At 52.0% G+C, this 137,884-nt stretch overlaps 8 protein-coding genes and 1 pseudogene across 16 annotated transcripts in view; 7 read left to right on the forward strand and 2 right to left on the reverse strand.

The window, feature by feature from the left end:
* UNC93B1 (unc-93 homolog B1, TLR signaling regulator) overlaps positions 1-12,136 on the forward strand; it is a 13,397-nt gene extending 1,261 nt beyond the window's left edge. Inside the window, exons 4-11 of the mRNA XM_032282609.1 lie at positions 3,349-3,510; positions 3,734-3,866; positions 4,851-4,944; positions 5,474-5,598; positions 6,538-6,720; positions 7,116-7,389; positions 9,522-9,640; positions 11,393-12,136. Of these exons, the coding sequence (XP_032138500.1) occupies positions 3,349-3,510; positions 3,734-3,866; positions 4,851-4,944; positions 5,474-5,598; positions 6,538-6,720; positions 7,116-7,389; positions 9,522-9,640; positions 11,393-11,704 (1,402 nt within the window). The 3' untranslated portion in view covers positions 11,705-12,136. The remainder of the gene's footprint in view (positions 1-3,348; positions 3,511-3,733; positions 3,867-4,850; positions 4,945-5,473; positions 5,599-6,537; positions 6,721-7,115; positions 7,390-9,521; positions 9,641-11,392) is intronic.
* A 24,677-nt stretch (positions 12,137-36,813) lies between these two features.
* Positions 36,814-44,687, forward strand: ALDH3B2 (aldehyde dehydrogenase 3 family member B2). Of its 2 annotated transcripts, none has more exons than XM_032282625.1 (10): positions 36,814-36,994; positions 39,003-39,165; positions 39,603-39,713; positions 39,921-40,041; positions 40,208-40,293; positions 40,408-40,489; positions 40,868-41,254; positions 41,980-42,146; positions 42,804-42,903; positions 43,165-44,687. In XM_032282625.1, exons 1-10 carry the CDS (start codon positions 36,936-36,938, stop codon positions 43,347-43,349), a joined length of 1,461 nt encoding a protein of 486 aa, XP_032138516.1. In that variant the 5' UTR covers positions 36,814-36,935; the 3' UTR covers positions 43,350-44,687. The 2 variants fall into 2 exon arrangements, with proteins under 2 accessions (XP_032138516.1, XP_032138517.1); XM_032282626.1 differs by lacking the exon at positions 36,814-36,994 and adding an exon at positions 38,311-38,447.
* Positions 44,688-52,941: 8,254 nt separating this feature from the next.
* On the forward strand, positions 52,942-60,865 carry ACY3 (aminoacylase 3). 6 transcript variants are annotated; one of them, XM_032282628.1, is made up of 9 exons: positions 52,942-53,216; positions 56,153-56,226; positions 56,492-56,579; positions 56,692-56,945; positions 57,861-58,056; positions 58,358-58,451; positions 58,584-58,691; positions 58,866-58,975; positions 60,480-60,861. In XM_032282628.1, the coding sequence occupies exons 4-9, from the start codon at positions 56,710-56,712 to the stop codon at positions 60,693-60,695; spliced, it is 960 nt and encodes a 319-aa protein (XP_032138519.1). In that variant the 5' UTR covers positions 52,942-53,216; positions 56,153-56,226; positions 56,492-56,579; positions 56,692-56,709; the 3' UTR covers positions 60,696-60,861. The 6 variants fall into 6 exon arrangements, with proteins under 6 accessions (XP_032138519.1, XP_032138521.1, XP_032138524.1 ...); XM_032282630.1 differs by lacking the exon at positions 56,492-56,579 and having other exon boundaries at positions 52,943-53,216; XM_032282633.1 differs by lacking the exons at positions 52,942-53,216; positions 60,480-60,861 and adding an exon at positions 59,368-59,779 and having other exon boundaries at positions 55,392-56,226.
* Positions 60,866-63,365: 2,500 nt separating this feature from the next.
* Positions 63,366-72,925, forward strand: TBX10 (T-box transcription factor 10). The gene is made up of 8 exons (XM_032282634.1): positions 63,366-63,990; positions 66,051-66,318; positions 66,397-66,498; positions 67,516-67,687; positions 71,116-71,271; positions 71,555-71,622; positions 71,815-71,909; positions 72,356-72,925. The coding sequence occupies exons 1-8, from the start codon at positions 63,564-63,566 to the stop codon at positions 72,643-72,645; spliced, it is 1,578 nt and encodes a 525-aa protein (XP_032138525.1). The 5' UTR covers positions 63,366-63,563; the 3' UTR covers positions 72,646-72,925.
* Positions 72,926-73,891: 966 nt separating this feature from the next.
* NUDT8 (nudix hydrolase 8) lies at positions 73,892-76,119 on the forward strand. Of its 3 annotated transcripts, XM_032282638.1 has the most exons (4): positions 73,897-74,436; positions 75,040-75,172; positions 75,680-75,757; positions 75,824-76,119. In XM_032282638.1, exons 1-4 carry the CDS (start codon positions 74,243-74,245, stop codon positions 76,109-76,111), a joined length of 693 nt encoding a protein of 230 aa, XP_032138529.1. In that variant the 5' UTR covers positions 73,897-74,242; the 3' UTR covers positions 76,112-76,119. The 3 variants fall into 3 exon arrangements, with proteins under 3 accessions (XP_032138528.1, XP_032138529.1, XP_032138530.1); XM_032282637.1 differs by having other exon boundaries at positions 73,892-74,436; positions 75,680-76,119; XM_032282639.1 differs by lacking the exon at positions 75,680-75,757 and having other exon boundaries at positions 73,901-74,436.
* A 20-nt stretch (positions 76,120-76,139) lies between these two features.
* On the forward strand, positions 76,140-83,762 carry LOC116554627 (double C2-like domain-containing protein gamma). The gene is made up of 11 exons (XM_032282636.1): positions 76,140-76,625; positions 80,164-80,416; positions 80,585-80,664; positions 80,741-80,812; positions 81,020-81,129; positions 81,211-81,346; positions 81,479-81,529; positions 82,805-82,962; positions 83,060-83,141; positions 83,277-83,373; positions 83,449-83,762. Exons 1-11 carry the CDS (start codon positions 76,515-76,517, stop codon positions 83,577-83,579), a joined length of 1,281 nt encoding a protein of 426 aa, XP_032138527.1. The 5' UTR covers positions 76,140-76,514; the 3' UTR covers positions 83,580-83,762.
* A 116-nt stretch (positions 83,763-83,878) lies between these two features.
* Positions 83,879-89,751, reverse strand: NDUFV1 (NADH:ubiquinone oxidoreductase core subunit V1). Its single transcript, XM_032282635.1, has 10 exons — positions 89,532-89,751; positions 88,147-88,229; positions 87,903-88,073; positions 86,989-87,172; positions 85,821-86,010; positions 85,191-85,403; positions 84,833-84,999; positions 84,437-84,518; positions 84,148-84,293; positions 83,879-84,040 (listed from the first exon to the last, which is right to left on the reverse strand). The coding sequence occupies exons 1-10, from the start codon at positions 89,601-89,603 to the stop codon at positions 83,954-83,956; spliced, it is 1,395 nt and encodes a 464-aa protein (XP_032138526.1). The 5' UTR covers positions 89,604-89,751; the 3' UTR covers positions 83,879-83,953.
* An 8-nt stretch (positions 89,752-89,759) lies between these two features.
* On the forward strand, positions 89,760-92,678 carry LOC116554628 (annotated as a pseudogene).
* A 25,457-nt stretch (positions 92,679-118,135) lies between these two features.
* Positions 118,136-121,182, reverse strand: GSTP1 (glutathione S-transferase pi 1). The gene is made up of 7 exons (XM_032282640.1): positions 120,945-121,182; positions 120,635-120,670; positions 120,234-120,340; positions 120,035-120,122; positions 119,678-119,781; positions 118,570-118,677; positions 118,136-118,399 (listed from the first exon to the last, which is right to left on the reverse strand). Coding segments are annotated over exons 1-7 (633 nt in total). The 5' UTR covers positions 120,946-121,182; the 3' UTR covers positions 118,136-118,210.
* Between the last annotated feature and the right edge of the window lie 16,702 nt (positions 121,183-137,884).

Consider the following 137,884-nt stretch of genomic DNA (forward strand, 5'->3'; position numbering starts at 1 on the left):
CTGGGCACATTTGGTTTCCAGCCACAGATTTTCATGGACTGAGCTCCCTCCCAGCTTGCCTGGGCCCCACGTGGCCAACCTCCCCGTGGTCCTCGGAAGCCTCTCAGAGCTACTGTGGCCCTCTGGGTTTTGGGGCTGTGGAGTTAGTGGTTTCTGATGGGTCAGCAAAGTCCAGGCACCCATGCCTGGCCCAGTGACTGTGACTGGTGCTGAGCGGGTGTTTCTCAGGGACAGAAGCCTGGCTGGAGCCCTGGAGGTATGTGGTCCAGCCTCCTGTCACCCGTCCACAGCGCCCTCCCTGATGGGACCTGAGGACCAGTGGACAAATGGTCTCAAAGGGCGAATTTGAGTTCCCTCATCTTAAAAAAACCCAAAAACTCCATTTTTAATAAATTTGAAGATTTAAAAAATCTCCAGTTGCACAAGCAGGATTAAAGTATAGCTGGGCTGGCCGAGGTGGCTCATGCCTGTAATCCTAGCACTTTGGGGGGCCGAGGAGAGCAGATCATGAGGTCAGGAGTTCGAGACCAGCCTGACCAACATGGTGAAACCCCGTCTCTACTAAAAATTCAAAAAACTTAGCCAGGCGTGATTGCAGGTGCCTGTAATCCCAGCTACTCAGGGGGCTGAGTCAGGAGAATTGCTTGAACCCAGGAGGCAGAGATTACAGTGAGCTGCGATCATGCCACAGCCTGGGCAATAGAACTAGACTTGGTCTCAAAAAAAAAGAAAAAAAGGATAACAATAACTGAAATCACACAAAAGAAACCCTGCCTAAGCCTCCAGGGAACCGGCGGCTCGTGCTGTCCCACCAGCATGCGTGGGCTACATTCACACACTTGTCCCCAGAGCACATGTGTGTGCACGGACACGCCTGTGTGTGTGCATATATAAACAGGCAAGGTTCACTTTTGCTTACTTACTTTTTTTTTGAGGCAGTCTTGCTCTGTCACCCAGGCTACAGTGCAGTGGCTCGATCTTGGCTCACTGCAGGCTCTGCCTCCCAGCCTCAAGCGATTCTCCTGCCGAAGTCCCACGAGTAGCTGGGATTACAGGCGCCCACCCTGACACCTAGCTAATTTTTATACTTTTAGTAGAGATGGGGTTTCACCTTGTTGGCCAGGCTGGTCTTGAACTCTTGGCCTCAAGTGATCCCCTGCCTCGGCCTCCCAAAGTGCTGGGATTACAGGTGTGAGCCGCCGTGCCCAGTGCTTGCTACCTTCTTTCCACTGACCATGTCTTAGCCTCCTCTACAGCCTTCACAGTTAGGACTTTGCAATGGTAGCATCTTCTGCAGATGAGGAACCATGTGGCTCAGAACTGGACATTGCAACACCTTCTGTGCTTGCAGCTGTTTCCTTCTTTTTAAATTATGTGTTTATTTTATTATTATTTTTTTGAGACAGGGTCTCACTACGTCAGCCAGGTTAGAGTGCAGTGGCACGAACACAGCTCACTGGATCCTCAACCCTCACACACGTCAGGCTCAAGCAATCCTCCCACCTCAGCCTCCGAAGTAACTGTGCCTACAGGCACATGCCATCACACCTGGCTAATTTTTAAATGATTTGTAGCAATGGGGTGTTGCCGTATTGCTCAGGCTGGTCTCTAATTCACCCACCTCAGTGCCCCAAAGTGTTGAGATTACAGGTGTGAGCCACTGCGCCCAGCACTTCCCTCATTTTTTAAAGTTATTTTTCCTAGGATAATTTTTCAACAATGTCTTTACTAGGTCAAAGCCATACGAAAGCGTTTATGGCTTTTGAAACCTATCACTTTTACTAATAGCAGTGAACTCTTGTCTCCTGTGTGCTGGGCACTTCATAAGTGCAATTTCATTCTCAAGAATTTGAAGACGCTGCCCTTATCTTAGACATGAAGAAACCATGATGTTAAGCAACTCGCCTAGGTCCCACAGGCAGTAACTGGCAGGCTGGAGGTCTGAACCTGGCAGAGGGACTTAAGTCCACATGTTCACCCCATGTCAGTGTGCGTGACCGCTAACTATATGCCAGTCATGCACACTGACCGTTATGCCAGTGTGCATGACTGCTGACTATATATGCCACTTTTTTTTTTGAGATGCAGTCTCTGTCGCCCAGGCTGGAGTGCAGTGGTGTGATCTCGGCTCAGTGTGACCTCTTACAACCTCTGTCTCCTCGGTTCGAGTGATTCTCCTGCCTCAGCCTCTTAAGTAGCTGGGCTTACAGGTGCGCACCACCACACCTGGCTAATTTGTGTATTTTTTTTTTTTGAGATGGAGTCTCGCTCTGTTGCCCAGGCTGGAGTGCAGTGGCTTGATCTCAGCTCACTGCAGTGGGTTCAAACAATTCTCCTGCCTCAGCCTCTGGAGTACCTGGGACTACAGGCGTGCGCCACCAGGCCCAGCTAATTTTTTGTATGTTTAGTAAAGATGGGGTATCATCATGCTGGCCAGGCTGGTCTCGATCTCCTGACCTCTTGATCCGCCTACCTCGGCCTCCCCAAGTGCTGGGATTACACGTGTGCGTTACCGTGCCTGGCCCTGTATTTTTAATAGACAGGGTTTCATCATGTTGGTCACGCTGGTCTCAAACTTCTGACCTCAGGTGATCCACCCACTCCACCTCCCAAAGTGCTGGGATTGCAGGCATGAGCCGCTGTGCCCAGCCTCTTATGTGCCACTTTTAAATCACATCCTCACCAGTGGTGAATGCACAGTTTTACTTAAGGAGCACAAATACAGAAAACCCGAAGATACCAGGAGCGGTGTGTGGCCTGATCAGCCTCCATGGCCCGATTGGGCCCTCAGCCTGTCACTCACCAAGACCCTTCTGTTGTCACTGTGTGACCCTTTCCCAGACCCAGAGAAGAGGAAACTTCCCGACTGACCTCTGTGGACCATAAGAGCGATGGTCTGGAGGCCAGGACGCCAGGACTGGGCTCTGCAGCTCCAGCAGTGGGGCCTCTTCCTCCCTCTTCTCCCTGCCTGAGTCAAGCCCCTGGGAGGTGTCCCTGGGCCCTGCAGCCACAGTACACAAGCTTGGGAGGAGAAGGGGGAATGGGAGAGTCAGAGATCCTAGAACACGAATGAGGGCTGGTTATTCCAATGGGCCGCTCTCCATCCTCACAGCGGTGATGAGAGGCCTGTGGTTTGGGGTCTGGGCCCATATCACAGCTGGGAAAACTGAGTACAGTAGCTTGCCCGCGGCCACTCAGCAAGTCTGTATCTGAGATTCCATCTCAGGGCCCTCTACTCCCTCTACCTCACGTAGCCCTGTGAGCTGGGACCTGCAGTGGTGGCTGTGTTTGGCTTCAGGCCACACGTCTGGCAGGCCGTGGTGCTAGCATCTCTCCCACTGTCTGCAGGTTTTTCGGAACCAAGTGGATGATGTTCCTGGCTGTGGGCATCTACGCCCTCTTTGTCTCCACCAACTACTGGGAGCGCTACTACACGCTTGTGCCCTCGGCTGTGGCCCTGGGCATGGCCATCGTGCCTCTTTGGGCTTCCATGGGCAACTACATCACCAGGTGAGCCTTGTGGGCAGTGGAGCAGGAGGCTGAAGACCTGGCCAAACCTCCACTTTATTGCCGACTTTGGCTGGGGGACCACGGGCAAGTCCCTTCTGCCCTCTGGGCCTCAGTTTCCCTGTCTGTGAGACACTGGGGCTGGTCTGACCCTAGCTCTGGGTGCAGGACACTCAGGAATGGCACAGGTTGGGCTAGGGAGAGCCTTCTCTCCTTTGTGGTCCAGGATGGCGCAGAAGTACCACGAGTACTCCCACTACAAGGAGCAGGATGGGCAGGAGCCGAGGCAGCGCCCTCCACGGGGCTCCCACGCGCCCTATCTCCTGGTCTTCCAAGCCATCTTCTACAGCTTCTTCCACGTGAGTGCCACGTGGGCATTGCCGGGTGGCAGGGGCAGGCCCACACAGTGGAGCCCACCCCACACTCTCAACCCTCTAGTCCCACTTTCCTCTCTTTTATTGTTGTTATTATTTTGAGATAGAGTTAAGCACTGGAGTGCAATGGCATGATCTCAGCTCACTGCAACCTCTCCTTCTCGGGTTCAAGCGATTCTCCTGCCTCAGCCTCCCGAATAGCTGGGGTAACAGGCATGAACCACCACGCCCAGCTAATTTTGTACTTTTAGTAGAGAGGGGGCTTCTCCATGTTGGTCAGGCTGTTCTCAAACTCCCGACCTCAGGTGATCCTCCTGCCTCGGCCTCCCACAGTGCTGGGATTACAGGCGTGAGCCACCGCGCTGGGCTATTATTATTTTTAAGAGACTTGTTCTCACCAAGTTGCCCAGCTGGCTTTGAACTCCTGGGCTCCAGTGATCCTCCCACCTTGGCCTCCTAAGTAGCTGAGACTACATGTGCGCAACCCTGTATCTGCCCTTCATTTCTTTTTCTTTCTTTTTTTGTACGGAGGAGCGGACAGGGTCTTGCTCTGTTGCCCAGGCTGGAGTGCAGTCATGGCTCACTGCAACCTTGAACTCCTTGGTTCAAGTGATCCTCCTACCTCGGCCTTCTCAGTAGCTGGCATCACATGCGTATGCTACCACACCTGGCTAATTTTTTATTTTTTGTAGAGATGGGGTCTTGCTATGCTTCCCAGGCTGCCCATCTTCCTTTCCTGAGCCCACTCCAGCTTGCTCGTCCATGGAGACGAGACTTCATCCGTCCCTGTCCACATTGCTGGCCAGGAGGAGATCTTCCTCACTGGGCAGCCTCGTAACCAGGCTATTCCTGGAACTGGGAAGGCCCCTGTTCCCCAAAGTCTGCCCCTAGACCCCTCCCCAGACCATGCCTGTGTCCCCTGCCTGGCTGTGTGCCTGAGTCTGGTCCCAACTGCCCTTGTGTCCACAGCTGAGCTTCGCCTGCGCCCAGCTGCCCATGATTTATTTCCTGAACCACTACCTGTATGACCTGAACCACACGCTGTACAACGTGCAGAGCTGCGGTTAGTGCTTATGGGGGTGGGGGAGGAGTCCTCAAAGCCTGCTTACTTCCCCAGCAGACACTGGGCCCTCACTCACAGTATTCGGGGCTAGCCCAGCGCCCCATGGCTCTGGTGGGCAAGGTACAGGGCCCTGTAGGAGTCTGTAGTTAGGACATCTGACCCAGCCAGGATAGTGGATGGGCAGGGAAGACTGCCTGGAGGAGGCGTCATCTGGGTTGAGGCTACCAGTAAGATATCTCTTGGGGCCAAGCTAACAGTCACAGCTCAGTCAGTGAAGGGGGTGTGTATGGAAATGTGAGGTCAACTGAGCCTCGTGGCAATAGAGTGGGAAGGAGGGGAAAGATGCCCCTCTCCCGTGGCACACCTAGCCCCAGTGGCCCTAACCTCCAAACTGCCCTGGAAGGAGCCCTGCCCTTTCCCGCACTCTCCTGCCCCTCCGCTGCGCCCCGCTGGGCTGCATTTTCTGGTGGCTGGATTGACGGTGTGCCCTACTCCCTCCTCACAGTGCCCCCACCTCCACCCTTCCCAGGCACCAACAGCCAGGGCATCCTCAGCGGCTTCAACAAGACGGTTCTGCGGACTCTCCCGCGGAGTGGAAACCTCATTGTGGTGGAGAGCGTGCTCATGGCGGTGGCCTTCCTGGCCATGCTGCTGGTGCGGCCCGGGATGGGGGCAGGAGAGAGTCATTGAACTAGAACTCGGGGGTCTGGGGACCGAGTCCGAGAGAAAGCGTCTGGACCGGTTGGCGTGGCCAGGTTGGGTTGTGACCTCGGGGCGGGCGGTAGGCCTGGGGGCGCGATCTGAGTTGGGGAGCTAGGGCTGAGTCCTGCGGAGGGCCATGAGGCTCGGAGGTGGGGCTGAGGCCTGTGGTCCGAGGCAGGGGTGGGAATCCAGAGGCCAGCGGGAGGTGGGAACAGGATTGGTCACAGTTTCGAGCTGGAGACAAGATCTTAGAGGACTGACTGAGACCTGTGAGGGGGTTGGCGGTGGGACCCAGGGTCCAGGGCTGGAAGGTGTGGCTCAAACCCGGGCACGGCTGCAGCCTGGCGATGGAGCTGGGAGACGAGGCCAAATCTGTGGCTGTGTCAGGGCGGGGCCTAGCGCTGGGAGGCGGGGCCGAAGTCTGTGGGTGTGTCCGAGGGGGCGGGGGCTAGCCTGGAAGGCGGGGCTGAGAAACGACTGAAGTCTATGGGTTTGTCTGATTGTGAGTTGTGAAGTGTGTGTATGTGAGGGAGAGGCGATGGGACCTTGGGCTGGGAGGCAAGACCACAGTCTTTGGGAATGCAGAGGCGTGGCTTTGTGGTGAGAGGCGGGACCTTGAGCTGGGCTGAGGCCAGGCCAGGGCCTATGGGTGCGTCTGGGGGGCGGGGCCCTGGGCTGGGAGGCGGGGCCTTGGGCTGGACCGAGGCAAATCCAAGGGCTGTGGGTGTGTCTGAGGGGCGGGGCCGAGGGCTAGAAGACGGGGCCGCGCGCTGGGGCAAGGCCCAGGTTTGTGGTGCATCTGAAGGGCGGGACTGAAGCCTGGAGGCCAGGCCTGGGTCTGGGCCTGGCTCTCGGCCTGGCTGGCCGCCCCTTCAAGTCAAGGATTCGCAGGTGCTGGGTTTGTGCGGCGCCGCTTACCGGCCCACGGAGGAGATCGATTTGCGCAGCGTGGGCTGGGGCAACATCTTCCAGCTGCCCTTCAAGCACGTGCGTGACTACCGCCTGCGCCACCTCGTGCCTTTCTTTATCTACAGCGGCTTCGAGGTGCTCTTTGCCTGCACTGGTATCGCCTTGGTAAGTACTGCAAGGATTGCCCAATAAAAGACAAGATAGCCAGGTAAATTTGAATTAAACAAGGAATAATTTTTAATTATGTGTCTAAGTGTGTATACATATGTCCCAAATATTCCCCTCCTGCTTTCTCTTCTCTCTGTTGCCCCCATCCCCCCTTTACCTTGGGTAAGTTTTTTATTTTCTCTGAATTGAAATGGGAGAGCAAACACAAAGTCAGCTCATGGTGACACCCCAAGCATTTTCTCACCGTGACCTCAGCACCTTACCCTGAGCCTTGGAGGGAGGTCAGGCAGTTGAGGGAGGGCAGGGCGTGGCCTAAGGAGCATCTCTTGTCGGGAGGCTGAGGCTGGGGCCTGGGCTGTCTGGCCTCCAACACTCACCCCCTGTCCCCCCAGGGCTATGGAGTGTGCTCCGTGGGGCTGGAGCGGCTGGCTTACCTCCTCGTGGCTTACGGCTTGGGTGCCTCGGCGGCCTCCTTCCTGGGCCTGCTGGGGCTGTGGCTGCCACGCCCGGTGCCCCTGGTGGCTGGGGCAGGAGTGCACCTGCTGCTCACCTTCGTCCTCTTTTTCTGGGCCCCCATGCCTCGGGTCCTGCAACACAGCTGGATACTCTATGTGGCAGCTGCCCTTTGGGGTGTGGGCAGTGCCCTGAACAAGACTGGACTTAGCAGTGAGTATACCTTTGGGCACTGGGGAGGCGGGCAGGGGGTTTTATGTCTATCTCTCGGTGGTTGGCTGGACATAGACATCTCAGGGACAGATATGGGGTCCTGTGGTCACATAGCGTCCTGTGGGCATGGCAGAGGTAGTTGGGGCTTCCTGTGTTCACTCCGGGGGTGGAAGAGAAATCTCATGGACACAGTGGGGACAGATGGGTAGCTCTTTGGGCACCCTGGAGACAGGCATGGGAGTTCCACACCACGGGCATTTTGTTAGTACCCCAGGGTGGGCACAAGGCCCCATCAACACTGGAAGGTCAGTGTGGAATCTTGTGTCTGCACAAGATAGGTGTGAGGCTCTGTGGACACCCCTTAGGGACAGCGTGAAAACATATCAGGATTCTTCTTTTTCACACAACGGGACAGGCTTACCTTGGCATAGTTTTCATGACACTGGGAGCATGGGCAGGAGCAAGTGGCCTTGTGTACACCCAGGGCATAGATACAGACATGGCCTTTGTAAAGAGAGGAGCCGGCATGCAGCCCCAACCCATCTGCTCAGTACCAGAGTCCAGGCCCCAGGTCTGGGCTGCTGCAGAACAGGGCCTTGTTTGCAGAAGGCAGTGAGTGGGCCCAAGTTCAGTTCCAGGTTGCTCCCTGCCCACAAGTGAGCACACACAGTGATACACGGCTAGAACACACAGGCACAGCCCTGCCAAGCATCCATGTCAGCATCTGTTCTGATGGGCTGAAGCTGTGAACATTTTTTTCTTTTTGAGATGGAGTCTCACTCTGTTGCCCAGGCTGGAGTGCAGTGGTACAATCTTGGCTCACCGTGACCTCTGCCTCTGGGGTTCAAGCGATTCTCCTGGCTCACACTCCTGAGTAGCTGGGACTACAGGCACACACCACCATGCTCAGCTAATTTTTATATTTTCTAGTAGCAACGGGGTTTCACTATATTGGCCAGACTGGTCTCGAACTCCTGACCTCATGATCCGCCCGCCTTGGCCTCCCAAAGTGCTGGGAGTACAGGTATGAGCCATCATGCCCAGCCTGTAAACAGTTTTGAACGTCATCCTTGGGGGCGTGGAATGGCAGAGGTCATGCTGTTGGCAAGGCAGGGGCTGGCTTGGCCTCTCTGTTTGTAGTAGGGACTGGAGTCCCACACTGTGCCACAGTCTCTTGGCCATTTTGCTCAAGGATAGGCAGCTCTGGGCAGAGTCCAGCCTGGGTAGCTTGGACCCATGTTGTACCGTCTAGGGTCTGGTCCTGGCATCCCCTCTGCCCAGCTCCACGTCTCATCTCTTCCTTGTGAACCCCAGGGGCTCCTTGTCCCTTCACAGCAGCCTTGTGGGATGAAATCACCCTGCAAGGCTCCAAGACAGGAGTGTGGATGTCCGGGGTGCCTGGTGATGTGTTAATAGTGGCTCCTGTGATTTGGCAGGTGCCGTGCAGACTTTCTCACTTTAGAATTCATAACACAGCGTACAATAGGCACAAGCTCATCACACCATTGGGAAAAGTGACTCTGGGGAGTTAAGTACCCAAATCACCCGCAGAGCCGACATCTGTGTCCATCTCTCTGTACCTCTTAACCTGCAACTCACTCCACCTTACAGTTCTGAGAACGAGTGTGCATCTCCTGACTCCCAATCCAGTGCTCTTTTTGCCCACCCTTGGGAGGACTCGTTGGGAAGGAAGCCCCCCTCCCCATGCTTAGCTTCCTTCAGGTTTGATTTGCAGAGTTTGGCAGCAGCAAACAGTTTGATCTCTTTAGCCCCGGCTGAGGAGGAGACACAGCGCCTGCACGCTTGGGACTGCACACCTGGGGTTGGGGACAGGACATGACCGAGCACAGAGCTTTCTTCTTTTGAGGCCACACATGGGTCGCAGAATGGGACCCCCTGCATCCACACAGCCTGGCGCAACTGCTCTTACTTCTGCTTAGCGTCTGAGCGGTGTGGAGACCAGGGCCTCCACCAGGGGGCAGGCCAGGACAGACTCACAGCGCTTTCTAGGCGCTATCCAGTCCTGAGCTGGGACCCACACAGGGCTTAGTCAAGTTCACAGGTGGGAGCACTGCAGCCCCAGGCCCCAGGTGACACCTCTCCCCTGCCTGCCCTGTACTGCCTGCCTGCAGCACTCCTGGGAATCCTGTACGAAGACAAGGAGAGACAGGACTTCATCTTCACCATCTATCACTGGTGGCAGGCTGTGGCCATCTTCACCGTGTACCTGGGCTCCAGCCTGCCAATGAAGGTGAGGCTGGGCAGGGTTGGAGTCCCCATGCCCAGTGACAGGTACTTCCTTAGTCCCTGTCCTGGCTTCACAGCTTCCTAAAGGCCACAACTTCCTAAGACAGTCTCTGAGCCAAGGCCCCATTCCTGCAGCCCACTGGGTGGCCCTCGACTCAGCACAGCCTGTTTGCCCATCTCTGAGGGGTTTCTGTGGGGGGCATCACAGCCATTCTGTGGGCCGATTCGTACCCTGTTCCCCAGATGTTGGGTCTGTCTCCCTTCATGGCCTGAAGCGGAGCAGGCCCCTCATACTCTGCGTCTGAAAGATGGTGGCGCAGTCTAGCAAGTCCCAGTTGCTAAACATTTTTTTAAAAATCGAATTAAAAATAGCAGGGAGTAGGCTGAGCGCAGTGGCTCACGCCTATAATCACAGCACTTTGGGAAGCCCAGACGGGAGGATCACTTCAGGTCCAGAGTTCGAGACCATCGTGGGTAACATGGTGAAACCCTGTGCCTACTGAAAACACAAAAATTAGCTGGGCATGGTGGTGCGTGCCTGTAATCCCAGCTACTCCGGAGGCTGAGGCACGAGAATCGCTTGAACTTGGGAGATGGAGGTTGCAGTGAGCCAAGATTGCACCACTGCACTTCAGCCTGAAGGACAGAGTGAGACTGTCTCAACAAAACAAAACAACAAAACAAAAAGCAGTAAGTAGGCTGGGCATGGTGGCTCATGCCTGTAATCCCAGCACTTTGGGAGGCTGAGGCAGGAGGATTGCTTGAGGCCAGGAGTTCAAGAGTTCAAGACCAGCCTGGGCAACACAGGAGACCCTGTCTCTACAAAAACATTAAAAATTAGCTGGGTGTGGCACATGCCTGTAGTTCCAGCTACTTGGGAATATGAGGTGAGAAGATGGCTTGAGCCTGGAAGGTTGAGGCTGCAGTGAGCCGTGATCATGCCACTGCACAACAGCTGAGGGAAACGGAGTGATCCTGACTTAAAAAAAGAAAATAGCAGGAAGCATGCATACAAATTTGTGTGTATGGGCCAGGAGTGATGGCTCAGGCTTGTAATCCCAGCACTTTGGGAGGCTGAGGCAGGCGGATCACGAGGTCAGGAGATTGAGACCATCCTGGCCAACATGAGGAAACCCTGTCTCTACTAAAAATACAAAAATTAGCCAGGCATGGTGGCACGTGCCTGTAGTCCCAGCTACTTGGTAGGCTGAGGCAGGAAAATCGCTTGAACCCGGGAGGCGGAGGTTGCGGTGAGCTGAGATTGTGCCATTGCACCCCAGCCTGGGTGAAAGAGAGAGACTCCGTCTCAAACACAACAAAAAACCCCCACAGATTTGTGTGCATGTACTGAGCTATTATGTAAATCATTTCTGACTGGGTTATAGTCAAGACCCCATGAAAAGCATCACTACAGCCCATGGGTGTGTCAGGGACACAGAGTGTTCTGAGCCCTGGGAAGGCAGGGCCTGTAGCCAGCACCTTATCCACACCAGCACATCCACCCTATGAGGCAAAGGGATTGGCATTCTCCCCTTACTGCGTGGGACACTCAGGTCCCCAGGGCCATGGCGACTGTAATGGACAGTGCTGGGATGTAAGCCTCCGCTGCAGGAGGCAGCCCTGGAAGCGTGGGTGGAGGGAATGGAGAAGTTGAGGCTCCCGGAGGAGGGAGGGGCCTAGCTTAGCGAGGGGCCTAGGTGGGAAAGGCGTGGCGCAGGCGGCCGCGGGTCCCTGACATCCTTCTCCCTGCGCCCAGGCTAAGCTGGCAGTGCTGCTGGTGACGCTGGTGGCGTCGGCGGTCTCCTACCTGCGGATGGAGCAGAAGCTGCGGCGGGGCGTGGCCCCTCGCCAGCCCCGCATCCCGCGGCCCCAGCACAAGGTGCGCGGTTACCGCTACCTAGAAGAGGACAACTCGGATGAGAGCGACGCGGAGGGCGAGCATGGGGACGGCGCGGAGGAGGAGGCACTGCCCGCGGGGCCTCGGCCTGGCGCGGAGCCTGCAGGACTCGGCCGCCGGCCCTGCCCCTACGAACAGGCGCTGGGGGGCGACGGGCCCGAGGAGCAGTGAGGGGCGGCCTGGTCCCCGGACTCAGCCTCCCTGCTCGCCAGTGTGTTTACCACGTCTCAGGTCGGGGGTACCCCCTCCCAGTCCTTCGTTGTCTTCAGAGGCCCCTCTGTCCCCTCTCACACGTTGGACACGCCCCTCCCAGAGCCCGGGGACACCTTCGGGCTTCCGCAGCCCCCTCCAAGGCGGGGTGGATCCTTGGGACCCTTCGGCCAAGCACAGAGGTTCGAAAGCACAGCTGAAATCCCGCGGGCCCCAGCACGCGTCCCAGACCTGGAGCAGGGCCGGGGTCTTCTTGCACCCCGGCCCCGTTCCAGATCCCCCCAGCTCTCTGCGGCAGCCGCGGGCCGCATGTGGGGGCGCTTTGCATCCCCTATCCCCAGGGTCCGCCGAGAGCCACGACTTTTTATAGAAAATGAGCTATAAAGACATTTATTTATTTTTGCTGTCCTGATTGGGAAATCCCAGGCCGCGGGGGACGGAGCGCCCCTGGGGTGCAAGCCCCGCTAGGCAGGCAGCTGGCTGCGGTGGGGGGAGGCCCTGACCCGGGGGAACCGCGGGGCGTGCGGGGGGCGGTGCCAGGTGCCCGCAGGCCCCGCCCACCAGGCGTCCTCCCTCCTCAGGCCCCGCCCCTCCCCACACCTGCCTGCCTCCAGCCCCAGCCAGGAGAAAGGAGCGGCGGAGCGGCAGGGACCTTGACAGAAGAGGGTGTGACGGCGTTGCTGGGTCCTCGTGGGTCCAAAGGGCGGGGCAGACTCTGGAGGCGCACCCTCCAGGGGCCTGTGTAGCCATCCTCCGCCCTCCAGCGACCACCCGCACACCCACACCTTCTTGTTATTCGGACAGGGTCCACTTCTGAGCCATGGTGGGGTCACCCCGTGCCCAGCAGGGCCTTGGAAGTGGTGGTTGGAGGTCAGCTACTCTCGGTTACTACCCTTTCCCGGCTACAGTCTCAGCTGCGATGCCCACGAGGAACAGGCTGGCGGAGGTGCAGAACCCCTATAAGGCCTGAGCGGCCGTTCCTCCACGCCTCCTCTTGTGGCCCGAGGAGACAGACACGCCCCGTGAAGAGCTCTGAACGGTTGGGTGAGGACAGGCTGTGGGAGGGCCATGGAGCCCCCTGCTGCACTCCAGCGGGCCCCGGGGCTGGCCCCCAGCATTCCTCACTTCCCACAGCCCCTCCACCCTGCCTGGGGCCAGACCTTCATCCCCACCTCCAGGCTCCACGCCTGCCTCAGCATCGCTCTACGAATTCTCCCAGCCCTAAACTGTGGCCCCATCTCTCCTCTTGTCCTCTCGTCAGTTTGGTTCTTGAAGCCTCTAGTGGGCTCTGAGGCCAGGCTCTGTGGCCTTGGACAGGGAGTCTCCCGTCAGAGCCACAGGTTCCTTCTCTGTGACTGTGTTTTTGTAAACGAGGGGGCATGTTGGAGCCCTTAGCGTAGCGGCTGCAGGCGCCCCTGACCCTGTAAAAAACACAAAGTGTGCAGCGGAAAACTTGGCGCCGCCTTCAATGACAAGCAGACTCAGAAGTGGTCCTGAGTTGCTACCCATAGGCTGGCTGAGGGCCAGCGCTGTGTGCTTCTTGTTTCCCTTGGCATCTCTGGACCGAGCTTTCTCTGGAGGTGGCTGGCAACACCCTCCCCGCAGGCTCCGGTGAAACCAGTTGGAGTTGGGCAACCTGATGCTCAGATGACTCACCTCTGAGTGTAGGACAAGGTGATGTTTGGAAGGGTGTGGGCCCCTGGGGATGTTGGGCAAATGGGGAGCAGTTGCTTGGATAGTGGGCCTACAGGTCTTCCCAGTTCAAAGTCATTTCTAATGTCCATGGTGTCAAGGAACAGAGGCTGTGGTGTTGAGCAGACCTGAAGGTGACCCAGGTGCACGGAATGGCCACTAAGGGGCTTGGCTGCTGCCTGCGCTCTTCCTGTCTGGACATCTCCCAAGAGAAGACTTCACAGGCCACCTGGCTGCTTCTGGCACACAGAGGATGCCCAGATGCTGACATGTGCCAGGCAACACGTAGGCACACCTGGTAGGCCACACTCGTGCAACATGCAAACACACGTGATGAGTAACCCCCGTGACAGGCACGACAACACACGTGCACACATGATGGGAAACACACAGAGAAGGCCATTTGACGGGCCTCGGCAGCAAGCCCAGCAGGCTGGCCCTTTGTGAGGGGTAACTCATTGTAAGAGATGACACTGGCGTAGGTGTCTTCCCTGTCTCCATCACCCCCGGGTAAGGTTACTGGGTGGAGGTTCTGGATCCCTGAGTGGACAAGCAGATTGTGTCACAGCCTCCATGTCTGATTGCTGCTCTTGCTCCCAAAGCAGCTCTGTGATTTTGCTGATTTGCACTGTGAGGACTTTTCTTTCTATTTTTCTTAAGATGGAGTTTCACTCTTGTTGCCCAGGCTGGAGTGCAGTGGCGTGATCTCGGCTCACTGCAACCTCCGCCTCCTGGGTTCAAGGGATTCTCCTGCCCCAGTCTCCCAAGTAGCTGAGATTACAGGCACCCACCACCACACCTGGCTAATTTTTGTATTTTTAGTAGAGATGGGATTTCACCACGTTGGCCAGGCTGGCCTTGAACTCCTGACCTTAGGTGATCCGCCTGCTTCGGCCTGGGATTACAGGTGTGAGCCACCACACCCAGCTAACCAACTGAATTCTAGGCTGGCCTGGGAGATTCTGGCTCCCTGGTGTTCACACCCGCTAATGCCCCGCCGTGAGTGAATGTGATCGGGTACAGTACCTTTGAAGCTAATCAAACGGGATGTCACCTGAGTGGACCTGAACCATCAGGCTTTAAAAGAAAGGGACATGGCGGAGAGGCCCTCTCCTGCAGGCTTGGAGCAGGCAAGCGGCCATGGTGTGACTTGCAAGGGGACCTCCAGAAGCCGAGAGTGGTCCCCGATGGCAGCTTGAAAGAAAACAGGGACCTCAGTGCCCCAATGTAGGGACCTGAATTCTGGCAACAGCCAGAAGGGGCATGAAGAGGACACCAGACCCCAGCTGAGAACATGGCTGGCCCACGCCGTGACTGCAGTCTTGTGAGGCCCTAAGGCAGAGGCCCCGGCACACCATGCTGGAGTCTTCACCAACATCAACAGTGTGGCAATGCATAGGTGCTGCTTCAGGCTTTGAAATTTATGGTAATCTGTCACACAGCAGTAGAGAGCTGATACAAGGCCGGGCTTGGTGGCTCACGCCTGTAATCCCAGAACTTTTGGAGGCCAAGGAGGGAGGATTGCTGGAGCCCAGGAATTTGAGACCAGCATGGGCAACTTATGGAGACGCATCTCTACAAAAATAAAAATTAGTTGGGTGTGGTGGTGCATGTCTGTAGTCCCAGTTCTGGGGGAGGCTGAGGTGGGACCACTTGAGCCAGGGAAGTTGACGCTGCAGTGAGCTGTGACTGTACCACTGCACTCCAGCCTGGGCGATGGGGCGAGACCCTGTCTCAATTTAAAAAGAAAAAGAAGCTGGGCACGGTGGCTCACGCCTGTGATCCCAGCACTTTGGGAGGCCGAGGTAGGCAGATCACCTGAGGTCAGGAGTTCGAGACCAGACTGGCCAACATAGTGAAACCCCATTTGTACTAAAAATACAAAAATTAGCCAGGTGTGGTTGTGTGTGCCTATAATCCCAGCTACTCGGGAGGCCGATGCATGAGAATTGCTTGAACCTGGGAGACAGAGTTTACAGTGAGCCGAGATCATGCCTTTGCACTCCAGCCTGGGCAACAAGAGCAAAACTCCGTCTCAAAAAAAAAATAAATAAAAGGGAAAATAAAAAAAAAACCCCGCATACGATGGCAAAAGTAACAGGTTGTCATTTCCGAAGGCAGCTTGTGAAGACTGATGCTGTCTTGGTCACACTTTCTGGTGTGCTTTTTTGTTCTGATGAAGACGGTTGCCACATTATGAGCTGCCCTGCCAAGAGGCCTACCTTGAAAGGAACTGAAAGCAGCCTCTGCGCAATAGCCAGGTGTTGTATTTGACCGAGTGTAGAAATTATCACAAGACAAAAGTATGCCAGATTGCAGGGTCATTTTATTATGCCGGCGACCACAGAGGACTCACGTCTCTCCAACCTGTGGTGGCAACAGGAGGGTGCCACGATTTTTTATACCCGAAAAACCACCTTGGGAGTGGGGGTGAGGGGCGGGGATGGGGATGAAAAGGCTTCAGACATTCCGAGGGCTAGTGGATTCTGTAAATTACCTCCTGGGCAGAGATGAGGGTGGGGGTCCCCAGACATTCCAAGGGCTAGGGGACTTTTGTCATTCCGTTTGTTACTTAAGTGGTTTACAGAAGTCAAGATAAACATTTGTTTACACATTATCTGGTTAAGGTGGAAATCACAGACCTTAGTTACTTATTACAAGCCACAGGAGCCAAGATGGCATGGGTTAGGACTGCTTGCCTGTCACATTAGGGCCACAGAGAGCAGTTACTGATAAGAAAAGGTAAGCAGCTTTACATAGTTTTGAAGAACAAACTGGCAGTTCTATTTACAGAGGCCAAGGACAGTAGTTATTGTGAGGAGAATGGGGCAGCCATTTCAACTTATCTAAAAACAGTTTTGCATTTTATAAAATAGTTTTGCTCTGGTTCTGGCTCTAGGCCAGTACAATATCACACAGGGAAGAACTGAGGTCCTTATTCCAACAAGCCAGGAGAAACTGAATCTTGTCAACGACCAGGGCGTGGGACTTGGAAGCAGACAGCGTCCGGGCCAGCCTTAAGGTGACTGCAGAACAGCCAGAGCTTGACTGCAGTGTTAACTGAATCCTGGCCTCCCTGCTAGACGCTGGGGACTCTTGCCCCTAGGGATTTAAGAACGTTGGGATGAACGACACCTAGGTTTCAATGGCAATGTGACAAAATTTGTTAACCCTATGATAAATGGCAAGAGGAATCCCCTGGGAGAAGGGCCCAGGTTGGGTCTGGAATAAAACGAGCATCAGCAGAGAGGGTGGTTTTGGGTTTTCGTTTGGCCGGGGCTGGGGTTGAGGCGAGGGTGCCATGGGCAGCCTGGGGCTTACGGGATTCAAAATTTCTGCTGGCTCCAAAGTACTGACAGTGTGGATGAGCCTTGAAAACAGGCAGAGGGAGAGAGCCAGGCACACTGGCCGCAGGTTGCATGTTTCCATTTCTATGAAGTGTCCAGAACAGGTAATCCCTAGAGACAGGAAGCTGACTGGGACGGGCAGGGGTTGGGGCAGTAGGAATGGGGAGCAGCTGCCAAAATGGACGGCATTCTTTCTGGAGCATGAAAATGTTCTTTTTTTTTTTTTTAGACAGAGTCTGGCTCTGCTGCCCAGGCTGGAGTGCAGTGGCACCATCTAAGCTCACTGTTACAACCTCTGCCTCCTGGGTTCCAGCAATTCTCCTGCCTCGGCCTCCCAAATAGTTGAGATTACAGGCACCTGCCACCTCACCTGGCTAATTTTTTTTTTTTTTTTTGAGACAGAGTCTTGCTGTCACCCAGGCTGGAGTGCACTGGCAGGGACTCAGCTCACTGTGACCTCTGCCTCCCAGGTTCAAGTGATTCTCCTGCCTCAGCCTCCAGAGTTGCTGGGATTACAGGCACCCGCCACCACACCCAGCTTATTTTTTTTGTATTTTTAGTAGAAACAGGGTTTCACCATGTTGGCCAGGCTGCTCTGAAACTCCTGACCTCCGGTGATCCACTTGCCTTAGCCTCCCGAAGTGCTGGGATTACAGGCGTGAGTCACCATGCCTGGCCCGGAGTGTGCAAATGCTCTAAGATTAGGCCGTGGTGATGGCTGCACCATTCTATGAATGACTAGAACCAGGGAATTCTACATATCACGATGTGAATTTTAGGGTATGTGAATTATATCTCAGTATGCTTGGCTAGGAAAAACAGATTTGCCCCCAGTGGGGTCCCTCAGTAATGGCACACATTGGACCAAGGTGCCAGGTGATACTACATATCACTCCACTGTCCTCCCACTGTGTGTAAGTTATGAAGGTTCTGACCCTCACTGGGTACCTGCCCCAAAACAAGCATGGCTCCATCATGGCAAATAAAATGCTGTCACCTTTTTCGCTGCAGGCAGCCTCAAACTGGGCAATGTAACCAGTGCTGCTTTCCCAAACATTCCTTCCTGTGCTAAGGAACAAAGCCAGAAAAGTAATGGATTTCACCTTAGCTGGGAGATCTGTCGCGGGAAACAAGCCCGCAGCCTCCAGTTAGGCAATTGTAACATCTTAGACTGGAGCCCCCACGGCCGATCGCAGGGCGGCCTTACTAACATTTTCATCCATCATTGCGTCCATCACAGTTTCATAGCCACATCTCATTTCCCTATAATTTGGGCCAATGGGGGGGATGGGATATCCCAAGCCCTGGGGTAAAATCCATGCCACCCAAGGCACCTTATAGCGCCTGGGACATCTTAGCACCTCCCTTAACACCTGGCAGGGGACATATCGTAATTCCAGTCACAACTACACTATAGCCTTTATTCATCACACTGGTCAGTGCCTGATTTGCACCACCCATCCATACGTTTTCCTTATGGGAGCTCACATTTCCATTATACCCCAAAACTCCACGTTTGTGACCCAGGTGCAAGGACTGGCTAGGTTGCCTCATGCATCACTAATCACAATATATCTAATTTAAAAATTACTAATGTGGCTGGGCATGGTGGTGCATACCTGTAATCCCAGCACTTTGGAAGGCCGAAGCTGGTGGATCACCTGAGGTCAGGAGTTTGAGACCAGCCTGACCAACATGGAGAAACTCTGTCCCTACTAAAAATGCAAAATTAGCTGGGCATGGTGGTGCATGCCTGTAATCCCAGCTACTCAGGAGGCTGAGGCAGGAGAATCACTTGAACACTGGAGACAGAGGTTGTGGTGAGCCGAAATCACACCATTGCACTCCGGCCTGGGCGACAGAGCTAGATTCCATCTCAAAAAAAAAAAAAAAATTACTAATGTCAAGGTATTAAGGAGACTGTCTGAGGCATTGCTACCAGTCAATTTGGCACATGATTGGCAAGGTTACTCTGCCCTTGTCACCTTAGAACGTGCCCTGCCCCAGGTCAGACACAAAAGATGAGTAGTTACGCTCATGGCCTTTGTAGTCTCCTAGTCTCCATAGTCATCCTGGCAACTGCCAGCGTTGTGGTGGCATCTATTACCGAGTCAGCACAAACAGCTGCTTTTGTAGAAAATCTGGCCAAAAACGTTTCTAATGAATTCGTCTTACAGCAAGGTGTAGATTTAAAAATTATTGCACATCTGCAAGCCCTCAAGGGGTGCTGTGGAATATGTAGGGGAGTGTCAGGATGCCCTGGCATCACCACAGCAATGAAGCTGCAACTGGGAACATAAACATATCTGTGTCACTTCTCTACCATGGCATGAATCAATACACAGTTGGGACGAGGTGAAACACCACCTCTGGGGAACCTTTCATGACAGTTTAACAGCAGATGTAAAGCAACTTAAAACTCAAATTTCAGAATCCCTTCACACTACAGATCTACACATCCAACAAACAGCCATATGGAAGGGTTGCAAGATCCTCTCTCCTGGGTGGGCCCCTGCTCTTGGAGGGCACTCTTTGACTGGAAAAGAGTGTTGCTAATCGTACTCATAGTGTTCTGTGTTATTTATTCTAGGATGCAAAGCTGGGATGGAAGCAGCCACTGCCTCGCCTGGCAGGCCGGCTGCTGCTGCACCGCTTTGGTCAACAGGACCCAACGTTCAAAACAAAAAAGGGGGCGATGTAAGGATTCACTCTGGGTGGTGGCAAAAATATGAAAGGAAAAATGTTAGAGAAAGTTATAGAATGTAGTCCCAAACTGTTTTGGAAGGACTAAGGGTTTTTTCTCTAATTCTTGGCTGAAGGCAGCCAGAGTCTCTTTGCAGGAGCCAGAGAGGTTAGGGCACAAGTACAAAGGAATGAGAGTAGTTTACCTGGCTAACTTGTTTACTCATGTGATTTTAAATGTAATCTTTGAGCCAGATGGTCCTCTGGGGGGCGCTCACCCAGGGAGGTTACCTTCCAATGGTGTTTGCTGTAGGGCTTGGAACCTGTCCTTCAATCTTCTCACTCTAGTGAGGTTGACTCAAGCCTTCATCAATTAAACTTTACTAAATAAATGCGAGGCTCACTGGCTGGTGAAGGCCGGTGGTTGCAACTGTTTATAGGTACTCTCGTCAGGTACCTGTAAGTGGCCATGGACACCCAGCCTGCTCATTCACTGTATTCTGTATGTGAGTGTATACTTTATTCATTCGTCACTAAGTCAGGGTCTGCAGGACAGACCCCCATAGGTGGTGACCCAGACAGTGGCACCCAATGTGGGGTGACCCCAACACGGACATGGCGCACACCTATAATCCCAGCTACTCAGGAGGCTGAGGCAGGAGAATCACTTGAACCTGGGTGGAGGTTGCAATGAGCCGAGCTCACACCACTGCACTCCAGCCTGGGTGGCAGAGCAAGATTCTGTCTCAAAAATTAAAAAAAAAAGGCCGGGCGCGGTGGCTCAAGCCTGTAATCCCAGCACTTTGGGAGGCCGAGGCGGGTGGATCACGAGGTCAAGAGATCGAGACCATCCTGGTCAACACGGTGAAACCCCGTCTCTACTAAAAATACAAAAAATTAGCTGGGAATGGTGGTGCGTGCCTGTAATCCCAGCTACTCAGGAGGCTGAGGCAGGAGAATTGCCTGAACCCAGGAGACGGAGGTTGCGGTGAGCTGAGATCGCGCCATTGCACTCCATTAGGGCAGCTTGCACTGCAGCTGCTGGCTTCATCACAGCAAACAAGCAAGAACCAGGGAGAGTGTGGGAGCAGGCTGAAATGATGGCTTTTTCTTTTTTTCTTCTTGAGATGAAGTCTTGCTCTGTTGCCCAGGCTGGAGTGCAGTGGCACAATTCTGCTCAAAATAAATAAATGAAAAAAGGAAATTTTGAGAATCTGGCTCTACAGATAACATTCTTTGACTATAAGGTAATCAAGTTAAAATGGATAATAAAACAATATCAACAACCATACATTTGAAAGGTAAAAAATATACTCCTACATAATGTATATGTTAACTAAGAAATTGTAACGAAAATTAGCAAATGTTAATACTAAACAATAATGAAAATATAAAAACCTTGTGGAGTGGAGTGATGTGATGCCTAGAGCAAAATATACTTCTCTAAATATTTATAAAGATAACGGTTCGAGATCAGCCTGGCCGGCATTGTGAAACCACAACTCTATGAAAAATACAAAAATTAGCTGAACACGGCGCATGCCTGTAATCCCAACTATTTTGAAGGCTGAGACAGGCAATTCTAGCCTGAACCTGGGAGGTGGAGGTTGCAGTGAGCTTAGATGGTGCCACTGCACTTTTGCTTGGGTGATAAAGCAAGACTCCATCTCAAAAAAAAAAAGTAAAGAAAAGGGAAAATCAGGCCAGACATGGTGGCTCATGCCTGTAATTCCAGCACTTCCCAAGGCAGGCAGATCACTTGAAGTCAGCCGTTGGAGACCAGCCTGGCCAACATGGTGAAACCCTGCCTGTACTAAAAACACAAAAATTACCTGGGCGTGGTGGCAGGCACCTGTAATCTGAGCTACTCCAGAGGCTGAGGCATGAGACTTGATTGGTTCTGGGAGGCGGAGGTTGCAGTGAGCTGAGATTGCGCCACTGCACTCCAGCCTGGGTGACGAGAATGAGACTCTGTCTCAAAAAAAAAAAAAAAAAAAGAGAGAAAAAAGAGAAAACATCAAAAAAGTACAATTTATTGTAAACAATGAGACGCTTTAAAAAAGCTACAGAATAAATCTAAGAAAATAAAGGAATAATGGGGTCAAAAAGATATGAAATAGAAAACAAACATAGGAATAGGATCAGCCGAATGGACGGCTCTTTTTTTTTTTGAGATGGAGTCTTGCTCTGTGACCAGGCTGGAGTGCAGTGGCACAATCTCGGCTCACTACAACCTCCACCTCCTGGGTTCAAGCAATTCTCCTGCCTCAGCCTCCTGAGTAGCTGGGATTACAGGCACTCACCACCATGCCCAGCTAATTGTTGTAATTTTAGTAGAGATGGAATTTCACAATGTTTGCCAGGCTGGTGTAGAGCTCCTGACCTCAAGCGATCTTCCTGCCTCGGCCTCCCAAAGTGCTGGGATTTCAGATGTGAGCCACCGTGCCTGGCCTGGTTCTTTGAAGAGACCAGTATTGGCCAACATCTGGCAAGGCTGATTAGGAAAAAAAATGACTATACACAATGTATTGTACATCAAATCATCACAGGCACACCTTGAATATATTCAATCTTTATTTGTAAAACCAGTTTTTAAAAATAAAAATAGTGAAAAACCACAAAACCAAAACCAAAATAACTAAATGATAATAGGGCATAATAATAGCTACAGTCAAAATGTTTAAAGGGAAAGAGAATTCTGTAAGTAACTATGAATACATTTGAAAACTTAATTTCCCAGGGAAGTGTGTATCTTACAAAATTTGACCAAGGAAGAAATAGAGAGCCTGAATTCACATTTGACCATTTAAAAAATTGCATCAAGGCTGGGCGCAGAGGCTCATGCCTGTAATCACAGTATTTGCGGAGGCCGAGGTGGCGGATCACCTGAGTTCAGGAGTTGGAGACTAGCCTGGCCAACATGGTGAAACCCTGTCTCTAAAAATACAGAAATTAGCTGGGCATGGTGGCATGTGCCTGTAATCCTAGCTACTCAGGAGTCTGAGGCAAGAGGAATCCTTGAACCTGGGAGGTGGAGACTGCAGTGAGCTGAGGTCATGCCACTGCACTCCAGCCTGGGCAACAGAGCAAGACCTCATCTCAAAAAACAAAATAAAAATTAAAAAAAATATTGCTTCAGTAGTGATTTCCCTACACACATAAACACATACACACAAGAGTGACTGTAATAACAAAAACCACCTTTAGGCCAGATGCATTTATAAGTGGAGTTTTACCAAATATTAAAGGAACAGGTAGCCCCAAGCTCACATGGATCTTCCAGAGAGCAGAAGGGATACTCTTCAGTTCACTCCATGAGGCCAGTTTGTTTTTGATACCAAGAACAGAAAAAGCAAGAGGGAGGAAAATGATAGGTCAATTTCATGCACAGAGATATAAAAGCACGTAATATTTTACAAGCAAAATGAGTCATGCAATATATAGATATATATTCTTTTCTAATATAAGTCATCACCTGAACAGATTAAAGGAGAAAAGGCATATGACTGTTTCGACAGATAAAGAAAAAACGGTTGATGAAATTCAACATCCATTCATGATTTAAAACAAAAGCAAATTTCTCATCAAGGCAGATGTAGAAGGGAATTTTCTTTACCTGGTAAAGGAATCTTCCAAGAACCTACAGCGAACACCACACTTAAGGGTGAACTGTTAAAAACCATCCCATGAAGAGGAAGAGCTAGAGCAGAATGCCCACTGTCATCTGCTTCTATTCAACACTGTCCTGGAGGTCCCAGTCAACACAATAAAACAAGAAAGACTAATAAATTATAAAATTGGAAAGGAAAAGGCTGGGCACAGTGGCTCACACCTGTAATCCCAACACTACGGGAGGCTGAAGCAGGAGAATTGCTTGAGCTCAGGAGTTTGGAACCAGCCTGGGTAACATAGTGAGACCTTGTCTCTACAGAAAACCAAATGAGCTGAATGTGGTGATGTGTGCCTGTAGTCCTAGATATTTGGGAGGCTGAGGTGGGAGGATCACTTGAGCCGGGGAGGTTGAGGCTGCAGTGAACCATGATTGAGTTACTGCACTCCAACCTGGGTGATAGAATGAGACCCTGTCTCCAGAAACAAACAATAAACTTTTAGAAGAAAAAAATTATGACCTTAGGATAGAAAAAGATTTCTCAAGCAAGGTAGAAAAAGCACAAATACCAAAGAAAAAAATAAATTTGACTACATCATTGTGAATGCCTTCCAGCCAAAGGCCAATGGAAACAATTATTTTGGAACAAGTTGGCTTTGTGCTCACCATAACACAGGAAAATGAAGGCAGTAGGGAACTGGGGGGTGTCTAGGTAAAAGGGTGTTAGAGAGGCTTATAGAATTGGTGTTTGTGTTTGGGGTGTCACCCCACATTTGGGCACCACTCTTGGGGTCACGACCTGTGGGGGTCTGTCTTGCGGACCCTGACTCAATGATGGATGAATGAAGTACACTGACACACAGATGCTATGCTTTGAACTTCAACTGAGGGTCCGTGGCTGCTTACAGGCACCCCGGAGAGTGCTGTACAGAGTGACAGCACTGTACAGTGACAACCACTGGCCCCCACCAGCCAGAGAGACTTGCATTTATTTAGTAAAGTTTAATTGACAAAGGCTTGAGTCAACGCCACTAGAGTGAAGAGATTAAAGGACAGTTTCTGATGCCCAAAGCAAACACCTTTAGTGGGTAACGCTGGTTAACCTTTCCCTGAGAGGGCCGTCTGGCTCAAAGAGCACCTTAAAGACCACATAAGTAAACAAGCTAGCTAGGTAGACCCTCCACGTTCCTTTGTCTTTGCACCCTAATCTCTGGCTCCTGCAAAGAGACTGACTGCCTTCAGCCAAGAACTATAGAAAAAACCCTTAGGCCTTCCAAAAGGGATCGAGATTATATTCTGTAACTTTCTCTAATATTTTTGCCACCACTCGGAGTGAGTTCCCACATTTTCCCCTTTTCTGTTTTTAACATCAGGTTCTGTTGACTTAAGAGATGTCGCAGAAACCGGTCTGTTAGGTGAGGCAGTCATTGCTTTTATTTTGGCTTTGCATCCTGAAATTAGCAAATAACGTAGACCATTAGGAGTATGATTAGCAACAGTCAAAGAGTGCCCTCCAGGAGTGGGGGTTTAACCCGGAGAGAGGATCTTGCAACTCTTTCGCATGGCTGTTTGTTGGGTGTGTAGATCTATAGTGCGAAGGGATTCTGAAATTTGAGTTTTAAGTTGCCTCACATCTGCTATTAAATTATGATGAAAGTTTCCCAGAGGTGCTGTTTCACCTCGTCCCAACTGCGTATTGATTCATGCCATGGTAGAGAAGCGACACAGATATGTCATAGTAAATGAGGCTTTTGCCAGGAGTGTTGTCTTTTAAGAAAGAAAACAGGTTTTGCAACTTCTCAGTCAATAGGAAATTCTTTTCTACTGAGGAGCAAAGCTATATGGCTGACTTTTAATTGCTCCTTAACTAATTCAAGGGCCAGCTATACTTTCTCTCCTTTCGGAGGTCATTGTTCTACCTAGAGAGGATCAGGATAGCTACATCAAGGGCAGGGTTGGAATAACCACAGTGGGCATGATCAGAAAAGGGGCTTTTAAATTCTTAAATTTTACTTAAATCTTAGCAGAGCTTGTGAAGAAGAAACATAGAAATTTTGCTGTGGGCCACCCGCGGAGCTAGCCAGCAGGGCGTGGGTCCTGGGAGGAGGCTTTACGCGGTGCTTCACTTGTGCTGCTCCTTCCCTACCGCCAGACGCCTCCGAGTGGCTGGGGCCTGCTGGGTGCACTTTTCTGTGCCCACCTCCTGCCTCTCGCCAGCAGGCTAACTCCGGCGCGCTGAGCCTGGCTCTCTATTGCCGTTGGCCCTGGGCAGGCCGAGTTCCCGGGAGCATTTGCTGACTCCGGGTTTGTGTCGTTTCCCACTGCTCGCTCGGCTGCGAATGCTTTTCCTTATCTTTTTATGTACCTGATTGCCTTGTCGATCCTGTACTACTGGCAGGCTAAGGGCTCCCCTTCTACTGCTGTTGCTTATCTATTGGAGCAGGAGGCTCAGGCACAACCTCCGTTTTCTCTTTGTTATTTTGGCTCAGTGGTAACATTACTGGACCCGTTGCCCTTGTGTTTGACGCTGTTTAAGATTTCTCCCCACTTGTTCCCAGAGCTTTACCTCTAGTGTACTTTCTGCTGGAGACCACGGGCTTTGGGGAACAACAGTTTGCATTAGGTCCCTTAATTGAGCCTGTGAGACTGACGCTCCACTGGCTTTAAGCAACTGTTTCAATATTTTTATGTCTTCTTCCTGTTGAGCTGACTGTTGTCCCATGATGAAACCTCAGCCTGAACAATTCCTCCCTGAACTTGGTAATCCCCAGCGGTACCAATGACTTAGCGGCTCACTGTTATACTGACTTGACAGTGTGGTCTTCTGAACCTTTGTTTTCAGGGGGTCTGTTGCTTTCTCTTTGCAGTGATGTTCATGTCAGGGTCCTCTTCACCTGCCGATGTTCCTCACTCGGGGTACACTGGAGGGTTGCCCCACGTTTAGGCGACACTGTCAGGATTACCACCTGTGGGGGTCTGTCCTACAAACCCTGACTTAATGATGGATGAATGAAGTACACTGACAAACAGATGCTATGGTTTGCCAGTCTGGCTGAGGGTTCCTGGCTGCTTATAGCACCCTGGAGAGTGCTGTACACAGTTGCAACCACCAGCCCCCACCAGCCAGAGACTTGCATTTATTTAGTAAAGTTTAATTGACAAAGGGTTGAGTCAACACCACTAGAGTGAAGAGATTAAAGGACAGGTTCTGACACCCAAAGCAAACACCTTTAGTGGGTAATATCCCTGGTCGACCTCCCTCCAAGAGGGCCATCTGGCTCAAAGTTTAGCTTTAAGAGCATATGAGTAAACAAGCTAGCTAGGTAAATTGCTCACATTCCTTTGCATTTGTGCCCTAATCTTTCTGGCTCCTGCAAAGAGACTTTGGCTGCCTTCAGCCAGGAACTGTAGAAAAAACCCTTAGTCCTTCCAAAACAGATTGAGATTATATTCTATAACTTTCTCTAGAATTTTCCCCTTAATATTTTTGCCACCACCCTGCATGAATTCCCAGATGTATTAGGTGATTTGGGGCAGGCTTTAGGAGAGCGGGGAGGTGCTCTGGGTTGTGTGCTATCAGAAGTGGGGACATTTCTGTGATTGTGTATCTTAATAAACCTTACCAGAATGAGACTGAAGCTGCAATTGGTCAAGAAGCAACAGTCATCCTTAGTTGCCAGAAGAGAGGAATATCTGCTCATCCTTGGTCTGGATAATGCTTACACTTGTCTTGTCTGTGTTCCACCATATTGATGACAAGGTCTTGGTTTTGTATTCATACACCCTGGTCACAGAATGGCTTTGTCTGGTGTTAATATGCTGTGAGATTGGAGAACACCAGGTTCTAGCTGGTTGTGCCAGGCCAACTCCCAGAGGTCAGGGCCTGCTTTTCTCTAACTCAACATTACATGTTAAAGTCTAATCCACAAAGAACACCATAAACAAAGTGGGAAGATGCACTGCCAACTGAAAGAAGATATTTTCAGGAAATATACTTGGTAAAGGATTATCATTGAGAATACATAATAAAGAATTATTACTAATACATAATAAAGTATAATGCTAAATGTATTATATTACATTGTATAATATAATGTATTATTTCACATTGTATTATATATTATAAAATATATAATTATGTATTATACATTTACAGTGTATTATACAATGTAATGTAATGTATAATAATACATAATAAATAATTATTGACTGGGCACAGTGGCTCATGCCTCTAATGCCAGTGTTCTGAGAGGCTAAGGCAGAAGGATCACTTGAGTCCAAGAATTCAAGACCATCCTGGACAACATAGCAAGACTATGGCTCTAAAATAAGAAAATGAACCAGGTGTGGTTATTTTTGAATAAGTGTGCGCCTGTGGTTCCCGCTACCTGAGAGGCGGAGGCAGGACGATAACTTGAGCTCAGGAGGTTGAGGCTGCAGTGAGCCGTGATTGTACCACTGCACTCCAGTCTGAGTGACAGAGACCCTGTCCCTGAAAAAAAATCTGACAATCCCAAGTGTTGGAAAAGAACTTCCATCTAAGGTTAGGAGTTTTAATCAGTCAGTCTGTTTGGAGGCAATTCCTAGGCCACATGCAACAATCCCTGAGCCAGTTGAAGAAGCACGTGCCTACCCCCTACCCGCTTCCTTCCCAGATACACTTGGGCACAGGTCAGCAGCGCATGAAGAGACATGCACACAGTGCTCTTCCCAGCATTGTTGGCAACCGCCAAAAAGAACTCCATAGATGTCCACCAGCAGCAGAGCCTGAAGGTAAGGTGTGATTATGTATGCAACATAAGTAAACATGTACTGGGGTGGGCGATTACAGAAGCATCATGTGGAGAAACCAAGCAAGTTGCAGAAAGAGAAACAGATTATGACACTAATCGTCTAAAGTTTAAAAAGAGGCAAAACAACCCTATGGAATGCTCCATGATGCTGCATACACACCATGAGGGTAAAGATGCTCATGGCTCAGTGAATGCAGGAACGAGGGCAGGGCTCACAGAGGTACTGACCATAATACATTGGTTTGTATTTTTAACAAATCAGACACAAGTAAGGTAGATGTTAAGATCTGACCAAGCTGGGTGCTATATGCATGGGTGTTGTATGTTATCCTTTGTATTTTTTCTATGTCTGAATTAGTGAATAAGGCATAAAGAAAAAAATAATGTTATGTGTGTCCCAACTCCTAGAGTTCTCCATATGCTGAAATTTAGAGTGGCTTGGATTGAATCAAGAATATATATCTCACCAGGAGTGGTGGCTCATGCCTACAATCCCAGCACTTTGGGAGGCTGAAGTGGGAGGGTTGCTTGAGCCCAGGAGTTCAAGATGGGCCTGGGCAACATGGCGAGACTCCATCTCTACTAAAAGTGAAAAATATTAGCCAGGTATGGTGGTGTGCACCTGTGGTCCCAACTACTCGGGAGGCTGAGGTTGGGGGACTGCTTGAGCCCTGGAGGTTGAGGCTGCAGTGAGCTGTGATGGCACACCTGCACTCCAGCCTGGGTGACAAAGCAAAACTCTGTCTCAAAAAAAAAAAAAAAAAGCTACATATTTCCATGCGTCCAAGGTTCTACCATGTAGTTGTTTGGGGATTTTCAGATGCTGCCATTTGAGAACCTGTCCCCAACAGCCTCAGCGGGGCTCAGATGAAGCATCCCTGGATCCCCCGACAGGATGCCTGAGGTTTGGCCTGCAGGAAGAAATGCAGCTCCAGTCGAAAGCTGCCACAGGCTACAGTCTTGAAGCTTGAGGGTCCTGGGGCTGCTGAGGGCCTCTTCTCGCTCCAGAGATCTGAGTGTCCTCCTTCCCTGGGGCGGTGGCTCCTTTGGCTGCCCTAACTGCACTGTGGTGTGAGAAACATGTCTCTTCCCCTCACCCTGATGCAGCTCCTTGCCTCACTGACACCTTGCTGGCTCCTTGGGACTGGGGATGACACACAGAACTCAGTGCCTCCACCCTCCCCCCCAGGCCTCTCACTGTCTGTGATGCTGTGAAGTTTCCAGAAAGATCCCCCCTGGTCCCCTCATGAAGTACTTTATTTCTTCTTCCCCATATTATGAATGGAGACTGTGGCTCTGGGCCTTCTGGGCAGGGCTGGTTCCCAGGGTAGGGAGGGTGCTGCCTGGGGGCCCTGATGTCTGTCCTAAACCTTATTAGATATCTTTTTGGCCAGGCAGGGTGGCTCACACCTGTAATCCCAGCACTCTGGGAGGTCGAGGTGGGGGGCGGGGATCACCTGAGGTCAGGAGTTTGAGACCAGCCTGACCAACATGGTGAAATCTTGTCTCTACTAAAAATACAAAAAGTAACCGTGTATGGTGGCATGCTCCCACTCAGGAGACCTAAGCAGGAGGATCGCTTGAACCCAGAAGGTGAAGGTTGCAGTGCTATGATTGTGCCACTGTACTCCAGCCTGCGCAACAGAGTAAGACTTCTTCTCCCCACTACCAAAAAAACCCCTCTTGCATTGAGTTACTCAATATTTTTAATAAAATCTTGTGCTAACAAATTATTTAGTTTTGTATTAGTGTATCTTTAATATCAAAGTTCAATTTCTAGAAAGACTATTATAATTTCCTTTTATTTATAGAACTTTTTGAAAATAAATTCAATAAATCATAAAACTTTTTCAAAATAAATTCAGTTTCTACTAACCCTATTATGAATTACACACACCATTCATGACATGCTTGGACTTTCTGGTTTGTCCTAAATATCCCTTTTTCTTGAACAACCAGTCATTTTATTTTAGGACAAAAATTTAGCATACAAGATTTTTTATCATATAAAATTAATTTTTTTTGAGATGGGGTCTCACTCTGTTGCCCTGGCTGGAGTGCTGTGCTACCATCACAGCTTACTGCAGCCTTGACCTCCCAGGCGCCAGTGATCCTCCTGCCTCAGCCTCCTAAGTATCTGGGACTACAGGTGCACACCACTATGCCTGGCTACTTTTTGTATTTTTTATAGAGATGGGGTTTTGCCATGTTGGCCAGGCTAGTATTGAACTCCTGGGCTCAAGCAATCAGTCTGTCTTGGCCTCCCAATGTGCTGGGAATACAGGTGTGAGCCACTGCAGCTGGTCTTCTTTTGACCTTTCTTACCAAAAATATCTCTTTATGATTTTTTTTTTTTTTTGAAACAGGGTCATGCTCTCTCACCCAGGCTGGAGTGCAGTGGCACAATCTTGGCTCACTGCAACCTCTGCCTCCTGGGTTCAGGGGATTCTCCTGCCTCAGCCTCCCAAGTAGCTGAGACTACAGGCATGCACCACCACACCCAGCAAATTTTTGTATTTTTAGTAGAGACAGGGTTTCACCATGTTAACCAGGATGGTCTCAATCTCTTGACCTTGTGACCTGCCTGCCTCAACCTCCCAAACGGCTGGGATTCAGCCACAGGCATGAGCCACTGCACCCGGCCCTTATTATGACTTACTTTGTATCTTTCTTATTTCCTGGGTTTCTTTGACCTTGTCTTATGTACAACCTTTAAATAACCTTTGAATTAGACAAAAATTATTTACCTTTTAATAAGAACACTTTCTAAAATGTTTTCCTAGTTTTTATATTGGAAATTACCCAGACATTTGATTAATATCTATTGTTTAATATAACCTTAGATTCTATATTATAATTTTTTATAAGCATTTATTCCATTACATTTACCTGATTAATTTGTTTACCTAGATTATTAATGAAAATGGTGATAGTCATCATTTATTCTCTGTTAACCATTTTTATAGCCTATGAATTTTAAGTGTTTACTTATGTAAGAAACTTAAGATGAAATATATAGGTATCTTACCAATAACTCAGGATTAAGCTTGTTTTCATTAAACCAACAATATTAAATGCCTTATTTAATGAAAATTATATGAGCAATTCTGTTTTGAGCTGGGCTTATAGTTTTATAATCCTTTTGGCAAATTTGGACACCTTGTGATATTCTGCAGGGATAAGTACAAAACCACTTGATCAATAAATGCAAACAAAAATGCTGACAAGTCTTAAGATGTTTCTAATATTGCTTTACTAATAATTTCAAAGCCAGCTTATTTATTAAAGATTCTGCTTATCCCATTTCCCATTTAGGAAAGTGCGGCTTGTTTCCAGGGCTTATTTAATTTTACGTAAACACGCTCTTTGATGCTGAAGTGAATCTGATTTTCAATATGAAAATAAAAAATAAAAGCAGTTCTTGGAGTTATTTCTAAACAGAACTTGTCTCTAATCCTACTGTAACAGAAATGTATATAATGTTTCATTAGGGTTAGGGAGGCCAGGTACCGTGGCTCATGCCTGTAATCCCAGGACTTTGGGAGGCTGAGGCGGGCAGGTCATTTGAGATCAGGAGTTTGAAGCTAGCCTGGCGAACATGGTGAAACCCCATCTCTACTAAAAATATAAGGATTAGCCAGGCATGGTGGTGGGTGCCTGCAATTTCATCTACTTGGGAGGCTGAGGCAAGAGAATCGCTTGAACCTGGGATGTGAAGGTTGCAGTGAGCAGAGATCGTGCCATTGCACTCCAGCCTGGGTGACAGAGCGAGACTCAAAAAAAAAAAAAAAAAAAGTTGTGGCAATGAGGGCAAACAGGAAATAAGTTGAAGCATTTGGAGTTATTTAATTTATAAGTACTCTTTTTTTTTGTTTTTGTTTTTGTTTTTAGAGACAGGGTCTCGCTATGTTGCCCAGGCTGGAGTGCAGTGGCTATTCACAGGCACGATCCCACTACTGATCAGCAGGGAAACCTGCTCTGTTTCCAACATGGGGCGGTTCACGCCTCCTTAGGTAACCTGGTGGTCCCCAGCTCCCGGAGGTCACCATATTGATGCCAAACTTAGTGCGGACACCCAATCAGCATAGTGCACTACAGCCCAGAACTCCTGGGCTCAAGCGATCCTCCCACCTCAGCCTCCCGAGTAGCTGGGACTACAGGCGCGTGCCACCGCACCTGGCGAGTGCTCTTTAACTTTAAGCCAATTTGGTAGCTGTGGCCAAAAACACATAACAAAATATGTGTGCATATACATAAACACACACATACATGCTCATCCAAAGATCCTATAGCTTTTACTTCAGAACGCTAGCCATGAGATATTAACACAAACTCACCGGTTTGCAAAAACAAAAACAAAACATTGGATCCAAATAGTGGTTTTAGTCTCAATAGAAAAGGAACAACCTATTTAAAGCAGGCAGAAAAGAAAGCAGAGAACTTAGGAAGCTCTAGCTGCAGTCAGCCTTTGGGATCTGTAATTTGCTCATCAGTTTTAGATGTGCACAGAAAGACCATAATATGCAAGCAGCTAGCGGCTATAAAATCCAAGATGCCCTGGAACTTTTCCATTTTACACAAACGCTTGCAAATAGAGGCACATAACACCAACGGGGTCCCCAAAAGGGGCCGTTCTCTTTGTCTTTCCTCAGTCTTAGATCGTTTCCCTGGACATCGTTTTTTGTTTTTTTTTTTTTGAGACAGAGTCTCGCGCGGTTGCCCAGGCTGTAGGGCAGTGGCGCGATCTCGGCTTACTGCAATCTGTGCCTCCTGGGTTCAAGCATTGCTCCTGCCTCAGCCTCCCTAGTAGCTGGGACTATAGGTGTACACCACCACGCCTAGATGATTTTTTTGGTATTTTTAGTAGAGACGGGGTTTCACCATGTTGGCCAGGATGTTCTCCATCCCCTGACCTTGTGATCCACCTGCCTCGGCCTCCCAAAATGCTGGGATTACAGGCGTGGGCCACCGCACCTGGCCGCCCTCCCTTTTTATTTATTTATTTTTTTAACTTAAAAGGTGGAGCTGAGCTGTGGCCTAGGGTTTAGTGCGGTGGATTGCTGCGTGCTGGTTGTGGGTGGGACTCCACAGTTTAGTGCTGAGCTGTCTCGGTTCCTCTGATTAACCCTGCAAGGCACCCCCACTTGGCTCCCGGTCACTCAGGAGCACCTTTTGGCTAGAAGGGGCAAAACGCCTTCTCTTCAGAGCTGTAGAAGTTCAGTGTCTCATTCATCTACAAAACGACAGCTCAGTTCCTCATGGAAACACAGACAAGCCAATTAAGCTTAATTTTGGAAGCAAACAGACGACCTTCAGAATGAACTTTCAAACTAGAATTAGGATTGTAAACAACCATTTCTTAGCAGAAAAAAAAAACCTCAGAAGAAACCAAGGAACATCAACTAACGGGACGTCCGAGCTCGGGAGGACTCACTGGTTCCACCGGAGAAGCTCAAGGTCAGGGATGCTGTCCATGAGCCCCTGCTGGTGCCTTAGCTCCGAGTCTGGGCAACTCCTTTGGGGTCCCAAGTGTCCTCTGAGGCCCCAGGTTAGGTGCCAAATTACTGTCTACCAAGAGTCAAACTCTGTAAAATATTTCAAGAGATTTACTCTGAGCTAAATGAGCTACCCATGGCCCATGATGCCACCTAAGGAGATCCTGGGAACATATGTCCATGGTGCTCAGGTCACAATTTGGTTCTATACATTTTAGGGAGACATGAGGCATCGATCAATACATGTAAGATGCATGTTGGTTTGGTCCAGAAATGTGGGACCACTGGAAGTGGGGGCTTCCAGGTCACAGGCAGATTGAGGGATTTTCTGACTGGCCGTTGGTTGAGGTATCAGGAAAGTGTGGGCTAGGACAAGGGTGTGGAGGCCAAGGTTTTATTGTGCAGATGAAGCCTCCTGGTAGCAGACTTCAGCAAAAATAGCTGGGAAATGTTTCTTATGAGACTTAAGAGTCTGTTCTATCAGTAATTCCAAAACGGAGGAGGATGTAATGAGGCATGTCGAGCTCATGGCCGTGTCTTCATGGCCTGAACAACTTTTCAGCTTAACTTGGGAATGCCTTTAGCTGAGAGGAGGGGCCCATTCAGATGGTTGGGGTGTGGGGGGGCCTTAGAATTTTATTTTTGGTTTATAGGACCTGGCTTATCTTCTAGTTGAACAAGGAGGGGTTCGTGCAGTAAGAAAGCACACCTGTTGTTCTTCCATCAACAATTCAGAACTAGCGTAACTGCAAGTTCAAGATTCACCAGCAGGCCACCTGGCTACACAGTTTTAATAACCCCACTGCTCAAACCATCTGAGACTCCCTCAAAGGATACTACAAAGTGTGACATGGCTCCTATCTTTCCTGGGACCTTTAATAGCTACCGTATTACCACTAATCTTCGGTCCTTGCTTGTTTAACCTCCTTGTAAAGGTCGTGTCTTCCAAGCTGCAACAGTTGCACATCAAAACAATGGTCATGCAAGCATTTCAACCAATCTTTGTCTCAGATTCAGACTCTTCTGATGACCCACCTTGGGACCCCTTAGACCAGGCAGCCAGAGATTTCCGTGCCGTCACTGGACAGGGCCAATGCCCCCAGTCCGCAGGAAGGGGGCCTCCTCCCGCATCACCCTGAAGAATAAGGGATGGCAACGTCTGAGGAGGGGAAAAGGAGGCAGGAATAACGCAGAGTGGTTGCAGGAGAACAGAAGATTCCAGGCAGCGGTTTCACATGACTGGAGCTATGGGCTGATAAGACCCTGAGCAGCCAGGCTGTGGGCCCAGCTAAGACTGACCGAATCCAACATGGCGCTGGATGTGATCTAGTTTCACTTACGATCTCGTTACGTGCTCACTGACACCCTAAATCACACACCCACCAGCACCATGACATTTCCAGGAACACCTATATTTGGTGTAAAAGTGGGTGGCAGCACAGTTCTAAGAAATCTCCACCTTTTGCCAGGGAGCTTCATGCATATTCCATCCCTTGGTTAAAGCAACCCATGGATGTAACAGTGCCAACTCCCTTGGCATATGTGTCTGTTCCGAATTTAACCATAACCCCTTTCTTGAGTGTGGGCTTTTTGCTTTGCAATAAGCCTCTGTACTTTCAAAAAACCAAAGCCAAAACAAGCAAACTAAAACGGCTCCTCCCCGGCACTGCAGAGAGAGCCCCGCCCACGCGTGGATTTTGGACCCGTGCTTTCAGATGAGTAAATTTCTGTGTGTTTCAGCTTTATGTTGGTGACAATTTGTTGCAGCAGCCCCAGGAGGATGCTACACAGTGCATGACAAAATGTCTACAATGGTTTTATTTTACATTTTATTTATTTTTTTTTGAGAGAGAGTTTTGCTGTGTCGCCCAGGCTGGAATGCAGTGGTGTGATCTCGGCTCACTTCAACCTCTGCCTCCCAGATTCAAGGGATTCTCCTGCTTCAGCCTCCCGCGTAGCTGGGATTGCAGGCACACGCCACCATGCCTGGCTAATTTTTTGTATTTTGGGGTTTTATCATGTTGTCCAGGCTGGTCTCAAACTCCTGACCTCAAGTGATCCGCCAGCGTCGGCCTCCCAAAGTGCTGGGATTACAGCTAAAGACTCCACACCTGGCCTCCTTTACATGTTTACAATTGCCATTTAGTTGAGCATATTTTAATTTATTTATAGTCTCTGCAGGCTTCTTGCCAGCTCAGTTTAACAAAATCAAACCAAACAGCTTGTTGAGATGGAATTCATATCCTATACAACTCACCCATTTACAGCGTACAATTCAGCGGTTTGGAGGCAGTGGCCTCCCTAGTGGCCAGAACCCATCTGCTGCTCTTAGACGGGCCGTAGGACTCTGTCCTGTATCCCCTTGCCCCAGCCCCGAGGTCCCATCCTAGTGTCACGTTGGTATTCACATCTTTAGCTACCGAAGACTCCAGGGCCAGGGCTTGGTAGCAGGCGTGGCCCCTGCCCGGCTGGCTTCAGTCACAATAAAGGGTTATCTCAGATGTCCCTCCTGCCTATCAGGGCCTGCACCCTCTGCCAAGAGACTCTCTACAGACATCAGGGGGGTCTGTCCTTGGTCCCAGCTCGGGGGAAGGTGGGGTGGAGATAGGATCAGGCTATCCGTGAAGGACCATGGTGGGGCCTGAGCTCGTTCTGCTCTCTGGAACCTGGAAGGCTCTCAGCAAATACTTGTGGAAACAGTAGCAGGCAACACTCCCGATTTTGTGCCAGGAGCTGTGATCTTCCTTTTCCATTCTCACGTCTCCCACTGTGACCCTCTGAAGAACCATGACAATTAGGTGTTACTGTTACTTCTAAAAGGCTCAGAGAGGTTAAGTAACTCACCCACGGTTGCAAAGTAAATAAATAAACAAACGAATAAACAGTGCCCCTTCCTAGAGCTCCAGGTGCTGCCACCCATCGAGGGTCTCTCAGCAAAGGTCTCCGCCCCTTCCTCTGCCCTGAGTATGCCAGCTGGGCACATTGAGTGTGGAAATAGAACCACAGTTGCTCATCTTGACCTGCGCACCCTGAAGAGTGTGGAAGAGGAGAGGAGGGAGATGAAGATTTCGCATAGAGACCCTTGGTGGGGCCATGGAGGGCATGGGACCACTGTTGCTGGGGGCTCTGAGGGCTTCCTGGAGGAGGCAGCATTTGCTACCCGGGTCCTGCTGATATTTTCATCCTGTGACCTTCCCCTGGGGGACGTTTTTTTCTGATGAGGTAACTCCCTGCTAGCCCATTCCAGTAAAAACGCAGCAAAGTTTCAGACAACCTGGAGTTGACCAACCTGTCCCTAAGCCGGCTGTGCAGTGTGGCTCCCGGGGGCAGGGTCCTGGATGAGCAGGGCAGATACAGAGCAGTTGTAGGTCCTGGCAGTGAGAACAGGGTAGGTGTGGGAATTAGGAGGTGCAGCCCTGCCCTGCAGCTGTTGGGTAATCCTGAGTATCAGCCCATTGCCAGGCGTGGGCACCGGAGGTGGGTTGGAGCTGCCAGGCTCCCGGGAGGATTGCAGTCAGCAGAGGAGGGCTGAGGACTGGGGGTGGGAGCGGAGCCGGAACATCAGGAGGCAGCATGTCCAAGAAAGGGGATGGAAGTGCGGTGAAGGACCCAGGAGCAGAGCCCACGCTGGGGTACGTGGGACCACGGGGGCGAGGGCCGGCTAGGGGGGCTCCAGGTACAGTGCAGGTTTTACCTGGCAGGGTACATTGGTGGAGACCAGGGGCATGGAGGGAAAGGGAGGTTTGGCCATGGCATGTGGGTCGGGGGTGAGCCCACTAAGGGGCTAGCGCTGCAGGGTGACGGGGCCATGAGCATAGGGCTTGCTCGGGAGAGGGAGGTAGGCACTGGTGTCTTCTGAGCCTCACTTTCCCCTGTGGCAGGCTCCTGGGAAGCACTCAGGAGTGCTGAAGAAGCCTATTCCCCAGAAGCCCCAGGGATGGGGACAGACCCCGTCCTTCCTTTGAGGGGCTCCCAGGCTAAGGGAGAAGGCAGATTTATGGACAGACGACCAGGGGCACCAGGGCTGGGATCCGGATGTGAATCGGGGATTGGAAGCAGTGCAAGTGCAGATGAGGCCACCGGCCTCCAGGGCACCCACCGCGGATGCTAAGGCCCTGCTTGCCACTCACCCCCCCGCCTCACCAATGCGGGTCTGAGGCAGCAGCCCCGGGCATAGCCCTGTGACCTGCTGCCGAGGCTGAGGTAGCGCAGATCCACACCCAGATGCACATATGACACACATAGACACAGACACCCACACACACACAAACACACAGACACTCCCCCACACACAGACACACAGACATCCACAGACACACAGACACCCACAGATAAACATACAGACACGCAGACACCCAAACACACAGACACAGACACCCATACACACAGATATACACTCAGACACTTATACACACAAAGACACACACAGACACACATACACACAAAGATACACAAAGACACAGACACACAGACACCCATATACATGAAGACATAGACACCCATACACACAAAGACACACAGACACACAAAGACACACAGACACCCAAAGACACACAGATAGCCATATACACAGACACACAAACACCGTGACACCCATGCACACAAAGACACACAGCACCCATACATACAGACACACAGAGACACACAGACACCCATACATGCAAACACACCCAAAGACAGACACCCATACGCACAGAGACACACACATAGACACACGAAGATATACAAAGACACAAAGACACGCAGACACATGGATACACAAAGACACAGGATTTGCAAGCCATTCTTCAGTCCCTGGGTTGGGGTGCTCAGACCCCCCTTGCTGGGGCCTGGCAATCCTCCTAAGTGGCCCCCTGGGCCCTTCCCCTACCCCATGGTCCTGATCTCTCCTCCTCTCCAGATCCCACTGGGGTTCCCTTGGGCCTCAGGCTAAAGCCCAGAGAGGTTCACGCCCTGGGGCAGTCTCCTCTCTGCCATCCTACCCCAACCTGCCACTTTTGCCCATGGATGCCAGCCCCGGAGCTTTCTCCTCCGCTTCCGTTTCCTTCCAGGACCAGCTGAGTGCCACCCCCCTCCCCAGAGCAGGTGCCAAACCCTCCTCAGCGCTAGGGCACGCCTATGGCTTCAGTTTCCCCATCTGCGACCTCAAAGCTCTGTGATTTCTGACGCAAAGACCCCTCCGAGTTCCTCATTTAGTTCCAGAAGGGAGGAAGACCTAGGGGAGACCCTGTTCCTTCTGGGTGGTCTGGGTGAAGGGGTGGCCAGTGCCAGTGTGGGTGGGTATGTGTCTGTGCAAGGAGGGGAAGAGCAGGGAAGAGCTGGGATGGCGGGCAAAGGGGTCACCCGAGGTGTGGGGTGTGCTGGACTTCCAGGGTGCCAAGACGGGAAACCCCTCCTTGGAGTGGGGGAGGTCAAGCCCAGGGCCCTCCCTCATGGGTGCGCCTGGGAGGCAGGTGAGCGGAGGGGGTGCAGGCAGCCCCAGCCCCCGTGGGGTCATTCTGTGTGTGTATGAGGTGGGGGTGCCTGTGAGCTCCCATGGGTGCAGCTGGGGCAACGGTGTGCAGACCCTGGTGTGGCTGGAGGGTGCCCATGAAGGAGGGACAGCCCTGGCCACGCAGTTCATGCTGCACCGTCTGGCAGGACGAACCCCTTTGAGGGCACACTTCGGCGACTGCGGGAGGCCTTCCACTCAGGGTGCACTCGGCCGGCCGAGTTCCGGGCTGAGCAGCTCCGGGCTCTCGGCCGCTTCCTTCAAGAAAACAAGCAGCTTCTGCACGACGCGCTGGTCCAGGACCTGCACAAGGTGGGCTGTGGAGGGTGGGCGCAGGCAGGGGCTGGAACATCATCCCTGTCCTTCGGGAGCGTCCATGCCCCCAGTGACTGGCTGTGTCCCTAGTTTTATTCCTGTTCAACAGACCCCTCCCTGTGACAGGCACCCGACCTTCACTCATAACACTCACGGCCACCCTGTGATGCAGGCTTGATGACTGGCCCCATGTCGCAAATGGGGAAACTGAGGCACTCAGGGGTTAAAGTCACTTGCTTGCCAAGGCCACACAGCCAGGAAGTTGCAGATCAGAATTGCAGCCTTGTGCAGTTCCCAGGGGACCGCAGCGCCTCCCATAGGAGCTGTCTTTATGTATCTGGTGGGGGTGGTGCGTGCGTGTGCCCTCCTCAAATCCTAGACCCCTCCTGGGCCAGCTCTGGGCCTGACCACTCAGCATTCCACCTCCACCACAGTCAGCCTTCGATTCAGACATATCTGAGCTCATCATTTGCCAGAATGAGATCAACCTCGCTCTCAAGAACCTGCAGGCCTGGATGAAGGACGAGCCAGGGTCCACAAACTTGGTGAGCCATGCTGGCAATGGCAGGAGGGCAGCGCAGAGCACTGGGAAGCTCTGCCCCAGGCCGCTTCCTGCCCCCGAGCCTGGGCAAGTCACTGACTTTCTCATTTCTCCTGGGACTCCATTGCACAGGGAGCTGAGGCCACAAGTGTGCAGTGGGTAGGTTTGGGTGTGGCCCTTGGCAGGGTCTCACGTCTGCCCTGTGCCCCAGTTCACAAAGCTGGATTCAGCCTTCGTCCGGAAGGAACCCTTTGGCCTGGTCCTCATCATTGCACCCTGGAACTACCCCGTGAACCTGAACCTGGTGCCCCTGGTGGGCGCCCTCGCCGCAGGTGAGGAGGGGGTTCTGAATTCCTCCCTGCCCAGCAGCCCTTCCCAAAGAGGCCCCCAGAATCCTGCCTATGCAACACCCTCGGCCTCATGTGCCCTCCCAGCCCAGACCCTGGGTGGGTGTGGGGACTCTGGCTCCCCCAGTGATGGCCACATCTGCCCCTGCAGGAAACTGCGTGGTGCTGAAACCATCAGAAATCAGCCGGGGCACAGAGAAGGTCTTGGCTGAGGTGCTGCCGCAGTACCTGGACCAGGTGAGGGCGGCCCTGCCCTGGCAGCTCCCGGCGCCCCCACGCCTTACCCCTGCGGGCTGAGGATGCCCTGCTGGCCCTGGAGCCTGCCCCTGAGCCGCCCGTCCTGCTTTGCAGAGATGCTTTGCTGTGGTGCTGGGCGGGCCTGAGGAGATGGGGCAGCTGCTGGAGCACAAGTTTGACTATATCTTCTTCACGGGTGAGGGGGCCAGGCCAGGGTCCCAGAGCAGGCGGAGGGAATAGCAGGGGAGAGGGCCGGAGGGCTGTGGAGGGAGGGGGCTGGGGCCAGCAGTGGGGGCGCATGGGAAGCTGGAGCTAGCAGAGGCCAGGCCCTGGTCACATTGGAGGAACTGGACCCTGGGATGGCTGGGCTGGAGGCAGGTCCCAGTGGGTGAGGCAGAACCAGCCAAGAGAGGTGGGAGGCAGGCCAGGACTTGGGCCGTGAAGGGTTTCTATGAAGACAGTGGGCAAGCCCGCCGACTCCACCACCTCTCCAGGGAGGAGCGGGGCCCTGAGCTGGGCCGTCTCACCTGGTCCAGGTCACTGAACGGCCACTCTGGTTCCCTTCCATGCCCAGGGAGCCCTCGTGTGGGCAAGATCGTCATGACCGCCGCCGCCAAGCACCTGACACCAGTCACCCTGGAGCTGGGGGGCAAGAACCCCTGCTATGTGGATGACGACTGCGACCCCCAGATCGTGGCCAACCGTGTGGCGTGGTTCCGCTACTTCAACGCCGGCCAGACCTGCGTGGCCCCTGACTACCTCCTGTGCAGCCCTGAGATGCAGGAGAGGCTGCTGCCCGCCCTGCAGAGCACCATCACCCGTTTCTATGGCGATGACCCCCAGAGCTCCCCAAACCTGGGCCGCATCATCAACCAGAAACACTTCCAGCGGCTGCGGGCACTGCTGGGCTGCGGCCGCGTGGCCATCGGGGGCCAGAGCGACGAGCACGATCGCTACATCGGTGAGTCCCGCTGCCTCCACCACAGCCCACGTGGGCAGAGACCCCTCCTCACTGGAGGGCCCACAGCTGGGCCATGAATCTGGGCCCGCACCTGAAACCTGGCCCCACTGCCAGAGCCCAGCCTTGAGCCACAGCTCCGGTGCCACTAATCTGTCTCTGTGCTTCTGAGCCTGTGGCCCCATGAGGCCAAACTCTGGTCCCTCAGCTCTGGATTCACTGAGCTCGGACCCTGGGCTCCAGGGCCCACCGTGCTAAGATGAACTCCCGTCCCACCACCCGCTGTCCTGAAAGGCCATGACCTCAGATTCTCTGAGCCCACGATCCCCAGGTTCCAAACTCCGATGGCCCCATCCTGAGCCCCCCCGGTCTCCTGGGCCGTATAGCTCAGCAGCTCACGGGACACTGTGGCTCCAACATTCTTGGACGCTGTCACCTCATGAACTCCAAGGTTCTGAGATCCCATCACTCCTGACTGTGGGACCAAGGTCGGGGGATTCTCTGGGTCCCACAGGCCCTGGGCAGGCTGGGGAAGCCCTAGGGTCTCTTCTGGGGGCTTTGGGGAGACTTTCTTCCTTAGACACTCCAAATCCTGGAGCCCTGGGAAGTCAGACCCCGGGATCCTGGCCTGGCGCCCTGGCCGTTGGTCCTGTCCCCACTGCTACCCCCACCCCTGGGGGCTGTCCTGACTGTGGCCCCCGGGCTGAGCCATCTCTGGTGCCCGGCAGCCCCCACAGTGCTGGTGGACGTGCAGGAGGCGGAGCCGGTGATGCAGGAGGAGATCTTCGGGCCCATCCTGCCCATCATGAACGTGCGGGGCATGGACGAGGCCATCGAGTTCATCAACCGGCGGGAGAAGCCCTTGGCCCTGTACGCCTTCTCCAACAGCAGCCAGGTGGGGGCGCGGCCGGGCTGGGGGCAATGGAGGGGCTGAAAGGGGCACAGATGGCCCCTATCCTTTCACAGTCCTTCTCAGGAAGGCTTTGGGGCAGCAGATGCCTCAAGGGTAACTATATCTAGGCCACCTGGTAACACTGCATCCGGCGAGGATGCCTGGCAGAGGGGGTATGGTCCAAACCCACCAGGCACATGGTGGGCCCGCCCTCTGTCCAGGCTGGAGCAGCCTGCACCCGGACTGTGCCAAGGTTCTGCACGGGCAGTAAAAGCCCTGAGTGGAGATCAGGGACAGGGCAGAGCCGGGGCCTGATAGCCAGAGCCCAGCAGGTAGTGGCGGGGCCTGCACCCTACCGCAGCATCCTAACCTCACGACACAACTCAAGGCCACTGGCTCCCTGCGGTCCTGCAGGGTTTCCTGGTCTTTGCACCATGGTGGTAATCACCCCCACAGCACCCCGACCCTCACAGCACCCCGACCCTCACTGAGAGGGTGCTGTCCCCACAAGCTGGGTAGAGCAGAGATGATTGCCTATTAGAGGGTGGAGGGACAGGTGAGGATGAGGTGGGCCTCCTCCGCCTCCGCTGTGGAATGGGCGGGGCTCAAGCCCTCTTCCCATGACTGGAGCCCACTGCCCCCCTTCCCACTCCGCGGCAGGTTGTGAACCAGATGTTGGAGCGGACCAGCAGCGGCAGCTTTGGAGGCAATGACGGCTTCATGTACATGACTCTGCTGTCCCTGCCCTTCGGGGGCGTTGGTGAGACCCTGCCCATTTCCACCCCCAGCAAAGCTTGGGTTTGGTACCCCAGACCCAGGAAGTCCCTTCACTCACTGTTCAACCTTGATCCGGGCCCTGGGCCTCTCAAGGCCTCAGTTTCCCTCTCTGTAAAATGGCTCAGTGAATGGCCTGGCTCTCTCTGAGCTCCCTGCCAGCTGTGGGCCCCTGGCTAGGCAGTGGGCTGCTGCTGAGGCTGTGTGGGTGGCCTGGCTCAGGCCCTTGCTCTCTGCGCCCACACAGGCCACAGCGGGATGGGCCGGTACCGTGGCAAGTTCACCTTCGACACCTTCTCCCACCACCGCGCCTGCCTGCTCTGCCCCGCTGGCCTAGAGAACTTGAACGACATCCGCTACCCGCCCTATTCTGACAGGGTGCAGCAGCTGACGCGCTGGGCCCTGGGCTCCCAGAGCTGCACCCTCCTGTGAGCGCCCCGCTCACCTCCAACGGGTTGCACAGAGAAACCTGAGGCTAGTCCTGAGGGGCTCTGTGCCCCGCAACTCACATTGTTCCTGCAGACCGCGGGTGTCCCCAGCCTGAGGTTGGTGGAGCTGTCACATGACTGCGTCCTGGCTGCCAGAGTTGAAAGCAAGGTCTTGCTTCTATCTGGGGGATGCCGTTCGTTCGAGACAGGCCAAGAGGCCGAAAAACATGCCAAGTGTCCCCACTCACCCCACCCTCCCCAATTCCAGCCCTTTGCTCTCTCAGTCACGGTTGGCCAGGCCCAGTCCTGGGACAGCATTACCCTGGGAAAGACAGTGCCCTGCCTTCTTAGGGGCAGCAGCACTGAAGGGTTCAGAGCGTGGAGCGCTCTCCTCTAGGCATGCACAGGTCCACCTCTGCCCCTTCCCAGCGGCACCGGCGCCGCCTCCCCCAGGGACCCTCTCACATCTCCACTGGTCTCTGCACCACCCATCTGGCTCACACCACACCCTGCACTCACCCGCAGCAGCTGCGTCCACTGGGAAAGCTGGGTTCTGCTTCACTCCACTACGCAGCGTTGCTGGGGCCTGTGGCAAGTCCCTTGACTTCTCTGAGCCTCCATTTCCTTATGTGAAAGTTGCTGGAACCAAAATGGAGTCACTTATGTCAAATGCTAACAAAATGGAGTCAGGGAGGTCACAAAGAAGCCCTCACACACACATGCCCATAACAGGATTTGTCACAAGACACTCCTGCACTTAGACAAGACACAGGGCATACCGAGAGCATGTTCCCAAGCCTATAGCATTCCCGGTGAGCTGCAGACGCTTGCCTAGCACGGCTGTCTCCACTGCCAACACCTGCAATCAGCTTGTGACCTATGAACCTTGTTTCAAAGCCACTTACATGGACTTCTGTCTTTAAAAGCTTCCCCGTGGCTGTGGCCCCCAGTATATGGCTGGGATCTGTCCTCACACTCCTAGCCCAGTTGCAATCCTCTGGTCTTCCCAAATAAACTCATCTGTTCTGGAGAGCCTGTCTCTCTGAAGTTGAACTTACCTTGTAGAATGGGGTCTCCACACATCTTGATCATAAAGGAAATCTCAGATTTAGAACTATGTGTCCTAGTCTGCTGTCAAGCTCTGGGCTCAAGCAGTCTACCTCGGTCTCCCAAAATGCTGGGATCACAGGCGTGAGCCACCATGCACAGCCCACATTTCTAAAATATGGTATTTCAGTCCAAACCTTGGTAATATAATCGCTGTTTCTAATTGTATCCTGCTTACAGAGAGCAGGGATTTTTTCTTTTTTTTCGCTGATCTTATATAAATAAGAATATTCATTAATAGTTTCTGAATTTTGTAGGAATCAAATAGGAGAAAAAGTGAATCCTTCCACCTTTGTTCACAAAGGACACTTGGTCAAATTATTGCAAATGTCAACCCAAAGAGTGAGTCTGTACAATATTTGAAGAGATTTATTCTGACCATGGCCCGTGACACAGCCCTTAGGAGATCCTGAGGACATAAGCCCAAGATGGTCGGGTCACAGCTTGGATTTATACATTTTAGGGAGACATGAGGCATCAATCAATACGTGTAAGATCTATGTTGGTTTGGGCCAGAAAGATTGGACAACTCAAAGCTTGGGCCACTGTCCTCCAGCCTGGGCAACAGAGTGAGACCGTGACTCAAAAATAAAGAATAACCATGAGTGATAAAAGCCCGGAACAGCCAGGCAGAGATCTGAAGACGGTTCACAATTGACAGGAGACTTAAGCATTTCCGCAGCATACAAACACCCAACACAATGATCACAGTCAGGGTATGGATCTTGGCATATCGGAGTTTTAGGACTCTCAATTTCCCATGTTTTAGTGACACACTTACACAGACATTACTTAAAGGAAGTTAAACACCATTTCTATTTGGCAATGCTTCCTGTATTACTTACCAAATAAGCCTGATCATTTAATATCTCCACAAGATGAGATGTATAAACTTTGAGGCATTGCAGGAGGCCCTTCTGGAAGAATCTCAAAGTTGATTTTAGGCCAGATGGCTTAATTTAGGATTTGGATCCTGGGAAAACCTTCTAAAGATGTCAGAAAGTTCAAATGACTTCCTTCAACCAAATCAGAGATCACTGCTAAATAATAGCTACTCGTTTAACCACAGTGACAATCAAAAGACTTCAAAAGCAAGTCCGGGCGCGGTGGCTCACGTTGTAATCTCAGCACTTTGGGAGGCCGAGGCGGGCAGATCACGTGGTCAGCCTGAGCAGCATGGTGAAATCCCGTCTCTACCAAAAATAGAAAAATTAGCTGGGTGTGGTGGCACGCACCTGTAATCCCAGCTACTCAGAAGGCTGAGGTAGGAGAATGGCTTGAACTCTGGAGGTGGAGGTTGCAGTGAGCCAAGGTCGCACCACTGCACTCCAGCCTGGGCTACAGAGAAAGACTCCATCTCAAAAAAAAAAAAAAAGAAAAAAAAATTTATACTGGCATAAAACCACTTTTCTATACCTTCAAGATAAACCTGAAACCAGAGGAGCTACACTGATCTTAAGAAGGAATATGACAGAAACTGAAACTAATCTGTAATTCAGAGACTGGCTATTATTGAAGCAGGTTTTAGAAATAAAAAACAAAACCTCTTAGAATTGTACTAAGAATAAATTAATGTCTTAAGAAACTGCTGTTGTTTTAACAGAGGGGACCAAAATTTTAAGTTCCGTGTCATGTTTTAACATCCAAATGCATTCTTTAACAAAAACTGCTATAGACTAGGCACAGTGGCTCACGCCTGTAAATCCAGCACTGTGGGAGGCCGAGATCACCTGAGGTCAGGGGTTCAAGACCAGCCTGGCCAACATGGTGAAACCCCATCTCTACTAAAGATACAAAAATTAGCCAGGTATGGTGGCAGGCACCTGTGATCCCAGCTACTTGGGAGGCTGAGGCAGGAGAATCGCTTGAACCCAGGAGATGGAAGTTGCAGTGAGCAGAGATTGCACCACTGCACTCCAGCCTGGGCGAACCAGTGAGACTCCATCTCCAGCCACACAAGTAGCTAAGAAAAAACAACCAAAAATAAAAACAACAAAAAAAACTGTTACAAATAATTTCATTTAATTACAGCCAACTTAATCACACCCAACATTTTGTTTTTAAAAAAATATTTTTTTTAATTGTATTTTAGATTCTGGGGTACATGTGCAGATCATGCAGGATTGTTGCATAGGTACATACATGGCAATGTGGTTTGCCGCCTCCACCCCCTGTCACCTATATCTGGCATTTCTCCCCCTGTTATTCCTCCCCAACCTCTCTACCCCCCACTGTCCCTCCCCTAGTCCCCCCTCCAATAGGCCCCAGTTTGTGATGCTCCCCTCCCTGTGTCCATGTGTTCTCATTGTTCAACACCTATCTATGAGTGAGAACATGCACTGTTTGATTTTCTGTTCTTCTGTCAGTTTGCTGAGAATGATGGTTTCCAGATTCAATCATGTCCATACAAAGGACACGAACTCATCGTTTTTTATGGCTGCATAGTATTCTATGGTGTATATGTGCCACATTTTCCTTGTCCAGTCTATCATCAATGGGCATTTGGGTTGGTTCCAGGTCTTTGCTATTGCAAACAGTGCCACAATGAACATATATATGCACATGTGTCTTTATAATAGAATGATTTATAATCCTTTGGATATATACCCAGTAATGGGATTGCTGGGTCAAATGGAATTTCTATTTCTAGGCCCTTGAAGAATTGTCACACGGTCTTCCACAATGGTTAAACTAATTTACAACCTCACCAACAGTGTAAAAGCGTTCCTATTTCTCCACATCCTCTCCAGCATCTGTTGTCTCCAGATTTTTTAATGATCGCCATTCTAACTGGCATGAGATGGTATCTCAATGTGGTTTTGATTTGCATTTCTCTAATGACCAGTGATGATGAGCATTTTTTCATATGTTTGTTGGCCTCATGCATGTCTTCTTTTGAAAAGTGTCTTTTCATGTCCTTCGCCCACTTTTGAATGGGTTTGTTTTTTTCTTGTAGATCTGTTTTAGTTCTTTGTAGATTCTGGATATCAGCCCTTTGTCAGATGAGTAGATTGCAAAAATTTTTTCCCATTCTGTTGGTTGCCGGTTCACTCTAATGAGTGTTTCTTTTGCTGTACAGAAGCTCTGGAGTTTAATTAGATCCCATTTGTCTATTTTGGCTTTTGTGGCCAATGCTTTTGGCGTTTTAGTCATGAAGTCCTGCCTATGCCTATGTCCTGAATGGTTTGGCCTAGGTTTTCTTCTAAGAAAGAAAACTTTCTAAGAAGAAAGTTTTTATGGTGTTAGGTCTTATGTTTAAGTCTTTAATCCATCTGGAGTTAATTGTAGTGTAAGGTGTCAGGAAGGGGTCCAGTTTCCGTTTTTTGCACATGGCTAGCCAGTTATCCCAACACCATTTATTAAACAGGGAATACTTTCCCCACTGCCTATTTTTGTCCGGTTTGTCAAAGAGCAGATGGTTGTAGATGTGTGGTGTTGCCTCTGAGGGCTCTGTTCTGTTCCATTGGTCTATATCTCTGTTTTGGTACCAGTACCATGCTGTTTTGATTACCGTAGCCTTGTAGTATAGTTTGAAGTCAGGTAGCGTGATGCCTCCAGCTTTGTTCTTTTTGCTTAAGATTGTCTTCACTATGTGGGCTCTCTTTTGGTTTCATATGAAGTTTAAGGTGTTTTTTTTTTTCCAGCTCTGTGAAGAGGGTCATAGGTAGCTTGATGGGGATAGCATTGAATCTGTAAATTACTTTGGGCAGTATGGCCATTTTCACAATATTGATTCTTCCTAACCATGAGCATGGAATGTTTTTCCATCTGTTTGTGTCCTCTCTTATTTCCTTGAGCAGAGGTTCGTAGTTCTCCTTGAAGAGGTCCTTCACATCCTTTGTTACACCCAACTTTTTCATCATAAGTTCCCATTCCCAAGCCTTGTCATGACTTAGTCAGACACCTGTGACATGCTTGGACTTGCCTGGTATTTCCTCTTCCTTAAACGTCTAGTTGTTTTAGTCTAGGACCGACATTGACCACACAAGATTCTTTCCTATCCAAAATTATTCTCATTGCTTCACATCCTTAACTTTCTTTACATCTCTCTCTCATCTACTTACCACTTTCTTTTATCTTTTTTCTATTTCTTTCTTAAGTCCATATTTTAAAACTCCCTTTAAATAACTTCTAAATTAGACAAAATTACTTTTTTCTCAAATAAAGAACATGTTTTTTTGTTTTTTTAGAGACAGGGTTTCACCATGTTGGCCGGGATGGTCTCGATCTCTTGACCTTATGATCCACCCACCTCGGCCTCCCAAAGTGCTGGGATTACAGGCATGAGCCATTGCGCCCGGCAAGAACATGTTTTATACCTTTCTTTTTGTTTTCTTATTAAGTACACCTTACTTTTGGCATACTTCCTATATAGATTTGTCTATTAGGTTTTTAAAAATCCTTGTTACTCTTAAATCTTTGTTTTTAATTATCCTTTTCTTTTTTTGAAAAAGGGTCTGTTTCAAAATGATGAAACAGGGCCTTGCTCCATCACCAAGGCTGGAGGGCAATGGCATGATTTTGGCTTACTGCAGTCTCAACCTCTCTGGCTCAAGTGATCCTCCCACCTCAGCCTCCTAAGTAGCTGGGACTACGGTAGGTATGTGCCACCACTGCTGGTTAATATATATATTTTTTTCGTAGAGACACAATATTGCCATGTTGCCCAGGCTGCTCTGGAACTCCTGGTCTCAAACGATCCTCCTGCCTCAGCTTCTCAAAGTGCTGGGATTACATGAGCCACAGTGACCGTCCAGTACCCTTAAATTTTATTAAAAACATATGAAACACAAAATCTTGAATTGCCTATCCCATATTGGTATTTTATGGAGAAGATCGATTTTGTAATTGTTAGAAAAACATGTTTCCCTTGGCTGGGCGCAGTGGCTCACGCCTGTAATCCCAGGACTTTGGGAGGCGGAGGCAGGTGGATTACGAGGTCAGGAGTTTGAGACCAGCCTGGCCAACATAGTGAAATGCAATCTCTACTAAAAATACAAAAATTAGTTGGACATGGTGGCACGTGCCTGTAGTCCCAACTACTCAGGAGGCTGAGGCAGGAGAACAGGAGAATCACTTGAACCTGGGAGGTGGAGGTTGCAGTGAGCCGAGATTGCGCCACTGCACTCCAGCTTGGGCGACAGAGGGAGACTCTGTCTCAAACAAAAAAAAAAAAAGAAAAAGAAAAACATGTTGTCCCTACAGCATAATTTTTATACATATTTATAGGCCCAAACATATTCAGTCTTTATATTAAATTTCAGAAACCAACGGCAAACATATTTATGGTCAGCAATTTGTTCCAGTTTTTGTCTTATTTGGAAATGACTCACATAGTTAATGAGTATCCATTATTTAATTGAAGATTTCAAATTACATAAAAAGTTGACAGATACTTATCCCATTTACCTTTACAGATTTTATTTACTTTTAGCAGTTTATCAGGATTACTTATGAGAACGGATAGATTAGACGAATCTATCAGTTTCCAAATTACTTACCTGTTAATTTTCTTTGTATAGCTGCACCTCAGACAACTATCATAAAAGTAAGAACCTTTCAGTTAAATTTCGGAAGACACATCATTCCCATCAAACCAGCAATGTTAGACTAATCCCATTCACCAAAAGATTACTGTTATGTGAACTTGAAAAGCACCGGGTCTTATTTGCTGAGTTTATGAGTACTCATTTCTTTATAAGCCAATTCAGTACCATAGACAAATGCAACCAGACCTGCACATACTGCCACTTACAAATAATGATCTTGTAGCTTTAACGTTTGAAGGTTTAGCCACGGGTCAGGTAAAATTCACTACTTAAAAGACAGATTCCTACTCTGTATCTGCCCAATGAACAATTTTAGCTAAAATTTATCTGTCCCATACAGCAGGAGCCCTTTACGGAATTTCAGAAGGAACACAGTAGAAAGGAGACAGGCAAAGGTGTGGCTCTAACATCAGTTAGAAAAACAGGTCACCAGGCGAGGTGGCTCACGCCTGTAATCCCAGTACTTTGGGAGGCCAAGGTGGGCAGATCACGAGTTCAGGAGTTCAAGACCAGCTTGACCAAAATGGTGAAACCCCATCTCTACTAAAAATACAAAATTTAGCCGGGCGTGGTGGCGTGCACCTGTAGTCCCAGCTACTCAGGAGGCTGAGACAGAATAATTGCTTGAACCTGAGAGGTGGAGGCTGCAGTGAACTGAGATCACACCATTGCACTCCAGCCTAGGCAACAGAGCGAGAGTCTGTATCAGAAAAAAAAAAAAAAAAAAAAAAAAACCCAATGGGTGTCTCCCACAGCAATTGTTCCCGATCTAGGGCTTCCTAGATCATAGAGGACTCCCTGTGTCCCATCACTTCTGGTCACTATCAGCAAACTGTAGCTTCTGGTGGGCTGACTGATGGGGAAGCTTCCTCCCCTACCCGCTGAGGACAGTTAGGACACTCTGGTACCCAATGACCCTCTTGTTTACAATATGCACAGTGTTGTGGTCTCAAGGGCGAAGGGCCCTTTGGCTGGGCAGTGGGAGCCCTGGGGATCTTACTTATGCTGGTCATCTTCTCCAGAGAACTGTTTCTTTCCTTTTTTTTTTTTTTTTTCAACACCGAGTTGTTACGAAGGCTGGAGTGCAGTGGCGTGATATTGGCTCACAACCTCTGCCTCCTGGATCCCAGCGATTCTCCTGCCTCAGTCTCCCACATAGCTGGGGTTACAAGCACCTGCCGCCACACCCAGCTAATTTTTTGTATATTTTGTAGAGACGAAGTTTGGCCATGTTGGCCAGGCTGGTCTCGAACTCCTGACCTCAGGTAATCCACCTGCCTTGGCCTCCCAAAGTGCTGGGATTACAGGCGTGAGCCACCACGCCTGGCCGCAGTGAACTGTTTCTTCTATACTGGTTGGTTGTAGCCAAGAGCCATGGTAGCCTGTTGTCTGGTGTTGCCCTGTTTTTTTGTTTTTTGGGTTTTTTTTTTTTTTTTGCCCCTCCTGAACCTGGCCAGGGTTGTTCAATATGTCAAGGGCAACCTCAACCAATTGAGATATCAGCATCCCCAGTGTCGCTTCTGCTTTTCATAGTTTACCCACATGGCTTGTGCCACTGGAGTCCTGCAACAATTACTCTTCCCATATTGGCCACCCAGCAGCTTAGAGGCGGGGCTGGTGGTGACACAGATCCCACAACTCTTGGGCCACACTCAACTAGTTTAAAAAAAAATGGGGAGGGGGTGAGCGTGGTGGCTCATGCCTGTCATCAGCACGCTGGGAGGCCGAGGTGAGTGGATCACCCGCAGGAGTTTGAGACCAGCTTAGGCAAGATGGTGAAATCCTGTCTCTGTAATATTAGGTTGGTTCAAAAGTAATCACTGCTTTTGACATTGAAAGTAATGCTGAAAACTGCAATTGCTTTAGCACCAATATCATTTTTTTAAAAAATTATTAACTTTCTAAAAATTGAAAGGGGTGGATTTCACTTGGCAAAGCAGGAAATACAGCAGCTGCCCTGCACTGTGGCTCTGCTTCCCCAGCAGATTCGAACTACCTGAGATTTTGATGAATTCACGGAAAGCAATAGGGACATTGTGTTGAAAAACACAGCAGAAAGGCCAGGGGCGGTGGCTCACGCCTGTAATCCCAGCACTTTAGGAGGCTGAAGTGGGGGGATCACTTGAGTTCAGGAGTTTGAGGCCAGCCTGGACAACACAGCAAGACCCCATCTCTAAAAAACAAATACAAAAATTGGCCAGGTGCAGGCTTGTAGTTCAGCTTTGTGGGAGGCTGAGGCAGGGGGACTGCTTGATTTTGCTATGTTGGCCGGGCTGGTCTCAAACTCCTGATCTCAGGTGATCCACTGCCTCGGCCTCCCAAAGTGCTGGGATTACGGGTGTGAGCCACTGTGCCCACCCTAATTTTTGATTTTTCTGGTAGAGACAGGGTCTCCCTATGTTTCCCAGGGTGATCTTGAACTCCTAGGCTCAAGCGATCTGTCCCCCTCGGCCTCCCAAAGTGTTGGGAATACAGGTGTGAGCCACTGCACCCAGCTGACAAAGAAGCTCCTGAACAAATTCATTTTATCAGATTCTCTAGCACTAAAATAGTCCTACCTCACTGTAATGTTTTGTAGAGTATCTCACAAAATAATGAAAAAAACCCCAATATTTTAATACATATTTTTCTGTATATTTCCTTCTAGCCGTTGAACATATGATAACATATTTGTAAATAGTTGCATGTGTATATACACAGCCTTGCCCGCTATGTGTGATAATATAATAAAAACATTTATCTGAAAAAAATACTTTTTGCATCAAGTGGCAGAGCTCCTGCTTCTGGTGACCTGGGGTATGGCAAGGGGGCTCTGGGAGACGCAGCTCAGCCTGCTATGAAAAAATCTGTCTCTCTAAAAAAGAACGAATTCCCCAAACCAGTCCCGCTGTCGTCTACCCAGATGCGGCTGCCCTTGGCCTGGCGGGAGGTGTGTCTCAATCCCCTCGGAGCACAAAGAGCCAGGAACAGAAACTGAAACCGAGCTGCACCAAGCCGAAGTCTAGAGATCCCACTGCTAGATCCAGAGAATTTACCCGTCTCGTCAACCCGCGGGCAAAGTCCGCTTTCTTCCCTGAGGGAGCAGCACCCAACAACCCAGCAAAAGGTCCAGGCTGCTGCTTCTGTGCTTTTGGGGTAGTGCCGAGTGACAGCCCCGCGGACCACGTGCCAAGGAGATCCCAGGGAGTCACCCTCGACCCTCTGGGGCCACGTGGGTGAGTTCCCCCTGGGGGAGGTGCCACTGCCCACTGCTTCGCCCTAGTGAGCCTCAGGGAGTTAGGACCAGAACCCCAGTCGGCCCCATCTGGTCGCCAGATGTTACCCACACAACGGGTGGGCTCAATTGTATGGCGAGTGTCAGCTAAGGAGGATTTGGCAGATTTTATTTCTTGCAACAAGTAAGAACACCGAGACAGTTCCGGAAGCGGTGTCTCCCCGAGCTGAGGGCTGTGGCAAGTTTTATAAGCATAGCATAGTGGCCGGGGGCGGTGGCTCACGCCTGTAATCCCATCACTTTGGGAGGCCAAGGCAGGGGGATCACGAGGTCAGGAGTTCAAGACCAGTCTGGCCAAGATGGTGAAACCCTGTCTCTACTCAAAATACAAAAATTAGCTGGGTGCAGTCCCGGGTACCTATAATCCTAGCTACTCAGGAGGCTGGGGCAGGAGAATCACTTGAACCCGGGAAGCGGAGGTTGCAGTGAGCTGAGATTGCACCACTGCACTCCAGCCTGCACAACAGAGCAAGACTCCGTCTCAAAAAAAGAGAAAAGAAAGAAAAGAACAGAAAAGAAAAGCAGCAGGTAATGAGGCGTGCTCTGATTGCAGCTAGCTGCCGCGGGGGAATGCCATAGCCCTGACCCCTCTCTGGGTCTCAGTTTCCCCAGCTGCAGTGAGGAAACTGGCCCCAGTGATTACGCTCATGATCCCACCATCCTCTGCCCTCACTCATGCTGCGGTCTGCATTTGCCCATTGTCAAGCTTGTGCCTGCCCTTTGTTCCTCACTCCTTACAACTGCCCTTGGCCAGGAATTTCACAGGGAGGAGCCAACGCCCAGAGAGGGCACTGAATCTCTCCAGGTCACACAGCCTGTCAGGGAGGCAGGGTCAGAGCCAGGTCACAAGTGTGCACAGAATGCACATACACACACACATGCTCACGCACAGACACACACACGCTCTAACGCACACACACATGCTCACACGCACACACAGGCACACAATGCTCTCATGCACATGCATGCGCACACATGTACACTCACACACGCCCACAGCACACGTGCACACACATGCACGCAAATGCACACACACTGTCGGGACTGGGGCTGCTGTTTCTGAGGGCTCCTGCAGGGGCTCTTGGTCCCCTGCTGTTCCATAAACACACACTGAAATGCAGAAGCCGAAACCCGGCCAAGGGAAGTGAAACCTTCCAGCACCCCTCCTGCTGTCCTCCCTGGAGTTGGGGGACCAGCACCTCGTGGCAGGAAGCACCCTGGCCCCCAGTAGCCCCCAAAATAGCTAGGTCTGCTGAGCAGGCCCTTCCTTCCTGAGAGGCCCCACACCAAGTCGGCAGGATCGCAGCCTTTGGCGGGGTGGGGGGCTACCAAGGAAGACCATGGCCTGGGACTCATAAAGCAGCGTGGGGGGTGCCATGAGACCCCTACCCCAAGCAAGGAGGGACCAGACCCAGGCCGACAGGCTCCTCTGCTGACTCCCTCTCCTGCCCCCTGCCAGGGACTCAGTCAAGTCGCCCAACCCCTGGAGCTTCAGTCCACACCTGGAAAACGGAGCCAGTGACAGCTGCCCCCAGGGCTGGGTGGGGGGCAGGGGTTGATGGTATGGCCCCCTAATGGCAGTCTCTGCCCTCCCTTTGCTGAAGCTCCAGATGCCAGGGGTGGTGGCCCCTGGAGGGGCTCATAGGGAGCCCTGGGCCGCTGGGTGTTCAGCCTTACACTCCATCTGCCCCTCTTGCCACCTCGTGAAGGACCCAGCTGCCCTGATGGGAGCCAGGACAACAAGTTCCCTGTCCCACAATCCCCATGCTCTGAGCTTGCGGAACCCTGGGTGTAGGGGCAGGAGAGCCCAGGCCACATGGAGTTGAGTGTGATCTGGGCAGCTTCCGAGAGGGGTTAGCCTGGAGGTCCTGGCCACCCAGAGCCCCCCAGGCTGGTGGGCCTGGCATCTGCATCAGGGCTGGACTGTCCTGGGGAGACCCAGTGTGGTGGTGAAGAAGGCCTGGGATTGATGCCTGTGGGAGGCTCCAGCATCGGCATACAGCAGGCCCTGGCACACAGCAGGCCCTGGCATACAGCAGGCCCTGGCACACAGCAGGCCCTGGCACACAGCAGGCCCTGGCGAAGCGGCTTGCCTCAGGCCCCAGTGACCTCTGGACTGGCCTCAGCCTCTCCCAGCAGACAGCTGAGCGTGGTGGGACCCCTGCCTGTCCCTGGGGCTGAGTGCAGGGGACCTCACCTTCATCCTTCCCCTCTTTGCTCTTGAGAGGCAGCTGGAGGGGGTAAAGCCAGCTTGGATGCCCTGAGTGCCACCTTCAGCCTGCCTCCAGGGCCCTGAGTCCCACCTGCGGCCCGCCTCTAGGGCTCTGTGTGCCCCTGGCCTGCCTGTCTCTAGGGCGGCTCTGTGTGCCTGCAGGCATCCGTCTGAACCTCAGTTTTCACGTCTATAAAATGAGCCTCAGGGTCGTTTCTAAAACAGAGCAAACTGAATCATCGGAGTTACACTGTCCCGGAAAATGACTGGGTGACCGAATCAGACATTTTGAAATTTTGCTTAAAGCAACAAAGAGCTGTAAAACCGGGGCTCCACATGGCACCTGTGGGTAAGGGCGACTCAAGAGTGACCACAGCCCTCTGGGGGCCGAGGTGGTGAAGGAGGGGCAACTTGTCATCCTAGTGGCCGCCAAAGTACACCTCTTGGTAGTGTTAGAGGAGCGAAGGGCAGGGGCAGGAACTTGCCGGCAGGGCCTGGGCTCAATGGGCCGTGGCAGCACAAGCAGCAGAGAGGGGAGGTTGGGGCAGCGCCTGTGGAGCTGACCCTGGCACTTCAATCTTTGGCTGCGTGGACCTCAGCCCTTCCCATCCGCCCCCTGCTCTCTGCCAACCTGACACAAACACTTCCCTTCTGTGGATCTTCAGGCCCATAAATACCAGCCTGTCTGCCGGTTAGACACCAGCCAGGGTGCCCGGGAAGCCCAGCTCCACATCAGCAGGTCAGTGCCCCCTGCTCTAAGACCCCCACACCAGCTCAGAGGAGCACACGGGAGAGGCAAGAAGGGCAGCAGCCTAGAACCCAGACACACAACAGCAAACCCTGGTGACACTTCTTTCCACTCCCCACGCTGAGCCTCAGTTTCCCTGACTATAAAAAGGAGCAGAGCCCTTTTCCCGTAGGGAGTGTGCCTCGGGGAACCCATCTTCCCGAATAACTGGGCCCCGCTTCTCAGTTTAGGAAAAAGAAATTTCTTCTCTCCAAAGGAGCAGGAAAATTGTCTCCTCAGAGAAAGGGCCACTGGGGTGCAGGTGGGGACAGAGCTGAGACACCCCCAGCCGGTCACACCTCCTGGCAGGTGGCTGCCCTGCGGGGTTGGGACTCCTCAGCCCTCCCACCGCCATCCCCGCTCTAAGCCTGGGGCCCTGCCTCGGGGCCAGGGTCTCCCAAGTATGCCCACCCCCAGGTGCCGCCCCACGCCAGCATGTGCTCACTGCCTGTACCCCGGGAGCCCCTGCGCCACGTGGCAGTGGCCGGGGGCACACATGGCAATGAGATGTCGGGCGTCTACCTGGTGCGGCACTGGCTACTGGCCCCGGCAGAGCTGCAGAGACCCAGCTTCTCCGCAGTGCCGGTGCTGGCCAACCCCGCAGCCACCGCCGCCTGCCGCCGCTACGTGGACCGCGACCTCAACCGCACCTTCGCCAGCACCTTCCTCAAGTGAGTGCCCTTGCTACCAGGTGGGCACAGGCAGTTGGGCAGCGAGCCCCCACCGCACACCTCCCCTCCAGCCACCAGCAGGGCCCTCCCTGCATTCACTCCTGCTTCCCCTCTACCTGTGTGGCCCATTCCTCCATGGGGACAAACTGAACACTTAGAGAAACCCAGATTGATGTCACCTCCTCCAGGAAGCCCTTCCTGACTGCAAGTTGTGTCAGGACCTCCTCTGGGAATCCCAGACCCAGTGCTTCCTTCAGATTCACCCCACAGGCCTTGTTTACTTGTCATGTGTCCCGACCACTGTTCATGCCGCCTTCCAAAGAATAGTCACTGAGCCCCATCTTCAGACCAGGCTCTGGCCAGCTCAGGGGAGTGAAGGGGGAAGAGGACCAAGGTATTGGCTTCATGCTTAATGGGGACACAGAGGAAGAACTGGGCAACCATAACCCAGGAGGCTAAAGGCAGGCCCGGGGGCTACACAAAACAGCTAACCTGGCCGAGAGCAGTCAGGGAAGGCTTCCTGGAGGCAGTGGTATCTCAGCCAAGCCCCAAAGACTGAGTAAAACTAGCCAGGGGAAGAGAGGTGAGAGGGAGTTTCCAGTGGAGGGCCCAGCACAAACACAGGCCTGGGGACGAGACCAGCATGGTGCTCAGGCAGTGTGGCTGGAGTGAGGGCATGAGAGGCAGGTGAGTGGGTAGGCAGGCGGGAGGGCAGGCCAGACTGAGGGCTTGGACTTTACCGGGAAGTGTAGAGCCAAGAGGGCCATGCGCAGGGGCGGGCACAGCCACAGCGGCAGACGGGCAAGCCTTGAGCTGCTCCGAGTGGCTCCTGCGGGCCCTTGCCCCTCGCCCCTTAAACCACTGAAGACTGACTGAGGCTGTGGGGGTGAGCGTCCCCCATTCCCGTTCCCGCAGTTCCAGGCCTACCCCGGACGACCCATACGAGGTGACGAGAGCCCGAGAGCTGAACCAGCTGCTGGGGCCCAAGGCCTCGGGCCAGGCTTTTGACTTTGTCCTTGACCTGCACAACACCACGGCCAACATGGGCACCTGCTTAATCGCAGACTCCTCCCACGACGTCTTTGCCTTGCACCTGTGCCGCCATCTGCAGGTGGCCTCGGCCGAGCATACAGCCCCCAGAGGGGAGAGGGGAGGAGGGCAGGGCGGGGCAAGGCCGGAACCTCCTTTGATTAGTCCCTCTTCCCCGGGCTGAGTTCCCCTGGGTTCCAGTCTCCGGGGTCTGCCACCCGCCAGCACTCCAGGCCCCGGGCACCCCCTCCCCTGCCCTGCCAGAGGGCAGAGGGAGACCTGGCCAAGGAGGGTGGTGCCCTGTGCTTCCTCCATGCCACGCCCCCCACCTGTTTCCCCTCCCATTGAGGCCTGGGCCCCTAACCCGCCTCTCTCGCTCCCAGCTGCAGTACCCCGAGCTGTCCTGCCAGGTCTTGCTGTACCAGCGGTCCGGGGAGGAGAGCCACAATCTGAACTCCGTGGCCAAAAACGGATTGGGTGGGCCGCGGCCTCTTGGGAAGTGGGCGGGGCCAGGAGGGCTGGGGGTGGGGCCATGCACCAAGGGGCGGGGCCTCTCCAAGGAGTTCGTGGGTCCTATTCCTGCCTCACCGCTTGCTTCCTGGTCCTCAGGTCTGGAGCTGGGCCCCCAGCCACAGGGTGTGCTGCGGGCTGACATTTTCTCGAGGATGAGCGCCCTGGTGGCCACAGTTCTGGACTTCATCGAACTCTTCAACCAGGGTGAGACCCTGGGGACTTGTGGGAAACAGCTCTCGGGAAGAGAAGGCCTGGCTCAGGGGGCGGGGAGCCAGGCTCACATGCAGGCTGGGATCCAGCCCTGAGGTCCCCCCACGGCCCACTCTGTCCCCTATCCTGGAGGGAGGGATTGGCTCACACACCCAGCCACCCACACAGGCACAACCTTTCCGGCCTTTGAGATGGAAGCCTATAGACCCGTGGGCGTCATGGACTTCCCCCGCACTGAGGCTGGGAACCTGGCAGGCACCGTGCATCCTCAGCTGCAGGTGTGTGTGTGTTTGTGGGGGGGGGGATGATTGCTGGGGCCACAGCCTTGGGGAGGAGGGTTGTCAAGGAAAACCGAGCCCCAGAGGGCCCAGCCAAGCCTCCTACGAGCTCACCAGAACCTCAGGTTCAGGAGCAGGATGGGAGGCTGGGCTCCACCGCCCCACTTCCCCTGGCCCTGCTGCCTTCCCTGGAACCCCACACTCGGGCCTAGCACGAGAGGCCACATAGCTCCTGTGGAGAGCATGAGGGAGACAGCCCTACCTTGGCTGTAGAAGGCAGAAGGAGGGGCTGTGGAGCAGGCCTGACCCAATTCACCTGCTTGGAGGTGCAAATACAGAACTCTCTTCTGATTTTCAATTGATTCCTTGAGCATCCCCATGCCTGTTGGCAGGTCATCCAAGTATCTCTCTCCAGGCCTTCCCTTTCTGAATGTTCCAGGATCTGGCAATCCTGCTTCCACACCTGTCCCTTGGGTGGCTGACAAGAACCAACTGGCTGCTGCTCTGCTTGCTGCCACACGGGGTCGCTGTTGAATAGGGTCTGGTGCAGTCTTGTGGCCTTTTGTGCCCTGAAGTTTCATTTTGAGGGGTTCGTTACCTTCTTACAAATAGAGGCAGCACCATGCTGTCCATGTTTAGGGCTAGAGGGTCTTAACCCAGCCATGCTCAGCTAACTTGCAGATGTTAAGCAATAACAGTCAATTTGGGTGGCTCCTCCAACAATTTTAGAATTTATTTTATTTATTATTATTATTATTTTTTTTTGAAATAGAGTCTCACTTTATCATCCAGGCTGGAGTGCAATGGTGTGATCTCAACTCACTATGACCTCTGCCTCCCAGGTTCAAGTGATTCTCCTGCCTCAGGCTCCCCAGTAGCTGGGATTACAGGCATGTGCCAACACACCCAGCTAATTTTTGTATTTTTAGTAGAGACAGGGTTTCATCATGTTGGCCAGGCTGGTCTCGAACTCCTGACCTCAAGTGATCTGCCCACTTTGGCCTCCCAAAGAGCTGAGATTACAGGCATGAGCCACCACGCCTGGCCTTAAAATTTGTTTAATAAAGTATCATATTGTACTTACTGCGTGCCAGACACTGCTTTAAACACTATTAGCCTGTTTGATTTAAACTTTAGAATGATAGTAGGAGCTTTGTTATCCCTATTGTACAAATGAGAAAGCTAAGGAACAGAGGTTAAGTGACTTGCTCAGTCACACAGCTAGCAAGGATTTGAACTCTGGCTTCAATCCCTGTGCCCATAACTATGAGGTTCCACTTCCACATTGGCATAGGTCTCCCCAAGGTGACTTGTGTCTTCATTTCTAGACACAGAGTAGATTGGCATCTCACCAGACCTGCTGTCATATGGATTGAGGAAGGGAAGAGTGGGTGGGAAAGGACATGAATAAGGGGCATCTTTTGGGTGCCAATCTGGGGTTGTCCTCTTCTCGGGCCAGGGCAGAGGTGGCCCCAGCAACCTTGACCTTTGGCTCTCCTCCCAGGACCAAGACTTCCAGCCGCTGCAGCCTGGAGATCCCATCTTCCAAATGTTCAGCGGGGAGGACCTGCTCTATGAAGGAGAGTCCACGGTGTACCCCGTGTTCATTAACGAGGCTGCCTACTATGAGAAGGGTGTCGCCTTTGTCCAGACTGAAAAGTTGACATTCTCCGTGCCTGCCATGCCCGCGCTGACCCCTGCCCCTAGCCCAGCTTCCTAACCGAAGCCACACCTCCCCAACCTGAGCCTTCCCATCTGAACAATGGGTCCTGAGGCACAGCTCCGAGCACAGAGGCCCCTTTTGTCACCTACCATGTACCACGTTCCTTGCCAGGTCCCCCAATCCTTGGCCTCAGTTTCCTATTCTATAAAATGGAAAATGTCCACGGGTCCATGATTTGTGTCCTGTCCTCACGGCTCCTCTCCGGTTGGGGAAGTGGATGAAGGAGGGGAGGATTGGCCACAGGACCTGGGCAGGTCTGGCCAGTACAGCCATGGCCATACAAATGTCTTGGGGCCAGTGGGGCTGCCTCTGTGCCCACAGCTGTCCATCCATGCCTGGGGGAGGATCCCAGAGTGTAGGAGGACAGCCTGGAGGAGGATTACTCTGGAGCCAGCAGAGGGGCTTCCAGAGGAGGCCACAACCCAGAGGGGGCCCCCAACCCTCCTACAATCCTGGGGTCAGAGGCTGAGTGTGGGGAGAGCAGAGCTGTGCCTGTGTCTGTGTACATGTGTGTTTGTCCATGCATGGCTGTGTGCCCCTGCCCTGTGTGCTCTCTGGCATGCATGTCTGTGCATTTCCCACACGCACGTGTTTCCAAGAGCCCCAGTAGCTTGGGCGTTCTGAAGGGATCTTTCTGTGGCCAGATGTGCATTTCTAAGTGTGTAATGAGCCCAGTGCCCATGGTGTCTCAAGCGGGGAGTCAGGGCTGTGGGAAGGGCCACAGCGGGACAAGGCTGTCCCCACGCAGATCAGCCTGTCCAGTTGTAGAGACGCAGGGAAGAGGTGGTTTGGGTTGAGGCGGAGGGACTTCCCAGCTCTAACTGGGGAGCCACGACTTCCACCATCCCCAGGGCACCGCACACTGGTGTCGGGTGAGCCAGCACGAGCCCTGCTACTGAGTACCCCTCTGTCCTGATGCTGGCACCCTTTGAGGTGTCATGGCAGGACATATAGGCAGGGCTACATGTGACCTGGCCGCAGCCTCATTGCCCACAGCTGCCTGAGTCTAATGGGCTCTTGCTGGACAGCTGGGACTGCTGAAGCCCAGAGTCCCCTCCCGGTGCCACTCCCCAGCCCTCTACACCCCCGCCCGGTCCATCAATTTCCTTGCGGCCACGGCTGCCACACTGCCTCCTGGTATTGAGCAGTGAGATGAGAAGGTGTGAAGGATATGAGGGCACCAGGGAGCGGCTGGCAGGCAAGATGGATGAGGGGGCAGGGGGCCAGTAGGCGCCTGGGGCAGGCAGGGCGGGCCAGCTGGGGAGGGGTGAGCAGGGAGGTGTGCCTGTGCGTGCCGTGTGCATGTGGATGCCTGTGTCTGCACATGCTGTGTGCTGGGTCCGTGTGCACAGAAGCTGTGCGTGTGCTCACCCGCGTGGCGAGTCAGCAGCCTCTGAGTTCATTTGCGTGTCTGCGCGCATGTGGATTAGCATGTCAGTGTGCTCATGTGTGTGCACGGGGGGGTATTTTCCATCACACAGATCAAAATTGCACACACTCACATATCGGGGCCACGACAACCCCAGCCTGGCCCTCCACTGGGTGTCTTAGTGAAGGGGAGCCACCAGTACTGGAATGGATCCCCAACTCCCTCCATCATCTCCCCACTTCCCACCCACCATGCTGTGGCCAGGGCAGCATGACCACGCCTTGTTGTTTACCCCCAAGGGGCTCCCGGACCCTCCATCTCACACAGACCACCCCCAGCTTGCCTGGCAGCAATTCCAGAGCTGCTTGCTGGCAGCCTTCCCCGACACAGCTGGGCACGGGGTTGGGCCAGGGGCCAGCCCTCCTTCCTTTCCGTGCCCCCAGAGCCAGCCCAGCCTCTTCATGTGGGGTCCCATCCAGCTCTGCAGGCTGAGATCTGGGACACAGGAACTGAGCCACAGCCATCCCTGAGCTGCAGGGAGGAGCCCCCAGAAAGTAGCGCTGAGGGAGAAACAGCCCTCCACACCCCCTCTTAGGAATCAAGGCCACTGCCAACCCAGCATTCCCAAGACAGGATTCTGGAGGAGGTGTGGGGTGCTCCAGCCAGACGACCCCCTCTGGGCTGTTCACTAAGAGTCAAAAGGCCAAAGAGCACTCTCACCCTAGGGACTGGCTGCAACTCAGGGGGACCTGCCTGCTCTGCCTCCCCGCAGAGTGATCCGTGTGTCCCCTGAATCCCTTGAGTGCTCAGCACAGGCCTCAGACAGCCCGAAGAGGGTGCCCGGCCAGGCCAGAGAGAACAGACAGACCCACAGGCAGAGCAGACACCCGCTTCTCACCTGGACCAGGCTCACTGTTTCCACTCATCCCCAGATGAGGGCTACATGGGCACCATCAGTCAGGGCACCACCCCCAGCTCCAGGCAGGTTGGGCTTACTGCCCTCCAGGCTGGGCTAGAGCATCACAGGCAGAAGGGATTATGTGCTTAGGTCACCTAGAGAGACCGAGGCTGGAGGCTGGAGGCTGGAGGGGCCTGCCAGCGTGGCGCAGCTCCTTGAGTTCATCCGTGTGTCTGTGTGCGCGAGGGTCAGCATCTCACAGGACCTGGGCTTCCTGCCATTCAGTCTGGGGCTCTGTGCTGAACACACTCGCTGCTGCCCCCTGGCGTTTCCTGCTCACACTGCCCCTGACAGCTGCACAGCTGCCGGCCAGCTGGGGCCAGCCTCAGGTCAGGGGGTCTGGGTCTTGGTGGGAGGGCACCTCCTCCGCCATTCAGCCCGGGATCTGCTGCTGCCACTCTGCCTCCCAACTCCCTGGGCCCTGTCGGCCCCAGCCCCTCCAGTCAGCCAGGCCTGGGCTCCTGCAGACGCCCAGCCGTCCTCAAGAACCACCCTCCTACCGCCTCACCCCTGCCACGCCTGGGCCCATTGATCAGGAATGGCTGGGGGGCTCTTAGCTGGGGAAGGGACGGACCTGAAGAGGGAGGACGAGGAGGGAGGGGGACGCAGCCACGTCAGAACCTTCCCACCTGCCCTCCTCCCACACAGCCTGACAGCACAGCCTAAGAGTGGGTTGGAGAAGGCCCTCTGTGTGCCCCAGAGCCCGAATCTCACCTTCGGAGACCAGGTCTCCAGCTCCAGTGGGAAGACCACCACCTCGGGACGCGGGCGAAGGGCAATCGGGGAGGCAAGGACAGTCCTGCTGAGAGGCCACCGCCTGCGTGAGCACCAGAGGGCTGAGCCGCGGTGCCGGGTGGTGACCACCCCTCCTGGCAGGCAGGGTCCCCTTGGGTGGCAGCTGAAGCCCAGCCACAGCCAAGCAGTGTTTCTCCAGGAGCCGGACAGCTGCTCTGTCTCCATGGCAGGTAGGCAACGTGAAGCAGAGGGGGACTCGTGGGTCGGGTTCAGGCTCCAGGGTGGGTGGGCAGGGGGGGAACCTAGGCAGCCCTGCTGAACCCAGGCCCTGGGCAAGAGGGTGGGGCAGGGGCACCCCAGGCTAAGGACTGAGATCCCAATGGGTCTCGGCTCACTGCAGCCTCCACCCCTCCACCCAGGTTCAAGCGACTCTCGTGTCTCAGCCTCCTGAGTAGCTGGGATTAATGCCTGCCAGCATTCCTGGCTAATTTTTATATTTTTAGTAGAGATGGGGTTTCACCATGTAGGTCAGGCTGCTCTCAAACTCCTGACCTCAAGTCACCCGCCTGCATTGGCCTCCCAAAGTGCTGGGATTACAGGCGTGAGCCACCACGCCCCGCCCATCTTAACCATGTTTAAATGCCCCGTTTTGTGGCATTAAGGACATTCACATTGTTGTGCAACCATCATTAGCGTCCACCTCGAGAACTTTTTGCATCTTGCAAAACTGATACTCTCTGTCCTCATGACACAGCAGCGCTCCACATCCTCCTCCCCAGCCCGGCCGCCACCACTCTACTTTCTGTTTCTGTGAATCTGGCCCCGCCAGGTTCCGCCTATGAATGGAATCATATGGTATTTGTCTTTGTGTCTGGCTCACCTCACCGAGCGGCGTCTGCAAGGCTCAGCCGTGTCGTAGCCTGTGTCAGAATGCTCTCCCCTGGACACCATTCCCTTGCATGGATGACCCCGTTTCGTTTATCCACTCATCCTCCGATGGACACTGGGTTGCTTCTGCTTCTTAGCTATTGTGAATAACGCTGATACGAGCATGGGTGTGCATATTTGTGTGAGTTCCTTCTTTCAATTCTTTCTGGTATAGACCCAGAAGTGGAATGGCTGGATCATATGGTAATTCCAGGCTGGATGGGCAGGAGTTTGAGACCAGGCTAAGCAACATAGTGAAACCCTGTCTCTAATAAAAATACAAAAATTAGCTGGGTGCGGTGGCGTGTGCCCGTAGTGCCAGCTACTGGGGAGGCTGAGGCAGGAGAATCGCTTGAACCCTGGAGGCAGAGGGTGCCACTGCACTCCAGCCTGGGTGAGACTGAGACTCTGTCTCAAAAAAAAAAAAAAAAAAAAAAAGATTAAAAAAAGGAAAGAAAAGATTGCAGAGACCAGAGAAAAAGACGTTAGGAGGGGCTTCTGGAGGCGGGCTCTGGGCAGGCTGTCAGGGTCAGGGATGGGTAACTGGCGCTGAATGGGGGACTCTTCTTGGCTCAGCTCTCCTTCAGCAGCACCAGGCGGCAGGTCCCACGGAGCTAGGGGAGACCCCACCTCCCTTCCCACACGTCATCATCTAGAACAGGCGCTGTCTGTGAAGGGGCCCTGTGCACCAGCCCCATGTGTGGTCACTAATACTCACATTGGCCCAGGGAGGCAGGTATTTTTATTTTATTTTTAAAAATTTATCTACTTATTTTTAAGACAGAGTCTCGCTTTGTCACCCAGGCTGGAGTGCAATGGCACGATCTTGGCTCACTGTAACCTCCACCTCTTGGGTTCAAGCAATTCTCCTGTCTCAGCATCCTGAGTAGCTGGAATTACAGGTACCTGCCACTGTGCCCAGCTAATTTTTGTATTTTTAGTAGAGACAGGGTTTCACCATGTCAGTCAGGCTGGTCTTGAACTCCTGACCTCAAGTGATCTGCCTGCCTCGGCCTCCCAAAATGCTGGGATTACAGTCATGAGCCACTATGCCTGGCCGACAAAGGTATTAAGAACCTCTTCTGACAAATGTGGAAACTGAGGATCCAGGAGGTAAAACAATTTGCTTGAGGCTGCATAGACACAAGATGGCCAAAAAATTCTCTGGGGAGCAAGACAGGCCCTGACGCTACCCTCAAGGAGCTTGCTGGCAAAAAAGACTTTAAATGAGCATTTACCTCACAGAGTGATGCTGAGTGGGGGATCTTGTGAGAACACAGGCCTGGCAGTCATGGAGGAAGAGGCATGCAGGTGCAGCCAGAAGGATAAGGCTGGCTGGGTGATGTGTGTCCTCTCTCCACAGCCTTCCTGTCTGCCGGCCTTGGCATACTCGCATCCTCAGAGACCTACCCCCTGCCCACAACCAGCTCTGGTTGGGAGCCTCGGCTGGGGTCCCCGTTCCCATCCGTCCCTTGCAGCAGCTCTACTGGGGCCCAAGCTAGGGCGGAGCCCACTGGGCAAGGCCCCAAGAACCCTCGTGTGTCCAGCGTGACGGTTCAGCTGGAGATGAAGCCTTTGTGGGAGGAATTCAACCAGCTGGGCACCGAGATGATTGTCACCAAGGCAGGCAGGTGTGAGCAGCGGGGGTAGAGTGGGGCAAGGGCCAGGGCTGGGGCCGCATCTGGCTGCTGAGCACCTCCCTCCTGCAGGAGGATGTTCCCCCCCTTCCAGGTGAAGATCCTGGGCATGGACTCCCTGGCTGACTACGCCTTGCTCATGGACTTCATCCCCCTAGACGACAAGAGATACAGGTGCGGGGAACAGCCTGGGATGCACACTCAGGTCTCGGGGGCTGGGGCCAGGAATTAGACCCTCCTATGCTCCAGGTGAGGCAGGAGCCTGTCCAAGCAATGCCAGGGAGGCCCAGCATAAGGGCAGGACAATAGCCAACAACAGCCTGAGGGTGAGAGGGAGCCCAGTTCAGGGTAGCTGGTAGACTTCCATGGGTAATGGGCTAGCCTCAGGCAAGCAGCTTTCCATGGGCAGTGAGCTAGCCTCGGGCAGGCAGCCTTCCATGGGCAGTGGGCTAGCCTTGGTGGGCAGCTTTCCATGGGCAGTATGCTAGCCTTGGGCGGGCAGCTTTCCAGGGCAGTGGGCTAGCCTCAGTCAGGCAGCTTTCCATGGGCAGTGGGCTAGCCTCAGTCAGGCAGCTTTCCATGGGCAGTTGGCTAGCCTCAGTCAGGCAGCTTTCCATGGGCAGTTGGCTAGCCTCAGTCAGGCAGCTTTCCATGGGCACTGGGCTAGCCTCGGGCAGGCAGCTTTCCAGGGCAGTGGGCTAGCCTCGGGCAGGCAGCTTTCCATGGGCAGTGGGCTAGCCTCGGGCAGGCAGCCTTCCATGGGCAGTGGGCTAGCCTCGAGCAGGCAGCCTTCCATGGGCACTGGGTTAGCCTCGGGCAGGCAGCTTTCCAGGGCAGTGGGCTAGCCTTGGGCAGGCAGCTTTCCAAGGCAGTGGGCTAGTCTCAGGCAGGCAGCTTTCCATGGGCAGTGGGCTGGCTTTAGGCAGGCAGCTTTCCAGTGCAGTGGGCTAGCCTCAGGCAGGCAGAGAGGTCTAGCCCAAGGCAGCAGGGGTTATCCTGTCACCCACCAGCCAGGTGCAGTCACAGGGAGCTCAGGTCCCAACAGGATTCTCTGAGCCGTGTGTTCCTCAGCAAGGTGCCCACCAGGCGGGGTGGGCAGTGTTGGAGTCAGCAGCAGCCTTTCACCCCGCCCTTATTGCTCAGTCGTGATGCTGGTTGGGGCAGCCCTCACCATCTCCCTGTGCTCCCCAGGTATGCCTTCCATAGCTCGGCCTGGCTGGTGGCGGGCAAGGCGGACCCGGCCACACCTGGCCGCGTGCACTTCCACCCTGACTCGCCAGCCAAGGGTGCCCAGTGGATGCGCCAGATTGTGTCCTTTGACAAGCTCAAGCTGACCAACAACCTGCTGGATGACAACGGCCACGTGAGGCCCAGGCGATGGCGGGGACAGAGGGGCCTGGGGCCAGGGCTGGCAGGGCCTTTGTTGCCCAATGGTTGGTGCCCAGCACCTCTGCCTGCTGCTGATGGCCAAGGCGGGTGGGGGGTTTGGTGAGCTCACCTGGCTGGGGGCGGCACAGCAGAGAGGGCTGTCCAGGCAGCTGGATGGGGGTGGGGGCAGGGGAATGTTCCAGCCCACGTTGTTCCCCCAGGAGAGGGAGGACAAGTTAGGGAACGCCCAGCCTAGGCTGGCCTGCTGTAAGTGCTGGACATAATACCATTGACACTTCGTGAAACTTCTGCCCTCACAGAGGTCACTTCCTGGGGTAGGGACAGGGTCCAGAAGACACTGTGTCCAGTGTCTCAGATAAGGACAACTGACAAAGAGAAAGCAGAGCTACAGAAGCGGGGTGGAGAGAGGGCCCTGCTGCTCTCAGAGGGCGCAGGGAGCTGAAGACCTGAAGGAGGTGGGGAGGGAGGGCCCATGCCAGTCAGAGGGGGCGGCAGGTGCAAAGGCCCTGAGGCCGGAGAATCCTGGATCCACAGAACAGCAAGAGGCTCCCATAGTGCTGGAGTGGAGACTGGAGGGGAAGCCAAGGTGGCAGATGCCTGAGGGGCCGGTGCAGGGCTATGAGCCCCACAGGGTGGGGGTGTCCCTTATGCTGTGCTGAGGCGCTGGATCCGAGAAGTAGAGACAGGATACTGAAGAACTGGAGAAGAGCAGCTGGACTCGGGGGACACACCACCTGTGAGCAGAGACGGGCGAGGCCCCGAACATCCAGAAGCATCTGTATTTATTGGGTACAAGGCAGAGGGGCAGGGTCGTGAGTGAGGTTTCATCTATAGGCTTAGTGATAGGGCATACATAATCACGCTGGTCACCGGCCAGGGGGCCACCCCATTATGTCATCTCGGCAGAGAGGTGGGCTGTGGGTAACCCCCAACATGGGCACCGAGGAAAGAGAACTGTGCAAACCCCAGGCACAATTAGTGCCTGAAGAATCTTTGTTTACAGTGTTATTACTCAGCTGTTTCCTTTATATAATCCTTCATATATAATCACATATTAGTTTATAGAATTAGTGCCTGAAGTATAACTTACTGCTTACATAGATCTAGCTTATATAATCATACTTAATACTTATATCTAACATACTTAGTTCCATATAATCTTTCTATATAATCACACAGGTATTGCAGTCGGAGCTGTACCGACACATTTAGTGCTGATTTATAGAATCCTTCCATAGAACCATATAGTAGTTTGTAGTAGGAGGAATGCCTAGAGCAGTCACAGCACAGAAGCAGTACATGGGAAAACAGCCAGACCAGGACAAGAACCAAAGACCCAGGCGGTGGCGTCCCTGCCTGAAAGGGCACTCTCTGTATGGCAGGCTTGGAGCAAGAGCCTCTCCTCCCGATAAAGGAGTTGTAGCACCCTGCATCCAGTTCCTGCGGAAAGTAGGCCTCGGGCCTGAGATCCCGCAGATAACTAGGGAGAAGAACCCCTCTGTGTGACCAGTCACGGTGGCTGTGCACCCTGTCAGTCTTTCCTCACTTCTGTGATAGCGCAAATCATCCTCCCGTAAATATCTTAGAGAAGAGCACAAGTCTGCCAGCTCCCACTGCATTGGCTTACAGTATCCTTCTATTAGAAACCCTTTGAAGTCTCCAGCCCCCAGATAAGAAGTGTTGCGCGGGACACCTGTTACAGCCCACCTCCTTGCCTCGGTGACCTAATGGGGGTGGACCCCTTTTCTGTACCTGACCCTCTACTACTGCACATGGCCCGGCCCCCCACTGCGCACGGCCCACCTCTCTGCCCAGGGGACATAATGGGTCGGCCCCCTCACTTGTGACTCACGTGATAATGTATGCCCTATCACTAAGCCTATAGATGATGACCTCACTAATGACCCCGTCCCCTGCTTATACCTAATAAATACAGACGCTTCTGGACATCCGGGGCCTCACCTGTCTCCGCTCGTAGGTGGTGTGGCCCCTGAGTCCAGCTGCTCTTCTCCAGTTCTTCAGTGTCCGGTCTCTTTACTTCTCGGACCCTGCACCTCAGCACAGCATAAGGGACACCCCATGACCCTGTGGGGCCAACAGCCCCACATTGGGCCGTGTGCAGTAGGAGGCCGTGTACAGAAAAGGGGTCCACCCCCATTAGGTCACTGAGGCAAGGAGGTGGGCTATGTGCAACAAGTGTCACACGCAACGCGTCTTATCTGGGGGCTGGAGACTTCAAAGGATTTCTAATAGAATACTGTAAGCCAATGCAGTGGGAGCTGGCAGACTTGTGCTCTTCTCTTAAGATATTTACGGGAGGATGATTTGAGCCAGCACAGAAGTGAGGAAAGACTGACAGGGTTCACAGCCGCCCTGACTGGTCACACAGAGGGGTTCTTCTCCCTAGTTATCTGCGGGATCTCAGGCCCGAGGCCGACTTTCCACAGGAGCTGGATGCAAGGTACTACAACTCCTCTATCGGGAGGAGAGACACTTGCTCCAAGCCTGCCATACAGAGTATGCCCTTTCAGGCTGGGATGCTACTTCCTGGGTCTTGGTTCTCCTTCTGGTCCAGCTGTTTTCCCATGTGCTGCTTCTGTGCTGTGACTGCTCTAGGCATTCCGCCTACTACAGACTACTATACGGTTATATGGAAGGATTCTATAAATCAGCACTAAATGTGTCAGTACAGCTCCGACTGCAATACCTATGTGATTATATAGAAAGACTACATGGAACTAAGTATGTTAGATATAAGTACTAAGTATAATTATATAAGCTAGATAGACGTAAGCAGTAAGTTATACTTCAGGTACTAATTCTATAAAGTAATATATGATTGTATATAAAGGATTATGTAAAGGAAATAGCTGAGCAATAACACTATAAACTAAGATATTCTTCAGGCACTGATTGTGCCTGGGGTTTGCACCGCTCTCCTTCCTCGGTGCCCATGTTGGGGGTTACCCACGGGCTGGGGCTGACTGCTGGGGGCTGTGGCTTTTACCGCATGGGGTGGAAGCCGTTGGAAGTTTAGGAGCAGGGGCTATGTGATGTGGCTTCCTGGGCAGCTGTGTGGAGACAGAACAGTGGGGTAAGGTAGGGACAGGGGACTGGCCAGGAGGCAACGGAGGAAATGGGTGAGCGTGATTGAGGTGGGCCGGGTGGCAGCTGGAATGTGGGACGTCAGAGGACGCGGCCACAAGGATCCTGAGACATCAGGGACCTTTGACACAGAACTACAGCCTCTCCAGCTTAGACCCTGCACCGCCACCAAACCAACAGGGTAGCAGGCCCGGGGCAGGCTCCTGGCTTGGAGGGAAGGACTCCAGACTCAGGAAGTCTGCTGCGACTCACCTCACCCCACCTCACCCCTGCACTTCTGCTCTGTCCCTTCCATAGATCATTCTCAACTCCATGCACCGCTACCAGCCCCGTTTCCACGTGGTCTTTGTGGATCCACGCAAGGACAGTGAACGCTATGCCCAGGAGAACTTCAAGTCCTTCATCTTCACGGAGACCCAGTTCACAGCTGTGACGGCGTATCAGAACCACAGGGTGGGTGGGCTGGTTCGGGAGCACCTGTTGCAGTCCTGTTTCACAAGTTAGGAGACCAAGCCCTGAGGCTCGCAGCCCTCAGGGGCACAGACTCCCGCCCTCCCCATGCACCCTGAGCATCTGTCCTCAGTCAAGGCCCCGCCTGCACTCCTATCAGCTGAGTTCCTGGCCCAAGGAGCCCAGGTGCCAGGGCCTCCCAACTGAGGAGTCCTGGGAGGACACGGTGGCTGAGCCACCCCACACGACACAGGGCCAGCCCACAACTGCGCTTTCTCTCCTGCAGATCACCCAGCTGAAAATCGCCAGCAATCCTTTTGCCAAGGGCTTTAGAGAGAGTGACCCCGACTCCTGGTACTGTCTGACCCTGACCCTAGCCCCTTGACCCCACCCCAGGCACAGCCTAAGGCCTTGGTTCCTGGCCCTTGTTCCAGGATCACACCCTCTCACTCATCCCGAGCCCCCACCCTCTCAATCTGGCCATGATCCCCGGCCGGGGTTCTTCCCCTTGACCCCCTTCCCCCATTCCTGTTTGCCCATCTTCAGGCCTGTAGCCTCACGGCCCCTGCTCAGTGTCCCAGCCCGGAGTCACAGCAGCCTCAGTCCCTGTTTGCTGAAGGGCGCCACAGAGAGGGAGAAAGGTAAGGCCCTAGGCCTGCAGACACAGTGAGACTAAGGCGGACACAAGGGGCGGGAGGCAAAGGGACAGGACCTCCAGGAAGGGGCTTCAGCAGCTCAGCAAACCCACAGGGTCCCTGTGTGGACACACAGAGGGGAAGGCGGAGATGCCTAAGACAATATGGGGCTCAGGGCAGACAACACAGGCAGGGGGTGCCAGGCAGGCTTCCTGCAGGAGGTGGCTACCAAGCTGGGCTTTGGAGAACTGGGAAGGGTTTGGACTGAGGGAGAACTCGGAAAAAGAAATTCCAGGAAGAGGGAAAAACAATGGCAAAGACTGAGAGGCAGGTAACTTGGGATAGGAGGAGCAGGAGGGACCAGGGCAGGCCTGGGATGAGGGCTGAGGATGTGATGTGGGGCCCAGGGTCCACTCAGGCCATTTCCTCCCTTAGACCATTTCCTCCTTTAGACCCCAATGAAGCTTCAGCTTCTGCCTCCAAGACCCCTGTTCAGCTCCACCAACAGCTGCTGCCCCCACCTGAGGCCTTGCTGGCCCCGGCCACCTACAGGCCCATCACCTATCAGAGCCTGTACTCTGGAGCCCCAAGCCACCTGGGGATCCCAAGGACCCGACCGGCACCATACCCCCTCCCCAACATCCGGGTCAATAGGGATCAAGGAGGCCTGCCTCTGCCAGCTGGGCTGGGGCTCCTGTCCCCCACTGCGGTGTGCCTAGGGCCGGGCCAGGACTCCCAGTGATGGCAGAGGCCCCGTGCGGAAGCCTTGCTACCCTGGACCTCACACCTAGTGTGGGAATCAGCCTCTGCCTTACCTCCTCCAGCCTCACCTCTGTCTCAAGGGGAGCAGGGCAGGTGAAAATCTAGAGAAGGCTACCTGTCCAGGGTCACAGGAAGGCTGGGCCTTCCACCTCCCAACCCAAGCAGCCCGAATTCTGTGCCCTCTTGCTTTGGGGGTAACCCCTGAAAACCCTGCTTTACCTCTCCCTTTCCCCCAACATTAAACTATCTGGCATGAGTGGTTGGAGCACTTCCGTCCTCGTGATCAGGGTGGGGGCCTCAGGAACTCCCAGACCCACACAGTGCCCTCATCAGCCCTGCAGGCATCCTGAAGCTCTACCCGGTGCCGTCCGCTTCCCTGAGATGTTAAAAGTGGTGACTCCAACCCAGTGGCAGGGCTGCGCTGGCCCAGATGAGGATCGAAACTGCAGCTCAGAAGGGCGCGTGACCTGCTCAAGGTCACACAGCAGAGCATGGCTGACACCCTCCACCCCGCGTTTGAATGCTGTGTGCAAGGCTGGGGTCATCTGCTCCCCAAGCCCGGGGTCTGGCAGAAGAGTGCAGAACCACGTAGTCATATGACTACAGGGGCCAAGGTGGGGACGAGAGAGGGATTTGAGAATCCGATCAACACTCAAGGCAGGAAGGGAGAAGAGGGGCGGATGGTGAGACAAGGAGGTCAAAGGCCTGGGGCTGGAGTCCGACGGAGCCTGAAGGGAAGACAAGACTAGGGGCGGCGCGAGGAGTCTTGTCTCCTCCCAGAGGAAGGACAGGAGGGAGGGCCCGGCCGGACGCTCCTCCCGCGCCCCATTGACCTCGGGTTCCTGGAGTGGCGTCCCCGTGGGATCCCGGCTCCGTACATCCCGGAGTCCCTAGGGGAGGGACGGACCTGCGGGGGCCGCGGAGCCTCAACAGCAGACACCCAACGCCAGGACCCAAGGGGCAGTGGGGGCGAGGCCAGTCGCCGGGCGTTTCACGCTTCCCGCTGCTCCAGGAGCTCGGAGGACACACCCGACGGGTCCTCCCAGCCCACGCCCACCGTCCCCAGGAGGCCACGCCCCCGGCCCATCCCTGCCGGAAGCCTAGTACGCCTGGCGAAGACTTTCCGGCCACGCCCCCGGAAGCCGCACCCCCTCGCGCCCCCCAGTCCTTCGGAGCGAAAGCTCCGATCCAGGCCCCGCCCTCTCACAGTAACTTCCCGGTCCGGCTCCCGCGCAGGCCCCTCCCCGCCGCCCTCCCTCCCATCTAGGGGCTTCAACGCGACCCACCGAGGCCCCGCCTTCAAACAGGCCCCGCCCCCGGACAGACTTCCCCCCCCTCCACGCCTCCGGACAGGCCCCGCCCACAGGTCACGTCCTGCCGAGGCCCCGCCCACGCCTCCGCAGCTGCTGAGCACTCCAGGGCTGGACGCTTTGGGTCGGCTCCCCATCCTGCTGCCCAGCGACCCGGGCTGAGCGCGCCCCCTCTGCCCGCCCCGTCCCTTTCCTCGTCCCGCCCCGTCCCTCGGCTGCCCTCGCCCGACCCCGCGCTCTAGGTGTCCGGGGCGCGCAGGACTATACATGCTGCCTGACTGCCTTTCGGCCGAGGGCGAGCTGCGCTGCCGCCGGCTGCTGGCGACTGCCACGGCCCGGCTCCGCGCGCGGCCTGCGTCGGCCGCAGTGCTCGTGCCGCTCTGCTCAGTGCGCGGGGTCCCGGCGCTGCTGTACACTCTGCGGTCCAGCCGCCTGACCGGGAGACACCAGGGCGACGTCAGGTACAGCGGCCGGGAACTCCCCGCCCTTCTGCCAGAGGCCTCCGGAGCCCGGGGATGGCAGGGACCTCGGGCAGGGCACTTAGTCCCTGCGAGCCTCGGTTTGCGCTTCCGTAAAATGGGTCTGGGGAGAGCCCCTCCGACCACTGGCTGCGGCAAGGGGTCAGCGATCCGCGTCCCTCGGCTCCCGCGCACTAAACCTGGCGCCGGCGCCCCTCACGCTCCTCCCAGCGCGCCCGCCTCGGCCCGGGACACCCCTCGGAGCTGTTTTCTGCTAAGGAGAACGCCGACCCCTGCCGGCGACTACAGAGAGGTTTGGGCCCCGCTACGGGGGCCACTATAGGCTGAATTTGGTTATCTGAGCCCCAGGATCTTCTTGCACTTGCTGCAGACCCCCCTATCCTGTGCTGGCCTCTCTCCCTTATCCCCATTGCTCAGGGAGGTAAACTGGTCTCCAGAGGTCGGGCGGCTTGCCTGGGGCCTCCCAGCAAATTAGGGACAGAGGCAGGCGATGCCTCGGTGGGCCACTGGCCCCCTGCACTGCCGACACCCCGACCTCGCCATGGCCCCAAGAGTCCAAGGACCAGACTCCCTGTGTCTGTTTAGTTTCCCAGGTGGCAAGTGCGACCCAGCTGACCAAGACGTGGTGCACACGGCCCTGCGGGAAACCCAGGAGGAGCTGGGCCTGGCAGTGCCTCAGGAGCACGTGTGGGGCCTGCTGCGGCCTGTGTATGATCGGGTGAGCCACCTGGCTGAGGCCACCCCACCCCACTCATTCTATGGCTGCCCTGGAGCTGGGCCCCCAGAGACCAGAATGGTCATGGACACCGTACAGGTGTAGTGTGGAGGGGTGCCCCAAACCTGCCTGGTCATATGCGCCACCCGACGCACCCCCTCAGGAAGGGACTGGGGAGGCTCTGGTGTCCTGAGTAGAGGTGGCCCAGGGTGATGGGGTATGCCAGCTCCACCCAGCTTGGTGGATTAGAGTCAGGGAACCTTTGTGGAGTGGGCAGGGATTGAATCAAGGCTTGAATGCGAAGTGGGAGATTGTCCTAAGCAGAGGGAACGGGTCCAGTGCATTTGAGGGGACCCGAGTCAGCCGACATGGCTGGAGGACACGGGTGGACCCGAACATGACTACCAAAGGCCTGTGCTTGGCAAAGAGGGTCTTCCTCTTACACGCCCCTCGCCAGCCTTCAAACCCAGCTGAAGCCATGCCTTTCTGACTACCTGCCCTCTTCCCCAGCAAAAGGCCACTGTGGTGCCAGTGCTTGCCGGTGTGGGCCCACTGGATCCCCAGAGCCTCAGGCCCAACTCTGAGGAGGTGAGCTGGGGGATGTGGCTGGGTGGTTCCAGTTCTCTGTCTACCGTCTCTGCTTCCTGCCTGCAGGTGGATGAGGTGTTCGCACTGCCACTGGCCCACCTGCTGCAGACGCAGAATCAGGGCTATACCCACTTCTGCCAGGGCGGCCACTTCTGCTACACGCTACCCGTCTTCCTGCATGGACCACACCGGGTCTGGGGCCTCACAGCTATCATCACTGAGTTTGCCCTGCAACTGCTGGCACCTGGTACCTACCAGCCCCGCCTGGCCGGCCCTGGGCAACCCAGGGGCTTTGAGCCCCTGGCTTCATCCCGTCAGGCCAGCTCCACTCCAGGACTGAATAAAGGCCTTTGACAGCTCTAGAGCTCCTGCTTCTGCTGTACTGGGGCCTTGGACCTTGGGCAGACCACTCCAGGCTGCTGGTTGGGGCTCTTCCTTCCAGTTAGGCCATTTCCCACAGCAGTGGACACTTCCTGGGTGCCAAGTACTTGGAGTCAATTCATTTCACCCTCACAACAGCCTGTGAGGTGGGGCCAGCACTGTCTCTGGCTGGTGAGACTGCATTCAGGGAGAACAGACATCTTGCTCAAGGGCCCCCAGACTCCACAGCCCAGTGCTCTTAGGTACTGCACTGCCCATGTCTCAGCCTGCGGCTCCTGTTCTCTCTGCTGTGCTTGGCTGACCCTGTGCGGGGCTCCGCGATCCCAGGGAGGAGTAGGTGCACACATGCTGCTGGGTGTTACTGTGGAGCTCTAACATGCAGAGCCCCTGTGTGTGCCAGTTGCTGTGTGTGCCACAGCTATGGACCAGCCAGACGCTGACCTGCCCTCCAGAGGGGGTGCTCAGTCTGGGGGAGACCTCAGACCAGGTAACACAGATAATCATGTGATTCCACATGACTTAATCACAGATAGTAGTGGAATTATACATCAACTAGGTAGTAGTGGAATCATACATCAACTAGGTAGACCAGGTTCTGTGAACGAGTTGAGGGAGTAGGTGATCTGAACTTGCCATGGCGAGCTTCAGGTAGGGCTGGATCCAGGAGCTCAGGGCTCTCCTCTTGCTGTGCTGGCCTCAGCCCTGGGGGGTTGTCTCTAGTGCAGAGTGTGAGAGGTGAGAAGAGGGCAGCAGCATCCGTCAACAAAAAACATGGCTGCTCCTTCCCAGCCAGCCTAACCCAGAACTGCTCCTCACTGGCCTGCCTTGAGTCACATGTCCTTCCCTGAGCCTATCACATGGCCAGTTAGGTTTACAATACATTGATTTATAGTCTGGGATGCTTGCCTGGGTAGGAGGGGAAACTCCCTGGACTGAGAAACAGTGGTTCCCAAAGAACAATTGAGGTTCATACCTTATACAAAAATCAACCCGAAATGGGCTATAAAACCGGAAGTGAGCTGGACACCATGGCTCATGCCTGTAATCCCAGCACTTCGGGAAGCCAAGCTGGGTCACCGTGACTTCAGGAGTTCAAGACCAGCCTGGGCAACGTAGTGAAACCCCATCTGTACAAAAATACAAAAAAAAAAAAAAAAAAAAAAAAATTAGCCAGGCATGGTGGTGCATGCCTGCAGTCCCAGCGACTCAAAAAACTGAGGTGGGAGGATCACTTAGCCCAGCAGGCAGAAGTTGCAGTGAGCTGAGATTATGCCACTGCACTCCAGCCTGTGTGACAGAGTGAGATCCTGTCGTAAATTAAAAAACAAAACAAAACCCTGGAATGGCTACACTACTTGGAGGAAACATATGGGAAAGTTCTAGACATTGCTCTGGGCAATGATTCTTGGATAGGACCCCAAAAGCAAAGGCATCAAAAACAAAAATAGGCAAATGGTATGGCACCTGACTAAAAAGCGTCTACACAGCAAAAGAAGTAACAAAGTGAAGAGAGAGCCTACAGGCTGGGAGAGAATATTTGCAGATCATACACCTGATAAGGGGCTAACATCCAAAATAAGGAATTCAAGTCAATAACAAGAAACAAATACCCCAATTTAAACACGGGCAAAGGGCCTGAACACACATTTCCCAAAAGAAGACATTAAAAAATGCTCAGCATCACTAATCATGCAGGAAATGCAAGTTAAAATCTCAATGAGACACCCCCTCAGGCCTGTTAGAAAGGCTATTACCAAATCCACGGGAGATAAGTGCTCCTGAGAATTCGGAGAGAGGGAAGCCTTATGTGCTGTCGGTGGGAAGGTAACTGGGTGCAGCCATTTTGGAAAATTGTATGGCAGTCCCTTAGAACACTAAAAATAGAACGACCATGTGATCCAGCAACCCCACTTCTGGGTAGTATCCAGGGGAGTTGAAGTCAGCATGCTGAAGAGGTGTCTGCATCCATGTTCACTGCAGTGCCATTCACAATGGCTAAGACGGCAGTAACCCAACCGCCCAGCATCAGACGGATGGATGGGTAGATGGTCTGTCTACACTGTCCAGCCTTAACAAAAATGGACATTCTGCCATTTGTGACAACACAGATGAACCCAGAGGACGATATGCTAAGTGAAATAAGCGAGGCACAGAAAGACAATTACCAGATGGTCTCATTTTTATGTGGAATCTGAAAAAGTTGAACTAGAAGTAGCGAGAATGGTGGTTATGAGGGGCTGGAGAGGGGAGATGTTGCTCTTAGGGTACAAAATTCCAGTCAGGAAGAGTAAGCGAAGGTCCTACCTGCACTACATGGCAAACATCCCTAATGATAACGCCTTGTGTATTTCACAGTCGCTTTAAGAGTACATTTTAAGGCCAGGCGCGGTGGCTCAAGCCTGTAATCCCAGCACTTTGGGAGGCCGAGGCGGGTGGATCACGAGGTCAAGAGATCGAGACCACCCTGGTCAACATAGTGAAACCCCGTCTCTACTAAAAATACAAAAAATTAGCTGGGCATGGTGGTGCGTGCCTGTAATCCCAGCTACTCAGGAGGCTGAGGCAGGAGAATTGCCTGAACCCAGGAGGCGGAGGTTGCGGTGAGCCGAGATCGCGCCATTGCACTCCAGCCTGGGTAACATAGTGAAACTCCGTCTCAAAAAAAAGAGTACATTTTAAGTGTTATTTATTTTATTTTGAGACGGAGTCTCGCTCTGTCGCCCAGGCTAGAGTGCAATGGGGCAATCTCGGTTCACTGCAACCTCCGCCTCCTGGGTTCAAGCAATTCTCCCACCTCAGCCTCCCAAGTAGCTGGGATTACAGGTGTGCACCACCACATCCAGCTAATTTTTTGAATTTTTAGTAGAGACGGGGTTTCACCATGTTAGCTAGGATGGTCTCGAACTCCTGACCTCGTAATCCACCAGCCTCAGCCTCCCAAAGTGCTGGGATTACAGGCGTGAGCCACCATGCCTGGCCAAGTGTTTTTTTGTTTTGTTTTGTTATTTTTTTTAGACTGACTGAATCTTTTTACAATGCATATTGTAGAAATCACATTTCTACACATATCTCATCAGAACAGATTGTACCCCATAAATATCTACGGTTATGTGGATTAAACATTTAAAGAGTAACTGGGGAGAAGAGAGGAGAGGGAATGCTGGATGGTTAAAACCAGCCAAGATCCCCTGCAGGGGTTGACCCAGAAAGCAAAGGCAGGAGTGGCCAGGTCAAAGGCTGGGAGGGTGGCCCAGTTTGGGAGGGGAGCAGGCCCTCACTGTGAGATGCCAGGGGACACTCCTTGGTGAGGTGAAAAGGGGCCGTGCCTCACCAAAGGGTTCAGATTTTATTCCAAGCAAGGGTGGAGGCGGGATGATCTGGTTCATGTTTCAGAGTGTAAACTGGCCACCACCGCGGGGCTGGATCACAGGGGCCCCTTCCTGTGCCTCCCTTCCTCTCCTCTCCAGACAGCCCTCCCCTCCCACCTTCCCATGTGCCCCTTCCCCTCCTCCCCACGTGCTCCCTCCTTCCCACAAACTCCTCATCACCCCCACAGCCCTCTGTCACCTCCGGCCCTCCAGCCTCCTCATCTGTGTGCAGGGCCACATGATGGTGGTAAAAATAACTCCCTTTGACGAAGTGTGAAGGGGACAGAGGAAGGAGGGAAGCTAAGCCTCAGCGCTAGGAAGGAGCTCTGGGTGGGTTCTGAGCTCTGGGTCACACTTGCTCACTGGGGACACGGCAGTCACGGGCTCTGCCCCCAAAAGCGCACACCCAGCGCCAGCAGCAGTGACCCACACCGGGTGAAGTAGCTCCAAGAGCGGTAAGGACTGGGAGCTGGATGACTTCCCGCACACCGGGTCCCCTCCAAAGTCCGCCACGACCCTCCAGGCTGGGGACTCCCCTGGCCTCTCCCCCAACCCTGCGTCTGTCCTCAGGTCCCCATCTCTGAGGCCAGGTGTGTTCTCCTCAGCCCCAGTCCTCAGGCATTTCTCTGAGTCCCTGCGCCTCCAAACCCCATCCAGGCCCCCATGGCGGGCACTGCGGCAGAAGGTGGGCAGCCTCGCCGGGTGAGCATGCAGGAGCACATGGCCATCGACGTGAGCCCGGGCCCCATCCGGCCCATCCACCTCATCTCCCACTACTTCCCCCACTTCTACCCTTTTGCGGAGCCCGTCCTGCACCCTTCGGACCCTCGTGCCGCAGCGGTGTCTGCCATTCGCTCTACACCCCAGCCACAGCCCGACCCAGAGCCAGAGGGAGACTCAGACGACAGCAGTGAGTAGGGGTGGGAGGAGGGGGACACCCTGAGCTCAGCCCAGTCAGGCTGGGGATTGGGGTGTCACTGGCATCTGGCCATGGAAGGGCAAGGCAGGAGGCATGTGCCATGGGCAGAGGCAGATTGACCTGAGGTAGGAGGTGACCCTGCCTGCCACCTGCCCTTAGCTGCCCTGGGCATCCTGGAGTTCACACTTCTTTTTGATGCGGACAACAGTGCCCTGCACTGCACAGCTCATCGTGCCAAGGTGAGGATGGGAGTGGGCATCCCTGGGACACAGGGCTGGGCCACGGGCCTGTCTCATACCCATTGTCTGTTCCCAGGGCCTCAAGCCATTGGCCTCAGGCTCCATGGACACCTATGTCAAAGCCAATCTGCTGCCAGGGGCCAGCAAGGTGAGGGCAGGCCCCAGACCCCCACTGCTGCCCTCTGGCTGAAGGTCCAGCCTGGGGCACCCATCTGGCTCTGCTTGGCTCCTGCCCCCAAGGCCTGGTCCCAGTTGCTGGGATGTGCAAATAGGGGGTCCTATCAGGGAGGCAGGGTTGGGAGTTGGAGGACAGTCTTGGCCCTAAGAGGCCCTGACCCCCCTGCTTGGGCCCTAGGCTGGCCAGCTTCAGACACGCACCGTTCAGGCCACGAAAGTACCTGTCTGGGAGGAGATACTCACCTATCACGGCTTCTCCTGCCAGGATGCTGCACAAAAGACCCTTAGGTGAGGATCCAGCATGGGCCACCTGGGGTGGGGCAGAGGGATGGGGCTGTCCTGGCTAGTTCTGACCTGGGCGGCCACCAGGCTATGTGTGTGTGAGGACCCATGGTTGCGGCGACGGCGGCGGTCACCCCCCCTGGGGGAGCTGCGGGTACCCCTGAGGAAGCTGGTGCCCAACCAAGCCAGGAGCTTCAACATCTGTCTGGAGAAGTGGAGGCTGGTGAGTGGGGCTGGAGCACAGGGCGGGGCTGCACGGGCCAGGAACCTTGTGATGGGGGATCTGCAGGGGAGGAGCAGGGAGGGGGACCTGGGCAGCATCTGGCCAGGATGACCGGGCTCTCTGCCCTTTCAGACCAAGAGGCCCAAGAGCCTGGACACAGCCCGCGGCATGTCCCTCTATCAGGTGGGTAGGACAGCTGGGCTGAGCAGGGATGAGGGCGCAGGCCTGGGGTGGCAGGGGAATAGTGGCTTGGAGGAACCTGAGGTCAGCTCTCACAGGCCCTGTGAGCCCTCATTGCCCCAGGGGACACCCAGGCCCCCAGTGGCAAAGTGAGGGTGACTCCCTTGCCAGGGCGGCCCAGAGGAGCTATGGGGCACTGGGACAAGCAGAGGCCTCAGGGCACAGTTGGGCAGAGAGACCCAGGCAAACTTGAGGCTGAAATTTGTGGCATTTGTCCATGGCCCGAGATGGGAGGCTGGGCGAGGTGGAAAAGAGGACAGATAGCTGGGGCTCCCTGGCTAGGGTCTGGCCCTGGGGGCAGTGTAGGGGTCACTCCTGGGGCAGGCTGTCCTAGACAGGCCCTTGTCTGGAGGCAGTGAGGGTGACTGCAGGGCTTTCTTTGACATCACTGGAGTCGAAAGACCTGGCCAGAACTCTTATGGCTTGGTAGGGGAGGGGCAGCTGGGAGGCTGAGAACAGGGCCCCCTACCAGCTCCTCTCCAAAGTGCTGGGCGCCTGCCCCCTGGTGGAACCACAAGTTGCTGTAGCTGTTGATTAGCTAAGCCCAAGTGGCTGAGGCCCACCAAGGTGGCCCGAACGGGCCGCTTCACCTAGCACCAGCCCCACCTCCACCCCGGATCCCAAGCACAAGAGTGCCCGGAGCATGGTGGGTGCTCACTGAGCACTCCTGAGTTCCCGAGAGCCGCCTGTGAACAAGGTGGGGGGGCTCTCTGCAAATGGAAACCCACCCCCTAGTGAGAGCAGTGCGTCTTCCCCAGGCTTCCTCCCTGAGCCTGTTCAGAAGCACCAGGGCTCAGAGTGTGGCAAAGGACACTCAGCTCTGGTCCCCAGGGCAGTGTGGGGTGAAAAGGGGGGTTTGGGAATTGAAGAGATCTGCTTCTCCTTGGGAGGTGAACATCCTCCCAGAGCTGCGGGCCTGCAGGGGTGGCTATGGCACCGGATAGGAGGCCACTTAGGGAGCTACTGGCAAGTCAGCCAGTTCCCTTCCCCTCCATGACAGACATGCTGAGCTCCCTGGTCACATGGTCAGCAAGGCCCTGGAGGGTACAGATGACCCATGTGCCAATTCCAGAGCGCTGGGCGAGTGGCTGCATTGGGAAATGAAGTCATTGACCCCTGATTTCTTTGGGGCCAGGTTGAGCTTCCCGTCCAGAGTGCAGAGGCTAAAGGGGGTGGGCTCTGGGCTGGATGGTGGCTGACCTCAGCCTACACCTGCAGGAGGAGGTGGAGACAGAGGTGGCCAGGGAGGAACGTGGGCGCGTCCTGCTGTCGCTGTGCTACAGCTCTCAGCGGGGCGGCCTGCTGGTGGGTGTGCTGCGCTGTGCCCACCTAGCCCCCATGGATGCCAACGGTTACTCAGACCCCTTCGTGCGCCTGTGAGTGTGAACGGGGCGGGCAGGCGGGAGGTAAGGGTGAGGCCGTGGCTCCTCACCTCTCCAGGGCCACACCTAACCCACCAATTCTCCCGATCAGTTTCCTGCATCCAAATACAGGGAAGAAATCTAAATTCAAGACCAGTGTTTGCAGGAAGACCCTGAACCCAGAGTTCAATGAGGTAATCACATGCCAGGCAGGTTCCAGCCAACCCTGGCCTTGACATGCTGACCCACTCCCCTGCCGGGGCCTGATTCTTAAGCCGTTCGAGAGCCGAGGCCACCTCCCTCCTACCTCTCTGCCCTTCTCCCTGCAGGAATTCTTCTACTCAGGCCCACGGGAAGAGCTGGCCCAGAAGACGCTACCGGTGTCTGTGTGGGACTATGACCTGGACACAGCTGACGACTTCATTGGTGAGTGGGAATGTGAGGCGCTGGGGTGGGGGCCTGGTAGGCTCCTGGAAGCTTCTGACCCATCCCCCATGGCAGGCGGTGTGCAGCTGGGCAGTCATGCCAGTGGGGAGTGCCTGCGGCACTGGCTTGAGTGCCTGGGCCACAGCGACCACCGCCTGGAGCTGTGGCACCTGCTGGACAGCAGGCCTGTCCAGCTCAGCGACTAGCCCATGGGCCCTGCCTACCGCCCTCCACTACGGCTGCCTGAAACATCCCCACAAAAATGGTGGAGCCTGGTGCTGCCTCGCCCACCATGCCCAACCTCCAGTCAGAGGGTGTTTCCTTTCTCCCCGCTTTCACATTCACCTCACTCTAATCATGGAGCCGAAATAAACATCTCCTTCAAGCCAGAGGAGAGCCTGTCCTTTCTCTGGCCATGAGCCAGACTGGGCCCTGTTCTCCCCTCCCACCCTTGAAGAGCCTGTGCTGGGTAACGGGTAAGAGCACAGTCACAGCAGCTGCAGCAGAGGGTGGGCAGCACTCGCTTTATTGTCCAGCATTCCAGACGGACAGACGCAGGACAGCAGGCCAGGGTGGCAGGCTAACAGGCAGTCTGCTGGGCCTGGTGCTGTTGGGCAAACCGCTGCATCCGCTCCTCGAGCTCCGGCCGAAAGTGGCGGATCAGACCCTGGGGTCGGTGGAGGGAGACAGTGAAACAAGAGTCCAAAAATCCCCCAACACCCTGGGCCCCTGGCGCCACCCACCCTCCGTGCTGTGCAGAAGGGCAGCAAGTACCTGCACAGGCCAGGCGGCCCCGTCACCCAGAGCGCAGATGGTGTGGCCTTCGATCTGCTTGCTAATCTCCCACAGGGAGTCGATCTCGGCTGGCTGGGCATTGCCCCTCACAAAACGAGCCATCACCTTGTTCATCCAGTCCACACCTGCAGCCACAGCCACAAGAGAGGGCCTGATGGTCTCCCTAGCCAGGATGTGGGGCGGCACTTGAGGGGTGAGGGCCACATGGTGGGGTGGAGGTTAAGTGAGGCCACGGCAAGCAAACCCCCCCAACCTGCCCGATGCTCACCCTCGCGGCATGGGGTGCACTGGCCACAGCTCTCGTGCTTATAGAACTCAATGAGGCGGGCGATAGCTTTCACGATGTCCGTCTGGGTGATGAGGGGCAATCAGCAGGCACCCAGGGCCAGACAGAAGCCTGGGCCTCAGCCCCCTAGCAGCAGCCCCTCCCCCAGTTCAAGAAGCTCTTCCCAGCCCACCCAGCATCTGGCCTCCTCCAGCCTCCCTGGCCCCCTGTGCTGCCCAGACTCCGGGGCATTCTCCCCAGAGCAGCCTTCTTCCCTCCTCTCCCACCTTGCTTCTATCTCAGCCTACAGCAACTGAGGCCTAAATGCTAGCAAGAGGGTTTTCTGGGAGGTCCAGGGAGGGCATATGGCAAGGACCAGGCTGGTGTGTGAGCCCTTACCGAGCGGTCCATGACGATCACCGCGGCTGTGCCCAGGCCTGTCTGTGCTTGCACCAGTGCGTCGAAGTCCATCAGCACAGTCTCACACACAGACTTGGGGATCAGTGGGGTAGACGAGCCACCAGGGATCACAGCAAGGAGGTTGTCCCAGCCACCAGTGACACCCCCTGGGGCCCCAAGTCAGTCCCCAAAGGGATACGGGGTCAGTGCTGGAGCTGGCACACCTGCCTAGTCCTGAGCCCAGTCCTGAGCCCAGTCCCTTCGTCAGCCCCGTCTCCTGAGCCCTCCCGCCCAGGCTCTCTTCCTGGACACCCGCGCTCCCCTGCCCCCCACACGCCTCACTGGCCCCAGGCCTTACCAGCATGCTTCTCAATCAGCTCCTTCAGGGGCACCGACATCTCCTCCTCCACAGTGCAAGGGTGGTTGACGTGGCCAGAGATGTTGAATAGTTTGGTGCCTGAGTTGCGCTCTCTGCCAAAGCCAGCAAACCAGGTACCCCCACGGCGGCAGATGGTGGGGGACACTGCCACTGTCTCCACGTTGGCCACAGTTGTGGGGCAGCCAAACACTCCTTCGGGGAAATGGGAAGAGAACTGGTGGCTGCTGGGGGTGACGCAGATTTCCTAGCAGGGGGGTGTGTCCCAGGGTCCTGCTCCCATGGCAGAGCCCCTGCTCCAATATCTCCTCATCATTCTTATCCCTGCTGGACCCCACGCTCCAGAGGTGCCGCACTGCCTCGCTCACCACCACGCCCTTAGCCCCAGAACAGGCCCTGTGGAGGTGGAGCCACAGAGCAGCACGGACAGTGCCGAGGCAGGAGGGACTGCAGGCGGCCCTGGGGGAGCCTGTGTGTTGTGGCCAGCCTACTCTCTATCTGGCCCCAGTCCGGAAAGCACTCAGGAATCCCTAAAGAACAACCCACGGGGAGCCTAGCCACATCCTGGGTGTCACAGGACACAGTGTGACCCAGGATCATGCCGGGCCTTACCCACGTCTGCGGGGAAGGGGGGCTTCAGGCGGGGCTTGCCCTGCTTGCCCTCGATGGACTCGATGAGTGCTGTCTCCTCTCCACAGATGTAGGCCCCAGCCCCGCGCACCACAAACACGTCAAAATCATAGCCAGAGCCACAGGCATTCTTGCCAATCAGACCTGCCTCATAGGCCTCTCGGATGGCCACCTGCAGGACAAAGGTGTGAGTTCCCCAGCCCACCCCAGCCCAGTAGCCAGCCTATAACTTCAGGAGTCATGAAGCCCTTGAAGGCCTCCCATGGTGAGGCTCCTAATGCTCCTGCTATGAATAGTAAAACAAAATGAAAAACTTGACTGATCTGAAACAGACATGCAAAGAACACATAAGTAAGCTGCTTTGATGCCAAGAAAATAAAAGCAAAGTAGATATTATCAGGTCTCCTAACTACCCCAGTTTGTAAGGAAAAATAAGTCTTTATAAAATTAAAAATAAAAATGTAGGCCAGGTGCGGTGGCTCACTCCTATAATCCCAGCACTTTGGGAGTCCAAGGCAGGTGGATTGCCTAAGGTCAGGAGTGAAACCAGCCTGGCCAACATTGGTGAAACCCCATCTCTACTAAAAATGCAAAATTAGCTGGGCATGGTGGCAAGCACCTATAATTCCAGCTACACAGGAAGCCGAGGCAAGGAATCACTTGAACCAGGGAGGTGGAGGTTGCAGTAAGCTGAGATCACGCCACTGCATTCCAGCCTGGGCAACAGAGTGAGACTGTCTCCAAAAAAAAAAAAAAAAAAGTAATTGCCTATACCCTTATTGTCTTAACCTATTATATTTTTCTATATTTCCTACAGATATATTATTCATGGTCCCAAGCAATGAACATAATGTATTTTCTTCAAATAGCAATTGTTTATATTCATAATTATTCAGCTCTCTTCCTAAACATATAGTTCCATTTAGTTTCTTTCTTCTTGCTACTGTACTTGTTATTTTAATAAATACTGTATTTTTGAAGCAAAAAAAAAAAATTTTTTTATACCAGCAGCATTAGGAGCCCTGGAAGGCGGCTTTGGGAGTCAAGTCCCATTTGGGATGCATGCAGGTGCTAACACCCAAGAACTGTGCCAGGTGAGGGGCGTGAGTGTACACTGAGCACCTTATCTGTCCACGTCTCTCCTGCTCACCTGCAGATTGGAGGCCTCATTGTAGAACTCCCCTCGGATATAGATATAGGCAGCGCGGGCGCCCATGGCCCGGCCCCCCACCAGGCAGCCTTCCACCAGCTTGTGAGGATCATGGCGCATTATCTCCCGGTCTTTGCAGGTGCCCGGCTCCCCCTCATCTGCGTTCACCACCAGATACTTGGGCCTGCAGGGTCCACAGGTCAGACAGGATACGGGGCCACCAGCACTGAGTCTTCAACTCCATGCCACCCCACTCCACCCAGGGAGGCCTCAAAGATGTCTCCTCTGACAGCCAATCCTTCCGTGCCCTCCCAACATGTCCCAGGGCTCTGCTTGCTCCCCACCAATGACAGGGAGCTCACTGCCTGTTCCCTCTTTGGGCAGCTACAACCACAAGAAAGGTCTTCATTCAGCTCATTCAAAAATCTCTCCTTGTGTCTGCCCCTGAGAGCCAGATTCTTCTCTTGGTGACAAAGAGTATTCCTCAAGCTCCAACACCAAAACCAAAAGGAGGTAAGGCAGGTGACGTTTATCATTTGCTTTGTGTGCCAACCAGCGTATAGGCCAAAACTGTAGGAACATTATCTCTTTAATTCTTGAATGATATTACTGTGCTATTTACAAAAAGGAACCTAAGGTTCACAAAGGCCGGGAAATTGCCCAAAGCTCTATGTTTAGGAGGCAGAACTAGGATTTGAACTAAGTCTGCCTGAGTCAATATCATACATGGATTCTGCTGCATAAGTCTCCCCTGTGGAAGTCCACAGAGTAAGTCCCATCCACGTAAGGCCTGGGGAACATATGCCTACCTCGTTCATGCTATGTCTCTGAGGAAAGAGCCCAAAGGCCCAGGGAAGCCTCAGCCACCTACAAGGTCTCTCCCACAGCCACATCTGCCCCACCCTCACCCACACCTGCCATCTGAGGGCTTATTCATGAAGCTCCACTTGAGGCCCGTGGGAAAGCCAGCACCTCCACGGCCCCGCAAACCCGATGTCTTGATCTCGCCCAGGATCCAGTCAGGCCCCTTCAACAGGATCTCCTTTGTCTTGTACCAGTCACCTCGACTCAGGGCACCTTTCAGCCTGGACAGAGCAGGGAAGGCAGTGAAGGGGACGCCTTGCTCTGGGACCCAGCAGGCTAAGGGCACTGTCTCACCTCCAGTCATGACGGCCATACAGGTTCGTGAATATCCGGTCTTCATCCTTCAGCGAGCCAAATGAGGTTTTCTTGGGTGCTGTCTGGGGAGACAGAGGGTCAGGAGGCCCAGCAGCGCTCTGGGGCCATGAGCTACAGAATCTTGGGTCCCCCTATTTAGCAGGAGATGGGCTAGGGATAGGGAAGCATCTATAGTATCACAGCTACCACTGCCACTTAGTAAGCGTTTTTTTTTTTTGAGACGGATTCTTGCTCTGCCACCCAGGCTGAAGTGCACTGCTGAGATCTCAGCTCATGCAACCTCTGCCTCCCGGGTTCAAGTGATTCTTACACCTCAGCCTCTGGATAGCTGGGGTTACAGGCACTTGCCACCAGGCCTGGATAATTTTGCATTTTTAGTAGAGATGGGGTTTCACCATATTGGCCAGGATGGTCTCGAACTCCTGACCTCAAGTGATCTGCTTATCTCAGCCTCCCAAAGTGCTGGGATTCCAGGCATGAGCCGCTGCGCCCAGCCATTAGTAGGCATTTTGTTTAGCAGGTACTGGACAGAAGCATTTTACATCCAAAATCCCATTTCAACCTCAAAACAAGTCTGACAGGAATGATTTCCTCTATTTCACAGAGGGGAAAACTGAGGCTCAGAGCAAAAGGAACTTATGGAAGACCTCACAGTCAAAAGCAACAGGTGGAATTTGAGCCCAGGTCTGTCGGTGGCCAAGGCCCACACCTGCATCACAGCACCACACTGCCCTGAAAGCCGACTGTGGTGCCACGGCCCTTTGCTTGCTTGGCTCCCCTCCTGGACCGAAGCTTGGTGAGGCCAGGGGCCTTTGTGTTCCCAACTCGGCTGAAGAGGCAAAATGTGTTTACTGATGGGAAAGAAATGCCTCGCTAGGGCACACAGGTGATGGAGGGGCTCACTTGGGGTGAAAATGAGCCCCACGACACAGGGGAGAGCGCCCCAGCTGAGGGCGACGGGATTCCCACCCCTTTAAAAGCACTTTTCAGTCACTGCAGGGCGCAGAGCAGTGGACGGGAAATCAGAAGGTACGCATCCCTAAATGGGGCAATGACCCCTTCACGCCCTACAAGGCTGTAGCAAGGAGGGAATGCAAGACTAGGGCGCTTCATAACCTGCAGAACTTACGCCCGGCGGAGGACTGTGAAACAAGGGAAGTCAGCGAGCCGGAGGGCCGAGGGAGTCGGCCCCCCGTTGGGACCCATTCCCCTACTTCAACTAGGTAGGAGAGGGAGCCTTCCTACCTGGCCTGGGGAGAAGGGTTCTCCAGAGGCCACTATAGACCCCAGGGACTGCTCGTGCATAGGCGCGGCCGCGAGACCCGGCCCCGAAAACCCCTGGCCCCAGCCAGGCCGGGCCTCACCGTGTCGCCGCTGAAACGCACAGATACCCGAGCGGGGAGCGACCCGCCGAGCAGCCGCCGTGCCGCCAGCATCGCGGGGGGCCAGCTGGGTCACCTCACGCTGTCACCTTCACAGAATAGATGCTGAGAAACCTGCGCGACAGAGACGCTAGGGGGCGCACAGGAAAGACGTCACGCGCTCGACGCCAGCGCCGCGCACCGGCTTCGCCGCGCCCCTTCCTCTCCGCCCGCGGCCCCGCCTCCTTGAGGGAGGGCTCCGAGGCCAGTGCCTGCTTGGCGCTGGGGCTTCTGGGAGATGTGGTCCCCCCGGCCTGGGTCCCGCCTTCCTCCCTCCGCGACGCGGGCATTTAGCAGCGGCTGTCCCCACCGCTCTTTCGCTCCCTCCTCAGCCGGTTCCACTTTGTGGACTACGCCCGCCGGCTCCCAGCCTTTCATGCCACAAGTAAACAAACCTCGCATGTCGCCTTCTTCTGGGTGTTCCGCTTTCTACACGTTCGGCGTTTAGTGTGCACCTGCCGTATGCATCAGTGTGTCGTAGGAGGCGGGAAAGGTCAGGCAGGTCACAGCCTGATCCTCATGACTACGTTGCAATTATTCTGTCCAAGTCCGAGCCCTGCCGGACTGTGGCCTTCCCCACGCCGGGCGTCCGTGCGCTCGGGGAAGGATTGCTGATTCCAAGGCAGGCGGGGGGAAGGGGTTGTTCGCGGGGTTCTTCCCAGAGGACCTCTCACGGAGTCCTAGGCTGGGGTGAGGCAGAGAGGATGGAGATGGTCCGTGCATGACACGTCCTCTTGCTGGCGCCACTGAGTTCTCTCAGCCCTTGTCAGGAGAGTCCAGGACTTTGTGCTTCTGCTCCAAATCCTGGCATGTCCCTGCTGCCTTTGGAATCAGCCACTGGTCCAGGATTCAAGGGTTCTGCGACCTCGTCCTTCACCATGGTCATCACGCCCAGGCCACTGCTGCGAATCCCACCCCCAACCCCCCAGACCCCGTTAGGGCTTTAGGGCGTTTGTGTAGCTGCCCCTCTCCCTTGGTTTTCCCTGACCTGAGGAGGTCCCTCTGTCCTTTGCCTTCCCAGGAGGTCTTGGAAGCCTGATGAACTCGTCTTTTTCAGTTTCCTGGTACCCTTTGCTGTGGTCTCATGATAAGAGTGACTTTTTGGCCTGCCCTCTCCAGCTCTTTTCCAGTCTTCATGAGGAGGAACCATCTCTGTTCTCTCGCGCTGTAATCTTCCTTTTAAATCTCTCTAAAATGTGCTATTTACAAAACTCCTTTGCCCCTATTTTCTCACATACCCCACGAGAACGCTGCATGGGGTTCGCTCTGTTTTGTCCATGAAAAAACTTATGCTCAGGGGGATTTCATCCGTTGTCTGTGGGCATGAAGCTGCTGAGTGGTGGAGCTGGACTGGAATCTAGGCCCTTGTTCACTCCCACAGTACCCCGCACACAGCAAACCCACAGAACAACTGACATGCATGTGACAGTCACTGTGGACGTCAGTGACATTCCCAAGAGAGGCATCAAGAGCATCTCTGCCCTGTCTGAGGTTTCCCAGACAGGTAGGGTAGCATCAGGCCCAGAGCCCAAGAGTCCTGGCTGCCAGCCCCAGGCCCCCTCTCTTGGGCAGGGAAAGAGGTTGCCAAGGCAAAGCTGTGGATTACACAGCTAATCCAGGCTCAGACCTGAGTCCTCAGATCCCTCCCTTTGGATCAGAACAAGGGGGGCAGGTCAGAGCCAGGGGGTGGATTCCTTCCTCATCTCTTTCTAACTGGGTCAAAGGAATACAGGCTAAGGGAGAGGCAGTTGGAGATGATGGGGACAGGAGATGCTGGGCATGAGGGGGATGGGAAAGGGAGAGTGAAGGGCAGGATCCCCTGTTCCTTCAGTCCAGGCTCTGGGCTAAGCACTTGCTCCGTGTTACCTCCTTAATCCTCCAAAACCCCAGGCTCAGGAATGATGAGCCCTGTTTTCAGAAGCAGAGTATCAGCAATGCTGAGTGGCCTGCCCAGGATGACATAACTGCCAGAACTTGGCCTGAGATCTTCTAATGACAAATCCCCCACTGGTCCCCACCCACTAGAGCACCCGCTTGCCAGGCTCCTCAAGTGAAGAAGGTGATACACTCCAGTGTCATCTCCAGAGCCTCCTCTGCAGCGTCCCAGATGCTGGCCCTCACCACCTCAGCACTCATCCCTTCCTGTGTCACTCCGTGTATCTGCCTCCCCCACCAGCCTCCAGGCCACAAGCCAGGCAGTATCAAGGGCAGCCCCCTGTCCCACCAGCCCCAGATCTACTGTGTCTATCTGGTCAACTTTCCTGTCCAAACATTCCCTGCACAGTGACAGGTGGCTGTGGCCCTGCCATCTCTCACCTTAAATTAACAATGTGTCCTGGGGGTTCCCCCACTCTCACATCTTGGCTCTTCCCCACTTCTCTGCAAACACGGAACAGTGGGATTATTATAAACCTCAGACCCATTTTGTCCCTTACCTGCCTAAGAGTTTCTGTGGTTCCTCACTGCCCTTGGAACAAAGCTCAAGGCTCTTTGTCCTGGCATTCAAGGTCCTTTGTGGCTGCCACCTGTCAGCCTCCCCAGTTCCAGCTCCTATGGTTTTGCCCATACAAGCTGGGTCTGTGCCAGAGGATCTGTCTTCCTCTCGACTTGGCCCTACTCCTCCTAAGAAGAGCCCTTTGCACGTCACCTCCCCCAGGAAGCTTTCTGCAACCACCCTACGACCGTCCCTGTACACTTTATAAAATCAATTAGGGAAGAAGTAAGGGGGAAAGATGAAAATAAACCAAGCCTGCAGCACCTTCAGCATTTATCCTAAGGTCAGCCGCTCCCTGACCCACTTCCTCATGGCCACTGTGTGCCTATTGTCCTAGAGTCACAAAGACCCTAGATGTTAGCGCCCCTTAACTGCTGTATAAGTAACAATTTGAACATGAAATGTTAAATTTTCCTTTTGAAATATCCCTTCAGGTCCTGCACGCTGATAAAACTACTGACTCAGCTGGTCCCCATGAGGAGCTGGCTCACCAAAGAATGCAGTTTCCAATCCCAATGATTTCATGCCCCTTGCTCCAAGAATCAACAGTCCCAAATTTTGAGCCCCGTGCCCTCCACAATCTCCTTAAAAAACCCAGCCCAAAGGGAGATGGATTTGAAGGTCTCCTCCCATCTCCAAACTTGGTGCCCTGCAATCATTAAACTCTTTCTCTGCTGCAAACCCTGCTGTCTCAGTGTAATTGGTCTGTTACTGCATACATACGGGCATACAAACCTGTTGGTCCTACAACAACCCCATACAACTATTTCGAGCACATATTGTCACGCCCAGTGTGAGTAAGGCATAATCAGATCTTCTCCAACCCCCAGCACAGAGCTTCTCAAGGGAAGGACTTACTTAATATTATAATCAAATATTGTATTTGGAAAATGAAAAAACATCAATTTTTTCCTGTGTTTGAAATTGAAGAAATACTGAAAAAGCAAGAAAAAAGTAATAACATATTATGACCACACAGACAATACTCATTATTGTTTCTAGGTGATTTTATTTTTTAAAAATATTTATTTATTTGTTGAGATGGAGTCTCACTCTTGTCACCCAGGCTGGAGTGCAGCGGTGTGATCAGCTCACTGCATGCTCCGCCTCCCAGATTCAAGCGATTTTCCTGCCTCAGCCTCCCAAGTAGCTGGGATTACAGGCACCCACCACCACACCCGGGTAATTTTTGTATTTTTAGTAGACACAGGGTTTCACCATGTTAACCAGGCTGGTCTCGAACTCCTGACCTTAGGTGATCCACACACTTTAGCCTCCCAAAATGCTGGGATTACAGGCATGACCACTGTGCCCAGCTGGTTTTCTAGGTGATTTAAAAATACTTCACAGTAGCATATTAATATACTGGTTCTTAAAAATTTAGACCTTTACAAAAAAACTATAAAGTCCTTTCCTACCGTCTTGGAGCCAAATGCTGTTGAATCTGATATCATCTTCCAATCCTTTAAAAAATTATTTTACTTATGCATATACTTACCTCCTTAATCCTCCAAAACCCCAGGCTCAGGAATAATGAGCCCTATTTTCAAAAGCAAAGTATCAGCAATGCTGAGTGGCCTGCCCAGGATGACACAATTGCCACAGAAAAATATGAGTGTTTGGTCCTTTTTTTTAAATTTTTTTTTTTAGACAGAGTCTAACTCTGTCACCCAGGCTGGAGTCTGGAGTGTAGTGGCACGATCTGGCTCACCACAATCTCTGCCACCCGGGTTGAAGCGATTCTCCTGCCTCAGCTTCCTGAGTAGCTGGGATTACAGGCACCTGCCACTGCGCCCATTTTTTGTAATTTTAGTAGAGACGAGGTTTCACCATCTCGGCCAGGCTGGTCTTGAATTCCTGACTTTGTGATCCACCCATCTCAGTCTCCCAAAGTGCTGGGATTACAGGCGTGAGCCACTTCGCCCAGCTGTGTTTGGTGCTTTTTGTTTGCAGTAATGGTATTTTGTTTGTTTTGTTTGAGATAGGTCCCACTCTTCTCACCCAGGCTGGAGTGCAGTGGCATGATCATGGCTCACTGCAGCCTTGACCTCCCAGCCTCAAGTGATCTTCCCACCTCAGCCTCCTGAATAGCTGGAACCAAAAGTGTGCACCACCATACTGGGCTAATTTTTTTTTTTTTTTTTTTTGAGACAGAGTCTTGCTCTGTTGCCCAGGCTGGAGTGCAGTGGCATGATCTTGGCTCACAGCAACCTCCGCCTCCCGGGTTCAAGGAATTCTCTGCCTCAGCCTCCTCAGTAGCTGGAATTACAGGCACTGACCACCATGCCCAACTAACTTTTATATTTTTAGTAGAGACGGGTTTCATCAGGATGGTCTTGAACTCCTGGCCTCATGATCTACCTGCCTCAACCTCCCAAAGTGCTGGGATTATAGACGTGAGCCATCGCACCCAGCAGCTAGTTTTTTTGTTTTGGTTTTTAGTGTATACAGAAGGGCTCACTATGTTGTCCAGTCTGGTCTTGAACTTGTAGGCTCAAGCGATCCTCTGGCTTTGCCCCCCAAAGTCCTGGGATTACAGGCATGAGCTGCTGCACTCAGCCTAGTATTTCGATGTAACGAGTCTACACCTTGCTTTTTTCATTCAACACGATGTTTTTGAGATTAGTCCAGTTTAGTACAAATAGATTTAGAAACATGATTATCTGCAAGGGACAACAAAGCTTTAAGGTTAAGGGCTTGGATTCAAAATCCTGCTTCTGCCACTTCCTACCAATAAGATTTTATTCCCTTGTCTCAGTTTCCTCAAGTGGAAAATGCAGATAACATATACCCTAAAGGAGTGATGGTTAGAGTGACTGAGAAAAGTAAATGAGATGCTTGTAAAGTGCTCAGAGCCACGCCTGACACAAGCAAATGTCCCAAGAGTGTTTAACTTCGTGCACAGGATCACAGATGAATTCAGAGAAGAACCTTGTCTTTATCATCATGCGTCTGCCCGCCCAAGAATGTGGCTACTCCCATTGTTTCACATCCTTTAGCTCTTTCACTAAAGATTGAGAATTGTTTTTTAATTCTGTTGGTTTTTTTTTTTTTTTTTTTTTTGAGACAGCGTCTCGCTCTATCGCCAGGCTGGAGTGCAGTGGCGCGATCTCGGCTCACTGCAACCTCCACCTCCTGGGTTCAAGCAATTCTCCTGCCTCAGCCTCCCGAGTAGCTGGGACTACAGGTGCGTGCCACCAAACCCAGCTAATTTTTGTATTTTCAATAGAGACAGAGTTTCACCATGTTGGCCAGAATGGTCTCAATCTCTTGACCTCGTGATCCACCCTCCTTGGCCTACCAAAGTGCTGGGGTTACAGACCTGATCCACCACACCTGGCCCAATTCTGTAATTTTTTATGCAGAAATGTTATATGATATTTTGTGGTTTTATGTTTTTGTAATCTCTTCTGATTACATTTCTAATTGGTAGTTGCTAGTGAATGGAATACTATTGATTTGCCTTTATTGATATTGTGTCTAGATCACTTAATGGACTTTGCTATTATGAAAGTTTATCCAGGCCAGGTATGGCCACTCACGCCTGTAGCCCCAGCATTTTGGGAGGCTGAGGAGGGAGGATCACTTGAGCCCAGGAGTACAAGACCAGCCCGGGCAACATAGTGAGACCCATCTCTATGGAAAAAAAAAAAAAAAAAGGTAAAAAAATTAGCCAGCCGTGGTGGTGCACGCCTACAATCCCAACTCCTTGGGACGCTGAGGTGGAAAGATGGCTCGAGCCTGGGAAGGCGAGGCTGCAGTGAGCCATAATAGCCCCTCTGCACTCCAGCGTGGGTGACAGAATGAGACCCTGTCTCAAAAACAAAACAAAACACTAACTAAATAAATGATTTTTAAAAGCCTGCGTCAGTGTAGTGTGGGAAGTAAAAAATTAAATAAAATTTTATCCACTCAAGCTTTCCTGTTTTGTTCTTGTTGTATTTGCTGTTTTGTTTTTCAAGACAGAGTCTCACCCCATCACATAGGTTGGAGTGCGGTGGCATGATCACAACTCACTGCAGCCTTGCCGTCCCAGGCTCAGGTGATTCTCCCACCTCGGCCTCCCAAAGTGCTACGACTACAGGCTTGAGACACTGCACCCAGCCTGCTTTTCTGTTTTCTCTGCTGGTGATGAGAGCGTTGAGAAACAGTAAGGATTGCGTCTCTTCCTTTCTAATATCGGGTGTCTTATTTCTTTTCATTATTGCACCAACTAAAATCTTCAAGATAAAGCTGATTAGTGGTGACAGCCTTATCTGGGGTGTGACTTTAATGGGAATGTGTAAAGGTTTGATATTATAAACCAAAAGTAAAATTCGAAGCCTCCCAATCATGTGAATGGACCCCTCCTCTCACAAGGGCTTTCCAAAGTTAACCTACAAAGCTTGTTCAGGCCAGATGAGAAGGGGAGCCGGACATGCCTCATTATACCCCCGTCTTTCACAATTACTGATAGAACCAACTCTTAACATCGATAAGGAACATTGATGATCTGTTCTCTCTGAAGCCTGCTACCTGGAGGCTTTATCTGCATGATAAAACCTTGGTCTCCACAACCCCTTTGTAACCTAGACATTCCTCTCTATTAATAATAACTCTTACAACTGATTGCCATTCAGAAAAATCTTCAAATCCACCTACTACCTGGAAGCAGTCCCTGACCTGCTTCCTATTGTCTGGAATCTTACATGTATTAATTGATGTCTTGTGTTTCCCTAAAATGTATAAAATCAAATTGTGGCCCAACCACCCTGGGCACACATGCTCAGGATCTCCTGAGAGTTGTGTCACAGACCACCAGTCACTCATATTCAACTTAGAATAAATCTTGGTGGGGCATAGTGGCTCACACCTATAAACCCAGCACTTTTGGAAGCTGAGGCAGGCAGATCACCTGAGGTCAGGAGTTTAAGACCAGCCTGGCCAACATGGTTAAACCCCATTTCTACTAAAAATACAAAAAATTACCCAGGCACGGTAGTGGGCACCTGTTATCCCAGGTACTCAGGAGGCTTAGGCAGGGAAATCACTTGAACCCAGGAGTCGGAGGTTGCAGTGAGCTGAGATTATACCATTGCACTCCAGCCTGGGCAACAAGAGTGACACTCCACCTCAGAATAAATAAATAAATAAATACATAAGAATACATCTCTTCAAATACCATACAGAGTTTTACCCTTTTGTTGACATTGTTAAGGGTCTCAGTTCTACTTGTTAGATTTTTTTGTTTTAGCTTTTCATATCGCGTGCCTTCAGATGTCCTTAGGCCAGACGTTTTTCACTGGATGCTAAGAAACAGAATTCCTGCGAGTGGGCTTTTGATTATATTCCCCCTAATTAGTAGTAACTACTTGTGAAAAATAAAATACAGACAGAGTGACTGCAGAAAAGAGCTGTCGATCCAGGTGCAAAGGGAGATGACATTCTCAACAATAACACCTTAAACCTTGTTAGATAATGCTGGCAGTTGGAAACATTCGCCAGTCTCTAGCTTACTCTCTTCTCTGACATCTTTTTTTTTTTCACCCTCCCGAGTAGCTGGGATTATAGGCATGCATCTCCACACCCAGCTAATTTTGTATTTCTAATAGAGATGGGGTTTTACCATGCTGATCAGGCTGGCCTCGAACTCCTGACCTCAGGTGATCCACCTGCCTTGGCCTCCCAAAGTGCTGGGATTACAGGCGTGAACCACCACAGCTGTCTTCTGACATTTTTTTATTGTCCTCCTCTGCTATATGTATCCTCCAATCACCCAGAGATTTCTTTCATGCCACCCACTACAGTCTTAGGAAAGTACCTTTAGCTTCCAAATGGCTTGCTTAAAAACTGGATGTGTAGGTCATTGTAGTTCAGGGCTGTAAATTCCATTTGCCCTAACTGATCTGGGTGTGGCTTACCTGGCTGCTCAGAGGCATCTTGGAAATGGGCGTCTCCTCCTATCAGACATGAAGGTGAAACATGCTGAGAACTTTGGTCTATTTATCTTAAAACAATTAGTATGTGTGACAATTGTCGTAGCAATCATTAGTGTTAGATATAGTGAACTCCAAGTTTCTCTTCCAAGAATCAGTATGTCAGTATGTTCAGCTTTCTTGTTCTTTAATTCACCATTTTAAAGTTTAAGTTCCTGGTTCTCTGCACCTCCTTGACTCTAGTTTTGGTAAACAACTTTCCTGCCAGTTCTAATCAGCATTCACATCTGTTCCCCGGTCACTTGCTTTGACTTGAGTCACCCCTGGTCGCCTGCTCTGACCTGTTCTGTAACCGTCCTTCCCACCAAACTACTCCAGCTGGTACCCCTGCTCTCTTTAAAATAGCCAACCAGAATTCGCTTAGGACAGTGCTGTCCAACCCTAGCCAATAGGGGAACGACACAGCAGGGGCTATCTGCGTCAGGAATAAGAATGCCTTCCCCTCCCTTGTCCAGGTATGTGCTCGCCATTGCTACATCTGTGAGATGCACCCTTCTATAGAAGTAAATTGCCTTGCTGAGAAAATTTATATTCGAGTGCTACTTCTTTTGTAGCACTGAAAATTTACATATAACAGTAAGTATGAGATTTGCTGAGGCTTTTGGTAGACATCATGATTATGTTATGAAAATTCCCTTTGAGAGCACAGTTTTGTCATGAAGTTGTGCTCAGTTTCACTGAAAGCTTTTTCTGCATCTGAGATGATGTTGTTTTTCTTCTTTAATCTGTGGTTAATCACATTGATCATTTTTCTAATCTGTTGACCTAACGGGGCTGCAGAGTGCAGTGGCTGAGAGCACAGAAGGAATTCTATCTGGACTTAATTTTGGATTCTTCCACTTAATCAGCTGCATGTCACTGAGCAAGTTCCTTGACCTTTCTATGTTTCAAGCTGGTGTTGTGATCATTAAATGTTTTAATCTCCGTGTAAGTGCTTGCTATTCTTATTTTTTCTTATTCTGGGCATAAACACCAATTGGTCATGGTGTAATGTTATTTCACTGTCCTGCTGCATTTGTTTTGCTAACATTTTGTTCAGTTTTTACACCAGTGCTCACAAGAGAGGGTAACCTATAGTTTTACTTTCTCTGGGGGATCTTGTTTAGTTTTGTTACAAGATTATGCTAGCCCCTTAAAATGAGGTGGGCCACTTCCCATCTTTTTCCACATAATGGAAGAGTTTGCTAAGGCTAAAAATTCTCTCTTTCCTGAAGCATGGCTGGAACTTATTGTAAAGCTATCTGGAGCTGGGACCTCTGCTTAGGGGTGGCTGGAACACTATTTCCATTTCTTTTATGGTTATCAATTTCCTTGAGCCAAGTTTGATCACTTATGAAGAAAGTTTTTTTGGTGAATTGCTGGTTTTTCTTTTTTATTTCATTTTATTTCTTTGAGATGGAGTCTTGCTGTCACTCAGGCTGGAATGCAGTGGTGTGATCTTAGCTTATTGCAACCTCTAGTGCCTGGGTTCAAGCAATTCTCATGCCTCAGCCTCCTGAGTAACTGGGATTACAGGTGTGTGCCACCACACCCAGCTAATTTCTGTGTGTGTGTGTGTGTGTGTGTGTGTGGTTTTTTTTTTTGAGATGAAGTCTCACTCTGTCACCCAGGCTGGAGTGCAGTGGTGTGGTCTCGGCTCACTGCAGCCTCCACCTCCTGGGTCCAAGCGATTCTCCTGCCTCAGCCTCTCCAGCAGCTGGGACTACAGGTGCCCACCACCATACCCAGCTAATTTTTTTTGTATTTTTAATAGACACAGGGCTTCACCATGTTAGCCAGGGTGGTCTTGGTCTCCTGACCTTGTGATCCGCCCACCTCAGCCTACCAAAGTGCTGGGATTACAGGTGTGAGCCACTGTGCTGGCCAAATTGTTACTTTTTCTCGAACTCATGACCACAAGTGATCTGCCTGCCTCAGCCCCACAAAGTGATGGATTATAGGCATGAGCCACTGTGCCAGCCAATTGTTATTTTTCCAATATGAAATATTTATCTATGTCTCTAATGATTTTGCCTTGAGGTCTATGTCTTCTGATATTCATGCTGTTACACAAACTTTCTTTTCATCAGTATTTGGAAATTTTTTTCTATTTTCAATCTTGTTTTAGGAAAGTCTCTTAAAAACAACATCTAGTTAAATTTCATTTTGTTTGTATTTAAAAGACAGCGTTTGTCTTTTAAAAAGAGTTTGACCTACTTACATTTATTGTTAAATGCCGTCGGACTTACATCTGTCATGTTATGTTGTATTTCTATTTAGCATTCTTTCTCTTTATTTCTTCTTTATTTTCTTGTCTTTGGTTGAATTGAATTTTCTTTGTGCTAGTCTCTTCTCCCCTACTATTGGATTGGAAGTTATACATTTTAATTTTATTTTTAGTGGTTACTCTTAAATTTTAGATCATACCTAAATTTCGTTTCAAAGCAAAAGGTAATTAATCTATCTCCCTTCCTGAATATGAAGCAAAAACAAAAACAGAATATACAGCCAGTCACAGTAGCACACACTTGTAATCCCAGCACTTTGGGAGGCTGAGGTGGGCAGATCACCTGAGGTCAGGAGTTCAAGACCAGCCTAGCCAACATGGAGAAACCCTGTCACTACTTAAAAAAAAAAAAAATTAGCCGGGTGTGGTGGCAGGTGCCTGTAATCCCAACTACTGGGAAGGCTGAGGCAAGAGAATCGCTTGAACCTGGGAGGCGGAGGTTGCAGTAAGCTGAGATCTTGCCACTACACTCCAGCCTGAGTGACAGCGGGGACTCTGTCTCAAAACAAACAAACAAAAAACGGAGTACACTGTTTTCCTCAGCACTTTCCTGCCAAATTCTGCACTCCTCTGTTCTGCATCAGCCCCATTCATTTGTGATTTGACAGGGCATTTCTGGCCCCCTGCCTCAGGCCCATGGTGGAGACCTGGCCTCAGTCACTCGTGGGTTCTCAGCTTTGCTCCCTCAGCCCTGGGCACAGACCAAGGTCCTGGCCCCAAGCCTTGTGTGCTCAGCCTGCTTGGGGTCCTGCTTCCTGGCTAACACGCAGCTCCCACGCTGAGCTACGGGTTTCTTCCTGCTTCCTTCCTTTGGAGAGAGGCTTGTTTCAGGTTTACAGAGAATTCCCCTTTTATATCTGTGTGGACAAGATTTTGTTATTAAAATGTTTTTTTCCTCTGGTGTTGATGTATTTGAGAAAGACAGTGGGTTTCAGGTGGCACCCTGCTGTCTTGAAGTAGAAATCTTTTTTCCCATGAGTTTAAACTGGAAAGAGTAAAGTCTATCAATCACAACCAAAGGATGAAGTGAATGTATTTAAGGCAAGCATCGCAATTAATGATGCATCTGGCCCAGGCCTCTCTCCCTGCTGGCCTAGGGGGCCAGGGAATACTCTGCATGCTGCCGTCCTGGTGTGACCACTCCCTATCAGTCTGCCAGTGTCTCAGGGTCCCTCTGTGGCATATATCATCCTGCCGCATTGGACACTGTCTGCAGTTTCCATCAGGGAGGACAAGGGAGGTCTTGGGCATGCGCAGGCCCCAGGTACCAGTACCAGTCCCCTGGGTCCAGTCCTGCCAGTGCCTCCCTGCAGCAAACTCACATCCAGAAACCCAGAAGGTCAGGGCTAGGTAACTGCAGTACTTCTGCACTGGCCCTTTGCCCTCCCCCTGTTGTCACCTGAAGTCTTGCCTACGCCCCTTTGTCCCTTAACACAAAAGCTCTAGTGTGCTCTTTTTTGCTCCTCATAGCTCTTGATGGCTATTTGGGATGACAGACACCAGGAAGAGCTTACACACCCCTTCAACACCCCTTCTAAGCCGTTAGAAATGTGGAACTCATCTTCCCCATTCCTCAAGGGTTCAGGCTTTCGAAACGCCAGGCCTCACCTTACAAATCAGCAAAAAGAAAAAGAAAAATACCGTTGAGTTTTTATTATCAGAAACAGGTTGAGCAGTTGTCTTCTATTACATTTTCTTCCTCCTGGGGCCACTTTGCACCTTGCAAAAACAATTTCCTCCCACTATGCAAAACTCAAAGCCACAACAGACATTGAGGGGGGCCCTCTGTGGCTGCAGTGGGTCATGAGGTCATGGCCAGTACTTATGCCTTCCTTCCTCTGTCTCACACCCACAGTCCCCTCCCGCCGGCCCCGCAGCTGCTGGAGCCAGGGTGGTGCACTGGGTTTTTACCAGGTGGGTGAATTAATTTCATAAAGGTGTCACATCTTTTCAAATTAATCTATCAATTCACTGCAAATTCCCATCAAAATCCCACCAGGGCTTTTCACGGAAGTGGAAAACCTGACACCAAATTGTATACAGAACAAAAGGCCAAGAATAACCAAGACAATATTGAAGAAGAAGATGGGATGGGGGGTGGGTCCTGCCCTGGCAGATAACGAGACTGATTCTAAAGCCATAGCAATCCAGTCAAGTAGCCCAGTGGTTCTGACACATAGTGCGTCTTTATCATCACTCGCTAGATGTTCTGCGATTTTGGTTTTGATTTCTTCTTTGACAGAAGTCATTTTAAGAAAGATTTGCAAATGTACAGGTGTCAGAGGTATTTTGTTTCCTGGTTCTGTTATTTTTCATTTTATTGCTTCATAATGAAAGACCATTGTCTGTACTATTTCTCTCCCTCTCCCCACCCACTTTTCTCCATGGAATGTTCTAAAACTTCCTTTGAGGCATAATATATAGTTATGATAGTAAATCTCCCAAGAGCAATTGAAGGGTGGTACCTCTCTGTTTTCCTATGGCAGAGTTTGAAATCTGCTGTTTAGAGCTGCCAGAGTCCTTGTCTACCTGCAAGCTTTTGTTGGTTAAGTGCCCAGGTATGTTATTTGGTGCATAGATGCTCATAACTGTAATCACTTGAGATGTCTCCTACTTTCATAAGAGATACCGTGTGTGTTTAGATGAAATGTGTGGTTTGGGTTTTCACGGTCTTTGTGGCTTTTGGGGTGTTCTGAAGGATTAGTGGGAATCCCAGATAAAACCCGCAGGTCCTCCCTCTTTCTGTCAAATGCTGCAAATATTTCTTTTATCATCTATCTGATCTGATAAACAATAATGATCATTGCACAGAAGAAAACTTTACAATGCATGTAAAGTTTAGATAAATGCGTGAGATGATGGTCACTCTAAATATCCTAATTTGTTTGTTTTTGAGACAGGATCTCTCTCTCTGTTGCCCAGGCTGGAGAGCAGTGATGGGAACATGGCTCACTGCAGCCTTGACCTCTTGGGCTCAAGCAATCCTCCTGCCTCAGCCTCCTAAGTAGCTGGGACCACAGGCATGAGCTACCACATCTGGATAATTTATAAATTTATTGTAGTGATGGGATCTTGTAATGTTGCCCAGGTGGGGTCTTGAACTCCTGGGCTCAAACAGTTCTTCTGCCTTGACCTCCCAAAGTGCTGAGATTATAGGTGTGAGCCACTATGCCCAGCCTACCTAATTTGATCATTATATAGCATATATATGTATATGGAACCCACAAATTGTACTCTATAAATATGTACAAATACAATGTATCCATTATAAACTTAAAAAGGAATTGTTGGTTTTGATATAGTTACATTCATTCATTTAGGGGCCTTGTTTAAGAAATCTATCCCTAGCCCAAGGTCATAAGAAACTTTCTTTAATTTTTTTTTTTCTGTTAGTGTTTTATTTTTCTCTCTCACATATAGGTGAACCCTATTGCAGGGCTTCTCAACCTTGACACTATATCCATTTGGGCTTTGTTGTGAGCAACTGCCCTGTGCATTGCACGATGTTGAGCAGCATCCCTAGGGGTCAGTGGTACCCAACAAGTTGGAACAACAAAAATGTCTCCTAGATATTACCAAATATCCTCTGGGTGACAACATTGCCTCCTATCAAGAACCACTGATCTGTTTAGACTTTATTGTATATGGCGTGAGGTAAAGATCCAGTAATTTTTCTTAATAGGTGGAATCAGTTTCACTAATGCTATCTACTAAACAACTCTTCTCTTCAAACTTATTTACGATGCCACTGCTACTGCATACTGAGTTCCAGGATAAGCATGGATTTGTTTTGTTTTCTTTCTTCTTCTTTTCTTTTTCTATTTAATTTTATTTATTTATTTTTTTTAGAGACAGGGTCTCGCTATGTTGCCCAGGCTGGAGTGCAGTGGCTATTCGCAGGCACGATCCCACTACTGATCAGCAAGGGAGTTTTGACCTGCTCCATTTCCGACCTGGGCGGGTTCACCCCTCCTTAGGCAACCTGGTGGTTCCCCGCTCCCAGGAGGTCACCATGTTGATGCCGAACTTAGTGCAGACACCAGATTGGCATAGCGCACTACAGCCCAGAACTCCTGGGCTCAAGAGATCCTCCAGCCTCAGCCTCCTGAGTAGCTGGGACTACAGGCACACGCCACTGTGCCCGGCTTCTTTATTCATTTTTTGGGTTGGTTGTATGTGGTAGAGACTGGCTAGATATCACAAACTAATTTCCTCTTCTCAGACACAGAGCTAAACTATGTTTCTCAGTCTCCTTGCATCCAAATGGGGCAGAAATGAAGAGTGTCACTTCCAGGCATGGGCAGCTGGGAACAGGTGTGTCTTCACCTTGTTCTCGCTCTCTCTCTCTCTCTCTCTCTCTCTCCTTTCCAAGGACACCTTGAAAACGTATGAATCTGGGTTGAATGGGCTCAGTTCTCACTCAGAGCCCCATGTGATTATAGTCAGTTGATGGCTGCAGTGGGATCACCTTGAGGGCTTCTTCCTTAACTGGCTGGCACTTGAGCTGGGCAAACAGCTGGATGCTGGAACAGCTAAGGGTCCTCAAAAATTTCTCTAACTTAGACTGGGAGGCCTCACAGCATCATTTTCACTGCATTTGCTTCATAGAGGTCTTCCAGGTTCAAGCAGTTCTCCTGCCTGAGCCTCCTGAGTAGCTGGGATTACAGGTACACACAAGCACCCACTGCTAATTTTTGTATTTTTAGTAGATATGGGGTTTCACCATGTTGACCAGGCTGGTCTCGAACTCCTGATCTCATGATCCGCCTGCCTCGGCCTCCAAAAGTGCTGGGATTACAGGCATGAGCCACTGCACCCAGCCTTTTCCTTTACTTTCTTAATAAGCTTGCTTTCACTTGACTGTACAGACTCGCCCTGAATTTTTTCTTGCGTGAAATCCAAGAACCCTCTCTTGAGGTCTGAATTGGACTCCTTTCCTATAACATTACAAAATAAATCTTTCTTTAATGAGCTTGATGTTGTGACTTATGAGCTCCATATTGAGACAAAAAAAAAAAAAAAAAAAAAAAGGGGGATTTACGCCATTGCACGCCAGCCTGGGCAACAGCATGAGACTCCATCTAAAAAAAAAAAACAAAAAAGCAAAAGAAAGTAAAGGAATAAAGAATGGCTACTCCATAGACAGAGCAGCCCTGAGGGCTGCTGGTTGCCCATATTTATAGTTATTTCTTGATGATATGCTAAACAAGGGGTGGATTATTCATGTCTCCCCTTTTTAGACCATATAGGGTAACTTCCTGATGTTGCCCTGGCATTTGTAAACTTTCATGGTGCCGGTGGGAATGTAGCAGTGAGGACAACCAGAGGACACTCATATTGCCATCTTGGTTTTGGTGGGTTTTAGCTGTCTCTTTACTGCAACCTCTTTTATGAACAAGGTATTTATGACCTGTATCTTGTGCTGACCTCCTAGCTCATCCTGTGACTTAGAATGTCTTAACCATCTGGGAACGCAGCCTAGTAGATCTCAGCCTCGTTTTACCTAGCTCTTATTCAAGATGGAGTTGCTCTGGTTCACAGCCTCTGACAGTAGTTCATTTTATTTTTGTTGCACTAATCACAGTAAGACTGTCCAGTGTACCATTGATGGCTTCAAATACACACTTAAGACCCTTGGGAGAATACAGTGCGCCAAAGAGATTATAGTGATGACTCTCAGGAGGATAATACCAAGAGGTTAGGATATGTTCCTCAGCCAAGGCCACCACAAACCAAAACCAATATTTTCATGGAAAGAAACTAAAAACAAAAGTTAATGACCAGAACAAACTATAAATGTAGTCTCTGCGTACAGGAGTCAGTTAATCGAAATTCCTAGATTGCAGTTTGAAGCATATTTTCCTGATTTGTGGTTTTAATGTCTCTGCTAATGGCAGAGGACATTTCAGTAAACTCCCTGAGTGGTCCCTACATCAGGCATGAGGGGTTTTGTTGGGGTCCAACCTGCAGACCCCAACCTAGTGAGGGATGAACAAATGCACTCGAACACTCTCTTTCAGTGAAAGAGCAGGCTAGGGGCCTGTGGCCACAGACACTACAGAGAGTTAGCAGCCACCGTCTCTGATCAGCTGCTCTCCAGGCATTTTTTCAGTATAGATTTAATAACAGGGGCTCTGTGTCAACACATTTGCGGATAATGATTAAAGGCCAGGTTCCCAGGCCTAAAGCAAACACCATTTGTGGATAATAAACCTGTGGGGGTTAGCCTCCCCACAGGAGAGCCATCTGGCCCACAAATTATTAAAGGTTAGTTTTAGGGCCACATGAGTAAACAACTTACTTAGATAAACTCCCATACATTCCTTTGTATCTATTCTATATTATTTGCACAAGGAAAGGGAATTAGGCTGCCTTCAGCCATAACCTCCTTCCCAAGCCTTTTGCAAAAATTTTCCAGCCTTCCAAGAAGGTTTGTGACTATTGTAATTTTACAATCTCTCCTACCATCCTGACTGAACCCCCACAGGGTTTTCTTTGAAATTTAATCAAGTTGTCCAGATCCTACTTGTAGGGCTTCAGGAACAAGTCAATTCTTGTTCTTAGTGATTGAAAGTCAGAAAAGTGGGAGACAATTAAATTGGAGGAACCAAGAAGTCAAGCTCAAGCAATCTTCCCATCTCAGTCCCCCAAGTAGCTGGGACTACAGGCATGTGCCACCACACCTGGCTAACTTTTGTATTTTTTATAGAAATGGGGTTTTGCCATGTTGCTCAGGCTGGTCTCAAACTCCTGAGCTCAAGCAATCCACCTGCCTTAGCCTCCTGAAGTGCTGGGATTACAGGCATGAGCCACCAGGCCTGGCCTAATAAATTTTTTTTAATTAGCTGAGCATGGTGGCTCATGCCTGTAGCCTCAGCTACTCAGGAGGCTGAAGCAGGAGGATTGCTTGAGCCCAGAAGCTCTGATTTTGCCACTACACTCCAGCCTGGGCAACAGAGCAAGATCCTATCTCTAAAAGATACACACACACACACACACACACACACACGCACACACAGAAAGCCTATTAGGAAATACATATGATTATATATATATATTTTGTGTGTGTATATATATATATACACACACACACACACACACACATCTGTGTGTATACACATATGCATCTGTGTATATATATCACATCTATGATATATATCATATATCATATCATCATATATATGAGATAGGTAAAGCCAAATGAATAAACAAAGTTGGGGAAAGAAATGAAATGAAAAACATTGTAAGAGAGTATAAAAGGCATCTAGAAAGTTTATCTTGAGTAATGGTCAAAAGTGATTGAGAATTGATGGATCTGTTCGTAAGGTTTTATTATAATTATTATAATTAGCTGTAGCATCAATAATACACTAATGTAAAGGTAGAATTTACTTTTCTCTTTTGAGCACGATTTTCATGTAGTTGTAATAAGGGATAGTAAAAGACTTTTGTTTCACTTTTGAGTAAACTGCAAAATAAATAAATATTTAAAAAGAGGAGAGAGTTTGCCTTATGCTTTCTTCATTAGGTCTTTTGATTGGAAAAGTGAGTTCCTCTCTATCAAACAATAAAGGTTTTTGCTTTCTGAAATCTTTTTTTTTTTTTTTTTTGAGATGGAGTTTCACTCTTTTTGCCCAGGCTGAAGTGCAATGGTGTGATCTTGGCTCACTGCATCCTCTGCCCCCTGGGTTCAAGCGATCCTCCTGCCTCAGCCTCCCAAGTAGCTGGGATTACAGGTGCCTGCCACCACCCCCAGCTAATTTTGTATTTTTAGTGGTGACAGGGTTTCACCGTGATGGCCAAGCTAGTCTTGAACCCCTAACCTCAGGTGACCTTCCTACCTTGGCCTCCCAAAGTGCTGGGATTACAGGTGTGAGCCATGGTTCCAGGACTTTCTGAAATCTTTTTTTTTTTTTTGAGACAGAGCCTCTCTCTGTCGCCAGGCTGGAGTGCAGTGGCACAATCTTGACTCACTGCAACCTCCACCTCCTGGTTCAAGCAGTTCTCCTGCCTCAGCCTCCCAAGTAGCTGAAATTACAGATGCACACCACCACACTCAGCTAATTTTTGTATTTTTAGTAGATACAGGGTTTGACCTTGTTGGCCAGGATGGTCTCGATCTCTTGACCTTGTGATCCGCCTGCCTCATCCTCCCAAAGTACTGGGATTATAGGCGTGAGCCACTGCACCCAGCCTCTGAAATCCTTTAATTATCACTTTGGCTAAATGGATGACTATTATTTTGCAGTACCCCATGATTCTATTTTGAACAAGTCCTTTAAACCTTTTCTATTTTAATTTCAAGTGTTTTAAAGCTTTGACATTTGACAAAATTCCAAAAATGAAAATGCAAATTCTAAATTAAGCCATTTTGACCTCAAATTAACTTTTAAACATTTGAAAAAGAAAAAAAAAAACACATAAGTTCAAGAGACCTTGGTATTATTTGGTATGTAAAAGTTACACAGCAAGCATTGTCAAAAAAGAAATGATATTTAACTTTCTTTGACTTATATTTGTGAAATGTGTTATCAATATGTGTTCCAAAGTTGTAAGAGATTCCTAAAAACTGGTATGTCTTGGTATATGCTATCAGTCATTATTAGAAGTGTTATGTTGAATTATAGTGATGTGGAAGCGAGGCAGGGAACTGCTGGGTAGAGAAGGTCGTCCTCCCTGGCGAGGGCTCCACCCCCAGGCCTGTGCCAATGGACCTAGGTGAAGACAGGCATTTTTGTTTTCCTGCCCAAATGTTGCATTTTCCAAGAGCACCCTGGCCTGCCACACCCCCATCCTGCACCTATAAAAACGCTGAGACCCTAGCAGGCAGACACACAAGCAACTGGAAGTGGAAAGGAGCACATTGACAGAAGAAGACACAAGCAGCTGGATGTGGAGAGGCCGTGGAGGGGAGCACGCGGGTGGAAGAGCTCACAACAGATGCTCAGGCCATCGACCTGCAGAATGAGCAGGAGTTTGGCCGGAGTGGTTGAGGGAGGGCCAGGGCTGCTGAGCACCCTGACTCCAGGGGGAAACCTTCCCACTCCATGCCCCTCTGGCTTCCTCCATCTGCTGAGAATTCCCTCCACTCAACAAAACCTTGCACTCATTTTCCAAGCCCAGGTGTGATCCGATTCTTCCAGTACACCACGGCAATAATCCAGAATACAGAAATCCCTCTGTCCTTGTAACAAAGTAGAGGGTCTAACTGAGCTGCTGGTTAACACAAGCTGCCTGTACATGGCAAAACTAAAGGGGCACCCTGTAACGCAAGTCCACTGGGGCTTCGGGAGCTGTAAGCATCCACCCCTAGACGCTGCCACGGGCCAAAGCCCCAGAACCTGCCCATCTGTATGCTCCCCTGCAGGTCTGAGCAGTGGGGCACTGAAGAAGTGACCCACTCCGCCATCACATGCCCTGAGAGGGGGACAAGGGAACCTTGTTTCAGTAGGCCACAAAAAAACAAAATGACCAAATTTCTTTGTCGACCACATCTTCAACCATGACTACTTTAAATCTTGCCCTATTCCTTCTTAGGAGTTCCTTCCAATCTTCATGGAAACTGAGGAACCCATTTCACTGGTCAAATGATTCCATTTATTTGTAGCATATGGTTGATGTTTCAACATCCTCCTTGTCCATACCACCCTCAGTCTTCCAGACTGGTGAAATGCACAAATAAAATAATAAAAATCAAATTGGCAAAGCTTATAGAAACTTTAACCTTCTCTGGCCTAAGGCTCTTCCGTTGGTGTTGCTTAATTCACACTCTACCCATTTCAACTGCAGCAACTTGCTTTCTTTGAAATAGCAGCAGGAAGGCCCAAGTGCCTGAATGCAGGAGCCTATGGACCAGCTCTTCTCAAAAACGTTATACTTCATAACTGCCAGGGCCTTATAAAGCTTCTCGCTAAAAAAAAAAAGTTAATTAATGAAGTATTCTTTTTAAAAGCAATCTCCCTGGAGACAGACATCAAAGATCACAGCTTCCAGCCTGGAGACTTTGTTGATCAGAAACGTCATCAAATAAAGCACTCCCTCCGATAAAGTACTTCCCTCCAAATGGATTCGCATTTTTCCTTTTAGAAAGGCAGCCCTATCTGAGTGGACATCTTTCATCACCAGAGATCTCCGACCCAAGCCGACCCATAGCCAGTCAGGTTCTTCAAACCTGAATGAGAAGTGGAAACTCGGTTTGGAAGGATCACTCAAAAGCTAAACAGATGCAAGCTGTCAAAAAGGCAAGGCGACCGCATGATCTATTTGATTTGTTACCTTCATGAATGAGCACACTTTTCAGATCTGGACTTCAACTTGTTTTGTTAATAATCGTCTTTATGGCCGGGCGCGGTGGCTCAAGCCTGTAATCCCAGCACTTTGGGAGGCCGAGGCGGGTGGATCACGAGGTCAAGAGATTGAGACCATCCTGGTCAACACAGTGAAACCCCGTCTCTACTAAAAATACAAAACATTAGCTGGGCATGGTGGTGCGTGCCTGTAATCCCAGCTACTCAGGAGGCTGAGGCAGGAGAATTGCCTGAACCCAGGAGGCGGAGGTTGCGGTGAGCCGAGATCACGCCATTGCACTCCAGCCTGGGTAACAAGAGCGAAAAACAAAACAAAACAAAAAAAACAAAAATAATCGTCTTTATTTACATCATATTTTTTATTCTTTTTTTTTTATATATATACAATTTCACTCTTGTCACCCAGGCTGGAGTGCAGTGGCACCATCTCAGCTCACTGTGACCTCCGCCTCCAGGGTTCAAGCAATTCTCCTGACTCAGTCTCCTGAGCAGCTGGAATTACAGGCGTCTGCTACCACGCCTGGCTAATTTTTGTATTTTTAGTAGAGACAGGCTTCACCATGTTGGCCAGGCTGGTCTCAAACTCCTGACCTCAGGTGATCCACCCCGCCTCAGCCTCCCAAAGTGCTGGGATTACAGGCGTGAGTCATCGTGCCCAGCCAATATTTTTTTTAATTCTTAAATTAAGTATGCTTTGCATTTCTAGATGTCTTAAGTCAACAGTAAAAAATGAAATCATGATAGCCAGATGCTTAGAAATGCTCTGACATGTCCCGGCTCCTTTGTAAGTGGATGGCTTGACTGCGTTCCCATTGCTTTGTCCCTCTGTGTTTCTAGTCACCTTGGCCCTGGGCCTTCACTAACTTCGTAAACCGTAGGTACCTCTCCTCTTTCCCCCTGAAGTGGGACAGATGACCTGGGAATAAGCTTTCCAAGTGACATGGGACAAACTTATATCTAAAACATTGATCTCTGTATCTAACGTGACAGTGAACAAAAATTATATAAATAAATAAATAAATAAAATGTCGATCATCAATGGTTTCAGAAGAGAAAGAGAAAGAAAAGGGGGAAATGAGAAAGAAAAGTAGCTTAGAGCAGTGTGAAGAATGGGAGCTGTGCGAAATGTGTCAGGCCTGAGAGACATGAGAATGAGGCTTCCCGCCTGGGGGCAACTGTCTAAGGGCATTTCGTTCTTTCTTCTCTCGTTCCAAGCTAACTGACAAATTAAAATGCTATCAGGCAGGGCTCACGCCTATAATCTCAGCACTTCGGGAAGCTGAGGCAGGTGGATCACCTGAGGTTAGGAGTTCGAGACCATTCTGGCCAACATGGCGAAACCTCATCTCTACTAAAAATGCAAAAATTAGCCAGGTATGGTGGCGGGCACCTGTAGTCCCAGCTACCCAGGAGGCTGAGGCAGGAGGAATCACTTGAACCTAAGAGGCGAAAGTTGCAGTGAGCTGAGATCACACCACTGCACTCCAGCCTGGGCAACAGAACGAGACTCCATCTCAAAAAAAAAAAAAAAAAGAAACACTCTTGCTGATAATCAAAACATTCAAGACAACTTGAATCCCCATCTCTACTAGCTGGGCAGAGTGGGGTGCACTTATGGTCCCAACTACTCAGAGGCTGAGGTGGGAGAATCGCTTGAGCCTGGAAGGTCGAGGCTGCAGTGAACTGAGATTGCATCACTGCGCTCCAGCCTGAGTGGCAGCGTGAAACCGTCTCCAAAAAAAAAAAAAAAAAAAAAATTTCCTTTTTTTTTGGCCCTTATATGGACCACATAGGGGCCCGTGGGCCTTGGATATTGTCTTCAGAGCAATACCATTCTGCCTCTTACATCCAATTTCGAGCTTTCCCAGGTCCCATCAACATATGTTTAACTAGATTACTGAGGTCAGGGTGGAGCCCATTAACAAATAGGGCAGAAAAAGCATTTTCTATGCCAGACAGGGATACCTTTCATTATTGCTCTGAGCTTAAGATTTTAACCATGGCATAGGGGTAAAGAAGCAGACATGGGAGGCCAAGGCGGGTGGATCACTTGAGGTCAGGAGTTTGAGATCAGCCTGCCCCATATAGCGAAACCCTGTGTCTACTAAAAATACAAAAAATTAGCCAGGTGTGGTGGTAGGCACCTGTAATCCCAGCTACTAAGGAGGCTGAGGCAGAGAATTGCTTGAACCCAGGAGGCGGAGGTTTCGGTGAGCCAAGATTGCGCCACTGCACTCCGGCCTGGGCAACAAGAGCAAAAAAAGAAAAAAAAAAGAAGCAGACATGGTTGATCTGACAGCCTAACTTTTACTCCTTATCTAGCTGTGTTTTTTTCATTGCATTGTCAGAGTGGAACAGTAACCATGCAAAAGAAGTCAGCAGATTCAGAGGAAGCTAGTGAGAAAGATGGAGAACTTAGAAGCCTCTGCTTGCCAACCAAAAATACATCCCATTATCTATGGAGTGTTTGGGATCCCCTCTCGTTATTTTCAATGCAGCCTGGAGATGAGCAATTTGATTTAGGTTAAAATTTCCCCGGTGTGGCCCCAAAAATTCTAAATTATTTTTGGTAAGATTCACTCATTTCTCTAGAAAAGCACAGGTCCTGAGATGGAATCCCAGATCCCCCGGATTTAAATGAACTCGGAATTGTTTGTTTTCCTGGAATGTTACCTATGAGAGGTCTTTTACTAAAACCATTTCGGTTTCTGTCTGACCCAGTCAGATACCTGAAGCCTCCTTATAGGATCGGTTAAGTTTCTATCACAACTTCCAAACTCAGTCCAGATCAGAAATGCTCAACTAAACTCAGAGAAATCAATTTAAGCTCTGGAGTTTGTATGTGATATGATTTGGCTCTGTGACCCCACCCAAAACTCATCTTGAATTGTAATCTCCATGCATCGAGGGAGGGGCTTGGTGGGAGGTGCCTGGATCATGGGGCAGATTTTCCCCTTGCTGTTCTTGTGACAGTGAGTGAGTTCTCACGTGCTGGGTTGGTTTAAAAGTATGTGAAACTTCCCCCGCTCACTTCCCCTGCCACCATGTGAGACGTGCCTTGCTTCCCCTTCGCCTTCTGCCATGACTAAGTTTCCTGAGGCCTCCCCAGCCATGCAGAACTGTGAGTCAATCAACCCTCTGTCACCCAGGCTGGATTGCACTGGCGTGATCTTGGCTCACTGCAGCCTCTGCCTCCCAGGTTCAAGGGATTTTCCTACCTCAGCTCCCAAGTAGCTGGGATTACAGGCATGTGCCACCATGCCCAGCTAATTTTTTGTATTTTAGTAGAAATGGGATTTTACTGTGTTGGCCAGGCTGGTCTCCAGCTCCTGACCTCAAGCTATCTGCTTGCTTCATCCTCCTGAACTGCTGGGATTGGCCAGGTACAGTGGCTCACGCCTGTAATCCCAGCAGTTTGGGAGGCCGAGGCAAGTGTATCACCTGAGGTCAGCAGTTTGAGACCCTCCTGGCTAACATGGTGAAACCCCGTCTCTACTAAAAATACAAAACTTAGCCCGGTGTAGCAGCACATGCCTGTAATCCCAGCTACTTGGGAGGGAGAGGCATGAGAATCACTTGAACCCTGGAGGTGGAGGTTGCAGTGGGCCAAGATCACGCCACTGAACTATTTATGAAGAAAAGAGGTTTAATTGATTCACAGTTCTCCAGGCTTAACAGGAACCATGACTGGGAAGCCTCAGGAAACTTACAATCAGGGTGGAAGGTGAAGGGGAAGCAGGAACATCTTTACAAGGTGGCAGGAGAGAGAGAGAGAAAGAGAGAGAGAGAGAGAGCGCGCAAAGGGGAAACTTCCACATACTTTTAAACCATCAGATCTCATGAAAACTCACTCACTATCACAAGAACAGGCAAGGGGAAAATCCGCCCCATGATGCAATCACCTCCCACCAGGCCCCTCCTCCAACTCAACAGTTTAGACTCGGGTGGAGACACAAATCCAAACCGTGTCGTGTTTCTAGTTTCATTTTAGTCTTTATCCTGGGTTTTGGTTTGTTTACACAGGGATTTAAAGTGCCAGAGCCACTCCAGTCTCATGGCCTCCCAATTCGACATTTTAAGTAATTTCTCATGTGCATCTGTTCTCTTACGAGTTTGTAAGACACAGCACCTCTCCACACAGTGACAGATCACCCACGAACAGGCCCTATTAATCATCCTCTCCACTGTCCTACCTCATTGTGAAGACATCATCTTCTTCCTCTTGAGAGGACACAGCAACAAAGTGCCATCCTGAACCTGCTGGCACCTTGATCTTGCACTGTTTGGTTTTTTGTTTCTTTGCTTGCCTGTTTTTGTTTTGTTTTGCTTTGTTTTGTTTGAGACAGAATCTTACTCTGTCACCCAGGTTGGAGTGCGGTGGCGTGATCTCGGCTTGCTGCAACTCTGTCTCCCAGGCTCAAGCAATCCTCCTGCCTCAGCCACCTGAGTATCTGGCACTACAGATGTGAGCCATCACACCTGGCTAATTTTTCTGTTTTTTAGTAGAGACAGGGTTTTGCCATGTTGCCCAAGCTGGCCTCCAATTCCTGGACTCAAGTAATCCACCCACCCCGGCCTCCCAAAGTCCTGGGAGTACAGGTGCGAGCCACTGCCGAATGTCTGTTCTTTATAAATTACTCAGTACTCTGTCATAGCAGCACACAATGGATGAAGACACTGGTTATTTACCTCCTTGGAAAATTGCTGTTCTTCACTATGCATCTCTTACTAAGAAGACTGAACCTATAGAATCTCCAGGAAATGACAGGGCTGATGTGGCAGCCAAAAAGGACCCCCTTTTACCACCCAATGTATAACCTGTCTATCTCTAACTGAAGTTATTGATTATCAGGTAAATGCCCTATAATCTAAAAAACACAAATGGATACAAAAGGGCACCAAACAATGTTTGAGACAGATTATTCGTTGGGCCCAATGGGCTTCCTGTGGCCCCTTTCTTTTGGCTGTTTGGCTTGTCCTTCCTTTTAGTCACATGGGACCCATGTGCAGATGGGAACTAGTTCCTCCTACTTAAGGAAGTAGAAGATTGGTCCTGCCCTGACATCCACATTTCTGCCCAAATTATTTCCCTGTGCACGAATTAGAAATCTCACCATTCATTTCAGGATTGAGGTCCCTCTTCCCAGGATTTGGAATTTATAAGTTGGAAAAGGCAGTTTTAACTCTTTCCATAGTATTAGGGCAAGAGTTCAATATCACTATGCAAACACTGTTAAGTGCCCCAATCAGAAGCCTCTATCATATCCAACATCACTGGGAACAAATGCTACTACTGTGTAAATCACTTGGGGCAAACGGCGTCTATTCTGCACCTTTTAACAAAGTAAACACTGTATCATATAAATGAGGATTGACCATTTTATTGGACTGATCTATTCCTGGGGATGAGAGATTGGTTTGTCTCCATAAGAGAAAATGTGCTTAGTTTTGTGCTTTTCTTAATTCCCATTGTAATCTATGTTTTTCTCCCCCTTTGCAGACCTCTTGCCACTCAGCTAGTAACCAATTCTCTCCACGGCCGTCAACTCAGCTTTCAATATGTGAAACTCTTAAGTTTCAGATGGAGGGAAATGAAGGAGTTCTGGACATGCCACCCCAAAATATGCCACTCTGGGCTGGGAGCGGTGGCTCATGCCTATAATCCCAGCACTTTGGGATGCTGAGACGGGCGGATCACCAGGTCAGGAGTTCAAGACCAGTCTGACCAACATGGTGAAACCCTGTCTCTACTAAAAATACAAAAATTACCCGGGTGTGGTGGCTCACACCTGTAGTCCCAGCTACTCGGGAGGCTGAGGCAGGAGAATCGCTTGAACCCAGGAGGTGGAGGTTGTGGTGAGCCGAGATCTCACTACTATACTCCAGCCTGGATGACAGAGCGAGATTTCGTCTCAAAAAAAAAAAAAAAAAAAGAAAGAAAGAAAGAAAAAAGAAAAACAACAGATGCAAGATCACTCTGACCTTCTTCCATCTTCTTAAAAGGTGATGATGAAATTCACATGTGAAACATGCCCTCCCTATACTGGAAGTAAAGTATCCTTCTTACCATCAAGGATGGAAAGCTTTATTAACTAACCCCCATCTTCCCAGTCACTCCTCTACCCAGTTAACTGCCCTAGCCCAACCCCCTTGGCCCTGTCACCTGTTGACAATTTCCTGCTCTTTCTCCGACTCAAAAGCTGAATATTCAACTCTGACTGCATCTTTGGGCCCCGATTTCCTTAAGAAGGCTTCCGTGTCATGTAAAACTTGTCTTAAATTTGTTTTTGTTTTTGTTTTTGTTTTTCGAGACGGAGTTTCACTCTTGTCACCCAGGCTGGAGTGCAATGGCGTGATCTCGGCTCACTGCAACCTCTGCCTTCTGTTCAAGGGATTCTCCTGCCTCAGCCTCCAGAATAGCTGGGATTATAGGTGTGTGCCACCACGCCCAGCGAATTTTTTGTATTTTCAGTAGAAATGGGGTTTCACTATGTGGATCAGGCTGGTCTTGAACTCCTGACCTCAGGTGATTTACCTGCCTTGGCCTCTCAAAGTGCTGGGATTACACATTACAAGCATGTACTACCATGCCTGGCCGGTTTTTTTTTTTTTTTTTTTTTGCCAAGACTGCGTCTCACTCTGTCGCCCAGGCTGGAGTGCAGTGGCACCATCTCGGCTCACTGCAACCTCTGCCTCCCAGGATCAAGCAATTCTTGTGCCTCAGCCTCCCAAGTAGTTGAGACTACAGGCACCCGCCACCACACTAAGTTTTGTATTTTTAGTAGAGATGGGGTTTCACCATGTTGGTCAGAGTGGTCTTGAACTCCTGACCTCAAGTGATCCACCCACCTTGGCCTCCCAAATTGCTGGAATTACAGGTGTGAGCCATTGCGCCCCGCCTAGATGAATTAGAATGCTTTTCTCCTGCTCATGTCTTTAGTTCTCACGCCCAGACAAAAAACCCTAAAAGGACAGAGATACAATGTTGCCTGCCCTGCAGTATCTCATTGGCTTTGCTTCTCTGGAGAATCCTAATACGGTAGTGTGGTCGTTTGCCTAGGATGCACCAAAACTCACAAGGCCACAGGAAGCCAGCAGAGCCCTGATCCAAGAAGAATGACTCTCCCACCAACCTGGGCTGCTCGGAGCTACTCAGCTAATACCCCAAAGTCCCGGGACAGGGAACTCCTCACACCCCTCCTCACGTCCCCACCCCATCCTGCAGTCTGTCCTTCTGCCTGCTGGGCCTAGACGGCATGTTTCTATGAGACCTCTCTACACCATGTGGTGGATGCTCCATGGCTATTTCTCTTTGTTTCTCTCTCTTTTTTTCCCTCTTCTGGTTTGTGAGGTTCAGTAAACACAGCCAGGCTGAGGGCTCCAGGAAGACACTGACTGCGCTGGAGGAGACTTTCCCAGCCCTCTGCCCTGCCCTCCCCCTGACCTCAAGACTGAGAGCTGAGAACCCCTGAGCCCCTTCCCAGGAAACACAGTGCTCACAGCAGCTCTTAGAAATTTTATTGGTCCTGAAAAAAGGGAGGCAAGCAGTTCCTGCCTCCCACTCAGAGTCCCCCCAGCCCTCACTGTTTCCCATTGCCATTGATCGGGCGGTTCACGTGCTCAGGGGAGGCCAGGAAGGCCTTGAGCTTGGGCCGGGCACAGAGGCGCGCCACATACGCCGAGAGCAGGGGGAACGCATCCAGGCAGCTGGGGGCCAGAACCTGATGGATCAGCAGCAAGTCCAGCAGGTTGTAGTCAGCGAAGGAGATCTGCAGGGCAGCGGGCCAGGGACTCAGCCGGCGGGAGCAGGCTGGGGCAGTTGGGAGCAGAGGGCCCACCCTCTAGGGCTGCCCCAATTTGCTGAACAAATGGCTCACACCTGTGTCCACCTGTAAGCACAGGGTGGCAAGGAAGGGGCAGGATGGGGCCAGATGCTCACCTGGTCGCCCACAATGAAGGTCTTGCCTCCCTGGTTCTGGGACAGCAGCGTCTCAAAAGGCTTCAGATGCCCAGGCAATGCCTTCACATAGTCATCCTTGCCCGCCTCCTGCCAGAGACACCTCCACGTATTATCCCCTACTCTCATCCCTCCCAGCCCGAGATACCTCCTTCTGTCTGTCCCGGGCCAGAGACCGGAGTCCCAGATTCTCCTCTGCTCACTCTCCACAACCAGGCTAGTACCAAGTCTGGTCCGTTTCAGCTGCCGATTCATCTCTATTCCATTCTGCCTGTCCATCCTTGCTGGGATCTCTCACTAGATTACTGCAAAAGCTTCAGAGCTGGCTTCTCTGGAGGATCCTTCTAGACCTCACATTCAGACACAGCCCAGTTCAGATTTCTCGATGGCCCCCATTACCCTCAGGAGACTCCAAACCAGTGGGTTCAAGGCCTTGGGAATCTGGGCCTGCTGCCTGCCCACTCCATCTCCTCATCCACGCCCCCACACACATGCAAGTGTACACACACACGCACACACAGGGGTGCACAGGCACACACACACGGGTGCACAGGCACACACACAGGTGTGCACAGGCACACACACGTACACGTACAAGCACACATGCACACACACGTACCCACACATACACACACCCCCACACACATACATGCACGTGCACACACATACACATGCACACACACGTATACACACACACACATATACCCTCTGCCTCTGCTAAACTGGTCCCAGGTCCCCAAATGCACTCTGTGTCTGCTCCGTCCAAAAACTGGTGACAGATCCCCCTCCTCTTCTGGCTGCTCTAGGATGCCCTGGCCACCCCAGGAGATCAGAAACCACCAGTTGCTGGAGGTCCCTGTCTTTGCGCTCCCCCACAACCCCATTACTTGACCAGTTCATGCCCCAGCCAATGAGGGCACAGGCTGTGTTTTGTCCCAGGCCCCTGGGCCCTGGCCCATAGCTGACCCAGCCCCTGCACCCCGACCCAAGGAGAGGTCAGCCCGAGCCACGTGGGAGGTAAGGGGTGAGGACACAAGAAACTCCTTTCTTTGTTCAGCCCCCAGTGCCCAACCCTGGTGCACATGCTCACGTAGTTGGTGTAGATGAGGGAGGCGTATTTGCAGCGGAGGTCCTCCACGCCGTCATTCACCACGTCCACCATGGCTGCTTCCCGCTGGTCCTTCCCATAGAGCCCTGGGGTTGGGATGGGTGGGGCGGGAGCAGGCAGCGTGACTGGGTGCCTGTGTTAGTCTAATCAACACACAGTCACGGGGCTGTCTGTGGGCCCCAGCCTGGGAGGAGGGGAAGAGGATGTGCGTGGAAGGATGGGAGCCTGCGGCACAGCAGGTGCTCAGAGCTCGGTGAGAGGCAGCCTGGCACAGGGCAAGGGTTGCAGGCACCCAGGTTTGACGTCGGGTAAGCTTTATGTAGCCTCAGTGGGACTCACCCAGAGTGCGGCCCAGGTGACGCAAGATGGCATTGGACTGGTACAGGGTGAGGTCTCCATCCTGGAACTTGGGGAGCTGGCCATACAGCTGTGGGGGGAGGCATGGCTCAGGGAGGGGCACTGAGCTTCGCCGACGGGATCCTAGTCACAGCCCCCTAAGGCCCAGCCCTCCCCGCCTTTTCCGGGCATGGCCACTCACGCAGGAGGCTTTGAGTGAGCCCTGCTGCCAGGTCTCCCGGCTCACCACCTCCTCCTTCCAGCTCTGGCCCTGGTCCGCCAGCAGCATGCGCATGGCCTCGCAGCGGCCTGCGTGGGGCGGGGAGAGGAGCACGAGGTGTGGGACTCGTGGTTGCCTGGCAGCAACCTGGAGAGGGGTCAGGAGTGCAGGAAGGGAGCAGCGGAACAGAGGTTCCAACAAAGATTTCACGCAGCACTGGGGAGGGGCAGGCATGGCGGGAGAGGCGGGGCACAGGGATGGAGGCCCGGGGTGGTAGCCGCTGGATGGAGGGATAAGGGGGGTTGGGATCTTCCCGGGTGGGCGAGGGGCCGTGGCGCAGCCCCCGGCCCTGCCTTCCCTCCCTCCCACACACAGGCTCCTACCTCGAACTGGGAAGTAGACCACGGTGTAGGGCGGCACTGCAGCAGACAAAGAGTTTGTTGGAGCCCGTGGGAGGGTGCCCAGGCGCGGCGCGCGCAGCCTGCCCTCCCCGGGGTCCCATCCCTGCCCTGGGCGCCCCGGGCCCCCTGAGAGCCGCTAACGTCACTGGGGACGTCCCGGGTCCCCTGGGACCCCATCCCGGGTCTGGGTGTAGGCGAGGGGCCCTGCCGGGAGCCCGGGCCTGATACTGGGGGTGGGCCCCATGCTGGGAGCTGCGAGCCCCACCCCGGGGCGCGCTTTGCGCGGACTCACTGGTGGTGCAGATGGCGGCGGCAAAACTCCAGAGCAAGCCTCGCGGCCTCCGAGGCTTATAAGGGCGATCGCGCCCCGCTCCGCCCCGATGCTGAGTCACTGCGCCGGCCGCGCCTCCGGAGGGTCCCTTGCGCTCCCGCCCGCCCGGTTCCCTGCTGTGCCCCGCGCGTCGGCCACAGCGGGGTGCCCTGGGGCCCCCGGCGTCGCCGCGCAGCTGGCCCAGGAAGCCTTTCCCTCTTCCCCCGGTCCCCACGGGGCCTAGGGAGTAAACCGACCGCAGGCAGAGGACCACGGCGCAGTGTGCACAGCTACTGGCGCGCCGGGGCGTCACGGGGGGAAATTTCCTAAGACCGCTGTCATCCCGGAGTTTGCACACCCGATTCGCAGGGCAGGAGAGTGGGGTGGAGACCACTTAGAGGAGAGGAAATGGCTTTATTTTATTTCACTTTATTTTATTTTGGACGGAGTCTCTCTCTGTCACCCAGGCTGGAGTGCAGTGGCGCGGTCTCAGCTGGCTGCAACCTCTGCCTCCCAGGTTCAGGCAGTTTTCCTGCCTCAGCCTCCCGAGTAGCTGGGATTACAGGTGTGTGCCACCGGGCCAGGCTGGTTTTTGCATTTTTAGTAGAGACGGGGTTTCACCATGATGGCCAGGCTGGTCTTGAAATCCTGACCTCAGGTGATCCACCCGCCTCAGCCTCCCAAAGTGCTGGGATTACAGGCGTGGGCCGTTGCGACCCGCCGAGAAAACGGCTTTTAGGAAGATGACTGGGCGCTGAGAAGCATGGGTGGAGGTACAATCATCCCTGGTGGGTGAAGCTCCTGGAGAGGGATGGACGGTGACCGAGTGCCCTGTGGAAGAATTGTCTTTGGGGAGCTGGGAGGAAGGCCCTCCCTGCACTTGTGCTTCCAGCTCAGAATACTCAGCATCCCAAAGCAGCGAGCGTGAGGGTGTGTGCCCTGAACTCCTTCCTTTCCCCGGCTTAAAGCTTCTCTGAAGTTTCACATTTTAAAAGCCAAAGAGTTGGCCTTGGAGAGAAAAACCGGGTTCGTGGCTGAGTAGCACAAGCTGTGAAAGAAGAGAGAGGAATCTAGACTAGAACAGGATGAACCAGAGCAAGAAGGAATCTAAGCGCCCTTTGGCCAACTCTGCTTAAGCAGTCTCCCAAGCCTGGAGTGGTCAGTCCAGTCAATTGGCTGAGCCTTTCACATCTGAAAGAGAGTTTCTCTTCTCCATTAAGAGGTGTAAAGGAGACACTGTTTTCCTATTCACTTCACGTAGAAGCAGCATTTTCCGCCAGGGATTTTGGAGTGTACCACAGTGGTTAAATGACTAGCTTCCGAGTGGAGCCCTTCTGCATCTCAGGTATCGAACTCTTGTTCTATCACCATGGGAAGATTTAGGGTTGCCTTTTTTTTTTTCCGAGTCTGAGTCTCACTCTGTCCCCCAGGCTGGAGGGCAGTGGCACGATCTCAGCTCACTGCAACCTCCGTGTCCCAGGTTCAACTGATTCTCCACCTTCCAAGTAGTTGGGATTACAGGTATGTGCCACCACACCCGGCTAATTTTTGTATTTTTAGTAGAGACGGGGTTTCATCATGTTGGCCAGGCTGGTCTTGAACTCCTGACCTCAAGTAGTCCACCCACCTAGGCCTCTCAAAGTGCTGGGATTACAGGCGTGAGTCACCGTGCCTGGCCAGTGTGGCTGCCTTTTCTAACTCATCAGTTCTAAAACCTAGGAATAAGATCCCAAGGCTGGGAAGAACTCGGAGTGTTGGTATATCAGCAGGTTGTCCATGACTTATATGAGGCATTTACATGGCACAATTTTGTGAATGAGAAAACCCAAGTGTGTAATTTGGTTAATGTGGCTGGCATTGATGGGGTACCTCGTGATGGAAGGGGATGGGCCAGCTGTCTGAGTGCACTGCCGTGACCATGTGATGGAACGCCTGATGCACCTTGTCACCACATGGGATGATGAGCGGAGCATGGCTGATGATTAAGGGCGGAGGGCAGCTGGTGGCCCACTGGGGTGGGGTCTGGGGTGTTGTCACCTGTCATGTTGTCATCTGCACATCTCCATTTTCTGTTTTTGGGGGGTTTTCTTGAGATGGAGTTTCACTCTTATTGCCCCGGCTGGAGTGCAATGGCACAATTTCAGCTCACTGCAACCTCTGCCTCCCAAGTTCAAGGGATTCTCCTGCCTCAGCCTCCGAGTAGCCAGGATTGCAGGTGCCCGCCACCACACTCAGCTAATTTTTGTATTTTTAGTGGAGACGCGATTTTGCCATGTTGGCCAGGTTGGTCTCAAACTCCTGACCTCAGGTGATCCGCCCGCCTCGGCCTCCCAAAGTGCTGGAATTACAGGCGTGAGCCACCTCGCCCAGCCCACATCTCCATTTTCTATGTGCTCCTTGCAGTTGGCAGGAGAGGAAGAGCTGGAAACCCCTGATACAGGAAGCCTGCGGTTCCACTCCGGATGCCATAAGACTGGGCTTGTCACCTGACCAAGGTAGTCCAGGTTTTTGGTCTCCCTGGACTTGATCTTCAGTGAGTGACAGCCCAGTTAGGGCAGCGGCTGAGTGTCCGGTTCAGCAGAGCTGGCCGAGTGTTCGAGGCTGCTGGGGAGGCAGGCCCTGTGCGGGGTCCAGCCCTGGGCAAATTCTCCAAAGACACTGATTAGAAGCTTCTGGACTTGGTGACTATTCAGGGAAACAGGCATCAAGGGACAGCAAAGGGGTCCTCTTCTTCCCTGAGTTGGAGACGCAGGACAGGAGGCAGCCCTGGGGAGGCATCGTTTGCCCTGTTGGGCCTATGGAGTCCAGGTGTCTGTGGGATTAAGGTAACACCCATGGGATTGTCCCCAGGAGACAGAAAGGGAACTCAGACAGGAGCGCTGCTGAGCAACCGTGTGGAGTCCAGAGAACCGGCTTCCTCCCTCAGGACAGATGCGTTTCCCCATTCCTCATTTCTGATGTCCCACCCCCACCCCAACCAGAGCAGTGATTCTCAAGGACAAGCACACACCATCGACAGCAGTGGCTCACTCTTGTAATTCCAGTACTTTGGGATTACAAGGTAGACGGATCACCTGAAGGCAGGAGTTTGAGACCAGCCTGGCCAACATGAAGAAACCCTGTCTCTACTAAAAGTACAAAAATTAGCAGTGCGTGGTGGTGGATGCCTGTAATCCCAGCTACTCGGGAGGCTGAGGCAGGAGAATTGCTTGAACCTGAGAAGCGGAGGTTGCAGTGAGCCAAGATTGTGCCATTGCACTCCAGCCTGGGAGACAGAGTGAGACTGAGTCTTAAAAAATTAAAAATAAGATAACTTCATATGTGGAAGTTGAAGCAGTCTTTTCCCTATTGGCCCTTGGCAGTGCCCTTGGAGCTGAGGTGGGAGAAGGGGCTGAGAGGAGGCAGGCCCTAGCCCAGCCCAGGGCTATCACAGGCTCAGAGCATGGGGACTGAGCCTCACCTCTGCCAGCAGGTGGGGGATGGGCACAGTGGCAGGGTGGTGCCATCTGGGGCTGGCTTGGCCCGAGGTGGTACAGACGGGGACAGGCACTGTCTGGGGACAGACAAGTGAAGTTCTTACTCACAGGGAGCTGGGCCAAGTCACCGTCCATCATGTGCCTGGGCCAGAGAACACACTCCGGGTTTTGGGTCCCGGGAATTTGGGCATAAATGTCTTTATCCCCCTCATTCCCATGCCCTCTCACCAACTTCTTCCCTCACTCAGATCCTGCCAGCACCCTATTCTTCTTTTTCTTCCAGAAGAGCTTAATTTGCTCATTTGACCTGAGCTAAAAGCGATCGGAAATTTGCCTTCTTCAGTTCTCAATGCCGAGTATTCAATAAACTACAGAAAACAGTGGGTGTGGTGGCTTATGCCTGTAATCCCAGTATGTTGGGAGGCCAAGGCAGGTGGATCACCTGAGGTCAGGAGTTCAAGACCAGCCTGGCAAACATGGCGAAACCCTGTCTCTCCTGAAAAATCCAAAAATTAGCGGGGCATGGTGGTGGGTGCGTATAATCCCAGCTACTCGGGAGGCTGAGGCAGGAGAATTGCTTGAACTTGCGAGGCAGAGATTGCAGTGAGCTGAGATGGCACCACTGCACTCCAGCCTGGGTGACAAAAGCGAAACTCTATCTCAAAACAATAATAAATAAATAAAATACAAAAAGCAAAGAAAAGGCCAGCGGTGGCGCACGCCTGTAACCCAGCACTTTGGAAGGTCAAAGTAGGCAGATCGTTTGAGCCCAAGAGTTTAAGACCAGCCTGGGAAACATGGTAAAACCCCATCTCCACAAAAAATACAAAAATTAGCCAGGCATAGTGGCACGCATCTGTAGTCCCAACCACTTGGGAAGCTGTCGAGGAAAGATCACCTGAGCCTAGGGAGGTCAAGGCTGCAGTGAGCCATGATTGTACCACTGCACTCCAGCCTTGGTGACAGACCAAGACCCTATGTCCAAAAAAAAAAAAAGCAAACAGTTGCATTTTTGTATCAAAAGCAGTGTGTGTGCTTCCCTTTCTGCTACGTTCTCTCCTTGCAGCAAATTCTGCACCCTTTCATATATACCAACCCCATTCCCAGCACACACACCATTCCCCAACACACGCACCATCAAACACACATGCTCCACACGACCTTCATACACTGTATGGGAAGTAGAAAAGTTCCTTTTTAAAGTTTCCTTTCTTGTTAAAGAATAAGTGTGCTAATAATTTTGTTAAGTCCTCTCCTGTGTAGCTGTTTTTTTGTTGTTGTTGTTTTGTTTTTTTGAGACAGTGTTTCACTCTTGTTGCCCAGGCTGAACTGCAATGGTGTGATCTCGGCTCACTGCAACTTCCACCTCCTGGGTTCATGTGATCCTGCTGCCTCAGCCTCCCAAGTAGCTGGAGATTACAGGCAAGCGCCTCCACGCCCGGCTAATTTTGTATTTTTAGTAGAGATGGGGTTTCTCCATGTTGGGCAGGCTGGTCTCGAACTCTCAACCTCAGGCGATCCACCTGCCTCAGCCTCCCAAAGTGCTGGGATTTCAGGCATGAGCCACCGCACCCAGCCTCTATGTATCTGTCAGACATGCCATGCCTACAGGCATATAGTACATTCTATGTCCTTGTACTTTCACCAAGATATCTGTGCTGGACGTGGTCACAGGCATGTCCCAGCTCTCCATTGCTCTTACCTGTTTAGAAAAGTTTTAAGTTATTAGCCAATCAGGTTTTAGTTTAGGTTGCGAAGTCTGGGTCCAGCCAACAGAGATCAGACACAGTAGTAAAAACGACCCCAAATGCATAAGGGATAAATTTGTGTGTTTGCCTTTGTTCATTGTACTCTCATGGCAAGATGGCTAGTGAAAGTGCCCTTCCTGCAGTCCAGGAAGAAAAATTGCATTGCTGAAAGAGCCTTTGTCTCAGTGCTGATTTTTCTTTGCGGCACCGAGCATCTGTTTCCAACACTCTGTCACCCATGCTCACTCACACCCACATGCTATCATACACACACAACCTATTCACACTCTCGACAGTTCACATTTCCTCCTTCCCTCCCCCAACACACACACACTCACATGCACATGCACACACACACATGCACATGCACACACACATGCACATGCACACACACATGCACATGTGCACACACACTCACACGCACACACACATGCACGTGCACACGCACACATGCACACTCACATGCACGCACACACTCACATGCGCATACACACATGCACACACACACACACACTCACATGCACATGCACACACACACATGCATGGCCGGGAACAAAAATCTTGTGAGTTAGCACAGTGGCCTCTTCCTCTGGGCCCTCCAGGGCCTGCCAGGTCCAGCCAGACCTCCTCCTGTCCTGTGGCCGCGGTTCCACATCCCTTCGGGCTCCCATTCGCTCTGCTCTTCCTCTGCTCAGGGTCATCCCTGTGTAGGTTGGAGCAGGGTCTGGGCTGTAAGAGCAGGGTACAGGGTTGCCCATGGCTGCTGTTTCCCCACGAGTACCTGCCCGCCACTGCCCCAGCCTGGGTCTCTGTCATCTTCTCACATCTCCCACTGTGGTCAGTTTAGATTAACCTAACATAGCCTCCCTGTGTGTCCCAGAGTTGCGGGAGCATTTCTGTGCCTTGTACACCGTAAGATCTTTCCACAGTTCATTGAAACATGTCCGATCCAGCCCTCCTCCCACAGCGCGGCCTGGCCGTCCTGGGCCATTCATTCTTCCTGCACATGCTGGACTGCAGGTGTGCACACGTGCGTGGTGGGGGAGGGGTTCATGTACTCCTAGGTTCTAGTCCATGACTGTCGCTGCCTGGGCAGGGTCTCCCTCTTATTTGTACCATTTATGTATGTGTTCCCTTTGTCCTTACATTCCACTCTCACCTCCTGGGGGTGATGTTGGGGTGATGTCCTGCGTGGAGCTGCTGGATCCCACGGATGCAAGCACTTGGCTTCCACCAGCAGAGCCAGGTGCCCTCCCGAGGGCTTCCCCAGCCCACTGCGCTCACGGCTGCTGCTGGGCTCTCTCTAGCCCCACATCCTCTCCTCCTGGGAGTTCTAAGGAATTTCCATCCTCTCTTCGTCTGCTTATTCCACTTTGTTTTTCTATCCTGAAAACTGGCTGTTTATTTCCTTGGACTATTTTCTTTCACTTTATTAATCCGTTTTCTTTTTTAGTTGTTGTTGTTGTGTGTGTGTGTGTGTGTGTGTGTGTGTTTTCTTTAAACTTTTTTTTTTTTTTTTTTTGAGATGGAGTCTCACTCTGTCACCCAGGCTGGAGGTCAGAGGCATGATCTTGGCTCACTGCAACCTCCGCCTCCCAGATTCAAGTGATTCTCCTGCCTCAGCCTCCTGAGTAGCTGGGACTACGGGCGCCCGTCACCACACACAGCTAATTTTTTGTATTTTTAGTAGAGACGGGGTTTCACCAGGTTGGCTAGGCTGGTCTCAAACTCCTAACCTCAGGTGATCCACCCGCCTTGGCCTCCCAAAGTGCTGGGATTACAGGCGTGAGCCACCAAGCCCGGCCTCCCTTCAACATTTCTTTAAAGTTCTGGGGTACATGTGCAGGATGTGTAGGTTTGTTACACAGGTAAGTGTGTGCCATGGTGGTTTGCTGTACAGATCATCCCACCCAGGTATTAAGCCCAGCATCCTTTAGCTATTCTTCCTGGTGCTCTCCCTCCCCAGTACCACCCTCCACAGGCGCCAGTGTGTGCTGATCCCCACCATGTGACCACGTGTTCTCATTGTTCAGCCCCCACTTGTAAGTGAGACCATTCGGTGTTTGGTTTTCTGTTCCCGTGTTGCTTTGCTGAGACTAATGGCTTCCAGCTCCACCCATGACCCTGCAAAGGACATGATCACGTTCCTTTTAATGGCTGCACCCTGGGCTGTTTTCTTTGGTGTTGCTGCCTACTTTCTGTTGATTTGCAAATCTTCATTTATTCTAGAAATTGATCTCTTGTTGGCTTTAGACACCACAGACAGCTTCTCCTATTCTATCAACTCTCAAGTTTGCCCAAGGAGTCTTTCATTAAACAAAACTCCTTAATTTTAGTGTAATCAAATTCACCAAGGGATTTTTGTGGTGAGGGAGGGGTTGGTGTTTATGTTTTGTGCCTTTCAAACTTCATTTAAGCAGCCATGAAAAGAACAAGATCATGTCTTTTGTGGGAACATGGACGGAGCTAGAGGCTGTTATCCTTAGCAAATTAATGCAGGAGCAGAAAACCAGATACTGCATGTTCTCACTTATATGCGGGAGCTGAGTGATGAGGACTAATAACACAAAGAAGGAAACAGCAGACACTGGTGTTTACTCAAGGGTGGAGGGTGGGAGGAGGGAGAGGAGCAGAAAAGGTAACTACTGGGTACTGGGCTTAATAGCTGGGTGACGAAATAATCTGTAGGACACACTCCTATGACACAAGCTTACTTATGTAACAAACCTTCACATGCACCCCCAAACTAAAATAAAAGTTAAAAAAAAAGAAATTTTATTTAAAAGTCTTTTTTTTTGAGACAGAGTCTAGCTTTCGCCAGCCCGGACTGGAGTGCAACGGTGTGATCTCGGCTCACTGCAACCTCCGCCTCCCGGGTTCAAGCGATTCTCTGCCTCTGCCTCCCGAATAGCTGGGATGACAGGCACCCACCACCACACTTGGCTAATTTTTATATTTTAGTAGAGATGGGTTTCACCATCTTGGCCAGGCTGGTCTTGAACTTCTGACCTCGTGATCCACCTACCTCGGCCTCCCAAAGTGCTGGGATTATAGGCGTGAGCCACTGCGCCAGGCCAAAAAAAAAAGTCTTTTTAAGAGATGTATGTTGCCCAGGCTGGTCTCAAACTCTTGGCCTCAAGTGATCCTCCTGACTCAGTCTCCCAAAGTGTTGGGACTACAGGCGCAAGCCACTGTGCCCGGCCTTAAAAGTGTTTCATGATTCCCAACAATATTCTCCTATGCTGTCTTCTAGTAACTGTTTTTTCATCTTCACATTTTATCTTCATATTTAGCGGCCACTCTAGCATATGCTGTTGGGTGGGAATCCTGCTTTATTTTTCTCTAAGTAAAGAGTCATTTTCTCCAGCACCACCTGCAGAACAACCTGACTTATGTGTTTTTGTTTTTGTTGTTTGTTTGTTTGTTTTTTGAGACGGGGTCTCCCTTTGTCACCCAGGCTGGAGTGCAGTGGTACAATGGCATCTCACTTCAGCCTCCACCTCCTGGGCACAAGCGGTCCTCCCCACCTCAGCACCTGCCCCTGCCACGGCTCCTGCCCCAAGTAGCCAAGACTACAGGCCCAGTGTGCCACTACACCCAGTTAATTTTTGTATTTTTTTTTTTTTTTGAGCTGGAGTCTCACTCTGTCACCCAGGCTGGAGTGCAGTGGCACCATCTTGGCTCACTGCAACCTCCACCTCCCAGGTTCAAGCGATTCTCCTGCCTCAGCCTCCTGAGTAGCTGGAATCACAGGTACCTGCCACCATGCCTGGCTAAGTTTTGTATATTTAGTGGAGACAGAGTTTCACCATATTGGCCGGGCTGGTCTCGAACTCCTGACCTCAAGTTGTCTGCCTGCCTGGGCCTCCCAAAGTGCTGGGATTACAGGTGTGAGCCACCGCGCCCAGACATTTCACTGTCATTCGTGTTTCTTCTGGTTTATCTTTCCTGGGAGAGAGTTCCCCAGCTGATCTCACCACTTATCTCCTTACCCTTCAGTCATATACCTTGTATGATTCATCCCACCTGTTATTGGCTTTCTTTGATTATTGGTTTTTTTTTTTTCTTTTTTTGAAACGGAGTCTCACTCTGTCACCCAGGCTGGAGTGCAATGGCGTGGTCTCAGCTCACTGCAACCTCTGCCTCCTGGTTCAAGCAATTCCCCTGCCTCAGCCTCTCAAGCAGTTCGGACTACAGGCAGGTGCCACCACACCTGGCTAGTTTTTGTATTTTTAGTAGAGACGGGGTTTCACCATGTCGGCCAGACTGGTCTTGAACTCCTGTCCTTAGGTGATCCGCCCGCATTGGCCTCCCAGAGTGCTGAGATCACAGGCGGGAGCCACTGAGCCCGTCGATTATTGATTTTCTGTCTACTCTGTCTTTCTGTTGTTTTTTGTAACTTCCTGCTGCCAGCGCCTTTTCTTGTCTGCTCGTGCATTTCTCTTGTGTGTATTCTCCATCTGTGTGCTCCACTCATTCAGCACCAGGGGATGTCCTTGTCTCCCCTGGAACCGGTGAGCTCAGGCCCTTCCCCTGGTGGAACTGGTGGTTCTCTCTGGTAATATGGCAGCCTGTGGTTTCAAGGCGTAGGAAGGAGCCAAGCCCCAGGCACCGCCAGACCCGCCAACCTCTCCCCTTTGCTATCTCGCTCTTCAAACAGAGTTTGAGGGCAGAGTTTCCCCTCCCGAACCTTGGGAAGCGGCGCTGGGGGAGGTGGCTCCCCACGTTCTAACGTGCTGGTTCTGGGTGTCTACAGGGCAAGTGTGGGAGCGGGGAAGCCCACAGCAGCCAGTCCCACTGTTCCGCCCAGCGCCTCACCCCGGGCAGAGGTTAGCCGAGGCCCGCACCAGGGTCACTGCTGAGCAGTGACTGTCCCTCAACAACTCCAGAGAGCAGTAAGAGAGGGACTGAATGCAAATGGCTTCCTTCCGGCCCCTACCGAGGCCACGTCCAGCCACGCTCAGCCCCCACCCCCACACATCTACACGCACATGACTCACACCCCAGTACACCAGACACACGCAGGTTCAAAACAGCCTGCAGCCCCCGGGAGCAGCTATGTCTCACTTTCTTTGTTTATTTTACTGTTTTCCTGAAGTCTGTTTCTCTCTGTGGTTTCTCCCATATCCCTACCGGAGAGGGAACTGAAGGCGCATGCTGCTTCACCATCTACATCAAAGGCTGGGATGCTGTGGACCTTGGTGCACAACTGCTGTTGTAAATAAAGTTTTATTGCAGCCCAGCCATGCTCACTCGTGTGTGAGTTATCTATGTTTGCTTTTGTGTTATCTATGTTTGCTCTGATTGCAACAGAGACTATGTGGTCCTCAGAGCTTAAGATATTTTCTATCTGCATTTTATTTTATTTTATTTTTTGAGTCAGAGGCTCGCTCTGTCTCCTGGCTGAAGTACAATGGCAAATCTTCGGCTCGCTGCAACCTCCGCCTCCTGGGTTCAAGCAATCCTGCTGCCTCAGCCTCCCCAGTAGCTGCAATTACAGATGCCCACCACCATGCCCAGCTAATTTTTGTATTTTTAGTAGAGACAGGGTTTCACCATGCTGCCTAGGATGGTCTCTTGGCCAGTCTGGTCTCAAACTCCTGACCTCATGATCCGCCCGTCTCAACATCCCAAAGTGCTGGGATTCCCGCGTGAGCCGCCACACCCGGCCCTACCTGCATTTTCAAGAAAAATGTGCCAACCCCTGATCTAGACCAAGATTCAGACCCCAACCTCAGGGAAAGCTAGACTTCCAACGTCACCGATTCAACCTTCACCAAGAGTGGCTCCAGAGCAACTCCCTCTTCCCCTGGCAATGCCCAGCGCCTCCCTGATATCCCAGCAGCACAGGAGGGTTCCAGGCCAGGGTGGGAGCCATTGAGACACCCCTGAAATGCACGGAGGGTGAGATCTGGTCCAGCATAGTCTTCAGAGTTCTAAACTCTTCTCCAAGGGGAAGGTGCCCCAGCGGCCTCACTGAGCTCAGGGATGGGTGGGCCACAGGCGTGGGCTCATGTGTCCCTGAATGGAGTTGGGCTGGGAGCTCTACGTGGTACTCCGAGCACCAGTTGTCCTGAGCAGGTGGACTGAACTTGGGAAAGCCCTTGGCCTCTGTCCCTTTCTTGGGCTTGATCCGTGGCTGCCCTGTCCCCACCAACCTGCCATGTGCAGCCTGACCAAGGACTGGAGCTCGGTCAGGGCAGTAAAGGCTAAGCTGGGGCTTGAGTGCCCAGCTCAGCAGGGCACAGAAGCAGGCTTGGGCTTCAATCCAGCACTTTCCCAGAGGCAGCTAGGGGCGTGGGGGCTGGATGTCCAGTGCGCCAGGGCTCTGACCACATTATTTGTGGTGTCCCAGCCAAACCCGACTAACCTGGGCTGCATTTAGTGGCTTAGCACTCAGCGCCAGGGTAACCGGAAGCCCAGCTCATGTCTGCCCTTGCAGGAACGGGGCCCATGGGTGGCAGTGAGCCGTTTCCAGGGTGTGTGTCCACGCGGTGCCAGGAAGCTGGTGTTGACAGTGCTTCGGGGACGGTGGGGACAGCCTCGGACACCGCTGACAGTCACGTTCCTTCAGACTGCGCCTGAAAGTAACCTTGTCATCCAGATAGACCAAGCCTCACCTCTGCACAGACACTCCCGGGCTGGCGGCCAGTGTCCTGCCTGCTTTCCTGAAAGCCTGAAGAGACGCGGTTAACGGAACAGCTCTTCAATGAATCACCGAGTGATAAAGAGGATAAGTGCCCTGTCCTCGCGCCGCGTACCATATCATCTCCCACGTGTGGCATCGGGGCGAGAGCGGTCTCTAGGCCAGCAGCCTGGGATCGATTCCCGGCCCCTCCCTCGCCCTCTGCAGCCGTGGCCATGCTGCTTGTACCTCCTGTGCCTCCCTTTCGTCACCTGCAGTGATGAAGGCTTCGATGAGCTGACGCGTCACACACAGCGAGTGCATGGTGAGCGCCAGCAGCGGTTCATACTCTGCCTGCCTGGTTCCTGGGGCTGTGTGGCCCCATCCTGCTGAGCCGTCCCCAAGGAGACCCTCAGCTTCCCCTCCTCCTGCCTGAGGGGACTCCGCAGAGGGTGGGAGCTCAGAGTCCCCTGGCTGAGCTCAGGCCCCATACCTCTGGTCCTCACCCCGATATTTCCAAATGTCTGTTCTGCTGCCAGGATCTCTGCCCCCCCAGGGCTGGCTCCAGGGAGCAAAGGCCCTGACATGCTCTGGGTTCAATCCCACAGCACTCCCGAGAGCCCTCCCGCACCTACCAGGGGCCCATGAGCTTCATCCCAGAGTGGGGGAAGCTGCCGGGCTCAGGACGCAGGCCCAGATGAGGCTCTTTCCTCCCCGCTCCCAACACACCCCTTTGGACGCCTGCCAGGGGCCTGTCGGGGACCAGTCCCGGAGTGTCACCCCACCCACCTCCCCCCTCTTCTCCAGGCTGAGCCCCAGGCATTGTCCACCTCAGACCCAGTCCTGCCTGTCCCAGACCCAGTCCCCAAGGCTCTAGCACCCTCCTGAGGCAGCACCAAAGAGCACAGAAGCCAGGACCTCTCTGCTTTGAGAAAGAGACGCGGCTCCTGCAGGGAGGTGACCCAGAGCGGTGGAGCCCCGCCCCTCCCCCACCTTCCTTCTTCAACACAGGTTCGCTAGGCACCTACTATGTGCGAGGCATGGCTGAAGGCAGTGGGAACGCAGCAGGGAGGGAGACAAAGTCCCTGTGCTTTGGAGCTTGCGTTTTATCTACTTCTCCGGGCATAGAAAGACTGTCAATACGTGTTCACAGAAAAAAAGGGTGTCAGTCCCTCTCTCTGTGTTGGAAAAACTACCCAGAATTATTTCCATAATCACCTTCTTCTGTCTTAGGCTGGGCTTGTATGCAGTGGCCTGTTTGGGGAGTGGTTCCAGGGAGCAGGCGTGGAGGACTACCGAGAGTGGGACAGGGCAGGAGGGCGAGCCCCTCCCAGGGCGTGTCATCGGGCTGGCACTGCGGGGCACCTGGGGCTGCTGTCCTCTAGGGACTTCTGAGGAGCCAGGCAGGACAGAGGAGTGGAGACGGTGTCCCCTGGCTCCCACCCCATCACTCAAGGGCTGCGCATGACTGTGACCCCCTGCACTCCAGGTCTCATCTGAGATGCCACTAGGGAGGTTCCAGCAAGTGATCGAGAGGCCTCCGGGCAGAAACTGATGGCCACAGGTGCTCTGAGGCAGGGCTGTCAGGGGGCACCTGTGGGAAGCTGACTGTGGCAGCCGTGACTGGAGAATGGGCAGGCAGAGAGCACGGGGTCAGGCCTGGGGTCTCCATATACGCCGTTTCTATCTTCCTAATATTCCTCCTTCCTTTTTTTTTCTGAGATGATGTCTCTGTCACCCAGGCTGAAGTGCAGTGGTGCAATCTTGGCTCACTGCAGCCTCCACCTGCCAGATTCAAAGCGATTCTCCTGCCTCAGCCTTCCCCGTAGGTGACATGTGTCACCATGCCCGGCTAATTTTTGTATTTTAGTAGAGACAGGGTTTCACCATGTTGGCCAGGCTGGTCTCGAAACCCTGACCTCAAGTGATCTTCCCACCTTGGCCTCCCAAAGTGCTGGGATGACAGGCATGAGCCTCGGCACCTGGTCTGTTTGTTTATTTCTTTTCAGAGACAAGATTTCCCTCCGTTGCTCAGGCTGGCATGAAATGGCATGATCACGGCTCACTGCAGCCTCTACCTTTTGGACTCCAGCAATCCTCCCACCTCAGCCTCCTGAGTTGCTGGGACTACAGGCACTCACAGCCACATGTGGCTAATTTTTAAAACTTTTTGGCCAGGCACGGTGGCTCACACCTATAATCCTAGCACTTTGGGAGACCAAGGCAGACAGATCACCTAGGTCAGGAGTTTGAGACCAGCCTGGCCAACATGGTGAAACCCTGTCTCTACAAAAATACAAAAAAAAAGAAAAAAAAAAAATTAGCCGGGCATGATGGTAGGTGCCTGGAATCCCAGCAACTTGGCAGGCTGAGGTGGGAGAATCGCTCTAACCCAGAAGGCAGAAGTTGCAGTGACCCAAGATCACACCACTGCACTCCCGCCTGGGCAACAGAGCAAGACTTCATCTCAAAAAAAAAAAAAAAACAACTTTTGGCCAGGTTCAGTGGCTCACGCTTGTAAGTAATCCCAGCATTTTGGGAGGCCAAGGCAGGGGGATCATGAGCTCAGGAATTTGAGACCAACATGGCAAAACCTGTCTCTACTAAAAATACAAAAATTAGCCAGGAGTGGTGTCGGGCATCTCTGCTGCTTGGGAGGCTGAGGCAGGAGAATCGCTCGAACCCAGGAGGTGGAGGTCGCAGTGAGGCGAGATTGTGCCGTTGCACTCCAGCCTAGGCAACAGAGTAAGACTCTGTCTCAAAAACAAAAACAAAAACAAAAACTTTTTTCTACAGACAGGGTCTCGCTGTGTTGCCTAGGCTAGTAGGTCCAGGTTTTTAAGTTAAAAAGACAGAGGCAGTTCCTAAGTTCTTTACCAAGTATTTACAATAAAATAACATAAGTTATCGACTGGCTATACATTGTCCTTTGTATCACAAATCCCAGGAACATGAACAGAATGAGTGAGGCAGGAAACGGGAACAAAATGCCTTTAAATAATGCCGGGGCAGGCCGTGCGCGCAGGCATGAGGGGCGCTGGAGTCTCATGCTCACGTCTCTCTGGGCCTGATGGATTTTTCACACTTCACACAGCTGACTTCTCTGAGCTACTTTTCTTGGCTCATCTCCCTCCTTTTCATCAAGATCTTTCAAAAAAAAAAAAAAAAAAGCATCACAAGTGACCTCACATTCACTCCTTAGCCTTAGCCTTGTGTCTCTAGCACGGCTCATCCCTGGCTGGTTCTGTCTGACGCTGTGGGGTGCCAGGGAAGGATACGTCTCAAAGAGGAATTTTAAGAACACCAAAAGCCAAATTAGGATGGCATCGCAGAGTGGCAAAATGAGACCTCTGTCTGATTTATATAGCTGCCGTCACTGTCTCTAGTCTTCCAAATATCATGAGCCTAGCTTTCTCAGGAGTAAAATGGGTCAGGTGTGATGACTCACACCTAATCCCAGCATTTAGGGAGGCCATGGTGCATGGATCATTTGAGCTCAGGAGTTTGAGACCAGCCTGGGCAACGCGGTAAAATTCTGTCTTTACAAAAATATACAAAAATTAGCCGGGAGAGGTGATGTGTGCCTGTAGGTCTCAGCGACTTGAGAGACTGAGGTGCGAGGATCCCTTGAGCTCAAGAGGCAGAAGCTACAGTGAGCCAAGATTGCGCCACTGCACTCCAGCCTGGGTGACAGCCAGACCCTGTCTCAACAGAAAGAAAGGAAGAAAGAGGCTGGTCCGAAAGTAGTGAGTTATCTCAATTGATCATTCACAGTCAGTTACAGACCGAACTCCTTGTTCTACTCTTTCTCCCCTTCTGACTGCTGTACTTGACTAGTCTTAAGAGAGAGAGAGAGACAGAAAGAGAAGGAAGGAAGGAAGGAAGGAAGGAAGGAACGAACAAAAGACACCAATAGTCCAAATATAAGCGTACATAAGAACCACAACCAGCCAGCCGGGCATGGTGGCTCACGCCTGTAATCCCAGCACTTTGGGAGGCTGAGGCAGGCAATCACCTGAGGTGAGGAATTTGAGAACAGCCTGGCCGACATGGTGAAACCTCATATCTACTAAAAGTACAAAAATTAGCCAGGCATGGTGGCAGGTGCCTGTAGTCCCAGCTACTCAGGAAACTGAGGCAGGAGAATCGTTTGAACCAGGAAAGTGGAGATTGCAGTGAGCTGAGATTGCACCACTGCACTCCAGCCTGGGCAACAGAGCAAAACTCTGTCTCAAAAAAAAAAATCACAACCAAGAGTTTGTATGTCAGAATGACAACAAAAAACTTTTCCATCAGGGAGTCAACTACAAACATCATGAAGAAAATGAAAACCCAGTCCTTCTTTGGAGACTTGTGGCCAGGAAATAATTCAAGATTTAGTCCAAATTGTAGGAAGACAATAAAACCTCAAAAACAGTGGTCAGGGCTGAAATCTAGTAACAGGTGTGCCATAGTTTACTTTTGAAAGATGAATTCTCTCTCTCCAGTTCTGCATTTCTATCAAATAGAAATCTTAGTAGGACTGATTTGCTTGCAAAATAAGTTTTAGTATTATACTTGGTCTGATTATTTGCAAAAAGTGTGATAGGAGTAGTGAATGGCCATATGGGCTCGTTTATTCGTTTTGAGACAGAATTTCACTCTTGTCCCCCAGGCCGGGGTGCATGGTGGGATCTCAGCTCACTGCAACCTCTGCCTCTCAGGTTCAAGGGATTCTCCTGCCTCAGCCTCCTGAGTAGCTGGGATTACACGCACACGCCACCACACCCAGCTAATTTTTGTATTGTTAGTAGAGATGGGGTTTCTTCATGTTGGTCAGGCTGGTCTCAAACTCCTGACCTCAGGCCATCTGCCCACCTTGGCCCTCCAAAGTGCTGGGATTACAGGCGTGAGCCACTGTGCCCAGCCCATAGACTCTTTTATTTTATTTTTTTTAATTTTTTTTTTTTTTTTTTGAGACGGAGTTTCGCTTTTGTTACCCAGGCTGGAGTGCAATGGTGCGATCTCGGCTCACCGCAACCTCCGCCTCCTGGGTTCAGGCAATTCTCCTGCCTCAGCCTCCTGAGTAGCTGG

This window comes from Sapajus apella, unplaced genomic scaffold, assembly GCF_009761245.1.
Source record: "Sapajus apella isolate SASKATOON/1434 unplaced genomic scaffold, GSC_monkey_1.0 scaffold14, whole genome shotgun sequence".
NCBI classification, from domain to species: Eukaryota; Metazoa; Chordata; class Mammalia; order Primates; family Cebidae; genus Sapajus; species Sapajus apella.

What these genes read in the sequence shown, in the direction of transcription:
- ALDH3B2 (XM_032282625.1), top strand. Translation starts at nt 36,936, where the DNA reads ATGTCCAAGAAAGGGGATGGAAGTGCGGTGAAGGACCCAGGAGCAGAG. An exon ending in TGCCGCAGTACCTGGACCAG is followed by an intron (nt 40,294 to 40,407) that starts GTGAGGGCGGCC and finishes CCTGCTTTGCAG; the next exon opens with AGATGCTTTGCTGTGGTGCT. An exon ending in CCTGCCCTTCGGGGGCGTTG is followed by an intron (nt 42,904 to 43,164) that starts GTGAGACCCTGC and finishes GCGCCCACACAG; the next exon opens with GCCACAGCGGGATGGGCCGG.
- ACY3 (XM_032282628.1), top strand. Translation starts at nt 56,710, where the DNA reads ATGTGCTCACTGCCTGTACCCCGGGAGCCCCTGCGCCACGTGGCAGTG. An exon ending in TTCGCCAGCACCTTCCTCAA is followed by an intron (nt 56,946 to 57,860) that starts GTGAGTGCCCTT and finishes CCGTTCCCGCAG; the next exon opens with TTCCAGGCCTACCCCGGACG. An exon ending in CATCGAACTCTTCAACCAGG is followed by an intron (nt 58,692 to 58,865) that starts GTGAGACCCTGG and finishes CCACCCACACAG; the next exon opens with GCACAACCTTTCCGGCCTTT.
- TBX10 (XM_032282634.1), top strand. Translation starts at nt 63,564, where the DNA reads ATGGCTGGGGGGCTCTTAGCTGGGGAAGGGACGGACCTGAAGAGGGAG. An exon ending in CTGCTCTGTCTCCATGGCAG is followed by an intron (nt 63,991 to 66,050) that starts GTAGGCAACGTG and finishes CTCTCTCCACAG; the next exon opens with CCTTCCTGTCTGCCGGCCTT. An exon ending in CTAGACGACAAGAGATACAG is followed by an intron (nt 66,499 to 67,515) that starts GTGCGGGGAACA and finishes TGTGCTCCCCAG; the next exon opens with GTATGCCTTCCATAGCTCGG.
- NUDT8 (XM_032282637.1), top strand. Translation starts at nt 74,243, where the DNA reads ATGCTGCCTGACTGCCTTTCGGCCGAGGGCGAGCTGCGCTGCCGCCGG. An exon ending in AGACACCAGGGCGACGTCAG is followed by an intron (nt 74,437 to 75,039) that starts GTACAGCGGCCG and finishes GTGTCTGTTTAG; the next exon opens with TTTCCCAGGTGGCAAGTGCG. An exon ending in TGCGGCCTGTGTATGATCGG is followed by an intron (nt 75,173 to 75,679) that starts GTGAGCCACCTG and finishes CCTCTTCCCCAG; the next exon opens with CAAAAGGCCACTGTGGTGCC.
- LOC116554627 (XM_032282636.1), top strand. Translation starts at nt 76,515, where the DNA reads ATGCAGAGCCCCTGTGTGTGCCAGTTGCTGTGTGTGCCACAGCTATGG. An exon ending in GGGAGACTCAGACGACAGCA is followed by an intron (nt 80,417 to 80,584) that starts GTGAGTAGGGGT and finishes ACCTGCCCTTAG; the next exon opens with CTGCCCTGGGCATCCTGGAG. An exon ending in GTCTGGAGAAGTGGAGGCTG is followed by an intron (nt 81,347 to 81,478) that starts GTGAGTGGGGCT and finishes CTGCCCTTTCAG; the next exon opens with ACCAAGAGGCCCAAGAGCCT.
- NDUFV1 (XM_032282635.1), bottom strand. Translation starts at nt 89,603, where the DNA reads ATGCTGGCGGCACGGCGGCTGCTCGGCGGGTCGCTCCCCGCTCGGGTA. An exon ending in TATGGCCGTCATGACTGGAG is followed by an intron (nt 88,074 to 88,146) that starts GTGAGACAGTGC and finishes TGCTCTGTCCAG; the next exon opens with GCTGAAAGGTGCCCTGAGTC. An exon ending in AATAAGCCCTCAGATGGCAG is followed by an intron (nt 87,173 to 87,902) that starts GTGTGGGTGAGG and finishes TGGACCCTGCAG; the next exon opens with GCCCAAGTATCTGGTGGTGA.
- GSTP1 (XM_032282640.1), bottom strand. An exon ending in GGTCTACTTCCCAGTTCGAG is followed by an intron (nt 120,341 to 120,634) that starts GTAGGAGCCTGT and finishes CGCCCCACGCAG; the next exon opens with GCCGCTGCGAGGCCATGCGC. An exon ending in CCTTCATTGTGGGCGACCAG is followed by an intron (nt 118,400 to 118,569) that starts GTGAGCATCTGG and finishes GCTGCCCTGCAG; the next exon opens with ATCTCCTTCGCTGACTACAA.